The 144,179-nt window shown below is 38.8% G+C and overlaps 7 pseudogenes; 6 read left to right on the top strand and 1 right to left on the bottom strand.

Moving 5' to 3' along the window:
* The first annotated feature begins 45,684 nt into the window (after positions 1-45,684).
* Positions 45,685-46,971, top strand: LOC141569573 (protein FAM47E pseudogene; annotated as a pseudogene).
* Positions 46,972-67,372: 20,401 nt separating this feature from the next.
* Positions 67,373-67,934, top strand: LOC109440455 (ferritin heavy chain; annotated as a pseudogene).
* A 7,109-nt stretch (positions 67,935-75,043) lies between these two features.
* On the top strand, positions 75,044-75,592 carry LOC141569649 (ferritin heavy chain pseudogene; annotated as a pseudogene).
* Positions 75,593-84,317: 8,725 nt separating this feature from the next.
* LOC109442958 (ferritin heavy chain) lies at positions 84,318-84,868 on the top strand (annotated as a pseudogene).
* Positions 84,869-88,622: 3,754 nt separating this feature from the next.
* Positions 88,623-90,977, bottom strand: LOC109438364 (ralBP1-associated Eps domain-containing protein 1; annotated as a pseudogene).
* A 3,062-nt stretch (positions 90,978-94,039) lies between these two features.
* LOC141569572 (ferritin heavy chain pseudogene) lies at positions 94,040-94,822 on the top strand (annotated as a pseudogene).
* Positions 94,823-136,497: 41,675 nt separating this feature from the next.
* Positions 136,498-137,518, top strand: LOC109460285 (ferritin heavy chain; annotated as a pseudogene).
* Positions 137,519-144,179: the final 6,661 nt, after the last annotated feature.

Below are 144,179 nucleotides of genomic sequence, written 5' to 3'. Positions count from 1 at the left end.
CTTGTCAAATTATGGAATTAAAATTATACGTACAGAATTACAATATTTGTGAACAAATTATGGATGTATAATTGAAATAAATCAGTTTGGAAACAAACACAACTATTCTTAGAGCAGACAACCTAACTGGTGGGACCAGAGTAGGCATGAGTAGTATTGCCCAAGAATATTTAATGTGCTGTGGCATCCGTATGATTTACAGTTGAAATGGAGATCATCTATTAATTCACAATTCCTTCAAGAGGAGGTCAGTTTAAGAGAGTTTCTGCCATCTTGAAATTTCATCTGTGTTTTACCACAATCACAAGAGATAAAGTAATCGTGTCTCAGCCTTTGGGCTAAGATTGAGGGTATTACAAGTAGTATAGTGACACTGTGTATCTCAACAGTACCTTTAGATGAGTCTAGAGAATATGTAGTATTTTCCACTTTTATTAAAAGTCTAACATATCAGAGATTTGACTTCATATATATGTATATATATAGAGACTTTTATATATGAATATATCAATATATTTATATATATAGCCTTTATATACGCATATATATAAACATGTGTATATATACAGCCCCTTTATTTAGCTTTCAGATCTATCCAAACTGGCTTGCTGTGTAAATTTCCTATAGTTACTGTGAAAAATTGCCACAAATTTACTGACTTAAAACAACATAAAAAGTCTAAAATCATGGTGTTGCAGGGTTGTGTTCTTTCTGGAGACTTCAGTGGAGAATTTATTTCCTTGCCTTTTCTAACTTTTGGAGGTCACCAGTATTGTTTGTCGAATAGTCCCGTTGATCCCCTTCCTTAAATCACTCTAATCCCATGCTTCTCTCAAACCTTTTGCTGCCATTGTCGCAATTCCTCTTCTGTTGCCAAATCTCCCTCTTCCTTCCTAAGAACCCTTGTGATGACATTTAAGGCCCACTTAAATAATGCAGGCTAATCTTCCCATCTCAAAATCGTTAATCATATGTGCAAAGACCCTTTTACCATGTTAGATAATATATTCACTGGTTCCTGGGATTAGGATATGGATATCTTTGGGGGTCATTATTCAGCCAACCACACTTAGCTTAATTAGAGACTGAAGAACTAATTTTCAAAAAGGAAACTGAAAAAAACTAATAAAGTCAGTGTTTTAAACAGGGATGCCTTAAATGTGAGAAATTAAGCAGTAATTTAACTTTTAAAAGCCATTTAAGAACTTTGGTAATGGAGATTTTCAGATTGAATTCGGGAATTTGTAGCATACATGGCTCATTTCTTTTAAAAACAAAATCTGTTTAAAGCTTAAGGAAAAATCCTCCCTCCCACCTACCTTCCTTCTTTCCCTTCTTCGCTCTTATCTTCTTCCCAGTCTCTTCCCTTCCTTCTCTCAGTTATATTCCTCTATAAATTATTAAAAGATTCTATATAAATTCTTGAGCTTTTACAAGTTATTTCTTATTCAATTTTGAACTCAATAATAAATAAAACCCCAGCTTGAATATGCATCTTTCTGTTATCAATCCTAAATGAAAGGGCAGTACTTACTTGAAAAAAGATGCTAGATTTAAATATAAAATATATAACCAAAATAAATATAAACAGAATACTTTATTTTTCTTGCATTCAGTGAGGAAATCGCCAGATTGCTCTTTCCCAACTTCGGCCATAAAATTAGATTAGTTTTACCTCATGCTGTTTATTTTCTGTGGGGAAGAACGCTCTGAAGCACTTTGGCTACTCTGAAGTTCCACAGGTCTCTTAGTGTTAATGTTATCAGTTTTTCTATATTAGAGGCTTATAAGCTATCTCTCGACTTTTTCTATTGAGGAACTAGCACTAGGGGTTTCTCTTGACCTAAGAGATTTTGCTTGTGGCCTATCATTTCTGTTCTTTCCTCTTAAAATAATTAGAACAACATACTTTTATAGTATTTTTACTCCTTTTCATTCATTTAGTTGTTCTATGCTCGTCTAATGTCAATGTCTCAAATCTTCCATTCTCTCTATTTCTACAGACTGACTCCTCAGCTAACCAGCTGTTCATGACTTTGTAGTGGATTTGCTCTCTAGCTACTTACAAACATCATTAAGTTTTCAGTGCAAAAGTTTTCTCAATTGTGAACAGTAATTGAATGATGAGATGATGAGCGATTTTTTTCTTTTGACATTTTGGGTTATTTTTCATAAATTTTGTATTGTATAAATTCTAGAAAATACTGTATATAATACATAACATAATATATATTAACTAAAGTAATTTACTTATAATATATTACATATAATATATAATTCTAGAAAATACTATATAGAACATTAAAAATAAAATAATATTTTGCTAAAATTATCCATTATGACAGAGATATTGGCTCTTTCAGAAAAGTTTTTGATAATTTCTGCACAAAAATACTGTCTTGAATATAGAAGTCTCTGTCTATTCCTGTATCTTTTAGTTTCTCTCTCCACTTTTTTCCCTCTCTGTATATATTTCTAAAAGGAGCTAAAAAAATAAAACCAAGTATGTTAAATATTTACTTAGCAAAATTGAGGAAAGAGTTTAAATTTAGAAAGTTACAATAATATAAGGAAACCCAACAGATAAACTATGAATGATCAGCTAAGACATTCTAAGTTTAAAAAAAATTAAAACCCAACTATGACAATAAAAAACCCATGCATAGTAAGTCCAAAATCCATTGCAAGAAATATTTTTAAAGGGAGAATCAATAATCAGTGGAGAATCTTTCAGGATTTGGGATTCTTGGATGGATTACATGTAGGCTTTTCCCACGTTAGGGCAGAGCCCCAAGAGAGAAAATCAAAGCCCAGCCCACTAGCCTCCCTGGGGATAAAGGGCACTCAGCATGAAGGTAGTCCCAGCTGCACCAACCCTTAGTGACAAGTCCCCAGTGCTCCTACCCTCCATCTATGATGTGCTATAGATGCCTTCTGATATGTAAAAGCTACATATACTATATCTCTTATTGTATATCAACCACACATTCTATATTGCCCTTGTAATATACAGAAGGTTATACTGAGAAAAGGGAGAGGAAATAGTATCTTCCAAAATACTAGAAACCCCCAAATATCATTCTGTCTATAAATAAAGATATTACTCTTCATTATAAGTAATTCCCTTTGGTCCCTTTGGATCAACTGCATAAATACCTTTCTGAGGTATTCTTGGTCCTATCAATATTCTTGTAATATGCAAGAAGTAGCAACTGCGGAAAGAAAGTGACATTTTTCTCCTATTTACAAGAGAAATATGGAGTAAAAACATATCTTTTTTTCCTAATAGCCTTGATTAAAAGCAGAATGTGGCACACACAATGTATGTGTTCACCATACAATTTTTTTTCCCTGGACATAGAAAGAAAACATTACCAAACTCCCTTTCAGATAGATTGGGACCATTTTACCGAGTTCTAACCAATGGGATATAGACAGAAGTGGCATGCCATTTCTATGTCTGGCTATAAAAAGCCTCAATGCAAGCAACTCTCTGGCTCTTTCTTTCCCTGTATCAGAGGTTATGCAAGCTACATGTTCACATGTCAACATCACAATATAGTGGGGACCTGGATCACTGAGTCACTAAATGGAAGTGAACCACTGCCAACTCACCTCAGACTTGGAGGGATGAAACCTAGGTACTAAGGTCCAATGTCTTTATAATGACTTAGAATCAAGGTTACAGTCTTTGTATTTACTTCTCACCTTATGTCTTCTGTAATGCCACTTATTCTTCCTTCAAATATCCTTAATTTATAATATGAATTTCCAAGTAATTATCTTTGTATTTACCTCTTATTTTTATTTTACAATCTTTTGAATCATTCTATTTTGTTCCATTCCATATCTAAATAGCTTATAGGAAAGTTATCTTTGGTAAGTTCTACTTTATTAGCTTGATTATTTTTATTATAACATCCCACTAGCAAAAACCCCATAAAAAATTTTACAGTCACAAGCTTACTTTACAGTTATATTTGAAATCCCGTAGAGCTATAAAGTTTTGCTATTAGAACAATGGAGTAGTTCTGCTAGAGCCAACCCTGCTACACGAAACAACAGAAAATTCTGGAAAAATACCAAAAAAAACACAAAGTAGTGACTGAGAGGCAAAGAAGAATAAACAAAAATAGGTAGATCCTGGAGGGGATTTGAAACTTGGAAAAAGGACCAGGGCACAGTACCAGTTTCCACCTTTTAGCCTGAGGACAGAACAAAGATATCTCTTCATGGAGTGGCTAAAACTCTGATAGAAAATCTGCAGTATTTCTGGCCTGAAGAACCAAAGAACAGAGTCTAAGGCAACTACAGCCACTTGGAAGCAAGGGGTGGTTCTAGAAAGGAGACAGAGAAGGAGTGCACCAATTTTTCTCCATAAGCTTTACTCAATTCTGTGGCTGATCCCTGAACTACACATGTACTGGCGTGGGCTGAAATTAATACAGCTAACTGTAGCAGAACTGAAGTTTAAGATGTTGAGACCTCAGGAGATTCAGATCATGCAGCTTGAAACCAACCAAATGACGTACCTGATTTAAAAACAAATATACAAACAAAATATAAAAATCAACTCCTCAGAATAGCCACAGCAATCTTAAGAAAAAAGAACAAAATTGGAGTTATCACACTAGCTGATATGAAACTGTACTACAAAGTTACAGTAATCAAAACAGCATGGTACTGGCATAAAAACAGACACATAGATCAATGGAACAGTATAGAGAGCCCAGAAATAAACCCATGCCTATATGGTCAATTACTCTATGACAAAGGAGGCAAGAACATACAATGGTGTAAATTCAGTCTATTTGATGAATGGTGTTGGGAAACCTGGACAGATAGATACAAAAAAAGATGAACCTAGACCACCTTCTCATACCATATACAAGAATAAACTCAAAATACATTAAAGATTTAAATGTAAGACCCAAAACTATAAAACTCCTAGATAAAAACATAGGCAGTAAACTCTCTGACATTGCTCTTATATTTTTTCTGATCTATCTCCTCAGGCAAGGGAAACAAAAGAAAAAAATAAACAAATAGGACTACATCAAACTAAAAAGTTTTCACACAGCAAAGGAAACCATCAAGAAAACAAAGAGAAAGCCTACTGAATGGGAGAAGATATTCGGCAATGAAACATATGATAAGGAGTTAATATCCAAAATATATGAAGAACTCATATAACTCAACACCAGAAAAACAAACAATCCAATTAAAAAATGGGCAGAGGACCTGAAAAGATATTTCTCCAAAGAGGGCATACCAGCAGACCATGAAAAGATGCTCAACGTCACTAATCATCAGAGAAATACAAATTAAAACCACAATGAGATATCATGTCACACTTGTCAGGACGGCTATCATCAATAAATCAATAAACAATAAGTGTGGCTGAGGATGTGGAGGAAAGGGAACCCTCATGCACTGTTGGTGGGATTGTAAATTGGTGCAGCCACTATAGAAAAGAGTATGGAGGTTCCTCAAAAAATTAAAAATAGAACTACCTTATGACCCAGCAATTCCACTGCTGGTTATTTACCTGAAGAAATCTAAAACACAAATTCAAAAAGATATATGCACCCCTATGTTCATTGCAGCATTATTTACAATAGTTGAGCTATAGAAGCAACCAACCTAAGTGCTCATCAATAGATGAATGGATAAAAAGAGGTGCTACAATATACAATGGAATAGTACTTAGTCATAAAAAAGAACGAAATCTTACCATTTGCAACAACATAGATAGACCTAGAGGTTATTATGCTAAGTGAAACAAGTCAGACTGAGAAAGACAAATCCATATGATCTCACTTATACATAGAATCCAAAGAACAAAATAAACCAGCAAACAAAACACAAACAGACTCATAGATACAGAGAACACACTGATGGTTGCCAGAGGGGAGGGGGTTGGAGAGCTAGGTGAAAAAGGTGAAGGAATTAAGAAATACAAATTGGCAGTTACAAAATAGTCACGGGGCTGTAAGATACAGCATAGAGCATATAGTCAATCATGTTGCAACAACTATGTACAGTGCCAGGTGGGTGCTGGACTAATCAGGGGAATTGCTGCATAAATTATGTAAATGTCTAACCACTATGCTGTACACCTGAAACTAATATAAAATAATAGTGAATGTCAATTGTAACTAAAAAAAAAAGAAACAAATAATTTTTGAAAAATGGGAATGGGAACACAACTGAAAAAAAATCAGCTCTTCAGGAGACTATAACAGAATCTAGAGTCTCCGTGACATAACATGCACAACATCCAGAGTAAAATCCAAAATTATACAATAAAACAGGAAAATGTGGCCCAATTTTTAGAAAAGCCAATCAACAGAGAATGATGCTAAGATAACCCAGTTGTCTTAATTATTAAGCAAGTATATTAAAGGAGCTATTTTAATTATGTTCGGGGAAGTAAATAAAAAAATATTCTCACAATGAATGAGAAGAGTCTGAGAGTGTGGGGAGAAAAATATAAGTAAGGAGTGACTAATTCACTTCCCTTCCTTAAAGGAGTTTAAAGTCTTAGTAGAGTATTTTGTGAATACTTAGTAAATATACAATAAAATAAATACATATTTATTTAATATTAAAATATTTATTAAAAATGGAATGAAATAAAGGAGTACAAAGTCTTAGTAAAGTATTTTGTGAAGCTATATTGACTCACCTTTATTATGAGAAATGTGACATAAAATATAAATGTTTTTGTTACAAATGATTTATATATTCTAACTGAACCGAGAGCATTGGAAAATAATCCTTTTTATGACAATAATAAATTCTTTGATAGACCATAATTATTTGTCACATCACTTCTATTTCAATGACAGATCATTTCAATGGGCTTACACATGACAATTAGAGTAACTCCATGCCAGTGATAAAAATCTATTGTCCTTAAAACTATTTATCATTCTCACTACCTTTCTTCTTTTAATCCTATCCTCCTGCAACTTGCCCTCAAAACCCATTTCCCCTTAAGGCCAGTGGTTTAAATTATCTTCCATTAAGATATCATTTTGTTTGTAGGGGAAACAAAGCTAATTATAAAGTGGTATAAGTGAGTGGCAAAGGGCAAGACAAGGGGGCAGATACTAAGGATGCATAAATGTCACAGGAATCGTAGAGGAAAGGAAAAAAGTTTCGAGCCATACTCTCAATGGATTAAATCTCTTTCTTAAATTATTACTCATTTTCTGGAAACAACCTGTGAAACTATATGAAATGTGTTAAACACTATCATAACATTACCTTTTACACATTCTGAAAAATCACATTTCTTTTAAAGGATGAGAAAAAATATAGTGATGCTTAGAACATATACATTGCATTACTGTTTTCCAACATTTTATATTGCATTATAGTTGCTTTTCACAGCATATTTAGGATGCAATTGGCAATTTAATTCTATCTGATGTCAGGCATCTTTTCTTTAATGTGATGATCTCAATGAACACTCTCCTTTGTTCTTTTCTTTTGTTTTCAATTCCATTCAAAACATATCATGGGCATATTTTCCTTCCTTTGTTCACAAATATTTAATAGCCCTCCGACACCTAAAAAGAAGAATAGACAAAACACATAATGATGTTGTAGTGCAGGTAATGTCAGTGTAATTTTAAAAGATGACATTAATTAATAACATGATCCCTCTCTATCTCTGCCCACTTTCTCCCTCAGCTGATAGTTTTGAAGAACGCAGGGGATCTTCCTATGGCTTCATAGATTTTTTTTTCCCTCACAATTCTCAGAACAGAGAATAATTGTGCCCAAGGATAAAGGAACAATGACATTTCTGCTTATTTTTCTGCTGTGTTCCTTCCCTGCCTTCCTACTTCCCTTCCAGAGTTCCTTACTGTGTAAAATGTTTGTTGCAAGGTGATATATTGAGATCACAGACTGCAAATATACTTGGAGTTTTATGTACCTTGTCAGAGAACAGGGGCGAGACGCCAAGTCTTTCAACAACTTTCTGATGAAATACATTAACTCAGTTACGCTTTTAAAATTAAAGCCTGTGGAGAAAATGCCTGTGGAAAGTGGCTGTGCCATGGGTCTCCAAGACTACCCCCACATTTGGAGATTCACTAGAAGGCCTCATGGGACTCAGCATATAGTTATACACATGGCTAAGGTTTATTCACGCTATGTAGCATGGATAGACAGCCAGCTCAAGAGGGGTAAAAGACACAAGTAGAATCTGGAAGAATCTTGTGCGGGCTTCCTTTTGCTTTCTTCCTCCCATGTCAGTTAGAGCACACTCTTCCCCTAGCAACAAAAATGCAGCAACATGTGTGTGATGTTTCTGCCTAGGGAAGCCCATTACAGACTCAGCAGCTGGGGTTTTTATTGGAGGGTGGTCATGTAGGTACCCTCTGCCAATCATGCATCAAAATTCCACGGTCCCAGATGGAAAGCAAGAGTTTAGCATAAAGCAATTGTTTGCAAAAACAGTTTAGATACAGTGAGCCACCCTTAACAGTTCTGGGAATGGTGGGAACCCTCTAGAAATCCAAGCTCCCAGATGCCAGCCAAGGTCCAACCTTCCGAACAGACCATTCTTAGGATAGCAGTCGCAGGTATGGTATTTTAACTCCTTTTTGCACAGTGACTAACCAAGCTAGCTTTTCAAATAGAAAATTCATGAACACCAACAATTTACCTAAAAATAAATGCCCTTTATATTATAGGCTACCTACCTCAGCAAAGTTATTGCAATAGTAATTTATTTTCTGGCCATAAATATAGATTTTCCAATGTAATTGATTAGCTTTTCTTTATGAAGGGAATGTAAACTGAAAAGTCACAATAAAAAACAATTGATCTCACATTCTTCTGTCAATGGTTTCATTAACAATCTGGTCAAGATATTCAATAAATGGGATGTTGAAATTAATCTGAGTTAAAATATAATTCTTCTCTGATCCTACTGAAAACTAAAAGCCTATTATGACACTTTGGCTACTATACATCTGAAGATTGATGTTTAATAGGTGAGTTGGAGCTAATGTACATTCTTTGCTGCTCATCTCTACATTTAATGAAGAAGCCTTTGACATACCTATCCGTTTAACTCAGTTTTTACAGTTATTTTACCTTTAACATTAAGAATTCAACTGCTTATCTTTAAGCACAATTGTTTTTTCATTCTTTCAACGAACAAATCCTGCTACTCACTACTTACATACTCGAAATGGAAATATCATTGTATTAGACTCATTCTTCTAGTGAGTAGATGATAAATGACTCTTTGGGGAAAGGGATACCCAGTCTTATCTCAAAACCATCCTATTTCACTTTGTGGGGCTTGGTCAGAGACTGAATGTAGAGTGGTATTCATAAGCACTGACTCTGGTGCCAGGGGGACTGGGATGTAAGCGTGCTCTCTGACATTTACTGTGTGACTCTGGTTAAGTCCCTTAACCTATCCTCACTCTCCAAATGTGTAAAATAGGGAGGAAATGACAGCCCCTCCTTCTGAGCACGGAAAGGATTAGATAAGTACATAAAACTTAGTATATTAAGATGTTGTTTTTTTAAAGATTTTATTGGGGACGGGAAACAGGACTTTTATTGGGGAACAGTGTGTACTTCCAGGACTTTTTTCCAAGTCAAGTTGTTGTCCTTTCAATCTTAGTTGTGGAGGGTGCCGTTCAGCTTCAAGTTGTCCTTTCAGTCTTAGTTGTGGAGGGCGCAGCTCAGCTCCAAGTCCAGTTGCCATTGCTAGTTGCAGGGGGCACAGCCCACCATCCTTCGCAGGAGTCGAACCGGCAACCTTGTGGTTGAGAGGACGCACTCCAACCAACTGAGCCACTCAGGAGCTCAGCAGCAGCTCAGCTCAAGGTGCCATGTCCAATCTTAGTTGCAGGGGGCACAGCCCACCATCCCTTGTGGGAGGGAGTCGAGGAATTGAACTGGCAACCTTGTGGTTGAGAGCCCACTCGCCCATGTGGGAATCGAACTGATAGCCTTCGGAGTTAGGAGCACGGAGCTCTAACCGCCTGAGCCACTGGGCCGGCCCCAAGATATTGTTTTGATGATGATTATGATGATGATGATGGTGGTGACTATGAATATGCCAGAATTGGCTCGAAATGCAAACATTGACTTGTATAGCTAGTATTACCAATGTTAAATTAAAAAAACAAAAACAAAAAACTATAGTCGACGATTACAACCTAGTAAACTTTTTTTTTTTTAAATTAAAGTGTATTGAGGTGACAATGGTTAGTAAAGTTACACAGGTTTCAAGTGTACAATTCTGTAATATATCATCAACCTAGTAAACTTGATAGACCTTCTCAAAAACATACTTCCTTGTCAAAGTACATTTTTAAGGGGTTATTTTGGATTAAAGCAATTTGAATACATATATGCACACATTTAACACCAGGAACAAAACACATTATAGAAAATGGTTGAGAGCCCACTGGCCCATGTGGGAATCGAACCGGCAGCCTTCAGAGTTAGGAGTTAGGCTCTATCTGCCTAAGTCATCCAAGAAGAGAACTATGGTGTAGGGACCCTCCACATGGCAGACATGTTATGTGAGCAAGAAATAAGTCCTTGTTACATTATAGAAAATTTACTTTAGGTGTTATATATCTATGAATTTGGAATAATACAAACAACTCAGGGGGAAAAAATCTCACTTATCTCTCCTTTGTCCTAAGGTGAGAATGAGACTGATCTTTTTATGCAGTTCTTTCTTAGACAATTAAAATATTTGAGAATCATATCATTCTGCTTGTGGTTATGGTTTTGAAAAAGTACACTAATTACATAAACATTAGAAACTGAAAAAATTGAATTTATATAATTTGCAGTTAAAGTGGAGATAATTCATTTTAGGTTGACTTGTGTTTTTATACTGTTATATATTAAATAGTTTTAATTATTTCTTTTGAAGCAACAGTTTATAGAGTTTATGGTTTTTAGAATATGGCTTCAAGCCCTGTTAAATTTAAGTATAGACATTTGACTTGCTTTAGCCAAAGGAATGTGAGTAGAAGTGGCTCATTTCTGGGATACAGCTTTAAAGAGCCAGTACATGATTTGCCGCATCTCCTTTTTCATGTGTCATGGTGACAGCACAGCAACTCTCCAGATACTGGCTGCTCTATCTGCCTAAGTCATCCAAGAAGAGAGCTATGGTGTAGGGACCCTCCACATGGCAGACATGTTATGTGAGCAAGAAATAAGTCCTTGTTATATGTTGCTACAACTCTGGGCTTTGTTACTGCACAACACTTTGCCTATCCTAACTGACACAGTCTCCACATTGTGTCGGAATGATTTAAAATTTGTTTTTGCTAGTTTCTACTTTTTGCATTTCTGAATGCTAAAAGGCCACATTTCCAGGTCATTAAAGTAACTCTTTGTTATTCTTTCATTTTCCTGGCATTTTGTTAGTGAACCCATGGCCAGTGAGAGAAGACAGGAGGTACTGTACATGCAGATGTGATGTTGCATTTGGAGGAATCTCAATATTTATTTCATCTCCAATAAATAGTCTCTCTCTTCTCCTGTAGCTATGCTTACCAGGCATGTGGTACATACTAGATGGGGGATGGGAAGTGTGAGAAGTGTGTTAAAGAGCAAACCATAGGCCCTAAAATGGCGTCACTTGTGCTAAAGCCCATGATACATAAACTGGATTTAATACCTGAACTAACTGCCATTTCAATCTCTCCCAGCAACATAATTTTAACCAACCAGTTTGGAATTCTCTGGCCAAACACCAGTAAAAGAATCTGTCACATGGGCCCTCTCTATCACCCATAAAAAGAGGAGGCAATCTGCATAATAAAATTCTTCCCCTTCTCTTCCCCCAAAGAAAAGATGCTCCAAAACAATCTTTTCTTTTGTTAATAGCTCCCTTGACCCCCACCCCTTTTTCCTATAAGAGCCTTCCATTTTGTACAACCCCTCTGAGTGTCCTTCTAGTTGCTAGATGGGAGGCTGCCTGATTCATGAAATCGCTTAATAAAGCCAATTAGATCTTCAAATTTACTTGGTTGAATTTTGTTTTAAACAAGTGAAAGATTCAGGGCAAGGAAAAGAACCACAACAGCAGTAATAATTTTCATTTGTTGTGTGCCTAGCCTATGCAGGACACAACTGTAAGTGCTTGACATTTATAAACTCATTTAATCCTTAAAATTACCCAGTGTGGTAAGAATTATTTGTGTTTCACATATGAGGCACTGAGATGCTTAGTGACTTGCCCAAACTTATTGAGTTTGGAAATGGTAGAGCTGGGGTGCAAGCAGCTGTCAAAGAACACATTTCAAGAGTTGCTACTTGGGTATGTTCACATTTGAATGTAAAAACATCAAGAAAAGCCATTTATTTTGGTCTTAGAGCTTCCAGATCAACCAATAAACAAAACAAAAGCATATAGTCTCAGTGAAAATGGAGTCACTCATTATTTAGCAAGGAAAGACAAAGAGGACACAGTCTCAACTCCTTTAAACATGGTTGGTTCACTCTTCTATTTTTAGAGGCTGGGCTTATAGATGAGTTCAACCATATCCTTGACCTTTTCCACTCCCTCTACTTCCTGCATTCACTCACAATAAATTGGTTTACTTTCTGATGGGCCAGGCAGCTTGCCAGGCTCACATCCAAGTTCAGCCAAAGGAGAAACTCACTCTGTAGAGAGACAGGACTCACCGTTGCTGTTTAGACTTCTACTTTTATTGAGCACCATTCATTTAACAGCCAAATTGGTAACATTGCCCTGTACATCCTGGGTCATGAGTAAAACATGGCAGATCTGAAGGACTTCAGTTGAATGATTTCGAAATATATTCAACTCAGGATGGAAATTTGTGTGGAATGCTAACGTTAACACTCTTTCCTTGGGGGCTTTCACCAGAAGGAGAGAAAGGAAGAAATTGATCAGAATCTCTTGGGGAATATTTTGCAAAATTTAAATATTCCTGCCACAGGGCACTAAGTATAACCATAGATTGTTGTGGACTGAAAATGTCCCCAGAGATTCTGGGTAATGAAAACTCCTGTTATAGAGGAAATGTTCAAATTTGGTGTTAGGGAACTTTATCTTATTGATAAATTTCTAGAGGAAATCATTCTGTGCCCACCTCTCCTTGGAAAATCACTCACACACTGTTATGCATAAAAGGTAAGTGAAGATCTCTATGATGTTTTTACATTATATCCTTACCTCCTTCAGTTAATGTGTCTCAGTTCACTGTGTACTGTGGTGGCCTAGCAGAAGGGTACCCCACAAGAAAGCAAACCTGTTTCCTTTCTCCTCATTGCCTGGAGAGCCTTCTTTAGAAAGGGGAACCACTTTGGAATTCCTTTGCAATCACTTTTATAATCCCTTTAGCCTGCATCAGGATCACCTGGAGGGCATATTAAAACAGGGACAGCTGGGCCCTATCCTTATGATTTCGGATTCAATAGGTCTAGGTCGGGAGCCTAAATTTACATTTCTAACACGTTCTCAGGTGATGCTGATGCTGATGGTCCAGGGATCACATCTCAACAACTGTAGCCTTGGACCAATCCTAGCTCCAGGCAGGAGTTACTGCAGCAGTTTCAGAATCATCACCTAGACGCACCTTATCACATTTCACTTCTGGTGGGTCTCACTTTTGTGGAATCCTTCTACCTCCATATTGCAGGTGCACCATTTGGATAATTGTGCTGGAGTTTTCTGGGCACTATGCATATCCTCCTACCCATTTATTCTGCCTTAGAAATAAGAGACTTGGAGATTTATTTATTTATGTTAAATTTATCAGAGTGACATTGGTTAATTAAAATTATATGGGTTTTAAATGTATAATTCTATAACACATCATCTGTACATTGCATTGTGTGTTCACTACCCAAAGTCAAATCATGTTTGCTATATGATTTTGCTATTATTAAACATTCTGCTAGTAGAAAGGAATGAAGGTATTGAGTACCAGCCAGAAGCTGGGAGACTCTCACATATCAGTTCTCAACAGATGAGTTTATTCTTTAAGTCCAGCCCAAGATTCTGCCCACCCATTTCACCACCTTTACAAGCATAATTTTGGGAGCTGCAAGGCAGGAAGGCCCTCAGACTCACCAGTAAAGGAACCTAAAGTGCCTGATGATAAACATTTTAAAAAGCAATTCGAGTATACATTTTCAAAATAGGAAGAGTGTGGTAGGCAGAATTCTAAAGGTAACTTTCCTCCTCAGAAATAAATCCATGCCTCTATGTCAACTAATCTATGAAACAGCAGGCAAGAATATACAATGGGGTAAAGGTAGTCTCTTCAATAAGTGGTTTTGGGAAAATTGGACAGAAACATGGAAACAAAATGAAACCAGACCACCTTCTTACACCATACACAAAAAATAAACTCAAAATACATTAAAGACTTAAATGTAAGACGTGAAACCATAAAATTCCTAGAGGAAAACATAGGCAGTAAACTCACTGACATCATTCTTAGCAATAGTTTTTTGGATATGTCTCCTCAGTCAAGGGAAACAAAAGAAAAAAAATAAACAAATAGGACTACGTCTAACTTAAAAGATTTTGCACAACAAAGGAAACCATCAACAAAATGAAAAGACAAACTACTGAATGAAAGATATTTGCTAATGATACATCTAATAAGGGGTTAATATCCAAAACATATAAAGAAATCATATAACTTAACGCTAAAAACCAAACAAACAAAAAAAACAAAAAACAAAAAACTCAATCGGATTAAAAAATGGGCAGAGGACCTGAACAGACATTTCTCCAGGGGACATACACATGGCCAATAGACATATGAAAAGACGCTCAATGTCACTAATCATCAGAGACATGACAATTAAAACCACAATGAGATATCATGTCACATCTGTCAGGATGGTTATCATCATAAACTAACAAACAACAAGTGTTGGCATGGGTATGGAGAAAAGGGAACCCTCATGCACTGTTGGTGGGATTGCAAATTGGTGCAGTCACTATGGGAAACAGTATGGAGTCTGTTCAAAAAACTGAAAATAGAATTACCTTATGACTCAGCAATTCCATTTCTGGGTATTTATCCAAAGAAATCCAAGACACTAATTTGAAAATATATATGCACCTCTATGTTTATTGCAGCATTATTTACACTAGCCAAGAAATGGAAGCCACCTGAGTGTCTATCAATAAGCAAATGGATAAAGAAAAGGTGGTACATATACACAATAGAATATTACTTGGCCATAAAAAAGAATGAAATCTTGCCATTTCTGACAACATGGATGGGCCTAGAGGGTATTATGCTAAGTGAAATAAGTCAGAGAAAGACAAATACCATATGATTTCACTTATATGTGGAATCTGAAAAAACAAAATAAAGAAACAAACAAAACAGAAACAAAGTCATAGATACAGAGAACGAATTGATGGTCACCAGATGGGAGGGGGGTTGGGGTGGTGGTGAAAGGGGTGAGGGTATTAAGAAATACAAACTGCCAGTTGTAAAAATAGTTATGGGGACATAAACTACAGCATAGGAAATCTAGTCAAATAATATTGTAATAACTGTGGCGTCAGATGGGTACTAGACTTACCAGGGTGATCACTTTGTAAGTTATACCAGGTCAGACAATTAAGTTTGCAAACTCATCCTAGAAAAAGTGCTGCATATCACTGCTGAATATCACTATGGTCACCTTTGAAGTACTCCATTTGGGAAGCTATGTACCGATGCCAGTGCCTGGTCCACCCTTCAAAGCAATTTTGGAGCTCTTTTTCTAGAATGGCCATCAGAGCTGTCGTCGTATTACCCTTGATGTCCTGAATGTCATCACAATGTCTTCTTTTCAATATTTCTTTTATCTTTGGGTAAAGAAAGAAGTCATTGGAGGCCAGATCAGGTGAGTAGGGAGGGTGTTCCAATACAGTTATTTGTTTACTGGCTAAAAACTCCCTCACAGACAGCGCTGTGTGAGCTGGTGCATTGTCGTGATGTAAGAGCCATGAATTGTTGGCAAAAAGTATGGGTCATCTAACTTTTTAACGCAGCCTTTTCAGCACTTCCAAACAGTAAATTTGGTTAACTGTTTGTTCAGTTGGTACAAATTCATAATGAATAATCCCTCTGATATAAAAAACGGTTACCAACATAGTTGCAACAAGTTTGCGAACTTAATTGTCAGACTTCATATAAATGTCTAATCACTATGTTGCACACCTGAAAGTAATATAATATTGTATGTCTACTGTAATTGATAAATTAAAAAATAAATTAAAATACAGGCGACTTCTCCAAGATTCTCTTTTCCTGGTTATTCAATCAGACTTTAATCTGGGTACTGTTGTGAAGGGATTTTGCAGAGGTTATTAATCAGTTTATTACAGTAATTACAGTTTATTACAATTATGTTTATTAAGAACTGATTAACAGTTATTAGACAATCTTAAAATAGGGAGACTATCCTGGATTATCTATGTGGGCCCAGTATAATCAAATGAATTCAGAAAAGCAAAAGAGGCAGGCAGAAGTCAGTCAGAGAGATGCAAAAGAAAGGATGTGTGGAAGAGAGATGCTATACATGGGGAGATCAGAGAGATTCAAAGTGTGAGAGGTACTCAACCCACTGTTGCTGGCTTTGAAGATAAATGGGACCCAAGCCAGGGAATTTGGGCAGCCTCCAGAAACTACGAACGACTCCCACACAACAGCCAGCAAGGAAATGGGGACCTTGGTCCTGAAACAGCCTGGATCTGAATTCTGCTCAAAAACTTGAACATGCCTATGTAGAAGAGGAATGTCTCCCAGAGCCTCCAGGTAAGTGCCCAGACCACTCAATACCTTGATTTCAGCTTGTGGGAACCAGAGTAGAGAAACCTGCTGATTCAACCCATGCTTTTGGCCTACAGAACCGTAATAAATTTGTGTTCTTTTAAGTTGCTAAGTTTGTGGCAATCTGCTATGTCAGCAATAGAAAATTAATACAGGGAATAACAGAAATTAAAGTGAAATATACATTTCAAAAGATATTCACGTATATATTTTGAAAAAAGGGAAAGTCACAGATAACAAAGTAAGTAGAAGGGAACTAACAGTCTTCATTAAGAGAGGATGATTTTGAATACATGTAAAGGGTTCAAAGTGTTTGTTCAAGAGTATAAAGCATTAAGGATCCTTTTTGTTTGCTGAGGTTTTAACTGAACTTGTGACTACTTGGCTGCTACCTTCTTTACCCAATTTATAAGCTAGATTTCTGTTTGGGATGCTCTTCTGCATCCTGGAAGGTCTGCTCTGGTCAACCTTCTAGTCCCTAAATCTTCTTGCAGGAGCAGTGACTCCACCGTGTTCTTTGTTGGAGATTGAAACTCTGCTCCTGAATATCAGAGATTGATGGACCATAGTCCCTAGACTGACCTTCCAGATGCCAACTGCTCTTCTGTACCACCATTTCTGAGCCTCAGATGCTTCATATTGGTGGGTGTTCTGATTTTCTCCCAGTACTGTTATCCTGAATCACAGCTGGAGAAGGCTCTACCCCTGAGGGAGCAGCCTCTAAATTACAACGTGCTTACTGAGCATCTCTTCTTTGCACAGTGACCATAAATCTAATCATTCAACACTTTCCACGATGAAGGGAGTGCAGTTAATATTCATGCCATGACATCAGGCATAACTGGGACTGTCCTGACAAAACAGTATGGATGACCAACCTAGCTATAAGTGCCATTCCAGGGGCTTGGATTAGAGCAGTGAAAAGCACAGACAAGGCAAAAATCAGTGCCCTCTTGGAGCTTACATTCTAGTAGGGAAGACATACAATAAAATAATCAAGAAAAATAAGCTAGAATGTTAAATAGTGATAAACGGCTATGGGAAACAAAGCAGGGAAGAGAGAATCTAAGTGTGTGTGTGTGTGTGTGTGGGAGCAGGGGGTTGTTAATTAAGATGTGGTGATCAGGGTAAGCCTCAGCGAGAAGGTTACTTCTAAGCAGAGACTTGTAGAAGATGAGGGAGGGTACTATAAGGAAATCGGGGAAGAGAATTCCAAGCAGAAGAGACAGCAAATGCAAAAAAATTGGAGGAGGGTGTGTGCTTGGTGTGTTCTAGGACCAGTAAGGAGATCAGTGTGGTCCAAGTAGAGTAAGGGAGGTGGAGAGTAATAGGAGAAGTTGGAGATGTAACATGAGGGCATGGGTCAGATCAAGGAAGGCTTTTCAGGCCATTGTGAAGAGATTGCCTTTTCTCTGAGGGACATGAGAACCCAAGGGAAGGTGTGAAACAGTGAAGTCACATGATCTGATTTCAGTTCCAACAGGATTCCTTTGGCTGCTGTGTTGAGAGTAGACTGTGGGGTCCAGGGTAGAGGCAGTGAGACAAGTGCCTTGCTCACTTAGACAATAAAGGAAAAAACCTCACAGACCTTCGTACATGTGACCCCACCCTCTGTCCCACAAGATCAGGCCCCACAAGCCTGCGCCCACAGAGGGCCCCACCTGCCAGCCCACCAGGCCCTGAATAGACAGCTACAGCCCTTTGACAGTAGCCAAGGGTCATGATGAAACATGAACCAAAGCTACAAATATATGTTTGCAATATAAATGAAGAGCAACAATGGTTTACGACTCACAACTGATCTTCATAGGTGTAGCTGCTTTCAAAATTAAAATTTCCATACAACAGCTGTGTAAAATATGTAAGTGCCTCGGTATATACGCTAAGCCAAGCACAAAACATTATGCCTGAATATTTCTTTTGTTTCAGCAAAAAGGAGAAACATGACCTCTCATCCAGCCTTTTGCACAATGGCAGAAGTTGCTTGAAGCAGCCCACAGCCACGTGAAAATACAAAAAACACGTATGTTGATTGTAACTTAACTTTACTGAAGACCAGAAGGAAATTTTTTTCCTAAAGTGTAAAGATCTAAGACATAAGCCAAATTCACATCTGTGAGAATCCTGTTGCCATCCCCTCCTGCACTGCGATAGAAATACAGCCCTTGATGCTACTGTATCATGCAGATATAGAAAAATGGTTCTCACTTCTCAGCCAAGAAAAAACACACAACTAAACAAATTTGGGCAGAAAGAAGTTCATAAAGAATCACTTGAAATGTTTGGCTTGTGTCCAATACTCACAGTACTCAACCTTTTTTTGCTGTATTCATTTTCCTCATTGTTCTCAATAATGACTATGTTAAAACACTCTGGTTTCCTGAACTGAGAACTACGCCTATGAGAAGTTTTATTTCAAACGCAGCTTCTGTCTTCTATCATGCAGTCATTCAACTATAAAACTCATCGTGTTATTTTTCTATAGTAAGAATTTGGAACCATTGGGCAGGGGATATAGGAAATCTGTACGTTTCTCTTAATTTTTCTGTGAACCTAAAACTGCTCTAAAAAATAGTCTTAAAAAATCTTCACACAATCAAAAAATGATAAAGAATCTGCAACCACTGGCGATAACTGAACCCTACATTTAGTTGGGGCTTTTGAATTGATGATTCACATTTTCTCCACACTTTCACACTCTGGACCCAGAGTACCATGTTAATATTAAATTTCTACAAGGCACAATGAAGGGTTTGCTTAAGATCCTAGAAGAAATTGTTTTCATTTTGGTTTAGAAGAGCGGAGTGTGTGTGTGTGTGTGTGTGTGTGTGTGTGTGTGTGTGTGTTACCTTAGCAAATGATTCACAGATTTTGATATAAAGAGTGTTTCATTCACTTAACAAATATTTATTGAATACATTCTAGTGGAGGGGCAGTTAATAAATTCTAAATATAACTTGATTATCTATTGATAGAGCCTATCAAGTATCTTTTGATTGATCAATTGTTACCAATCATTTTACTTTAGAGTGTGAAAAATGCTGCAGCAAGGAGAAAATTAAGGTGCAATAAGAAGTTTCAGGAATGTGGATAGATATGGGCTTGCATATTTAAAAGAAAAGGACAAGATATGAAGGCTCTTATGGAGAAGGTAAATTTTGCAAAAAGACTTTCAGAAAAGGAGGAAATAAGCAATGTGGATTTCTGAAGGAAGAGGGCTTCAGACAGAAGAAATCACCAGTGCAGAGACCCCGGAATGTCAGAATTGTCTGAGTAACAGCAAGAAGACCAGCATGGCAGAAGCTCAGGGCAAGTGTGTGGGGAGTGGGGACAAGGGTAGTGGTACCGATGTCAAAGCAGGAGTGGATCCAGGTATTGTGGGGCCTGTATCTCATACAATTTCGGGCTCCTCTTTAAGAGAAAGAATTCAATTGTAGAAATACAAAATGAGATGCAAATTCAAAGATTTATGCAGAATGACAAAAGAAATTGTAATATATTACAAACCATACAAATCTGACAAATACCACAATGACCTTCCTCCCCTCTGAAACCTCAAGGTGATTCTTAGCTCAGAATGTGACATAGAACACATTTTCCCTTTCTGTCTCTGAACCTCTCATACATGTGGCGTCTCTGACTCCCTCATGTATGTGGGGTTCCCATACATATGCACATAATTAAATGTGGCCATTTTCTCTTATTAATTTATCTCTTGTCTATATGATTATTAGGCCAGCCCACAAGAATGTTGAAGGCAGAGAAAAGTTTTTTCCTCCCTCACAGTATAACGTGAAGAGTTCTGGTCAGTTCAGACTAAGGAACTTTGTGGTGTTCACTGAAATCACATTAAATCTTTAATAGGGTCTCTCATGGAGGTAGTGTCTAGATGTTTGTCACATAACCCATAAAGATTAATTGTAGGGGTGGAAATTTTAAGCATGAATATTGCCAATGCAAAGATTTTGTCTCCAAATGTAGGGACCGCCTATGTGAGGAAATGTTATGAAATTAGCCCACAGTGCTAGTGACTGCTCCCATAGTTCCTGCTACAATGCTCAGAAAAAAATTCAGAGACACTGGGCAAGATCACTCTTGCTTTTACTTTGGCTTTCAGTTCAGCAGTTTCTAAGCCATAGGCACAATGGAAAATGTCTAAGCTAATAGAACCATGGGGTCAAGAATTTTCGTGTACAGAGACTCTGTAGATCTTCAGGTTCAGTGTCTCCTCTGGTCTAGAGATACATGTTCATCTAGCTGTGTGAATGTTCACATTGATGGGGAACACATTGCTGTCCAAGTCAGCTAATTCCATATTTGAGGTATTCTAATTCCTTTTTATATTGTCTCTGCATCTGCCTCCCTAAAGCTGCCACCATTGTTTTCAATTCTACCAAATGGAGCAAAAGAGAATAACCGTGACTCATTTCAAAATTTTCAAAACCTCATTACAAAAATGATAAGACTGCCCACACATCAGTGTCACTTTAGTGACTCACACTACCTGCTGCAGTTGTCTTATTTGTTCATGTCTGTATTAGAATGAGGACCTTAGAAACGCATACATTTTCCAAATGATGTTTGATCGTATCTCAAATGGGAGTTCTATGTCCATTGATCTGGACAGACATTCTCATTAATTTAAAATAAAATTCCATGAATTTTTCCAATGGCTCAGTTAACACTGTTAATTCATATTGAGCAACATTCCCCCTGGGTGTTTTTCACATTAACTGCTGTCAAGCTGTGCCTCCTCCATATAGTACTAGTGATCGATTTTTTGGACTTTAATGCAAGGCTCTTGTTTTCCCTTAATAGGCTTCACCTTGTTGGATTCACCTCATCATTCTGTCCCATAGGGTTCCATAACACTTCTGATTGCATTATCTAAGGTCTCATCCAACTATCCTCTGCAGAAAAGAGTTAACATACCAGGACTGAAACTGGTATCCTTAGAAAGGCTTGCCTTGGCCCCTGGATGGTGTATTGAAGAGTGGATATTGGGAGGGATCTTAACGCTCCCTAATTGATAAGGGTGTTTAGTGTTGCCTAGATTGTTGCTTGTTATATAAACAATGTGTTTTTTCTGAGCACTTATTTCCCTTCTGGAGGTCTGGACTTCTGTTACATGACAGGCTGAGGGTGCCCAAGTGACCTGCCTCCAGTAAAAACCTTAAACTGCATCTCAGAGGGCTACCCTAGTCTGAAGTACTGCATACATGTTGCAGCATTTTAATTGCTGGCAGAAGAGGATGCTCTGTGTGACACCTAGTGGGAGGCAGAGAGCATAAGGAAGTCTGCACATGGATTCCTCCAGATTCTACCTGTGACTTTTCCCGTTAGGATCTGGCTCTGTATCCTTACTCCATTGCTGTGATAAATCTTAGCCCTGAGTACAACTGTATATGAGTCCATGAGTCCTTTTCCTTGAGTCCTTCTAGTAAATCTCTGAATGTGGGTGTGGTATTGAGGATTCCTGACACACCTCCTCACTTTGAACTACCTGCAGATCTAAACTGCCTGATTCCTACTATCAAGTAGGGGTGGGAGCTCAAGGATGATTATGAAAGTCCACCTTTTATTAGCTTAAGTCTGTTTCTTCACTCATTTGGGGTAAGTAATAATAACATTGAATGTTGAAGATGGTGTCTACCATTCAATAAAGCAGTGCTTCCTAAACATGTTCTCAGAGCTTTCATCCCACACTACTCACCTTGAATAAAAGGACTCCAATGTCAAGTATTTCTCAGACTAGCTGAACAGAAGTCCTATAGCTAAGGATATACAGAAGAAGCCACTTTGAGACTGGTAGGAGGGGCAGAGATGTGAAATTGGCTGGTTCCATACCTGCTTGTGATCATTAAAAATTGTGAGGGATATCTCAGCTGCAGAGGTCACCCCTGGAGGAGCGAGGGGTCCCAGCTCCACACCAGGCTCTCCAGCCCAGGGTTTCAGTGCTAGGAAAAGAAGTCCCTATAACTTCTGACTGTAATAATCAGTGGAGATTGTGGATGGGTGAGACAGAGTGTGGCTAAAGTCCCAGTTGTTCATCATAAAAAGCCCATGCATAAACTTACTTGATGATGGACACAATAATTCTGAACTCCAGTTCTGAGGCATCACTCAAAAGGCTCCAGGGACACATGGGGAGGAACTGAGTTGTCTGGCTTCAAAGCAAGGGCTGGAGGGGCAGTTTTCTCCCAACAGAGTATAGGCAGAATCCATTGTTTCATTGTTAAGGCCTACGCCCTCCTGACATACAGACACAGGTATCACCATATGTGTGTCTCCATCAATGTGGCTAATGCTTTTGGGCACCCTACCTTGGTAATTGCCTGAGACCTGTCCCACCAAACGTTCAGGCATACCCAAGCTGCTGCACAGGCTTTTCCACATCAACAGCCTGTATTGACTTTTCTAAAATCTCTTAAAGGTTCACAAAACCCAAACGAGCAGCATCTGGCTTCAGCATATCCCTCACCTCTTGCCAAACAACCCCAAACCCAGCACTAGCAGCAGATGGCCTTTGTCCATGGCTTGGTCCCTTGAGGCACTTACAAGCCCAGCACGGATGGCAGCCATTTGCAGATTACTTCTGGCTCATGCCAGGTGGCTCTAGGCAGGGCACAGGCTGCAGCTGAACTTGGACTGTGGAGGGGTCTCACTCAGGATGCCCCAGGGCTGGCATGCCTTGTGGCCAGCTTTGGACTGAGGAGCAGCATCACCTGGTCACCTCCAAGGACAAGAAACCCAAAGGGCAGACTGAGCAGGCACCAGAGCCCAGCTAACATGAATCCTGCTCTATAGGGTCAGCCCCTGCACAACAGCTCCTCCACTGTACCAGTCCTCCAAACCAATCAGCCCAAGGGTCAATCCCTCCCAATGACATGCAAAGAGCAACCAAGGCTCAACTACCATAGGAGGGCACGCACAATGCAAACCATGGACATACCTGCTGCACCCAGCTCAGGTGACCAGGGAGACTACCCCATGGGGCCCCACAGGACACCTATTACATAAGGCCACGCTACTAAGACTGAGAGACATAGAAGCTCTACCTAATACATGGAAACAAACACAGGGAGGCAGCCAAAATGGCGAGACAAACAAACATTTCCCAAATGAAAGAACAAAACAAAGCACCAGAAAAAGAACTAAACAAAATGGAGACAAGCAACCTATCAGACAGAGAGTTCAAAACACTGTTTATAAGGATACTCAGTGATCTCAATGAGAACTTCAACAAGGACATAGGAAACATAAAGATGGAGATAGAAAACATAAAAAAAGAGAGAAACAGTCAGGAATAAAGAATATAGTAACTGAAATGAAGAATACATTAGATGAAATCCACAGTAGATTACATGAAGCAGAGGATCAAATCAGTGATTCAGAAGATAAAGTAGCAGAAAACACCCATCAGAACAGCAAAAAGAATTTAAAAAATGAGGAGAATTTAAGGGGCCTCTGCAACAACATCAAACGTATCAACATTCACATCATCGGGGTATTAGAAGGAGAAGAGAGAGAGAGCAAGGAATTAAAAACATATTGGAAGAAATAATGACAGAACATTTCCCTAACCTGGTGAAGAAAATAGTCATACAAGCCCAGAAAGCACACAGAGTCCCAAAGAAGATGAACCCAAAGAGGCCCACAACAAGACACATCATAATTAAAATGCCAAAGGTAAAGACAAAGAGACAATCTTAAAAGTAGCAAGAGGAAAGTAGTTAGTTACCTACAAGGGAGGTCCCATAAGACTGTCAACTGATTTCTCAACAGAAACTGCAGGCCAGAAGGGACTGGCAGGAAATATTCAGTGATGAAAAGCAAGGCCCTACAACCAAGATTACTCTATCCGGCAAGGCTAGCATTTAGAATCAAAGGGCAGATAAAGAACTTCCCAGATAAGAAAAAGCCAAAGGATTGAATCACCACCAAACCATTATTACAAAAAATGTTAGAGGGACTTCTTTAAGAGAAAAATATAAAAAACACATATAGTGAAATGGCAATAACTACATATCTATCAACAATTACTTTCAATGTAAATGGATTAAATGCTCCAATCAAAAGATTGGCTGAATGGATACAAAAACGAGACCCTTACATGTGCTGCCAACAAGAGATTCACTTCAGATTGAAGGACATACACAGAGTGGAAATAAAGGGATGGAAAATAATATTTCATGAAAATGGAAACAACAAAAAAAATAGCTGGGGCGTCAATATATATACCAGACAAAATGGACTTTAAAACAAAGGCTATAATGGGACAAAAAAGGACCTAGTAATCTCACTTCTGAGTGTTTATCTGAAGAAACCCAAAACACTACTTTGAGGGGACATGTGCATCCATATGCTCATAGCAGTATTGTTTACAATGGCCAAGATGTGGAGGCTACCTGGGCATCCACTGATGGAAGAATGAATAAGGAGGAGGTGGTACATATATACAATGGAATATTGCTTGGCCGTGGAAGGGAAGCGCTTCTTGCCATCTGTGGTGCAATGGATGGACATGGAGAGTATTTTGCTGAGTGGAGTATGACAGACAGAGAAAGACAAATGCAATGTGATTTTGCTTCTATGTGGAATCTAAAAAACAAAGTAAGTTAATGAAACAGAAACAAACTCATAGATATAGAGAACATTTTGATGGTTGCCAGATGGGAGGGGGTTTGGGGGTGGGTGAAAAAGGGAAGGGATTAAGAAGTACATACTGGTTGATACAAAGTAGTCATAGGGATATAAATTAAAGTAAATGATAGGGAATATAGTCAATAGTATGGTAATAAGTATGTATAGTGCCAGGTGGATAGTAGACTGGTCAGGAAGATCACTTCTTAAATAACATAAGTGTCTAACCACTATGCTGTATACCTGACATTAATATAAAATAATACTGAATGTCAAAAAATAAAAATTAAAAAATAAAAGAAAGTCTCTGGGGATGGGTCCCAGCCATCAGCATTTTTTCAAGTCTCCTTGGTGATTCTAGTGAGCTGAGGAGTGTGAAGATCAGAGCCCTACCCTAGGACTTAGTTTTACTTGAAATATTAAGGGGGTATAATTTTTATATGAAAAAAGAAACAGGGATATATTATAGAGCAGGATGCAAAATTCAGGGAGCAGTCAACTGCTACTGGAAGTAGTTGGTTTCAAAGTGTAAGTAGCATTGCTCTAGTCTAGTAGTTCTTAAAGTGTGGTCTCTGACCTACAACATTGGCATTCCCTGGAAACTTACTAAAAATACAGATTATCGGGTTTGACCTCAGACCTTCTGAATGAGAGACTTTTGGGTGAAACTCACAAATTATGTTTTAACAATCCCTCCAGGTGATACAGAGGCACACTGAAATTGGAGAACAATTTTTAGTCTATTAAGTTTAAAAACCTCCTATCAATTTTATATTTACTCTTATTTTTAGTGAATATGATTATACCTTTACTGTCTTTCCCTTCCCTTTTTTAACAACTGTAGATGCACATTTTGTTTTGTTTATTTTTCATTTTTTTTAATTGGGGTAGGAGAACAGGACTTTATTGGGGAACAGTGTGTAATTCCAGGCCTTTTTTCCAAGTCAAGTTGTTGTCCTTTCAGTCTTAGTTGTGGAGGGCGCAGCTCAGCTCCAGGTCCAGTTGCCGTTTCTAGTTGCGGGGGCACAGCCCACCGTCCCTTGTGGGACTCGAACCAGCAACCTTGTGGTTGAGAGGACACGCTCCAACCAACTGAGCCATCCGGGAGCTCAGTGGCAGCTCAGCTCAAGGTGCCATGTTCAATCTTAGTTGCAGGGGGCAGAGCCCACCATCCCTTGCAGGACTCGAAGAATTAAACTGGCAACCTTGTGGTTGAGAGCCCACTGGCCCATGTGGGAATCGAACTGGCAGCCTTCGGAGTGAGGAGCACGGAGCTCTAACCGCCTAAGCCACTGGCCCGGCCCCTGTTTTATTTTTTGATTACTTTCCTTTTATTCTCACTAGAGACATTTTTAAAAAAACTTTTATTTATTTTATTTATTTATTTTTCCAGGACCCATCAGCTCCAAGTCAAGTAGTTGTTTTAATCTAGTTGTGGAGGGCGCAGCTCACAGTGGCCCATGTGGAAATCCAACCAGCAACCTTGTTGTTAAGAGCACACGCTCTAACCAACTGAGCTAACCAGCCGCCCCTAGAGGTTTTTAATATTCATCTTAGTTGAAGTATTTTACTACATGGCAGCTTTGACTATACTTAAAATGTTTACAGAGTCTCAGAAAGAAGATAAAACATCTGGGTTGCCAAAATAAGGCATGACTCTTTTGAACCAGGGAGATATATATATATATATATGGCTCTGAGTATGTTAAATGCTTAAATCTTTATGACACCTTATGTAGTCATCTCACTTTTCAAATAGCGTTAAATATTTTTTAGGGGTTGGAAAATATGATCTTATTTAACAGTCAAATTATGGTAATTAATTATTGCACAATATGGTGATTTTTGTGAATGTTGTTTCACTGTGTTTTTTTTTTAAATATTGTGTAATGGTGCTGTTAAGAAGGTTTGAATAATTATTTAAGATTCTTCATAAAGGTGTGTGGAGTATGCTTACTTTCTGAGCAATTTTCTATGACAATCACATATCCCTTTGGTAACATGGTTTATATTCTTTGTAGTAAAACTTACCAACAAAACAAGTGAGAGTTCATCGGGGTCAGCAGACACAAAACCCTGGCTACTGTGATAGTAGCAATACTGAAGACACTCTGAATATTTTTAGTAATAAATAAATTACTAAAGATAAAGGGAAAGGCGGGTTATGTCACAAAAATGGCAGCATGAACAGTGTTTCTTGAAATTTCCCCTGGAAGTTACAACAAATTGAACAGCTATAATTCAACAAATGATAACCTAAGCAACACACAAGCATGTATGAGAGCTCTGTGCATTGAATTATTTGAAGATAAGCAAATTGGGCGAGTGGTGGATGGGGGAAAGGGGAAGTGCAGAGACGTGGGCTGCAGGCCTTGGGGCCCCAGGCCACAGACTGGAGCTCACTGAAACCTCACGAAAGGGAAGAATTCAGGCTACAAGTGTACTTCCTATGGTCCACAGTCCTGCCTGGGGGATCAGAATATAATACGGCTGAACCCATCATTCATGGCAGAGACCTCGGAGCAAAGGCCAAATACAGAAGGGTGAGAACTGTGGATTGAGCCCTCATCACCAGGCAGAAAACAGAAAACAAAGACACAGAGCCTGGCCAACTCATCCCCCCACCCTCACAGAGCTCACCAACCCCCACCCTCCCAGTTTGGGAAGTGGGCTCCAGAAGAAATGGTAGCAGTGTCATATTAAAGAACAGAATATCTATAGCCCTGAGACCTGGAGAGACAGCCCTGTCGCTCTAGACACACAGCGCAACTAATTCCTGCAATAGGGGAGGAATTGTATGGGTGACAAAATTGTGGGATGAAAGTCGCCATCGCTCAGATTCATAAACACACCAGCCTCCTTTCAAAGCCCACCCTGCCTCCACCTTTCTGGGCTGATCCCTGTGGGGGCAAGCATTGCCACTGAGACACACAGGCTCTACATCAGGTTGCAGGGGCAGCACTGTGTTTTCAGGAGCTCAGGACTCTATTGCTCCCTGACACCCAGACGATTTGCTCACAGAGGAGAAGCCCACCTTCCAGGAAACCCCCCATCATGTGAGAAGCCAGAGCAGCACAAGAGAAAATAAAATACTACAGTGTGAAAGAAAATAAAAGGCTACAGCAAGAGGGAAAATAAAACATTCCAGTAACACCCACTGGAAAGCAAAAGAAAGATCCCTTCATATCAACCTGCAGCAGAACCCACTGCTGTAGATGCCCAGGAAGATAAATAATAATTAATTAATTGCCATGAATAACCAAGGTAACAAGGCAGCTCAGAAAGAAAATGAAAAATCGCCAGAAAATGAACATAAAGACACAGAAATATGTGAGTCAAATGACAAAGAATTCAAGATTGCAGTTCTGAAAAAACTCAATAAGATGGAAGAAAACACAGACAGGCAGTTTAACGAACTTAGAAACACAATCAAAGAAAACATGAATATTTTACCAAAGAGATTAAAATTTTAAAAAAGAACCAAATAGAATTTCTGGAGATTAAGAAAGAATTTAGTAAAATAAATGAAGAATAAAATAGCCAGCTTAGGAAACAGGACTGACCAAATGGAGGAAAGAATTAGTGATATCGAAGATATAAATCTGGAAATCACATAGATGGAAGAAGAGAGAGACTTGAGAGTTAAAAGAAGTGAAAGAACTCTACAAGAGCTTTCTGAATCCATGAGAAAGAGCAACATAAGAACAATGAGTATACCAAAAGGAGAAGAAAGAGAGAAGGAAAAAGAGTCTATTAAAACAAATAGTCGACAAGCACTTCCAAAACCTGTGGAAAGAACTGGATCCTCAAATCCAAGAAGCAAATAGAATGCCTAATTATCTCAACCCCAACAGGCCTTCTCCAAGGCACATTGTATTGAAGTTATCAAAAATTAACAACAAAGAAAGAATCCTCAAGGCAGCCAGGGAAAAGAAGACGGTAACCTACAAAGGAAAGCCCATTAGATTATCATCAGATTTTTCAGCAGAAACTCTACAAGCCAGGAGGGAGTGGAACCAAATATTCAAACTATTGAAAGAGAGAAATTATGAGCCAAGAATAATATATCCAGCAAAGATATCCTTTAGATATGAAGGAGGAATAAAGACCCTTCCAGATATGCAGAAGCTGAGGGAATTTTCTAACACACAACCTGGACTACAGGAAATATTGAAGGAGGCTATTCGACCTGAAATAGAAAAGCAAAAGAATACAAAACCGTGAATAGTATTATGAACAGACAGAAGCAGGAAATGGCAACCCCTACACCAAATAGGACACTATACACTTAAACATAACGTACAGGGTAAAGAAGGAAAAAAACAAAAAACACTTAAAAAAAAGGAAAAACACAACTTGCTACTGCGGTGCAGAAATCAACTCACAGCATAAATAGGGATAATTTGTGACAACGAAAACATAAAAAGGGAGAGAGTAAAGGTCAGAACTGGAACAAGGGAATGGAGAAAGTACGCATACTGAAGAAAATGGAATACTCTATATATGACACTTTCTTTTACATAAACTTACGGGTAACCACTCAAAAAAAAAAAAAAAAAAGCCAGAACTGAAATATATAACATAAAAAAAGAAGAAATAGAGGGAAAAGTCATAGAATACCACCACACTGAAATAATAGACAGCAACAAAAAGGCAAAGAAACAATGGTGACAGCAACCTACCAGAAAACAAAAGATAGAATAATAGGAAATCCTCACATATCAATAATCACCGTAAATGTAAATGGACTGAACTCACCAATAAAAAGGCAGAGTAGCAGACTGGATCAAAAAACTAAACCCAACCATATGCTGCCTCCAAGAGACACATTTCAGCTACAAGGACAAATACAGACTCAAAGTGAAAGGATGGAAACTGACATTCCAAGCAAATGGTATTCAGAGTAAAGCAGGTGTAGTCATACTGAAACAGACTTCAGGATAAAAAAGGTTAACAAGAGACAAAGATGGATATTTCATAATGATAAAAGGGTCTATACAACAAGAAGACATAACAGTCATCAATATTTATGCACCCAATCAGGGAGCACTGAAATATACTAAGCAACTACTAACAGAAATAAAGGGAGAAATTGACCAAAACACAATTATACTAGAGGACCTAAATACATCATAAACAGACAGCTATGGATAGATCATCCAAACAGAAAATAAATAACGAAATACCAGCCCTAAATGACACATTAGATGAAATGGACATAATCGACATTTATAGAGCCCTTCATCCTAAACCATCAGGCTATACATTTTTTTCTAGTGTACATGTAATATTCTCAAGGATAGATCATATATTGGGACATAAAACTAGCCTCAGCAAATTTAAGAAGATTGAAATAATCGCAACATATTATCTGAAATTGGATATTGGCTTTGAAATTGGATATCAACTGCAAAAAGAAAGCAGGAAAAACCACAAATATGTGGAGATGAAACAACATGCTTTTAAAGAATGACTGGGTCAAAGTAAAAATAAGAGGAGAGATCAAAAGATACATAGAAACAAATGACAATGAAAATACATCCTAACAAAATTTTGCGGATGCAACAAAAACAGTTTTAAAAGGGAAATTTATATCATTACAGGCCTATCTCAGGGAAAAAATTCCCAGATAAATAACCTTATGTTAAACCTTAAAGAACTAGAAAAAGAAGAACAAATGAAACCCAAAGTCAGCAGAAGGAAGGAAATAACAAATATCAGAGCAGAACTAAATGAAATAGAGAACAAAAAAACAATAGAAAAAAATCAATGCAACAAAGAGCTAGTTCTTTGAAAAGATTAGTAAAATTGACAAATCCTTTGCTAAACTGACTAAGAAAAAAAGAGAAACACAAATAAACAAAATCAGAAATGAAAGAGGAGAAGTTACCACGGATGCCACAGAAATACAAAGGATCATCTAAGAATATTATGAAGGCTTACATGCCACCATATTCAATAACCTAGAATAATTGGACATCTTCTTAGAAACATATAGCCTTCCTAGGCTGAATCACGAAGAACTTGAAATCTAAATAGACCTATGAACAGTAAGGTAATTGAATCAGTCATTTGAAAGCTTCCCAAAAGTCCGGGACCAGATGGCTTCACTAGTGAATTCTACTAAATATTCAAAGAGGATAATACCTGTCCGACTCAAACTCTTCCAAAAAATTGAAGAAGAGACAGTACTCCCTAACTCATTTTGTGAGGCCAACATTACTCCGATACCAAAACCTGGTAAGGATAACACAAAGAAAGAAAATTACAGACCAATATCTCTGATGAATACAGATGCAAAAATCCCAAACAAAATTCTAGCAAATCAAATGCAACAAAGAGCTGGTTCTTTGAAAAGATTAATAAAATTGACAAATCCTTTGCTAAACTGACTAAGAAAAAAAGAGAAACACAAATAAACAAAATCAGAAATGAAAGAGGAGAAGTTACCACGGATGCCACAGAAATACAAAGGATCATCCAAGAATACTATGAAGGACTATATGCCACCAAATTCAATAACCTAGAAGAAATGGACAAGTTCTTAGAAACATATAGCCTTCCTAGGCTGAATCACGAAGAACTTGAAATCTAAATAGACCTATGAACAGTAAGGAAATTGAATCAGTCATGTGAAACCTTCCCAAAAGCAAAAGTCCGGGACCAGATGGCTTCACTAGTGAATTTTACCAAATATTCAAATAGGATCTAATACCTGTCCTACTCAAACTCTTCCAAAAAATTGAAGAAGAGACAGTACTCCCTAACTCATTTTGTGAGGCCAACATTACTCCGATACCAAAACCTGGTAAGGATAACACAAAGAAAGAAAATTACAGACCAATATCTCTGATGAATACAGATGCAAAAATCCCAAACAAAATTCTAGCAAATCAAATGCAACAATGCATTAAAAAGATTATACATCACGACCAAGTGGGGTTCAACCCAGGGGCACAAGGACACTTCAACATATGCAAATCCATCAATGTGATACACCACACATAAACAAAATAAAGGACAAAAATCATATGATTATATCAACAGATGCAGAAAAAGCATTTGACAAGATACAACATCCATTTATGATTAAAACACTTAATAAAATGGGTATAGAAGGAAAATACCTCAACACAATATAGGCTATATATGACAAACCCTTAGCTACTATCATAATTCATGGTGAAAAACTGAAGCCCTTTGCTCTATGTTCAGGAGCATGACAGGGCTGTCACCCATCACCTCTGCTTTTCAACATAGTATTGGAAGTCCTAGCCAGAACAATCAGACAAGAGAAAGAAATAAAAGGCATCCAAATTGGGAATGAAGAAGTAAAACTGTCACTTTTTGCAGATGATATGATGCTTTATGTAGAAAACCCTAAAGACTCCACCAAAAAGCTATTCGAAACAATAAACAAATAACATAAAGTTGCCGGCTACAAAATCAGTATACAAAGGTCCATTGCATTCCTATAAACGAACGATAAATCTCAGAAAAAGAAATAAAAAACACACACACACAATTTTCTTGCATTTGTAACAAAAAGAATAAAATACTTAGGAATAAACTTAACCAAGGATGTGAAAGACTTACATACTGAAAACTATAAGACATTTTTAAAAGAAACTGAAGAAGACACAAAGAAATGGAAAGACGTTCTGTGTTCATGGATTAGAAGAATCAACATAGTTAAAATGGCCATATTATCCAAAGCAATATACAGATTTATTGCAATCCCCATCAAAATCCCAATGGCATTGTTTAAGGAAATAGAACAAAAAAATCATCAGATTTGTTTGGAACCACAAAAGACCCCGAATAGCCAAAGTAATCCTAAGAAAAAAGAACAATGCTGGAGGTATCACACTTCCTGAGTTCAGCTTGTACTACAGGGCTACAATAATCAAAACAGCATGGTATTGGCAGAAAAACAGACCAATGGAATAGAATTGAGAACCCAGAAAAAACCCCATATAAATATATGCAGATAATTTGAGACAAAGAAGCCAAAAACATACAACAGAGAAAAGACAGCCACTTCAATAAATGGTGCTGAGAGAATTGGAAAGCAAAATGCAGAAGAATGAAACTAGACTGCGGTCTGACACCAGGTATCAAAATTAACTCAAAATGGATCAAAGAGCTAAACATAAGACCTGAAACAATAAACTGCACAGAAGAAAACATAGGCACTAAAATTATGGACCTTGGGTTCAAAGAGCATTTTATGAATTTGACCCCAAAGGCAAGGGAAGTAAGAGCTAAAATAAATGAATGGGACTATATCAAATTAAAACGCTTCTGCGCAGCAAAAGAAACCATCAACAAAATAAAGAGGCAACCAACCAAATGGAAGAAGATTTTTGAAAACAACGTCTCTAATAAGGGGCTAATATGCAAAATATGTAAGGAATTCATACAACTCAACAACAACAAAAAAACCAAACAATCCAATTAAAAAATGGGCAGAGGACCTGAACAGACATTTCTCAAAAGAAGACACACAAATAGCCAATGGACATATTAAAAAATGTTCAACATCACTAATCATTAGAGAAATACAAATAAAAACCATAATAAGATATCACCTCACCCCAGTCAGAATGGCTATCATCAACAAGACAAATAGTAACAATCATTGGAGAGGCTGTGGAGAAAAAGGAACCCTCATACACTGTTGGTGAGAATGCAGATTGGTGCAGCTGCTATGGAAGGCAGTGTGGAGGTTCCTCAAAAAATTACGAATAGAATTACCATATGACCCAGCAATCCCTCTCCTGGGTTATCTACCCCCAAAATCCGAAAACATTTATCCGTAAAGATATATGTGCTCCAATGGTCATTGCAGCTTTATTTATGGTGGCCAAGACATGGAAACAACCAAGGTGTCCTTCAATAGATGATAGGATAACGAAGATGTGGTTTACATACACAATGGAATACTATCCTGCCATAAGAAATGATGAAATAGTACTATTTGTGACAACATGGATGGATCTTGAGATTATTATGCTGAGCAAAATAAGTCAGACGGAAAAAGTCAAGAACCATATGATTTCACTGATATGTAAAACTGAAAACAGCAAAAGAACATGACAAATAAATGAAGAAACAAAAACTCGTAGAAACAGATAATAGTTTAGTGGCTACCAGAAGGTAAGGGGAGTGGGGGGTGGTAGGTGAGGGTAAGGGGATCAAATATATGGTGATGGAAGGAGAACTGACTCTGGGTGGCGAACACACAATGTGATATATAGATGATGTAGTACAGAATTGTACACCTGAAATCTATGTAAATTTACTAACAATTGTCACCCCAATAAACTTTAATTGAAAAACAAAGAAAATCTAAATAGACTGGTTAACTGTAAGGAAATTGATCAGTCAACCAAAACCTCCACAAAAGCAAAAGTCCGGGACCAGATGGCTTCACTAGGGAATTCTACCAAACATTCAAAGAGGATCTAACACCTGTCCTCCTCAAAATCTTCCAAAACGTTGAAGAAGAGGCAATACTTTCTAACTCATTTCATGAGGCCAACATTACCCTGATACCAAAACCTGGTAAGGATAACACAAAAAAAGAAAATTACAGACCAATTTCTCTGATGAATATGATGCAAAAATCCCAAACAAAATTCTCACAAATCGAATACAAGAATGCATTAAAAAGATTATACATCCTGATCAAGTAGGGTTCATCCCAGGGGCACAAGGATGGTTCAACATATGCAAATCAATCAATGTGAAACACCACATAAACAAAATAAAGAACAAAAATCATATGATTATATTCATAGATGCAGAAAAAGCATTTGAAGAGATACAATATCCATTTATGATTAAAACATTTTTAAAAATGGGTATACAAAGAAAATACCTTAACATAATAAAGGCCACATATGACATACCCTCAGCCAATATAACTAACGGTGAAAAACTGAAGCCTTTTGCTCTATGTTCTCGAACAAGACAGGGCTCTCCCCTATCACCACTGTTATTCAACATAGTATTGGAAGTATTAGCCAAAGCAATTAGGCAACAGAAAGAAAAAAGAGACATCTAAATTGGGAATGAAGAAGTTAAACTGTCACTGTTTGCAGATGACACAATTCTTTATATAGAAAATCCTAAAGACTCCACCAAAAAGCTATTAGAAACAATAAACAAATAACGTAAAGTTGCTGGCTACAAAATCAATGCACAAAAATCCATAGCTTGCCTACATACTAACCATGAAATTTCAGAAAAAGAAGTGAAAAAGAAATCCTTTTGTAATTGCAACAAAAAGAATAAAATACCTAGGAATAAACTTAACAAAGGATATGAAGGAACTATACACTGAAAACTATAAGACATTTTGAAAAGAAATTGAAGAAGACACAAAGAAATGGAAAGATATTCTGTGTTCATGAACTGGAAGACTCAACATACCTTTCCCCCCCCGAAAATAAGACCTAGCTGGACAATCAGCTCTAATGTGTCTTTTGGAGCAAAAATTAATATAAGATCTGGTCTTACTTTACTATAAGACCGGGTCTTATATAATATAATATAACAATATAATATAATATAATACCGGGTCTTATATTAATTTTTGCTCCAAAAGATGCATTAGAGGTGATTGTCCAGCTAGGCCTCATTTTCGGGGAAACAGGGTAGTTTAAATGGCCTTATTACCTATAGCAATATACAGATTTAATGCGATCCTCATCAAATTCCCAATGGTATTTTTTAGAAGAATTAGAACAAAACAATTATCAGATTTGTATGGAATCACAAAAGACCCCGAATGGCCAAAGCAATCCTAAGAAAAAAGAACAATGCTGGAGGTATCACACTCCCTGACTTCAGCTTGTACTACATGGCAACAATTATCAAAACAGTATGGTGTTGGCAGAAAAACAGACACACAGACTTATGGAATAGAAATGAAAACCCAGAAATAAACCCACATAAATAGGGGCGATAATTTTTGACAAAGGAGCCAAAAACATACAATGGAGAAAAGACAGCCTCTTCAATAAATGGTGCTGGCAAAATTGGAAAGCTACGTGCAAAAGAATGAAACTGGACTGCTATCTGTCACCATGTACCAAAATTAACTCAAAATGGATCAGTGACCTAAACATAAGACATGAAACAGTAAACTGCATAGAAGAAAGCATAGGTACTAAACTTATGGACCTTGTGTTTACAGAGGATTATATGAATTTGACCTTGAAGGTAAGGAAAATAGAAACAAAAATAAATGAATGGGAATATATAAAACTACAAAGGTTCTGCACAGCCAAAGAAAGCATCAACAAAGAGTCAACCAACTGAATGAGAGAAAATATTTGCAAACAACACCTCTGAAAAGGGGCTAATATCCAAAATATATAAGGAACTCATACAACTCAACAACAACAAAAAACAAACAATCCAATTATAAAATGGGCAGAGGACATGGATAGACATTTCTCCAAAGAGGACATACAGGTGGCCAATAGACATATAAAAAGATGCTCAACATCACTAATCATCAGAAAAACGCAAATAAAAATCATAATGAGATATCACCTCACACCAGTCAGAATGGCTATCATCAACAAGACAAACAATTACAAGTGTTGGAGAGGCTGTGGAGAAAAAGGAACCCTCATACACTGTTGGTAGGAATGCAGACTGGTGCAGCCGTTATGGAAGGCAGTGTGGAGGTTCCTCAAAAAATTAAGAACAGAATTACCATATGACTCAGCTATCCCTCTCATGGGTACACAGCCCCAAAATCTGAAAACATTTATCCGTAAAGATATATATGTGCTCCCATGTTCACTGCAGCTTTATTTACGGTAGCCAAGACATGGAAACAAATAAAGCGTCCTTAGATAGATGACTGGATAAAGATGTGGTATATATACACCATGGAATACTACTCTCCCATAACAAAAGATGAAACACTGTCATTTGCGACAAAATGGATGGATCTGGAGATTATTATGCTTAGCGAAGAAAGTCACACAGAACAAGTCGAGAACCGTATGATTTCACTGATATGTGGGATTTAAAACCGAAAGCTACAAAGGAACAAGACCAACTAATAAAGAAACAAAAACTCATAAACACAGACAATAGTTTAATGGTTACCAGAGGGTAAAGGGGGAGGGGGGTGGTAGATGAGTGCAAAGGGGTCAAAAATATGGTGATGGAAGGAGAACTGACTCTGGGTGGTGAATACAGAATGTGATCTATAGATGATGTATTTAAGAATTGTACACTTGAAACCTATGTAATTTTACTACTAACCATTGTCACCCCAACAAATTTAATAAAGAAAAAATAGAAATCACTTAAAGGTTAAAAAAAGAAAAAAAGTATAACTTTTCTTTGAAAACTCTAAATCTGTGTGCACAAATAAAGTTTTATTGGAACACAGTCATACCCATCTGTTTATGTATTGTCTATGGCTACTTTTGCACTACAATGAGACAATTTAGTAATTGTGACAAAGATCATGTGGCCTGCAAGGCAAAAATATTTACTATCTGAACCTTTATAGAAAATTTTACTGACTCCTTTAATCTATTTTATATATATATATATATATATATATATATATATATATATATATATATATATATATATATATGAAATTAAATAGCAAATATATAGAGAGGGTACCAAAAGTGTATATACATTTTAAGAAAGGACAAAACTATTAAAATTGTAATACTCAATATATACTGATAACAAAGATGAATACAAGTCCCGTTTGACTTCTGCAATTACAAGAGGTGCTCAAAGTGGTTACCATCAGCGTCCAGACACTTCTGATTACGGCGAACTACTGCATGAGTAATGCTGACCATCTCTTAAAATGTGTATACTGCATTTTCTTGGTACCCCTGGTATAGATTAAATTAATGATGCCATTTCTTAAATTGAAAGAAAGATAATACATGTTCATATAAGAATAAGATAAAGAAAGCTATTTTAAAGTAAAAAATAACTATTTGCTTAGAGCTCTTTGAACCCTTTTTAAATCTCACTAATTTTAATATTCCAGGGGTCAAAAATTCCTGAGGCACACTGTCATGTCTTATAGTCACTGCCGATTATAATATCTCCCCATGTAATGATTGGATATGCAGAGATTCCACATGACTCCAAACTGTGGAAGTTAAATGTGAGGTAATAACAGCCTGAACGTCACAAAGACAGACTAACTTTCTTCCCCATTGAATCGGCTAATTAATTGGACGTCCACAAAGGTGGGTTAGCCTTCATAATATTTTTTCAGTGTTTTATATTGAATGCCTTTATACAGGGCCTGCACTTGCTATGTTATCACTGTCTTCGTCATTTCCTTTTTTTTCCTCATCATTTCTTAGAAACCCTTGACCCACTGCAAACATTTAAATGACCTCCCTGACCCAGGTGGACATTTGAGTTTGTAACCTTTGAACTAAAAGCAGAAGGTGCCCTGAAATGACTACAGTCTACAAATTACTAAAACATTTTCATGAAAATTATTAACTCTTATAAATGAGGCTATTATCATTTTGTTTGTGAGCCACCAGAAATCCCTATATGTTGCTAGTATTCATGTTAGCATTAATGTTAGCACTAAGTTAGGGAACAAGGATATCTGATTTGTTGCAGAGGATGGGCATGGGTCTGCAATGAACGTAGTTTTCACTGGCTTCTTCCCACCCTCTGCACTTTAATCACAGTTCTTTATCATCTAATGGTCTTACATTAATTCACCCAAGCAGTTCTCATGCCAAATATACTCTAGTTTGTATTTTCTTAATTTAGGTTTCCCAGGTATCAGATTTCTAGCATATGACTCTCTGATATAAAATTACTTTTTGACAGAATAAAAATATACTTTTAAATCTTTTATACAAACATTTTTATGCATAGCAATCAAACATCAATATGCCTTCTTTAAGTAAATTAAGAATGAGATTATTCCAAATGTAAAGTATCATTTATTTCATGGAATTTAAACTTGAAGTTTACCATTAAAAGGTAATAGAATACAGTTCATTTAAAAGTAGTACGTTACTGGGGTAGTCCGGATGGCTCAGTTGGTTGGGGCACAAGCTCTGGGCAACGGGGTTGCCGGTTCAGTTCCCGCATGTGATGGTGGGCTGCATGCCCTGAAAGTAAAGATTGGGGACGGTGACTGGACTTGAAGCTGAGCTGCACCTTCCACAATTAGACTGAGGGACGGCCGCTAGGATCTAATGGGCCCTGGAGAAACACACTGCCCCCCAATATTTCCCAATAAAATTTTTTAAAAACTTAAGAAAAAATAAAAAGTAGTATGATACTACTGATGAATGGATAAAGAAGATATGATATATACATTCCATTATATATATATTCCATTTTATATGTATATGTGTGTATGTATGAATATTATGCAATAAAAAGAATGAAATCTTGCCATTTTTGGCAACATGGATGGACTCAGAGGGTATTATGCTAAATGGAGTAAGTCAGACAGAGAAAGACAGAAACCTTGTCATCTCACTTATATGTGGAACATAAAGTACAAAATAAATGAACAAACACAATAGAAACAGACTCATAGATACAGAGAACAAACTGATGGTTGCCAGATGGGAGGGGGTGGAGGATGGGTGAAAAAGGTGAAGGGAAATGTGGTCAACAACATTCTGATACATTTGTACTGTGGCAGGTGATTACTAGAATTAGTGGGGTGATCACACTGTAAGGTATATAATTGTTGAATCACTATATTGTACACCTGAAACTAATATAACCAACATAATATTATACACCATCTATACTTAAATAAAAATAGTTTTAAAAAGAATAAACAACCGAATGGACTTAAATAAAGATGTATGTTCAAACCATGACTGAGAAATGATATCTAATCTGTAACTTGTGTATTAGAGACTTTTCTGTGATAATAAAGGAAAGCTACACAAGATCAGAATTGAGAAAAAAACAAACACCTAATATAGGATGGTGAGGCATTGGTATTCTTTTTGTGGATTTTAAAAGGGATGTATATCACGAGCATTAGGAGAAAATGCAAAATAGAATAGTATGAAATTTAAAGAAGAATCTAAGTTTTAGTAAGGTATTTCCCAAAATTTTTAATGATGAAGACCAGTGGTAAGAATGTGATAAGGCATTTGATGGTTAAGCATTCTTTGGAGGCTTTTGAGAGGTTGGTTTCACAAATTTGTGGAGACAGAGCAAGTAAAAATAAATTATATTTCCTCTTCAGCTGAAGACAGAGAAAAAGGGACCAGAGTTACCCTCTGAAACAACCAAAACATAAAAATAAAAAAATGGCAAAAATATAAGACAATAGTGTGTAAGACACTAGACATCAGGCAGCAGATATTAATCCCTGAGAGTTAGGAAATAAATGAGCTGAGCCCTGTAATTGCTACAAATATGTACTGAATTTCTGGGCCATGGATCAGGGAAGGGGAATCCAGGAGGAGACCAACAGTCACTCTAAATCTATGAGATGAAGCTAAGAGAGACTTTTAGAGAACAAGGTGGGTACAGTTCTCAGTACCGGAGAGGATGACTTTATGCAGAGAGATAACTCCAGAAACATTCAGAGCCCCACCCCCACCCCAGTTGTTCTGCTGATTATCCATCAGCTCGTGCTTGTGAGGAAGGTACCTGAGGCCAGGAAAGGACCATCTAAAAAGATTATAAGTAACAGTGCCTGGCCCTCATCCCAGGCTTGGAATAGTGAGTGTTCCTGCCAGCCACGCTGGAAAACCTCAAGATTCACAGGCACTGCATAGTGTACATGGAAGGGTCTTGCCTCAGCAGTGGGGAATAATTTGCCATAGATTGAGCACTACTCTGTTTCTGCCTATTAAATCTTAAAAAGGACCCCAAAGGATTAGACCATTTATAAGAAACTTAAGAGCATCCGGGAACAAATTCAAAAATATTTATAAAAATACAAAGCAATCTGCCACCCACCTCCATACCTCCATAATATTCACAATTTCTGGCATCCAATAATAAATTATCAATATGAAAGAAGTAGTAACATGCTTCCTAGAATAAAGAAATGAATCAATCAATCAAAACCAACCCAGAATTAACAGATGTTACAATTAGCAGGAAAGAACACTGAAAAGTCATTATTTCTATATTTCAAATGTTCAAAAAATTAAGTAGAAACATGGAAAAATCAAACTAAAACTTCTAGAGATGAAAATTTCGAAGTGTGATACGACAAAACATGTTGTAAGGCATTCATGACAGATGAGATATTGCAGAAGGAAAGATGACTGTATTTAAAGATTTAGCAAGAGAAATGATCTGAAATGTAACACAGAGAAGAAAACAATTAGATGAGCATAGTACCAATGAGCTGCACAAAACTTCAAGCAGTCTGATATATGGATAATTGCAATCTACGAAGAAGAAGAGGGAGAAAGCGGGATGGAAAACACATTTGAAAGAATTAGGGCAATTCCATCCCTGACCTCAAATGTGATGGAAACTACAAACACACAAATTCAAGATGTTCAAAAAACCCCAAGCCCAAGAAACATAAAAAAAGACACCATGGCACATTATAATCAATTTGCTCAAAAATAATGATAAAGAGAACAGCCAGAGTTAAAAAAGACACATTACGTATAAACAAACAAATATCAGGGTGACATTAGACTTCTCATCCAAACCAAAACAAGTGAGAAAACAATGGAGTCATATATTTTAAAGCATTGAAAGAAAAAAACCTACCATCCCAGAGTTCCATGTGCAGAGAAAACATCTTTTAAAAATCTTTTATAAAACCAAGGCAAAATAAAAAAAAATTTAGACACGTAAGAGAGGAACAAATTCATCACTGGGTGAACATATAGTGCAGTATGTTTTCCTTCTCTCTGAAGGAAAATGATACCAGATGGAAATACTGATCTACACAAGAGAGAAGAATAATGAAACATATAATTACATGGATAAATACATAAGATTTTTATATGTTAAAATCAATTTAAGGAAAGTAATTTAGAATGTACCGCCTTTCCCCGAAAATAAGACCTAGCCGGACAATCAGCTCTAATGTGTCTTTTGGAGCTAAAATTAATATAAGACCTGGTCTTATTTTACTATAATATAAGACTCGGTCTTGTATAGTACAATATAATATAAGACCTGGTCTATAATATATATAAGACTATAATATAAGACCAGGTATAATATAATATAATATGATATAATATAATACCATGTCTTATATTAATTTTTGCTCCAAAAGATGCATTAGAGCTGATGACCTGTCTAGGTCTTATTTTCAGGGACACATAGAAGTATAAAGGTTATAAAATATATACAAACTAATGAGTGCCAACATGCTATAGGCTGAATGTTTGTGTTCCCCCAAAATTAATACGTTGAAACCTAATTTCCAGAATGATGGTATTTAGAGGTAAGGACTTTGGGAGGTGATTAACTCATAAGGGTGAAGCACCCATCAATGGGATTAGTGCCCTTATAAATGAGGCCCTAGAGAGATCCTTTACCCCTTCTGCTATGTCAGGACACAGCAAAAAGATGGCTGTCTATGAACCAGATACCAAATCTGCCTGCAATTTAAACTTGGTTTTCCCAGCAGCCAGAACTGTGAGAAATACATTTCTCTTCTGTATAAGCCACCTGGTCTATGGTGTACTGGTATAGCAGCCTGAAAGGACTAAAACAAAAATTGGTACCAAGAAGTGGGGTGTTGCTGTAACAAATACCTAAAAAATATGGAAGTGGCTTTGGAATTGGGCAATGAGTAGAGTCTGGAAGAGCTTTGAGGTGCATGCTGGGAAAAGTCTACATTACCATGAACAGATCATTAAGGGCAACACAACAATAGATCAAAGTTGGGAGGAGAAAGCAATCAAATGGAAAGTGGAAAAAATATTGGGAAAAGTCCATGAAACAGACCAAAAAACCCTGTTTCTTTCTTTTTTTCAAACTTTTATATATTTTAAGTGTGGTTTTCCAGGACCCATCAGCTCCAAGTGAAGTAGTTTCTATCTAGTTGTGAAGGGAGCAGCTCACAGTGGCCCATGTGGGGATTGAATCGGCAACCTTGTTGTTAAGAGCACTGTGCTCTAACCAACTGAGCTAATCGCCCCCCTCCCTGAAAAACCTGTTTCTTTAAAGAGAGATCAATAAAATGCATTCTTCTCTAGCCAGTCTTATTAGAGGGTAAAAACACAAAGAAGCAGATACAAACTACAAAAATCAACAATAGAAGAGATGACATCACTGCAGATTCCAAAGATATTTAAAGGATAACAGGGAAATAGTATGGACACTTTAGGGCAATCATTTTGACAACACAGATAAAACATATTACTTAGAATACACAAACTAACGAAGCTCATTCAAGAAAAAATAGATAATCTGTATATCCCTATGTCTATTAAAGAAACTGAATTTGCAGTTAAAAAAAAATACCTTGCCACAAAGAAAATTTCAGGCCTAGGTGGCTTCACTGGTGACTTCTACAAAATGTTTAAAGCAGAAACAATATCAATCCTACACAAATAGTTTCAGAAAATGAAGAGGACGGGATACTTCCCAAATCATTCTATGAAGCCAGTATTATCCTGACAATAAAGCTAAACAAAGGCATTAAAGGAAAAGAGACACCAGATATCCCGCCGAAACATAGATGCAAATATATTTTGGAATATTTTAGCAAACCGAATTTAACAGTAAATACAAAGGATAATATATCATGACAAGTGGGCTTTATCTCAAGAATTTGAAGTATTTTTACCACTTGGAAATCAATCAATATAATTTATTGTTTTAACAAGCTAAAAAGTAAAAGCCACGTGAACATCTCAGTGGGTGCAGAAAAAGCATTTGATACAATCCAAGTACCTAATACAAAGCATTTGTCACAAAGCCTCAGAACACTAGGACTAAAAGGGAACTTACACCAAAAAAAGGTACATATGAAAAACCCAAAGCTAGCATCATACTTAATGGCTTTCCCCCTAAGACCAGGAACGAGACAAAAATTTCCACTCTTATCACTTCTATTCAACATAAGTAGTTTCCATCCAGTGCAATAAGGAGAGGAAAAAAAATATTGCAATTGGAAAGGAAGAAATGAAACTCTCTTTATTAACAGATGACATGACAATGGACATAGAAAATTTGACAGACTCTATAAAAAAGGTACTAGAATTAACAAGTGAGTTTACAAAGGTTGCATGATACAAGATCAATATATAAAAATCAATTAAATTTCTGTATATTAACAATGAACATGGAAATTAAAAAGTGATAAGTAAAATTTTTAGTTGCAACAAAAAAATAACAATCCATAAAAGAACAATTGATAAATTGGACTTCATCCAATGTAAAAACTCTGCTCTTTGAAAGATACTGTTAAGACACTTTAAAAGAAAAGCCATAGATGGAGAGAAAATTTTACAAATCAGATAGTTGATAAAGGACTGACACCCAGTAAAATACACAAAGAACTCTGAAAACTCAATGAGATATCAAGCAACACAATTTACAAATGTGCAAAAAATTGAGTAGACTCTTCACCAAAGGAGAGATGCAAATGGACAATATGCACATAAACAGATGCTCAACACCAATAGTCACAGGGAAACGCAAATTAAAACCACAGTGAGATACCACGACACACCTGTGAGAACAGCCAAAACTAAATGACTAACCAACCACAACGAGTGTTGGGAATATGTGCAGGAAGTGAGTACAATTCTCATACACTGCTAGAAGGAGTATTGAAAAGTACAATCACTTTGGAAAACTTTCGTGTCATTTTTGTTTGTTTGTTTTTTAAACATTAAACACCTGTCATAAGCTCCCCACCATTCAACTCGTAGCTAAAATTTACGCAAGGGAAATGTAAATCCGTGCCCATACAAAGATGTGTACATGTGAAATATTTGTGGCCGCTTTAGCTGTAAAAGCCTCAACCTGGTAACTTTGTTCATCCAAAGGCGAGTGGCGTGGATAAATTCCGCTGTGACCCTGCAGTGGACAGCACTCGAGCACAAAAAGGCATGCGGCCCATCCTGGGAGACTGCGGGCTGCGCAGGGCGCGCGCCTTGACCCGCCTCCAGAAAGAAGCTGGCCGCACGTGGTAGCGGTCTCCTAGCGACGGGAGAAGCTGGGACAACAAACGGCTGAAGCCGCTTGTCGCCCTGGCACCAGCGGTACCATGGAGGACAAGAAGTGGCTGTTAAGGCCTCAGCCGCGGCAACCAATGCCCCTGGGCATGAACTATAAGCCCTGGTATCAGGACAAGTTACCTTCCAAGTATTTCGCAGAGCACAAGAACAAGCTTCTGAAGTTCCCCAGCTCCCTGGACGGCCGGCGGTGGGTATTTGTGAAAGAGGGGCTGGACGACTTCAGGACGGGATGTCCACCTTGCAAGAATCTCATCACTCGCGGCCCTACGGAAGGTTTTCTCCCCATTATTGCTCATAGAATTCCCAAACCTGCCCCCCAAAAGAATCGGGTAAAGCTGCCCAACAAGGCAGACCTGTTTTCCACACTCTCACCAGCCCAGCAAGCACGGAAGGCATTCATAGAGGACATCGAAGCCAGCCTGACCAAGCATCCCTTGGCTCACTACCCGAATCTGGAGGACGTTCTGCCTGCCGACCTCCTATTAAAAGTGCTGAAAGTGCTTGATCCTCACAGGAAGCTGGAGGACACATGGGCCTATTGTCAGGGCACCAAGAAAAGAAGGAAGTCCCCCGCAAAACTCTGTGAAAGACGTCCTACCAAAGTCTACCTGGACCCTCCCAAGGAAACTCCTCTGTTACGTTCAGACAATTGGCTTCTTGGGGAAAAGGAAAACAAGAAGTCCAGCACAGAGGATATTCCCCAAAGTCCTCCTCTTCGCAAAACAATACCAAGAGAACTTACTAAATTCTGCAGATGGACTGATACTTTTGGAGACTTGGGCATTGATGAAGAGTTCATCATGAATCATGTGACATTTGACATTCGCGATGATTACAAAGTCACCTATGATACCGGCAAAATAAAGAACATAAGCCAGGTTCCTTTGGGAATAAAGTACAGCAAACAGCTGGATCAAATGAAAGAGAGAAAATTCTCCATAGAGGAAGAAAACTTGGAGACTGAAGACCAGAAACCACCGGATCTTCATACACCCAGCCGGGTGAAGATGAGGTATGGAGCATGGTACCTGAAGCCCAAGTTGTGGACAAAGCTAATAAATGACGAACCTTTGATTGACCCCAAAATCTTACTTGAAGCTCAAGGTGCGAACCTGAAACCAGACATTATTGATGATCTTTATGGAACAATTGCCTTTAAAGATTTCATTGTAAGCAAGGGCTACAGGATGCCGGATGTGCTTGAGAAGGTGTTTATCAGGAAAGGATGGACTTATGATGCCGTTAAGACTCCACTACACCGAGTAAAGATAGTCAACTTAAACGTGGAAGATGAAGATGCACAGGGAGGCGATTAGACAGTTTTCTATTTACTACTTACCTGGCTATCTCTCTCATTCTAACATCAATCAGAATTCGTGATGAGTGTCCCACTGTGTATGGACAACCTTGATTCCACAACATCTGTAATTTAACACCTAATGCTTCTAAACATTTCTAAATAAACTTTTGCTTGGGTTCACCAATCAACTTGTTGCAATCAACTATGGCGTCCCCTTTCTTCACTGAGGTTTCTTAGTGTCTGAAGTACTGTTTTGGCCGCTTTGAGCACTCTAATATTTTTTCTTTTTTTTAAATTAAATTTTATTGGGGTGACAGTGGTTAGTAAAGTTACGTAGGTAGCAGGTATACAATTGTGTAATACATCATCTGTATATCACATTGCGTGTTCACCACCCAGAGTCAGTTCTCCTTCCATCACCATACATTTGATGATTTAAATATGCACAGAGACTATTCCTTCAAGTCCTGGCATCAGCTTTCAATCTCATTACCTCCATTGGTCGTGTCCGCATCTCACCAGACACTGATCCCCACAGTCAGACTCTAGACTTAGTTATTGGCGATGAAGACACCAACTTCAAATCTCAATTTCATTATGGTGGCTTCTGCCCCCTGCTTCTCACCTTGTTGACCACCCTTTTTCATATTCGCAAACCTCTAATTCTTCAATTCCAACATGATTTCCAATCCCATGACCATTACTTACCACCCTTTCAGCACGAATCATACCTTATGTTTTCAGTTCCTTTCTTTCCCAGCTTAGATTGTATTGTCCCCTACTATCAGTTCTTTGAGTATAGTTTTAACTCCTCCTTTCTTTCTCACTCTTGTATTCTTCTCATAGAACCCCAACCCTGGTTAAATCTTAATCTCTGTCATTCTTGTGCCAGTGCCCCCAAAATTAAATATGGCTAGAGAAAAGTACGCATCACGCTGACCGCTTACATATATGGCATAAATCTTAGATGAGCCTCAGCACTAGCTGAAAGTCCTACTCCATGTCCATCATCAATATATTCTCCCACGGGGCTGGCCCGGTGGCTCAGGCAGTTAGAGCTCCGTGCTCCTAGCTCCGAAGGCTGCCGGTTCAATTCCCACATGGGCCAGTGGGCTCTCAACCACAAGGTTGCCAGTTCAATTCCTCGAGTCCCGCAAGGGATGGTGGGCTCTGCCCCCTGCAACTAAGATTGAACATGGCACCTTGAGCTGAGCTGCCTCCCGCATGGCTCAGTTGTTGGTTGAAGCACGGGCTCTCAACCACAAGGTCCTCTACTCCCGCAAGGGATGGTGGGCAGCGCCCCCTGCAACTAAAATTGAACATGACACCTTGAGCTGAGCTGCCACTGAGCTCCCAGATGGCTCAGTTGGTTGGAGCGTGTCCTCTCAACCACAAGGTTGCCGGTTCAACTCCCGCAAGGGATGGTGGGCTGTGCCCCCTGCAACTAGCAATGGCAACTGGACCTGGAGCTGAGCTGCATCCTCCACAACTAAGACTGAAAGAACAACAACTTGAAGCTGAACGGCACCCTCCACAACTAAGATTGAAAGGACAACAACTTGACTTGGAGAAAAGTCCTGGAAGTGCACACTGTTCCCCAATAAAAGTCCTGTTCCCCTTCCCCAATAAAATCTATATATAGATATAGATATAGATATAGATATAGATATAGATATAGATATAGATATAGATATAGATATAGATATATATATATATATATATATATATATATATATATATATATATGATATGCTACAAACGTATATGCTACAAACGTATAAAGGAGCCAAGAAAACTTTTTGATGGTGTTTATGCAGTCTGATTGCCTTCAACAAAACCTCACTCTTAGCTTTTGCTTAAGATTAAAACGTGTATTTGCAAAACAAGAGTCAGTAGTAAGGCCTCCTATTGTTTATTGGTGATGACTATTTTCACTGAAATGAATCGTCCTTGGAGAAGTTATGTAAGTTTCTCCGCTGCAGCAATTACCTACATTTGTATTAATTTTCATACAGACATGAATAGAAGTAAGCACAATTTGGATTTTGTAACACCAGTGAGACTTCAAAAAAAAAAAAAGGACCTCAAATCCATAGTTTTTAGAAGGAGAAGGAATTCAGGAGAACCTTAAAAGTAATTGTGTTAGTGTAGCTTCTTAAAGATTTCAAAAGGCCCAATCACAATCTTTGTAGTGTTTTGTTGTTGTTGTTGTTTTGAGGTTTACAATATAGAGAAACCCAGAAGTATTGTATCCATTTTATATCTGAGAAAACTCCAGGTCACTGAGTTATCGAAGGTCAAATACGAGGTTTGAGTCAAAGTCTTCTAGTCATGTGTATGATTTCCACACTGACATTCAGCAACATCATGGACAATGAAATGGTCACCTTGGAACCTTGGATGCCCAACTAGGACCCAAGCTAGGGTAAGAACATATGCACCAGGGCCTCTAATAAAGGAAACACAAGGATATACTTTCATTTTCTGGAACCAGTCTTACCCTGCTCTTTCATGTTGCCTGGTACAGCAACCACAGCTTTGTCAGTTGTGAGGCTAAATTCAGCTCTGGAAGGATATAAAAGCCACAAACCAAATGGAATTGGATTGAGTGTCCAGTGATACCCACACCATGCTCTACTAATCTCTTATCATCTAACAGAGGATAAAGATATTGTCGTCTTTTCAATCTATCATTGGAGCAACTAAGCAATCTTTAGTGTGCGTAATAAAAACTATGCCTTTAAGAAAGAAAAATATTTAGAGCTTTGTTTATTCAACAAATATTTGCATCATGGGGCAGAAATTGAGAGCACATGGAAGAATTGTAAGATAATGAAATAGCCATTCCTGTTGTTTAGTACTTTACAAAATGGAAAACCTGTGATTTCTTAATTACCCTCTTTTCACGGATTCTTTTTTGCTGAAGTACACAGCACTTAACGTTTTGAAATTATATCATCCTAAAAAAGTATATTATAACTCATCTTATCTATTTTTTGGAAAATACTTTTTCTATTTGCAGCAATCCTTGTAAAAACAAGCACTATGAAATTATTAAACAATGCTAACCATGTCTATGAGATCATATGGTATTTGTCTTTCTCTGACTGAGTTATTTCAATTAGCATAATGTTCTCTATGTCCATTTATATCATTGCAAATGGTAAGATTTCACGTGAACTATAATTTAATATGTATATATTGTCATGGGATATGGAGTACAGCATAGGGAATAGACTCAATGGAATTGTTATATATACGATGTCAGAGGGACAATAGATTGGGGGAGGGGGTTTATCACTTTGTGAGGGGTGAAATGTCTAACTATTATATTGCTCTGTATACTTGAAACTAATAAAAAATGCATGCTAAAAATTGCTAACCATGTTAATTATGTTTATATTAAAATTGTTTTAAATAAAGATTTGCTTAAGTTTGGAAAATATGTTACAGTAGGCTGTAGCAAATTTTCTGTTATAATTTTCTTTGGTGATGTGTATGCCCACATAAGCCTCTACTTTAAGCCAGCCACACCCCTAAAGTTGACGGTATCGTATACAAATATTGTAATAATCAATTGTATTACAGTGTCACATAAAGGGTAACAAAACCTTTAGAGAATTTGGCTCTAGAAACATGTATTTTACTAAAGACAAAGGAAATTATTTTTCATTTCTAACAGTCTACATGAAAGAGTATTAAGAGCATGACCTTTGGAACTAGGCAGAAATAAGTTTATATTCCAGCACTGCCCTGTTCTTATCTTGTCACTATAGACAAGACGCTTCGCAGAATACGTTATCTCATCTCAAACGTAGACTAACAGTACCCATTTCACCTAAGTTTTGAAGATTAAATGAGGTGTGGATGCTTATAAAATCTCAGTTGTCAATTAAATTTCCCTCTTCATCACTTGATAATGAGTTAAACATGAAATACCTCTTTACTTTAAATTTTCAGTGCAAAGAGGAAACTTAAGTAAACATCAGACAAAGTTTGATTAATTTCTCTAATTCTAATGTTTAGATCCAATGTATATGACCAAGGAACTATTGAACTGAATTTGAATATTGTACCAATATATTTTCCCCCATCCATTCAGTCATATCTTAAATAAAATTAGACTAGACCACATAGGAAATACTGAGATATGAAACTGCTCCCAAGCCCCATGGAGAAGCGCACTGCTTTTCTATGTAACATAAGTTTTGAGCTCAATGAGAACTGTGAGAAGTGTGTTATTGACAATCAGAAGAGAAATGATATCAGAAATGTGTCCCTTGCTAATATTCAAAAAACACATTTATTTAGGCATTGGCCTGGGGTTTAAAAAACTTAATCACAATCTTGTGGCAGTACAATTTAACAACTGACCACTTTCTTTGTCATTTTCAAACTCTTCCTGATGGGGTGAGTAAGGAGGAAAAGAAGAACACGTCATGAATATCATAAATTACACAATAGTTACCAATTACTGAGTGTCATTAAAATATAGAACTAAAAGTTACCCCTGTTTGGGGTAATCCTGATCTAAATCTATGTGGAAACATGTTCATTCTATAGCATTAGAGAAGCGAGTTCAAATTCACTTCTTTCAACCCTAAAACTGATTCTTAGCCAGAGAAAATAAAGGATTGGATCATTTAATGCAATGAAAATACTTGCATTTCTATTAGCTTTCAGGAGCCAGTCCCCAAATACAGATGGCAGTTGAAGACTTTCTTATGATGACACAATACCTGACCGAAGGTAGCAGTGATAGGTTTCATTTCTCAATGAACACTTAGAGAAGGAGGCCTAATTCTCGCATAATTAACAAACTTGATACAAGAAGGTCAGAGTGAATATCAGTGCAGGCATCTGGTGGGATGGGGTAAGGATGGGAAGGTAGCAGGGCAACTGCCCAAGCACCATAGGAAAAAATTTAGAATTATATTGATCCCTAAATTTATAATTTAGATTTGGTCCTTTGTGAGCACTAGCTTGCAAATTACTTAAATATTTGTTTGAAAAGAAACATTCTGAGTCCTTAATCTCTAATCTTTTGTCATGTTAGCAGCTACATGTGGTTCTAATTATACGAATTATAGCTTATCTACCGGACTTTCTTTCTTGTGTCCATGCAGTAGTAACTAACATCTAAAAATTACTCGGATAAGACATGGAAACAATCTAAGTGTCCACTGACAGATGAATGGATAATGAAAATGTGATACACACACACACACACACACACACACACACACACACACACGGTCAAAAAAATGTATACACATTTAAAGAAAGGAAAAAAATTGTATTAAAACTACGCTGATGGTAAACTCTTTGAGCACCTCTTGTAACTGCGGAAGTCAAACGTGACTTGTATTCATCTTTTGTTATTGGTCTATGAGGTCTGACAATTAAGTTCGCAAATTCATCCTAGAAAAAGTGCTACATAGCATATCACTGTAGTTACCTTTGAAGTACTCCCCATTGGGAAACTATGCACAGATGCCAGTGCCTAGACCACCCTTCAAAGCAATTATGGAACTTTTTCTGGAATGGCCATCAGAACTGTCATCGTTTTACACTTGATGTCCTGCATGTCATCAAAACGTCTTCCTTTCAATATTTCCTTTATCTTTGGGTAAAGAAAGAAGTCATTTGGGCACTTCCAAATAGTTTGTCCAGTTGGTACAAATTCATAATGAGTGACCTCTCTGGTATCAAAAGAGGTTAGCAGCATCACTGCAACAAGTTCACAAACTTAATTGGCATACCTCATATATTGAGTTTTACAATTTTAATACAGTATTTTCTTCTCTTAAAATGTGTATACATTTTTTGGCACCCTCTGTATACATTATTCACCCATAAAAAAGAAGAAACTTCTATTTGTGACAACATGAATGAAACTTGGAGGCATTAAATTAAGTGAAATAAGTCAAAAGACAGACGCAAGACAAATACTGTATGATATCACCTATATATGGAATGCAGAACCATACTCACAGAAACAGAGAGAAGACTGGTGGTTGTCAGGGTGTAGAGGGTGGGAGAAATGGGGAGATGTCGGTCAAGGGATACAAAATTCCTGTTATAAGAAGAGTAACTTCTGAGGATCTGATATACAGCATGATGACTATACTTAACAATACTGTATTATATAGTTGAAAGTTGCTAAGAGAATAGATCTTAAAAGTTTTCATCACACAAAAAATGTAATTATGTGAAGTGATGAATATATTAACTAACTTTATTGTGGTAATCGTTTTGCAATAAATATGTGTATCAAATCATCATATTGTACATCTTAAATGTACACAATATTATATGTCTATTATACCTCAATAAAGCTGGAAATTTTTTAAAAATAGAAATGACTCAAATCTACTATATATTGCATATTTGCAATCTTTCATTTTCTTTTTATAAAAGCCAATTCAGCATTATGAACTATCAAAATTTTTACAATGCAGTATAAAATATCCATACCAGTGTTTAGTGAATCTGTATTCAGTGGACTGTAATAACTCTATAAGCTCTACTACCTATTATACCATTATTATTGAGTCTCCAGGAGAAAAAAAATCTGTAATGAAAACACACACAAAATATAAGGTTCCTTTTCTGGTTGTTGTTAGAGACAGAAGGCAGATATTCTTAAAAGTCAATAGCAATTCAGGACAATAATATAAAAAATGTTTAAAGGCTATATAAATGTAGCCTTTTATGAGCTATTTTTTGAAGTTTAGTTCCTCTGTCTCTGACTAATCTTTGGGATTTATTGATTCCAAAAGCTATTCATATGTTAGAAATGCACTACCTGCTAACACTTCTATCAGAAAAAAATATAAATGAGATTTCAGTGACTAGCTGGAAAAGAAAAAGAAATGGTAACATTAAAGGGAAGAGAGAAAGTATTATATTAGCATCCCAAACTTATAACAATAGAATCTAAAGTTTAAAGATTAACTTGAGTTGTTACGTAATGAATAGACTACTTTTTCAAGTCCAGCCTTTAAAAAAATAATTGCTACTACATACTGATTGAAATCAATGAACTAAGTGTACTATTAGTGTCATTTAAAAAGCATCACCTAATTTAATACATATAATATTTGGTATTATTAGTCCCATTTTTGTGATGAGTAAATCACTATACACAAGCTTACACAGTTTGGAATAGGTAGAGTCATGCTTTCAACATAGGACTACTTGACACAGAACCCCCCAAGTCTTCCATCAGGTCCTAAGAAAGGAATAAAGAATACATATTGCATTCATTGGTACCTATGTTTCTTAAATGAAGCAGCAGTACACTAAGAATATAGATTATAAATTATCTCAACTCCCAAGGCTGTTATTATGTCATAAAGCTATTATTCATAGGATTTTTTGCTAACTACCAGAATATTCACTATTGTAATTAAATTAATATAAGGAGGACATCAATTTACAGACATACAACGTCATGCAATGCAGGTGTGTGGTAACATCTTAAATTTGGGTATTGACTACTACCTTTTCAGTATAATAGTTTATAAAATGACAGCGTGCTGTTTAAAAGATTTTAGTTATGGGCTGTTCTCAAGAGACAAGTGTCTTGGGAATATATCTCATTTAATTGCTCTTTAGCATAATGTATCCCCCTATGTCTCCTTTTCCCAGTTAATGATCAACATCGGCAATATGTCTTTTTAATATGAATATGAAATTTGTGTTCTGCAAGATGATGATGGCAGAAGATAGCAACAAGCTTTTCATTTATTTATTTTTGCTTGCCTTTTTAAAACTACAGCCATCTTACCAACAGTTTAAAAAATTATTTAACACAAGAACCTAATTTATTTATCCTGGATACAAAAAGGAAAAATTAATAAAGTTCATATAATTTCATTACCTAATGAAATGTAACTCAATAATGCACTATAATACAGCAAAGATTTACATATAAAGGGGCTTACAAATACTTAACCATATGAGTTAAATCAAATAAATAACAGTTACAACCCCAAAATTGACTAGATTGGAAATATTTCTAATGTTTCTGAGACTGTTTTGTCCATCCTATGGGAGGAAAAAAGTCATTGCTATAAACAAATTCCTTCTCCCCCCCTGTAATTTGGCCACCAAACAGGGAATACCCAATACAGCTGACTTTATTACAAAGATACATGTAGTTAACATATATGTTGACTGACTGGTTCTATTTTTTACAAAGCTATTTCTATGGTCCACTGTTGATCTAATTATAATAAATTTTATACAATAAATAATCTTATACAGTGCTTTTTTTTTTTTTCAGAACCCGTCAACAGCTATTCTCTAATGCAAACAGATCTTGATTGACTACTGCTTTCCTAATAGTGATAAGGAGGAAAGCTGAAATAAACTCAGTCAAGCTTTTTAGTACTCCTTCAATCCCCCACATTTATATCATTACAATCATTTGGAAAAAAGAAAGCCAAACTTACAAACTGTCACGAAAGCAAAGATGTAAAAATTAGTTTTGAAATCTGGACGAGGAAATGGAACGGGGCATGAAGGAATAAATGATAAATTTCATTGTAAAAAAAAAAATACTTCCAATGCTGTATATGCCGAAGTGGCATTGTTTCATTTCTTAAACTGCCCTGTGTCTTAATATGTTCCATGATTGATAAATATTTTTAGTAAAATAAATCTAAAAGATTCTCTGTATAAAACAACTTCTTAGAGTTTCCTAGTGCACATGAGTTTATTAAATGCCATTTAAAACAATGGATTCAAGAGATAAGTTTAATATTTGTGAAACACAGGGTTTCCTCAACTCATTTCACCTCAGAACAGTTTTTCTTTTTCAAGTAATACCTATTAAACTTTCACAGATCAAGTGGAACATCCTTGGGGAAAAAAATTCAAATAAGAGAATTTTATCTGTATTGCCAATTTAGTTTAAGCAAGTAATATAAATTAATATTTTGAAATTATATATCACTTATATATTATAAATAAAACATCACAATCCTGTTTCAGGAATTTAAATATTCAGTATATGAACTAAATAATGCACTAGATTGGGTAAAAGGGAAATAAAATCTAGGAAATATTACAGAATGTTGAGCAAAAGGTAAAGTGATTCAATATATGAAAGATAGTTAAGAAATGTGATTAAGTCCAACACAAAATAAACAGAAGTCCTAAAATCAGAGAACATGAGAAATAGAGAAGAAATTATCAAAGAAACATCAGTAAAATAATATCCAAGAGCTTAAGAAATATCCAAGTTTTCAGACTGAAATAGGTCCGTGGAGTAAAGTACAGAGTTCAGGGGATGAAAAAAAGATCCATCGCAAAAGATCTATCCAAATACATGCTGATGAAATTTTAGAATCTCAAGAATAAGCCTTTTTAAAAAGATCTCAGAGCAGAAAAACAAGCTGCCTACTAAGGAATAAGAATCAGAAGTGCATCCAATCCTTTACTGGAAATGCTGGATACTAGATGTCAAGAGAATGCCTGATGAACACTATTTTGTACCACTAATTTTTACCCAGTCAGAGGATCAATTCTGTGAACTAAGACAAATATGCAAATGCAAAGCAAGTTTTCCTATCATGCATTCATATTTTTAAAAATTCTGTAAGAGGTGTTTTAACAAAATGATTTTTTAAAATAAAGAAATGATATGAGAATTTTAAACAGTGGTGGCACATGATCTATAAGAAGAAAAGAAAGCTCCAAAGAAATAAAAATACATTGACCTTGAAAATTAAGACATTGTCCTTTTAAGCAGTAAGTAATTAATGCCACAGATTTATATTTCTTACTGTGTATCTCCAACTGCAATCCTTGATTTTTCCGTGAATAGTATCACTTAAATTATTATCTCTTTTGCAGTGCTTACAACAGTGCCTACGAAAAATCTCTCTTATAAAGATTTGAAATATAAACAAATTCATTTTGGATTATTCTTCAACCGTTAACATGTTTCATGACAGAATAAAGTGTTCTGAGCATGTTTATTAACTTGTCAAGGAAGTGTTTATCATTTCCTTTGTTAGATGTAGCTGAACGATGTTTTCTACCATTATTAGCAAGTATGCCTTAGTTCCTCCTTGTGAAGGAGGCATGATAAAGTCTTCTTTTGCCTCTGGTGTTCCCTATGTAAACTGGACACAATACATATTCCTCCTAAATTTTTTATGAAATCAAACAAATGGATTATGTGTAAATCGAGGTAACTATATAACATAATTTTGCAGGTTATCTGGCAAAGAATTAACATCCAGTATGATATTGCTATTTTATGCAGAATAATTATAATCAGAAAATAGAAGTAAGCTATATTCAAAGCACCAAGGGGAAACAAAAATCATAGGGATCTACTTTTATCTCATGAGTAATTTCATTTATTGGTTATAAGAATGTGCTTTAAAGTCTCAAGGTATTTAGTAGAATTCATGATGTTAAAACAGTAAGACATAATATTGATATGGGTATACTTTTAACTTCCTTATTTGGAGAAATTCTATGGAACTTGTACTAAATTCAAGAGCCAATGTTTCAACCATTCACTTTAACCATCCTGTAACTAGTCAGTTAATATGAGTATTCCCCTATCTAAAATATTCTAAAGTTCAGTTGGGCAACTTCAAAAATTTTCACACGACTATTCATTAAAACTTTTTTTCTTTTGTACCTTATATTCACTTCATTTTGTCACTTTTCAAGAGTATATTGTATATGTATACACCAATAATAAACTATCAGAAGGAGAAATCAAGAAAAAAATCCCATTTACAATTGCTTCAAAAACAATAAAATACTTAGGAATAAACTTAACCAAAGAAGTAAAAGGCCTGTACTCAGAAAATTATAAGACACAGAAGAGAGAAATCAAAGAAGATACAAATAAATGAAAATGCATATCATGTTCATGGATAGAAAAAATATAGTTAAATTGTCAATACTATGTAAGACAATAGAGAGATTCAACGCAATTCCTATCAAACTACCACTAAATTTTTCTCAGAAATAGAACATATAATCCTAAAATTTATATGGAACCATAATAGACCCCAAATAGCCACATCAATCTTGAGAAATAAGAACAAAGTGGGAGGTGTCATGCTACCCGACATCAAATCATACTACAAGGCTATAGTAATCAAAACAGCATGGTACTGGCATAAAAACTGACACATAGATCAATGGAACAGAATAGAAAGCCCAGAAATAAATCCATTCCTATATGGTCATGTAATCTATGACAAAGGAAGCAAGAAGTTACATTGGGGTAAAGACAGTCTAATTAATAAATGGTGCTGGGAAAACTGGACTGACACATGTAAAAAATGAAACTGGACCTTCTCCTTATGCCATATATGAAAATACATTCAAAATGGATTAAAGACTTAAATGTAAAACCTGAAACCATAAAACTCCTAGAAGAAAATATAGGGAATAAATTTGCAGACATTACACTGAGTAATATTTTTACTGATATATCCGCTCAGGCAAGGGAAGTAAAAGAAAAAATAAACATATGGGATTACATCAAACTGAAAATTTTTTCACAGTAAAGGACACCATCAATAAAACAAAAAGGCAGCCTACTGAATGGGAGAAAATGTTTGTCAATGATATTATATTGATGTAAAAGTAATGGCGGTTTTTGCAATTATTTTTAACCTGTTAAACCACAATTACTTTTGCACCAATATAATACATCTGATAAGGGGTTAATATCCAAAATTTATAAAAAACTCATTCAACTCAACACCAAAAAAACACACAAACAACCCAATTAAACAATGGACAGAGGACATGAAGAGACATTTCTCTAAAGAGGATGTACAGATGGCCAACAGACATATGAAAAAGTGCTCAACCTCACTAATCATTAGAGAAATACAAATAAAAACCACAATGAGATATCACCTCACTCCGGTCAGAATGGCTATCATCAATAAATCAACAAACAAGTGCTGCTGAGGATGTGGAGAAAAGGGAACCCTGGTGCACTGTTAGTGGGATTGCAGATTGGTGCAGCCACTATGGAAAACAGTATGGAGGTATCTCAAAAAACTGGAAATGGAACTACCTTATGACCCAGCAATTCCACTCTTAGGTATCTATCCAGAGAAATCCAAGATGCTAATTTGAAAAAACATATGCACCCCTATGTTTATTGCAACACTATTCACAATAGGTAAGACTTGGGAACAATCGAAATGCCCATTGGTAGATGACTGGATTAAGAAACCGTGTACATTTATACAATGGAGTATTACTCAGCTATAAAGAAGAATGAAATCCTACCATTTGTAGCAATATGGATGGACATAAAGAACATTATGCTAAGTGAAATAAGTCAGTTGGAGAAAGACAAATACCGTATGATCTCACTTATACGTGGAATCTAAAGAACTGAATAAATGAGCAAAGTAATCAGAAATAGTCTCAGAGATACAGAGAAAAAACTGATGGTTGCCAGATGGGAGAGGGATGGAGATGAGGGAGAAGGGGAGGGGATTAGAAAGCACAAATTGGTAACTACAATATTTCCACAGGATATGAAAGACAGTTTGGGGAATACAATCAACAATGTTGCAAAGATTTTGTGGGGTGTCAGATGGGCACATGTCTTATTAGGGAGACCACTTCATGGCGGTGTAGATGGCTGAACACTGCACTGTACACCTGAAGCTGAATAATATTATATGTAAACTATAATTTAGCGCATATATATATATATATATATATATATATATATATATATATAGTCATGGGATATGGAGTACAGCATAGGGAATAGAGTCAATGGAATTATAATAGATATATATGATGTCAAAGGGACAATAGATTGGGGGAGGGAGGTTATCACTTTGTGAGGGCTGAAATATCTATTACATTGTTTTGCACACCTGTAACTAATAAAAAACAAAACCAAACAAAACAAAAGAGTATATTGTATAAAGGACTCATACCTAGGATATACACATATAAAGAACTCTTAAAACTCAACAAGAAACCAACCTAATTTATATATATAATTTATGTATATATTTATACAAAATAAGAAAAATCTATGTATTTTCACCAAAGAAGATATATAAAGGGTAAATAAAAGATACTCAAAATCTTCTGTCATTAGGGGACTACAAATAAAACCACAATGAAATATTACTACATACCTATTAGAATAGCTAAAATCTAAAAACTGATGAAACCAAAAGCTGGCAAAGATTTAGTGCAACAGGAACTCACATTCATCGCTTGTGGGAATATGATACAGCTACTTGGGAATCACAGTTTGGCAGTTCCCTATAGAACTAAACATAGTCTTAACATACCTGCTTTATGCATAATTGTCCCATACTGGAAATAATCAAATTGTCCTCCACAGGTAAATGGATAAACAAACTTGGTATTTGAGATGATAGATATTTTTCAGTGATAAAAAGGAAGAAATTATTATTTTTTCCACAACATGAATGAATCTTAAATGCATGTTGCAAAGTCAAAGTCAAAGATGCCAGATCCAAAAGTCTACATAGTTTATGATACTGTTTGTTCGACATTCTGGAAAAGACAAATTATAGGGATGGAAAACAAATCAGTATTTGTCAGGTGTTGGGAAGGAATAATACAGAGGGGACTCACAGGTAATATTTTAGGGTGATGAAACTATTCTGTATGGTACTAGATGGAAGATACATGACTCTACACAATTGCCAAAACCCATTGAATAGTACATCATAGGGTGAGCTTTAACGTGTGCATTAAACAACAATAACAAAAAAATCAGAGTATCCCAGAATGGAATGCAGACTGTGACAAATGAATCTAACTGTATTACCAATGTATGATACAACTGTAATGACAGGGGTGGGGGAAAGGAGCTGATATAAGTGACTTTGGAAAATGATGCTTTGATTGGGAAATTTAAGACTAAACAACAACTGTAAACACAATTTTAGTTAGCAAACTTGTTTTTCACTGGGGTATGGTTAAAAATATGAAACTACAATGTATACTAGGATTGAACAAGTAAGTAAATAAATGGTAAAACTGTGAGTCAGTTTTTACTGTCAGTAAAAGAAGTTATACATAAGAGGAGAAGGCTAGAATGAACTGTGATACTGGATTCGAGTCTTAGACATTAGTATGAACTCATGTTTAGAATAATATGTAAAAAGACAGATACCTATAGAAATGGTTATAGATATGTGTATATATATATTGGTTAGTATACATGCATAGTTTCATAGCTCTGTCTGCTGAGAGACTAGAAACAATGACACCCAAATAGAGACAAGCACATCCAGCATCCAGACCTTGATTTCTAAATATCCTTCTCCAAAATAGCAAAGTAAAACCCAGACATCCTTGGAGAAATAACTAATTCTAGCACTGGGACAATGAAAATACAAGATGAGACTGGAGCATTATGTAGCGCCAGAAAACATGGAAGTGCTCAGAAAACAAAAGGATGGATGCAAATCAAAAGGGACGCAGGAGCCAAACTGGAGTACCTGATGGCCTAAGCTAAAACAACTTGAGCAACAAAATTAATTAAACGTTAAAGTTATAGTACAATATAAAATAAATACCCATGAGTCCATACTGATATAAATAATGAATACACAATAAATGGGGAAGAAGTTACAAGTGTTTCATACAAAGAATTTCAAATAATATATGTAGATACTCCTTCCTCCAGGAGGTGGGGCTAAATGCCCTCCTCCGAGTGTGGGTTGGATTCCCAAAGACGGATTATGGGAAAAGGAACAACAATAACTTTAGAATGAAGAAATCCGACAGACTTTACCTTAACAAAGTGAGCAACACTGACATCACCAGTTATAAGTCATGTTGGTATCATGTACACCCTGATAAAATGTGATGACAAAGACATTTCACCTCTATGATATTCTTCCCCCAAACCCAGAATTCAGATATAATCATGAGAGTAAAACCAACAAACCCAAATTTGGGGACATTCTACAAGATACCTGACCAATACTGCTTAAAACTGTCATGGGAAACAGGGCTGGAAACCTGTGAAAGACCATAGAAGACTAAAGAGATATGACAACTAAACTTAATGTGATATACTGGATTGGATCCTGGAACAGAAAACAGACATTGTGAAAAAAAAAAAAAATCTACAAATCTGAATAAAGCCTGGAGCTTAGTTAAAAGTCATATATCAACATTATTTTTTTTAGTTTTAACATATGTACTATGTAAGATACTAACAATAGTGGAAGATGGGGGAAGAGTACATGGAAACTCTTTGTACTATCTTTACAACTCTTCTTTTATAGATCTAAAACTATTCCAAAATAAAAGGTTTAGCTTCTTAAAAGTGTTTATTGCATTATGATGGATCCACATAGAATAGCTATTAAGCACACTAGAGAGAAACTACCTCCTTTAAAATGCAAATTTGTAGAATTCTCCCCACATACACTTTAGAATTTTCTAGAAATGGAGCCAATAATCTGCATTTCACATGGTCTTTAGATGATTCTTATGCACACCAAAATCTGAGAATTACTTTTCAAGAGCCCTGTGCCTTTTATAGGCCCCAAAAGACTTTCAAAGTCTTAAAAAAACAAACAAACCCACAGTAGTAACGGTATTCTCCAAGGTAACCAAATTTGGAGAAAATAAAAATTCAGCATATGCAAAATGGTAATGACGTATCAGATATAGAAGGCTGTAAACAAAATAATTCACTTAGATAATATGTATATAACTGGTGGACCCACAGGATAATGGAGTCAAGACGGAAGAGTTAAAAAGATACAAAGTTTTGCAAGTATCCAAGTAGCAGCAAAGAGACTAGAAATGGAAGCAAGTTGCTTATGCAAACAACACTTCCCAGGATAAAGAAAACTGGCATCACCATAGAATGCAGAGAAATTACAACTAGCCTGTTCAATTAGCAGGCAACAACTGCCTCAGTATGAATAGTGCAGTACTGACAACCAAAAGCAACACCCACCAAGCTAATAAACAAATGCTTCAGCAAGTTCAAAGACTGACTGGAGCAGCATATAATGGACAAATGAACGAGGGAATAAGAATAAATTATGAAAATCAACGTGATGAAACTCATTGGTTAAATGAAGCCTCATGGCCCCAATTCTGACATCCTGTGTGCCTCTGCCTACCCTCAGTTGCCTACCACATTTACTGTCTACTTAAACACTGGCTCAGGACAGCATTTTCATGCCCCACCAGACTCAGGTGGTCTGCATCCTTGCTGCCTCCCCCACCCACACACAGCATCGGCCAGCCCTTCTCAGATAGCCAATCACATTCACTCTGATTGAACCCACTTCATCATTCTTCTGCCTGTTTCAGCCCTCACTAAAGTTTACTTTCTGTGATGATTAATTTTATGTGCAAACTTCGCTAGGCTATGGTTCCAGGTTGTTTGGTCCAGAAGTTGCTGTGAAGGTGTTTTTTTAGATGGGATTAACATTTAGATCAGCAGGCTTTGAGTGAAGGAGATTATCCCTCCATCAAGTGCATGGGCACCATCCAATCAGTTGAAGGCCTTGGGAGCAAAGACTGAAACCCTCCCAAAAAGAAAGAATTATGCCACCAGGTTGCAATATAGAAATTCTGTTTGAGTTTCCTGCCTTTGGATTCAAGACTGCAACATGAACTTTTGCCTGAATTATGAAGTATAAGCTATTAATTTTATGCTAATATCTCTTTAGAATATATAATATATATTCATACCACATAAGATCCAAATTTTAGTTAATGGTAACATTAGCTATCAAAGCCTTACATGAACATACAAATGTATGCATTCATTGCACACATATACACACAATGATTTTCTAGGATGTTATTAAACCTATCACAAAATATGAATTGAACTGTTATTGTTACTCCACAACACATCTTCAATTTCATATCCCTCAAGGAATGCTAGCTTTTGTCTTTGCATTCAATCCCTCTTGGTGTGTGTGTATACTGTAGAAATTTATATCACTGCCAATGGCATCAAAAAATTAGCACATTTCTGGCAGGAGAAAATCAAGGGATAACATTACAATGGAGAATCAAGTCATATAGCTGATGGCATTTGGCAGATTATTGACAAGACTTTCCTTATTGGTTGTTTGTCATGTAAGAAATCAGAATTTAAGAGCACTGTCCACATAAGCAAAGCAAAATGCTAATGTTCTACCTAAAGAATATATCCCAACCCATTTATTCACATTGAAATAAAGTAGGTTTAAAATCATTTTGGCACAAAACTATTAAATATGAACTATTTCCTAGGAATTTGAAATTCCCTAAGTATGTTTAACTGACCTTAAATATTCTGAGATGTTTTTTGGAAAATGGCAAAAGACTTCAAGGAAATAAGTAAAAAGGACATTATTTATTTTTCATATATGAACAAGAAGTGAAAAATGAAAAACTCAGAGGAAAGGTAATAAATATGAATAACACACAGGAAACACTATACAAAACTTGTACTTTTATAAGTTGCATTTTTCACTGAGTTTTAACATTGGCTAGTGGAGGTAATTATATTTTTATGAACAAGGAAATCAGCAAATAAGCCATTGAGAGTGTGAAAGAAAAGTTTAGATAACTAAAAATGAGAGAAAATTAATTACTCATGTTAAATCATGAAGAATAATGATTACATAAATTATAAGCTTATCCTATTAACACTCTGGGTAAGGTATGGAATCATAGAAAAACTTTATAAGGATTATGCTTTTTGCCTAACTTCTTTGGAAAAGGTAATGGCAAAATATATAACTAAGAGAAAGCTAATCACTACACTGAGTCGTAATTTATTGTCTTACATCAGTTGTGCAACTATTAGTTCTGTAACATTTTTCAATGATGAAGGAAACAAAGTCAAAACAGAGTTTTCACAGATAATGGCACTAGAATTTTTATTTGTTTACTCTGCATTTATTATGAATAATACTGTGATGGATAATTTTATATGTCAGCTTGACTAGGCCAGGGAGTTCCCAGATATTTAGTCAGATATTATTCTGTGTGTGCCTGCAAGGGTATTTTTCCACAAGATTAATATTTGAAACAGTAAACTGAGTAAAGCAGATTGTCCTCCCTACTGTGGTTGCGCCTCATATAATCAGTTATAGGCCAGATTAGAACAAAAATGCTGACCCTCTTCTGAGTAAGAAGGAACTCCTTCCTAACTGCCTTGGAGCTGGGACATTGGTTTATTTCCTGCCTTCAACTTGAACTTCCTCAGTCTTGAGCCTGCTGGCCTTTGGACTCCACCTATGCCATCGGCTCTCCTGGCTCTCAAGTTTGCTCACTGCAGATTTTGGGACTTGTCAGTTTCCATAATCACATGAGCCAATTCCTTATTTTACAGATAGACTGACAGACAGATAAACAGAACCTATTGGTTTTGTTTCTCTGGAGAACACTGACTAATACTAACACAGTACAAAAACTGACCACAAACCTTTCAAATAAACCTTTATCGTGTAGTCCTATATTTATATTTTTAAAAACCATGATCTGCTCTTAAGTTTTCTCATTCTGTGCTTGTATTTAGTTTTATAGTCCTCATTAAAGAAAAACTGGATGGAATGATTTTGTTTATACGTATGTATATTTCCTTTATGGAATTTTGAAGTCCTGCTCCATGCTTGTTTATTGATTTCCCTTACTTAGAAAAGCTAGTTTTTAAACCTTAGTTTCTCTTAGTTATATATTTTCCCATTACCTTCTTCTTTAGGAAGTAATAATGAGGGATGAATTATCTGAGAAACATTTATCACCTCTTAGTATACATATAAGCATTCAATAGTATTATTTTAAATATTTGTAGAATAAAATTACAGGGGAAAATTATTAAATAATCTTGTGATACACTGAGAAAATGTTCTATAAAATCAAGATTTCTTCTATTTAAATACATTCATACAGTGAAATCTACAATGGAATCTCCCAAGGAAATTTTGGAAGCCTACAATTATATTAAGACTAAACACTGCTGTTAAGCAAACACCTAATACAATTTTTATCTCACTGAGAAACTGATCATATAGTTCTTTACCATCTCTAACATACGATTCTATCATTATAATCAACTTATGAAATAGACACTATTATTCTATTGTTTTCCATAATCAACAATTAAATGCCTCTAAAAGTTAATGGATATATTTAAATTGTGACATTTGATAGCTCATCCTTTGTTTTCTTCATAAACACTGATCACAAAATAGCAGAAGCTTCCAAAAAGGAATAGAGCCCCCCCAAAGAAATATAAAGGTACATTAATCAAAGCCATGGAAATAAAACTTTAAGTGAAAATAGGTATTTTATCCACAACTTTAAAACCACCTGAGAGAACTTCTAATATTCTGTGACTCAATTTTGTACTTTGAGAACAGAGACCACATTTGAGTCTTCTGTGTATCTGCGGAATCACTGTATCTGACACACATTTGTAGAATATAAATGGTTGTTGAATTAATACACAAATAAATTAATTATAAATACCAAGGTTGGTCTTATGTTTCCCACTATAACATGCTTGAATCCTAACAATATATTTTCTTTTCGTAATTTCCATACACAATGCAGTATCTTGCATGTATTTACTTGAGATAATAAAGAGGGACGATGGGAGTTTTGTGCTTGTTTTTGTTTTCGTCTGGGAAAGATGGAAAGGTGGAAAGATCACTGAGAATTTGGAGGCAGTGCTCTGGCCTCTGAGAAGTATGAAATTGATCATGAGTAGAAGGAGAAAACTGGAGATCACTGGAGTTAACAAGGATTGGGAACTGAGGGAGGAGGCTGTCAGAACTGTCATTAGTGTGGAGGTTGGTCACTCAAATAAAGCTTTGTGATATTAAACATAACCAATGATACTACAAACGTGCTAATTTAATGAAACAATCACATTAGGAAAATATTCAAATAAGTTGCTCAAAAAATCATGCAGATGATTAAGTCAAACGAGGTGCACTTATACACATAAATAACATTTGAAAATATTATATATGCCAGGTACTCAGCACTGAGTCGCCCTCCTCCCCCAGGCTGGGATGGAACCTGGAACACGGTAATGGTACGCTGCCCACTCTGGCCTCCCTCCTCCCCCCTGGCCCCATCACTTCTGGGGGTAAAGGTCACGTCCAACGGTCACACCTCTGCTCGCTGCCTGGCCCTGGAGCCCGAGCTCCTCCAGCCGCCATCCTAGTCCATCGGGGAGCCCCCGAGGTACCCGCCATCGCCACTGCTGACTCAGCCTCTGGCCACCCTCGTCTACCACCATGGGGAATCTCGGAGGCCATAAAAGCCACCGCCGTGGCCCCGCCGCCGCCGCTCCACAGCCCCCTCCCCATGACTTCTTGGCCTTCAATTTCGGAGGGCCGGTGCCACCAGACATGTTGCCTGTGCTGCCAGGCATGGTGTCTGTAATGCCACCCGTGGCACCTGTGCTGTCACCCGTGGTGCCTGTGCTGCCACCCATGGCGCCTGCACCCACCGGGCTGCCCTCGCAAGTGCAGCAGAGCTACCATCCCAACTGAGAGGCCGCCATCAACAACCAGATCAACCCGCGCTCTACGCCTCCTCCATGTACCTGTGCCTGTCCTTCTACTTGGACCGCCAGGACCTGGCCTTGACGCACTTCGCCCCCTCCTTCCTGCGGCAGTCCAGGGAGGCCAGGGAGCACGTGGAGAAGCTGATGCGGCCGCGGGAGAACGGCCTGAAGGCCTTGAAAAGCACCTTGCACCTGGACAGAACCCTGAACCAGAGCCTGCTCGACCTGCACCAGCTGGCCACCGAGAAGAAGGACGCCCACCTGTGTGACTACCTGGAGTGTCATTACCTGCACGAGCACGTGAAGTCCATCAAAGGGTTGTGGGGCCATATCAACAACCTGTGCCAGATCGGAGCCCGGAATCTGGCCTGGCAGACTGCCTCTTTGACAAGCTCACCCTGGGTGACAGCGACAAAAAGAACTGAGCCTGGACTGCCTGCTCCATAGCCAAGGAATGACTTCCCCTGGTCACCATGCCGACCAGGCACATTGCAGTATTGCCCTTGCAAAACGTTCACTTAAGTTGTTTTCTTCCAGTTTTACCATTTTTTCCAATAAAGTTGTCAGTTCCTAAATATATATAAAAGTCTTGCATTGATTTGTGTGTATACGCGCGTGCAAAACCCTCACCTTTTAAGTTTTAAAACAGGTATCCAGGAGTCTGTACATCGACCAATGCCACATCGACATGCAGCTCCAGATCTGAGTGGATGGAGGGAGAAGGTACTCCGTGGGACCCTGGAAAACACAAAAGAAATCTTCCCCTTATAAACACTGTGGTATGTGGGTGTGGGATAAGGTGTGGCCCTGGTGAATGTAGGTGCATGTGAATTAACAGAAACATGGCCTGGACATCAGGATTGCACTTGCCTCTGGGGAAGAAGTGAAGGGAATGAGATTGGGCAGGGATTAAAATAAAGGGAGTCTTCAGCTTTACTTGAAATGTTTATGTCCATGAAATTATGAATATACTAATGTTAAGTCTGGGTAGCAAGATGGGGGTTTTGCAACTCTGAACGGCAGATGTAATGCAGGGACTCAGCTCCTGCTCTCCACACAAGAACGCAGGAAATGGTGAGGCCAAAAAGGAACAACAATGGAGGCATAGATAGGGGTGTCATACCACTATATTCTCGATGGCGGCTGGTCGAGACACAAAAGCAAGCATCCGCCAGTACCCCAACAAGGAGTCTTCCTGCACCCCAGTGTCACTGGCGACTGGGCAAGACACAGAAAGTAGGATCAACATGATCCGCAATCCATAATCTGCTTGCTAACTGCACTTGCTAGCCACAATCCACGCTTGCCAGTGTAACCACGGCAGTCATAATAGTGGCTGATGGTTAACTGGTTACAGCTGATGGCCATCTACTACCCAACCCAGCACCTTTCCATGTGAGGGTGAGAGCCTGGAAACTGCTCTCTGGGACTCCGTCCATACAGTAAAGTATCTCTTTGACAAACTAACACTGGGCAACACTGATAATAGTAAATGAGCCTCAGGCTGGCTTTCCCAGACAGGGAGACGACTTACCATGGTCATCAATGCCTGGCATACATGTTGCAGGTACAATACTTCCACTTATGTATGTTTTCTGTCATCTGTATCATGTGTGTATGTGTGTGGGGGTGTAGGCAGAGTTCAGTTTGAATCTCCAAACTAGATTCTGAATGTTTGCTTAGGAAAACAGCCTTTGTTGAAAACCAGTTCACTGACTGCATTATTGAAAATGATATGGCTACTTTCTAGACCTTTCCTGAGCCTGGTTTTATTTCTGCCTTTGGGTTTCATGTATCCATCTATGGTTTAGCTTTTGTTATTTGCTACTGAGAGAACATAAGCTAAATGTTTTCTTAGTATTACCACACCTTTACCAAGCTTCACTGCAACTTTTTACATTAGAGTAAATACCTCCTTTAGGATAGTAAATGACGCTTTTCTCTTTACCTTTAGCACAGATTTTACTGAAAAGAAAGAAGATGAAAGGGTGAAAGGGATAAAATAAAAACAATTCCCTAGATGGAAACACAGACTAGTGAAGGCTGCTACTGTAGGCATGCCTTCTCACTTGATATTGTTTCCTCTTATATGCAGGTTTTTCATTCCTTATATCAGCCCTTCCAAGACTGTGTTCAGTATCAGCCCATGCCACAAAATATTAACAGGTATTCAGTGAAAAACTGATCTCTTTCTCTCTCTCTCTCTCTCTCTCTCTCTCTCTTTCTCTCTCTCTCTCTCGCTATATATATATATATATATATATATATATATATATATATATATAGTATAATATATAAAAATATAAACATAATATAAAATACGTATGTAATATACATACATATCATATATATAAAATATATATAATGGGTGCGAAAAAATTGTATACAAGTGGACACTTTGGTCAACGTTGCTCAAGCAGTAGTTCATCATAATCAGAAGAGTCTGGACACTGATGGTAATCACTTTGAGAACCTTTTGTAATTGCAGAAGTCAAACGTGACTTGTATTCATCTTTTGTTATTGGTATACATTGAGTATTACAATTTTAATACAGTTTTCCTTTCTTAAAATGTGTATTGATTTTTTGGCAAAATGATGCCCTCTATATATACAGAGCATGCCAAAAATACGTATATTTCATATTTTATATATATATGTATATTATTATAGATGTATTATATATATACTATATATAATATATAGTATATAATATGTACCAATATAGTATATAATATAATATATATTATATAGTATACATATATACTATATATGTTATATAGTATATATATTATATATATATATTGCATGTGCCAAAGAAATGTATACACATTTTACATATGGTATTAATCAATATATAATTAATTTCATATATGATATTAATTGGATAGGCAGGATTGTTCATTTCATTTTCCACTTTTGTTTCAACTAGGAATTCTACGTTCTTAATGTAAAATGTTAGAAAATAACAAGGTGAATAGTGTAATCTTCTCAACAAGAATATTATTTGTGTCTGACTGTGCTTATTAACCACAACTTTCATTTTGCCTATGCTTTGGCTACTTAATGCAAATCAACAGGCATTTATTCTTTCCTTTTTGACCTATGGAAATTTATTTTTAAAATTTCTTTTCAATTACACTTGATGATCAATATTATATTAGTTTCAGGTGTACAACATAGTGGTTAGACATTGATATAACTGATGAAGTGATCTCTCTCTCATGTCTAGTCACTCCCCCCCATGAGGCCATACAGAGTTATTACAACATTTTCCTATGTTGTACTTTACATCCCTGTGACTCTTTTGTAACTGCCAATTTATAGTTCTTAATCCCTTCACCTTTTCCACCCAGGCTTGCAAACCCATCTTATCTGGCAACTATCAGATTTCCCTCTGTATCTTTGAGTGTGTTCCTGTTCTGTTTGTTTGTTTGTTTGTTTAGCTTGTTTTATAATTTTACATGTATATGTAATCTTTTGGTATTTGTCTTTCTCTGTCTGACGTACTGCACTTGGCATAATAACCTCTAGGTCCATCCATGTTGTTGCAAATGGTAGTTTTTCATTCCTTTTTATGGCCGAGTACTATTCCATTTTATATATGTAGGACCGCATCTTTATCCATTCATGTACTGATGGACACTTAGGTTGCTTCCATATCTCCGCTATTGTAAATAATCCTGCCATGAACATATGGATGAGCACGTGTCCTTGAGCTAGCACTTTCAGATTCTTTGGATAAATATACAAAAATGGGATTACTAGGTCCTTCTATGTATCTTGTTATAGTCTTTGTTTCAAAGTCATTTTGCCTGGTGTAAGGATTGCCACCCTAGCTTTTTGTTTGCATTTATATTAAATATCTTTTTCCATTATATTAGATATCTTTTCCATCCCTTTAGTTCTGTGTGTGTCTATAGGCAGTATATATAAAACACTTGATTTTCTTATCTACTCAGCCCCCACTATCTTTTTATTGGCGCATTTAATACATTTACATTGAAAGTAATTCTTGGTAGATATGTAGTTGTGGCCACTTTGTTATTCTTATGTTTTATTTTTTCCCCTTTTTTTTGTCTTAAAGAAATCCCTCTAAGAATCTGTGTAATACTGGTTTGGTGGTGATGAACTCCTTTAGATTTTTCTTGTCTGGGAAGCTCTTTATCTGTCCTTCCATTCTAAATGATGGCTTTGCTGGGTAGAGTAATCTTGGTTGTAGATCCTTGCTTTTCATCACTTTGAATATTTCCCACCAATTGCTTCTGGACTGCAGAGTTTCTGTTGAGAAATCAATTGATTGTCTTATGGGAGCTCCCTGGTGGGTAACTAACTGCTTTTCTCTTGCTGCTTTTAAGACTCCCTCTTTGTCTTTAATGTTTGGCATTTTAATTATGATGTGTCTTTGTGTGGGCCTCTTTGGGTTCGTCTTCTTTGGGACTCTCTGTGCTTTATGTGTTTGTATGTCTATTTCCTTCACGAGGTTAAGGATGTGTTCTGTCATTATTTCTTCAAATACGTTTTCAATAGCATGCTCTCTCTCTTCTCACTCAGGTACCACTATAATGTGAATGTTGTTATGCTCCATGTTGTCCCAGAGGCCCCTTAGGCTCTCCTAATTTTATTTCTTTGGCTTCTTTTTTCTTTTTGCTGTTCTGATTGGGTGTGTTCCACTATCTTACATTCTAAATTGCTGATTCGATCCCCTGCTTCATCTAACCTACTACGGATTCCCTACAATGTTTTCTTCATTTCTATTACTGTATTTTTTTATTTCTGACTGGTTACTTTTTATGGTTTCTATCTGGATTTTTATGTTTCCTATCTCTTTGTTAAAATTCTCCCTGAGATCATTGAGTATCCTTATAACCAGTGTCTGGTAGATTACTTGCCTCTACTTTGTTCAGTTCTTTTTCTGAAGGTTTGTTTAGTTCTTTTATTAGGGACATGTTTCTTTGTCTCCCCATTTTGGCTACCTCCCTGTGTTTGTTTCTATGTATTACACAGGATTGCTATATCTCCCGTTGTTAGCAGAGTGGCCTCATGTTGTAAGTGTGCTACGGAGCTCTGTGGCGCAGTCTTCCTGGTCACCTGAGCCTCGCACTCCAGCTGTGTCCCTTGAGTGGGTGATGTGTACCCTTGGTTTTTAATGTAGTTGAGCCTTGTAGTTGAGCCTTGGTTATTATTAGCATGTCAATAGTAGGGACTAACCCTCAGGCTCACTGGTTGTGGGGACTGGCCATGACTACAGTGGAGGAGTTGTGGTGAAGGGTCTCACCCTAACAGAGCAGGATATGCCTCAGCGGGGCTCTGATGCATTCCCAATCTGCCCTTGGGTTTGTCGTCCTTGGAGATGGTTGGGTGATGCTTGTTTGGAAGCTCACGACGGGGCATGCCAGCACCATGGCCACCTGGGAGAGGACCCACTGTACCTCAAGTACAGCTCCAGTCCGTGGCCCACCCGTAGCCAGAAGGCAGAAGCCACAAAGCAATCTACAGATGGCTGCTGCCTGAGCCATGCATGGAGGTACCTTGAGAGGCCAAGCCATGAACCAAGGCTGGATGCTGCTTGTGCCATGCTTAGAGCTTCTCAGCCAGAGGTACGGGACATGCTCAAACTAGATGTTCTTTGTCTGGGTTCTGCGAACCTTTGAGAGACCATAGCAAAGTCTACAGCATGAGCCACAGCAGGTAATTTGTATAAAAAAGCCACTGGAAGAAGCTAGTGTGTGCCCAACAGTTGGGTGGGGAGTTGTCTCAAATCGCCTGGACATAGAAAACCAATGGCATTAGCTGGCTTGATGGAGACACAGATATGGCGGCTGCCTGCATCTGCACAAAGGGAAGGTGTGGCAGGAGGACTCAAGAGAGAAACAATGGCTTCCAACAGCAACTCCGTCCAGGAGAAAGTGTCCCCTCCAGTCCTTGTCCTGAAGCCAGACAACTCAGTTCACCCCTGTATGATGGGGTTGCCTCTATAGCTGCAGCCCCAGTGTAGGAGCTCACAGAGAGTAAGTCCATTGGCAAGTCAGTGCGCGGTCCCTTGTAAAGGAACTCCTGGGACAGTAGCTGCTCTCTGTCTCAGTCAGTCAATCTCCGCTGCTTTTCACAACCAAAACCATGGGGACATCTCTCCCTGGCACTGGAACCCTCGGATGGGGAGCAGCTGGGAATCCTCGCTCATCAGGGGGTTAATTCAAAAGCTGACATATCCCTTCTGATTTTCAATGGTCACATGTGGGTATGGGACCGGCCCGTTCCACATCTTTGCCCCTCCTATCAGTCTCGAGGTGGTTCCTTCTGTATGTTCTTTGTTGTAGTGCTTCAGTTCAATAAGATTTCAGGAGATTCTCATTGATGATTGTTTTGCAGATTATTTGTAATTTTCATATGGTGGTGAGAGGAGGTAAGCACAGAGTTTACCTACTCCACCATCTTGACCGGATCTCAGTGTGCACCTTTTAAAACAGAAATTGTTCCTATCCATGAGCACGGAATGTGCTTCCCTTCATTTGTATCCTCTTCACTTTCTTTCTTCAATGTGTTAGAGTTTTCCGAACACAAGTCTCTTACCTCCTTGGTTAAATTTATTGCTGGGTATTCTTTCGTAAAATTGTAAGAGGGATGTTGTCTTAATTTCTCTTCCTGATAGTTTGTTATTGGTGTATGAAAATGCAACAGATTTCTGAATATTAGTTTTGAATCCTGCTACCAGGTAAGCGGCTAAAAGCTTTTCTCTTGGTGCATTTAAGATTGCCTTTGTCATTGACCTTTAGCATGTACCCCCAAATAACAAAACCACTGAATAATTGACATGTTCTGCCCTCCCATTTCGGGCAGAAACCTACTAGTGAAAAGGACATCACAACTCTCGATCAGATCCATGTTAATTTCCTGGCTGACGAAATGAGTCCTTTATCCATAAATATAAATGAAAGAAAGGTTTGCCAGATACGTGAGGGAAGTTTAAGAGAAGTTTATGATTACCAAACAGAACTCTTTCTGTGTCAGGGGAACCCCAAATGCAATACAGGAAACAGAAGAGACCTTTACCAAAAATTCACATTCGTTTTCTCAGAAACTGAAGGGGAGAAAACGGATATACAAAATAAAAGTGTCTTGTACAGCAGGGAAAGATTAGAGGCCAGATAAGGTCCTTGCGAAAAAGAAATATAATTGGAAAATTAAAAACTCAGACGCCAGGCACTCAGGGCAGATTGTCCCTGCCCCACACAGACTCTGATGGAACCAGGCGCAGGTCAATGACAGGCAGACCCCTCCGACCCCAGCCCCCCCCACCCTCACCACTTCCAGGGTAAAGGTTACGTCTAACGATCAGGTTTCAGAGGCAACCGCCAAATGCCAGCCACCAGGCAACTGGGGACAATGCGTGAGCAGGAGAAGAGCCTGCCGACCTCCTCGCTCATTGCGGGAGCGTCCCAGGCCCTGCAGCCACCACCTTCGCCCCTGATGCTGCGCCCTCAGCCCCCGCTTCCGAGCTGCCTTGGCCGTGGCACCTGCTGCACTGGCGCCACCATGACCCTGCCGCCCTCGTACGTGCGCCAGAACTACTACCCCAAATGCGAGGCCGCCATCAACAACCAGATCGTCCTGGAGCTCTACGCCTCCTACATGTACCTGTCCATGGCCTCCTATTTCAGCAGCCATGAGGTGGCCTTGAAGCACTTTGCCCGCTTCTTCCTGCAGCAGTCCAGCCAGGAGAGGGAGCACGCGGAGAGGCTGATGGAGCTGCAGAACCAGCGCGGGGGCCGCCTCCGCCTGCGCAACATCAGCAGGCCTGACCGCAACCGCTGGGAGAACGGCCTGAAGGCCATGGAGTGCGCCTTGCACCTGGAGATGAGCGTGAACCAGAGCCTGCTCGACCTGCACCAGCTGGCCACCGAGATGAAGGACGCCCACCTGTGCGCCTTCCTGAGCAGTCACTGCCTGCAGGGGCAGGTGGAGTTCATCAAAGAGCTGAGGGACCACATCACCAACCTGCGCAAGATGGGAGCACGGGAATCCGGCCTGGCAGAGTACCTCTTTGACAAGCTCACCCTGGGTGACAGTGACAAAAAGAACTGAGTCTGTACTGCCTGCTCCATAGCCACTGGGTGACTTCCCCTGGTTACCATGCCGACCAGGCACATTGCAGTATTGCCCTTGCAAAACGTTCATTTAAGTTTTCTTGCTTCCAGTTTTACCATTTTTTCCAATAAAGTTGTCAGTTCCTAAATACGTATCTAAATATATAAAAGTCTTTCCTTCATTACTCTTTGTGTGTGTGTGTGTGTGTGTGTGTGTGTGTGTGGTTGCACAAAACCCTCACCTTTTAAGTTTTAAAACAGGTCTCCAGTAGCCTCTACACTGATCCATGTCGCATCCACATGCAGCTCCCGATCTCCGTGAATGGAGGGAGAAGGTATTCCGTGGGACCCTGGAAAACAAAAGAATTCTTCCCCTTATAAACACTGTGGTATTTGGGGGTGCGGTGAATTGGGGCCCTGGTGAACGTGGGTGCAGATGAATTAGTAAAAGTATTGAAACATGGCCCGAAAATCAGGATTCCAGTTGCCTCTGGGGAAGAACTGAAGGGAATGGGATTGGGCAGGGATTAAAATAAAAGGGGTCTCAGCTTTACCCGAAATGTTTATGTCCATGAAATTATGCAGATGGTAATGTGAACTCTGGGTAGCAAGATGGGAGTTGTGGAAGTCTCAATGGTAGAGTATCTCTTTGACATTCTAACACTAGCAAACACAGATAATGGAAATGAGCCTTAGGCTGCTTTCCCATAAACGGGGCTGACTTACCATGGTCACCAATGCCTGGCTTACACGTCTGCAGGTACAGAACATCCACTTATGTATTTTTTCCTTCATTTGCATCATGTGTGTTTGTGGAGGGGCGGTATGTGCAGAGTTCAGTTTGAATCTGTAGAGTAGATTCTGAATGTTTGCCTAGGAAGACAGCCCTTGTTGAAAACCAGTTCATGACTGCATTATTGAAAATGATATGGCTGTTTTCAGGACCTTTCTTTAGGCTGGTTTTATTTCTGCCTTTGGATTTCATGTATCCAACATTGATTAGGTTTTGTTATTTGCTACCAAGAGAACCTAAGCTCATATGTGTCTTATTATCACCACACCTTTACCAGGCTCCACTGTAACTATTTACGGTAAATAGCTCCTTTAGGATAGTAAATGACACTTTTCTCTTTATCTTTAGCACAGATTTTACTGAAAAGAAAAAAGATGAAAGGGTGAAAGGGATAAAATAAAAGCAGATGCTTGGACGGAAATACAGACTGGTGCAGGCTGCTACTGTAGGCATGCCTTCTCACTTGATATTGTTTCCTCTTATATGCAGGTTTTTCATTCCTTAGACCAGCCTTTCCAAGACTGTGTTCAGTATTGGCCAATCTACAAAATATTAGCAGGTATTCAGTGAAAAAGGGATCTCTCTCTCTCTCTCTATTTCTCTGTCTGTATTAATCAGAATAGCAGTATTTTTGTTTCGTTTTTCAGTTTTTGTTTATGCTAGGAATTCTATATCTTTAACATAAAAAAACACACACTGTGAATTTATAACATGGGGAATAATAGTCAGTGTTTCCCAAACGTTCTAATCATGGGATTCTTTTTTTCTTCTTCTTTTACCACATCTCATAGAACAGTATAGCCAAGAAAAAAGCAACGTTAAGAGATCTCATCTATGTTGTTTCAGAAGCACATACCTGGTAACTAAACCTCACTCACTTTCACTAAGAAGTCATTTTTAGAAATGAAAAACTGCTGTGAAGTTTCCAGCACAGTAAGTTTTAGGACAATACATATAAGGCAGAGTCCTCACCATGAGAGTGGGCATATATCACACTGTCCCTTCTGTTTCCTAACCGATAGCTGCTGACACTGTATTTTCCCCTCAGATTCTAATTTCTATTATCAAATGAATGGCTTTCTGGGAATTATAAACATTGATACTTTTTCCAACACTTAACGTACAGAGAAAGGCTAAGTGTCATGCGGGAGACCCTCAGGGCATCCAGAGGGGTCTCCGCTCCCGCTCCCCACACAAGAACGCAGGACATGGCGAGGCCAAAAAGGAACACCCGCGGAGCCACAGGCAGGGGAGTCATACCAGTATACTCTCGCTGGCGGCACTATACTCTCACTGGAGGCTGGATCCACACTGTCCGCAAACCGCCATCCACGCTTGCCAGCCCAGCCGCCACCCTCCCGCCAGCCCCCACTCCCTCTCTCTTCTCCTTCTCCTCTCTCCGCTAGTACAGCCACAGCAGTCACATCAGTGGTCAATGGCTCACTGGCCACAGCCGACGGCCAACCAGCCACAGCCGATGGCCATGCAACCACAGTTGGCCATCCACCACCTGAGCCAACGCCCCTCCAAGCGAGGCCGAGAGCCCGGAAACTACCCTCCGGGGCCCTGCCCCCACACTAAGTAAATTATATTCTTCACCTCCCTCTACCTGTGTATTCATCTCACCAGCAGAAGAATTTTTCATTTTGATTTTCCACACTAGATTCATAAATTTTGGTCAGTAACACACCCTTGGATCAAAAGCAGTCTGTGCCTGCATTGTTTTGGAAATAAGAGGGTCAAATTTTCTCAACTCAGATATTTAACTATTAGGTTGGTGCAAAAGTAATGGAGGTTTTTGCAATTATTTTTAATGTTTTAAACCACAATTACGTTTGCACCAAACTAACAAGAGAAAAAAAAGCAATATATGCTACCAAGGGTTTTATTACTAAAGTCCAGGATTGTTCAATAAATAAATAATGAGTAATGTGCTTAATGTGCAGCATCTTACACTTTCACCTTTTTCCTCCAATGGGATCATCAACATGATTACCTACACCGTTATTTGATTTTGGATGAACACCTGATTGCAACGCATCCTCTCTGGGTTCCACTGAGGACTTCTCAGGTTTCTCTGCTGCCTTAAAGTGCTTGGTGCAAATCTATAAATGGAAACGGCACCAGTCTCAGACTACAGCCCATGTGAGGCAATATCTAATGATAAATTCTTGGAGATTTTGAAATTTAAATGTGTTCCCACAACGACTCTCAGGTGTCAACTCTCCTGACACCACCAATGAATTGGATAAGGTGCAGATAGCAAGAGAATACAAAACTATTATTGTCTCAACATGGAAAATGTGCTATCATTTTCATAAATGATTATATCATGCTAGAAAATTACAAGATGATTAAAGTAAGCTTCTCAACAAGAACATTATTTGTGTCTGACCCATCTTATTAACCACAACTTTCATTTGTCTACACTTTGTCTCCCTAATTCAATTCAAAAAGCATTTATTCCTTTCTTTTGACCAACAGAAATTTCTTACATTTTTCTCTAATTATACTTAATGTATTAAAAACATATATCGCTATCAAGTGGGATCATCCCACGGGCTCAAGGATGGTTCAACATATGCACATCCGTCAATGTGATACACCGCATACACAAAATATGAACAAAAATCATATGATTACATCCATAGATGCAAAAAAAGCATTTGAGAAGATACAACATCAATTTATGGTTTAAACACTTAATAAAATGGGTATAGAAGGAAAATATACCTTAACATAATGAAGTCCAAATATGACAAACCCTCAGTCAATATCATAATAATGCTGAAAACCTGAAGCCATTTGCCCTACCTTCAGGAACAGCACAGGGCTATCCCCTATCACCACTGCTTTTCAAAATAGTATTGGAAGTCCTAGCCAGAACAATTTGGCAAGAGAAGGAAATAACAGGCGTCTGAATTGGGAATGAAGAAATTAAACTGTCACTTTTTGCCGATGATATGATGTTATATATAGGAAATCTTAAAGACTTCACCAAAAAGTAATTAGAAACAATAAATGAATACAGTAAAGTTGCCAGCTACAAAATCAACGTACAAAAATCCACACCTTCCTATATACTAACAATGAAATCTCAGAAAAAGGGGAAAAAAAAACAATTTTGTAATTGCAACAAAAAGAATAAAATATCTAGGAATAAACTTAACCAAGGATGTGAAGGGCCAATACACTGAAAAGTATAAGACATTTATAAAAGAAATTGAAGAAGACACAAAGAAATAGAAAGACATTCTGTGTTGATGGATCGGAAGAATCAACATAGTTAAAATGGCCATATTACCCAAAGCAATATACAGATTTAAAGCAATCCCTATCAAAATCCCAATGGCATTTTTTAAAAAAGAACTAGAACAAAAAAATCATCAGATTTGTATGGAACCACAAAAGACCTCGAATAGCCAAAGAAATCCTAAGAAAAAAGAATAAAGCTGGAGTTATCACACTCCCTGACTTCAGCTTGTATTACAGAGCAACAAAATCAAGACGTTCAATATTATATTAGTTTCAGGTGTACAACACAGTGGTTAGACATTGATATAACTGATGAAGTGATTTCTCTGTCACGTCTATTTAACCCCCCCCCCGTGATGCCATACAGAGTTACTACAACATTTTCCTATGCTCTACTTTACATGCCCATGAGTCTTTTGTAACTGCCAATTTATAGTTCTTAATCCCTTCACCTTTTCCATCCAGTCTTGCCAACCCTCTCCTATATGGCAACTATCAGATTTCCCTCTTGTATCTAGGAGTGTGTTCCTATTTTGTTTGCTTGTTTGTTTATTTTTCTTTTAGGTTCCACATATAAGTATAATCATGTGGTATTTGTCTTTCTCTGTCTGACTTATTGCACCAGGCATAATAACCTCTAGGTCCATTCATGTTGTCGCAGGTGGAAGCTTTTCATTCCTTTTTATGGCTGAGTACCATTGTATTGTATATATGTACCACATCTTCTTTATCCATTCATCTACTGATGGACACTTAGGTTGCTTCCATATCTCGGCTGTTGTAAATAATGCTTCATGAACATATGGATGAGCACGTGCCTTCGCAGTAACATTTTCGCTTTCTTTGGATAAATATCCAAAAGTGGGATTACTAGGTCCTCCTAGGTCTCTTGTTATAGCCCTTGTTTTAGTCATTTTGACTGGTATATGGATTGTCACCCCAGCTTTTTTGTTTGTTTGTTTGTTTTTTTGCATTTTCATGAAATATCTTTTTCCATCCCTTTACATTCAGTGTGTGTGTTTTTTGATCTGAAGTGAGTCTCTTATTGGCAGTACATGTAAAACACTTTTTTCTTTCATCCATTCAGCCTGGGTGCCTTTTTATTGGATCATTTAATTCATTTACATTGAAAGTAATTCTTGGTAGGTATGTAGTTGTTGCCATTTTATTATTCTTATTTTTAATTTCTTTCCTTTTTTCGTCTTAAAGAAATCCCTCTAAGATTCCATGTAATACTGGTTTGCTGGTGATGAAGTCCTTTAGCTTTTTCTTGTCTGGGAAGCCCATATCTGTCCTTCCATTCTAAATGATAGCTTTGCTGGGTAGAGTAATCTTGTTTGTAGACCCTTGCTTTCTATCACCTTGAATATTTCCTTTCAATCCCTTTGGTCCTGAAAGGTTTCTGTTGAGACGTCAATTGACTGTCTTATGGGCGCTCCTTTGTGGATAACTGCTTTTCTCTTGCTGCTTTTTAGATTCCCTCTTTGTTTTTAATCTTCGGCATTTTAATTGTGATGTGTCTTCATGTGGGCCTCTTTGGATTAATCTTTTTGGGACTCTCTGTGCTTTTTGGGTTTCTATGTCTTTTTCCTTCACGAGATCAGGGAAGTGTTCTGTCATTATTTCTTCAAATACGTTTTCAATAGCATGCTCTCTCTCTTCTCACTCCGGTACCCCTATAATGCTAATGTTGTTATGCTCCATGTTGTCCCAGAGGCCCCTTAGGCTCTCCTAATTTTATTTCTTTGGCTTCTTTTTTTTTTTTTTGCTGTTCTGATTGGGTGTGTTCCACTATCTTACATTCTAAATCGCTGATTCGATCCTCTGCTTCATTTAACCAACTCTGATTGCCCACAATGTCTTCTTTATTTCTATTACTGTATTTTTTATTTCCGACGGGTTACTTTTTATGGTTTCTGTCTGGATTTTTATGTTTCCTGTCTCTTTGTTACAGTTCTCCCTGAGATCATTGAGCACCCTTATAACCAGTGTTTAGAACTCTGTGTCTGGTAGATTATTTGACTCTACTTTGTTCAGTTCTTTTTCTAAAGCTTTGTTTTGTTCTTTTATTTGGGACATGTTTGTTTGTCTCCCCATTTTGGCTACCTCCCTGTGTTTGTTTCTTTGTATTACGTAAGGGCTGCTATATCTCCCAATGTTAGTAGAGTGGCCTCATGTTGTAAGTGTGCTACGGAGCTCTGTGGCGCAGTCTTCCTGGTCACCTGATTCTCGCACTCCAGCTGTGTCCCTTGTGTGGGTGATGTGTACCCTTGGTTATTATTGTAGTTGAGCCTTGTACTTCAGCCTTTGTTATTATTGGCATGTCAATAGTAGGGACTAACCCTCAGGCTCACTGGTTGTGGGGACTGGCCGTGACTACACTGGAGGAGTTGTGGTGAAGGGTCTGACCCTAACAGAGCAGGATGTGCCACAGCAGGGCTCTGGTGCTTGCCCAATCTGCCCCTTGGGTTTGTCTTCCTATGAGGTTGTTGGGTGATGCTCCACCTAGTTTGGAAGCTCACCACTGGGCATGCCAGCCCCATGGCCACCCGGGAGAGGACTCACTTTAGGGTCCGCAGCCAGCTGTAATCTGTGGCCCACATATAGCCAGCCTACAGGAGCCATAGAGCAATCTGCAGATGGCTGCTGCCTGAGTTGAGCACAGAAGTACCTTGAGAGGCCAAGCCATGAACCAAGGCTGGCTGCCACTAGTGCCATGCTTAGAGCTGCTCAGCCAGAGGTATGGGACATGCACAAGCTAGATGCTGGTTGTCTGGGTTTCGCGAACCTTTGAGAGACCATAGGAAAGTCTACAGCGTGAGCCACAGCAGGCAATTTGTACAAAAAAGGCACTGGAACCAGCTAGCATATGCCTAAATTTTGGGTGGGGTGTGGTCACAGAATCACCTTGGCATAGAAAACCAATGGTGTTAGGTGGCTTGATGGAGACACGGATATGGTGGCTTCTTGCAACTGCACACTAGGAAGTTGGGGGGAGGGGCTCAAGAGAGAATCAATGGCTTCCACCAGCTCCTCTGTCTGAGACAAAGTATCCCCTCTAGCCCTTGTCCTGAAGCCAGACAACTCAGTTCACCGTTGTATGATGCGGTCGCCTCTATAGCTGCAGCCCCTTGCAGGAGCTAACAGCCAGTGAGTCCATTGGTAAGTCAATGTGCAGTCCCTTGAAGAGGAGCTCCTGGGAAAGCAGCTGACCTCTGTCTCAGTCAGTCAATCTCCACTAGTTTTCACAACCAGAAGTCATGGGGACATCTATCCCTGGCCTTGGAACCCAAGGATGGGGAGCGACTGGGAATCCTTGCTCATCAGGGGGTTAACTCAACAGGTGACATATCCCTTCTGATTTTTAATAGTCACACGTGGGTGTGGGACCAGCCCATTCCACATCTGCCCCTCCTACCAGACTCGAGGTGGCTCTTTCTGTATGTCGTTTGTTGTAGCACTTCGGTTCAACAAGATTTCAGAAGACTCTCATTGATTTTTGTTTTGTAGTTTATTTGTAATTTTCATATGGTGGTGAGGGGAGGTAAGCACAGAGTTTACCTACTCCACCATCTTGACCGGATCTCAGTGTGCACATTTTAAAACAGAAATTCTTCCTATCCATGAGCACGGAATGTGCTTCCCTTTGTGTGTATCCTCTTCACTTTCTTCAATGTCTTAGAGTTTTCCGAGCACAGATCTCTTATCCTCTTGGTTAAATTTATTCTTGGGTATTCTTTCATGAAATTGTAAGTGGGATGTTGTCTTAATTTCTCTTCCTGATAGTTTGTTATTGGTGTATGAAAATGCAACAGATGTCTGAATATTAGTTTTGAATCCTGCTACCTGGTAAGTGGATAAAAGCTTTTCTCTTGGTGTGTTTAAGATTTCCTTTGTCATTGACCTTTGGCATGTACCCCCAAATGAGTAAGCAACTGAATAATTGACATGTTCTGCCCTCCCATTTCGGGCAGAAGCCTACTAGTGAAAAGGACATCACAACTCTCGATCAGATCCATGCTAATTACCTGGCTGACCAAATGAGTCCTTTATCCATAAATATAAATGAAAGAAAGGTTTGCCAGATATGTGAGGAAAGTTTAAGAGAAGTTCATGATTACCAAACAGAACTCTTTCTGTGTCAGGGGAACCCCAAATGTAATACAGGAAACAGAAGAGACCTTTACCAAAAATTCACATTCGTTTTCTCAGAAACTGAAGGGGAGAAAACGGATATACAAAATAAAAGTGTCTTGTACAGAAGGGAAAGATTAGAGGCCAGATAAGGTCCTTGCGAAAAAGAAATATAATTGCAAAATTAAAAACTCAGACGCCAGGCACTCAGGGCAGATTATCCCTGCCCCACACAGACTCTGATGGAACCAGGCGCAGGTCAATGACAGGCAGACCCCTCCGACCCCAGCCCCCCCCACCCTCACCACTTCCAGGGTGAAGGTTACGTCTAACGATCAGGTTTCAGAGGCAACCGCCAAATGCCAGCCACCAGGCAACTGGGGACAATGCGTGAGCAGGAGAAGAGCCTGCCGACCTCCTCGCTCATTGCGGGAGCGTCCCAGGCCCTGCAGCCACCACCTTCGCTCCTGCTGCTGCACCCCTCAGCCCCAGCTTCTGAGCCGATTTGGCCTTGGAACCTGCTGCACTGGCACCACCAGCCATGACGACCCTGCTGCCCTCGTCCCTGTGCCAGAACTGCTACCCCAAATGCGAGGCCACCATCAACAACCAGATGGTCCTGGAGCTCTACGCCTCCTACATGTACCTGTCTGTGGCCTCCTATTTCAGCAGCCACGAGGTGGCCTTGAAGCACTTCGCCCGCTTCTTCCTGCAGCAGTCCAGCCAGGAGAGGGAGCACGCGGAGAGGCTGATGGAGCTGCAGAACCAGCGCGGGGGCCACCTCCGCCTGCCCAACACCAGCAGGCGTGACCGCAACCGCTGGGAGAACGGCCTGAAGGCCATGGAGTGCGCCTTGCACCTGGAGAGAGCGTGAACCAGAGCCTGCTCGACCTGCACCAGCTGGCCACCAAGATGAAGGACGCCCACCTGTGCGCCTTCCTGAGCAGTCACTGCCTGCAGGGGCAGGTGGAGTTCATCAAAGAGCTGGGGGACCACATCACCAACCTGCGCAAGATGGGAGCCCCGGAATCCGGCCTGGCAGACTACCTCTTTGACAAGCTCACCCTGGGCGACAGTGACAAAAAGAACTGAGTCTGGACTGCCTGCCCCATAGCCACTGGATGACTTCCCCTGGTCACCATGCCGACCAGGCACATTGCAGTATTGCCCTTGCTAAACATTCACTTAAGTTTTTTTCCTTCCAATTTACCATTTTTTCCAACAAAGTTGTCAGTTCCTAAATATATAAAAGTCTTTCCTTCATTAGTGTGTGTGTGTGTGTGTGTGTGTGTGTGTATGTGTGTGTGTGCGCGTGTGTGGTTGCGCAAAACCCTCACCTTTTAAGTTTTAAAACAGGTCTCCAGTAGCCTCTACACTGATCCATGTCCCATCCACATGCAGCTCCCAATCTCCGTGGATGGAGAGGGAAGGTACTCCGTGGGACCCTGGAAAACACAAAATAATCTTCCCCTTATTTACACTGTGGTAAATGGAGGTGGGGTGAGGTGGGGCCCTGTTGAAGGTGGGTGCAGGTGAATTAGTGAAAGTATTGAAACATGGCCCGAAAATCAGGATTCCAGTTGCCTCTGGGGAAGAAATGAAGTGAATGGGATTGGGCGGGGATTAAAATAAAGGTTGTCTTCAGCTTTACCAGAAATGTTTATGTCCATGAAATTATGCAGATGGTAATGTGAACTCTGGGTAGCAAGATGGATATTTTGGAAGTCTGAATGGTAGAGTGTCTCTTTGACAAGCTAACACTGGGCAACACTGATAATGGGAATGAGCCTTAGGCTGCTTTCCCATAGACAGGGGGCTGACTTACCATAGTCACCAATGCCTGGCTTACACGTTACAGGTACAGAACGTCCACTTATGTATGTTTTCCTTCATCTGTATCGGGTGTGTATGTGTAATTTCAGATTGTACAACATAATGGTTAGATATTGATATAACTATTGACATGATGTCTGCTATGTCTAGTTACCCTGTGATACCATACAGCTTTATTACATTTTTCTATTCTGTACCATACATTCTCATGACTGTTGGTAGCTGCCAATTTGTACTTCTCAATATCTTCATCGTCTTCCCCCAGCGCTGCCAACCCCTTTCTATCTGGCAGCCATCAGATTTCCTTCTGTGTGTATGAGTGTGTTCCTACTTTATTTTTTTTTTTTTTTTTGTTTCCACATATAAGTGGAATCATGTGGCATTTGTCTTTCTGTGTCTGTCTTATTGCACTTGTCATAATAACCTCTCTATCCATCCATGTTTTCACAAATGGTGGCATTTCATTTCTTTTTATGGCTGAGTACTATTCCAGTATATATATGTTGCACCTCTTCTTTATCCATGGACATTTAGATTGCTTCCATAGTCCATATCATGGCTATTGTTAATAGTGCTGCTATTAACAATAGGGATACATACATATCTTTTCTCATATGTGTTTTGGTATTGCTGGGTCATATGGAAGTTGTTTTTTAAATTTTTTAGGAATCTGCATGCTGTTTTGCATAGTGTCTTCACCAGTTTGCAATCCCACCAACAGTTTTCGAGGATTTCCTTTTTGCCACATCCTCGGCAACACCTGTTGTTTGTTCATTTATTGATTATAGCCATTCTAATGGGTGTGAGTTCAGAGGTCACTGTGGTTTTTAACTTGCATTTCCCTGACCATTAGTGACCTTGACTGTCTTTTCATATGTCTATTGTCCAACTATAGATCCTCTTTGGAGAAATTTCTATTCAGGCCTGCCCATTTTCTAATTGGATTTTTGTTTGTTCTTAGTTCTATGAGTTCTTTATATATTTTCAATACTAATGCTCTATCATCAGATGTATCATTAGCAAATATCTTTTCCTATTCAGTAGGTTGTCGGTTCATTTTGTTGATGGTTTCTTTGCTGTGCAAAAATATTTTAGTTTGATGTAGTCCCAAATGTTTGTTTCTTTTGTTGCCCTTTCTTGAGAGGACAGCTCTAAAAAAATATTACTAAGAGCAATGTCAAAGAGATTACTGCCTGTGTTTTGTTCGAGGAGTTTTATGGTTTGCAATGTTATGTTTAAGACTTCAATCCATTTTGAGTTTATTCTTGTATATGGTGTTAGAAGGTGGTCTAGGTTCATTTTTTTTTAATGTATCTGTCCAATTTTTCCAGCATCATTTATTGATGAGACTGTCTTTACCCCTATTGGATACTCTTGCCCATTTTGTCATAGATTAATTGACCATAGAGGCATGGACTTATTTCTGGGTTTTCTCTTCTGTTCCATTGATCTATGTGTCTGCTTTTACGCTGGTGCCATCCTGTTTTGATTACTAGTGTCTTGTAGCATAGTATGACATCTAGTAGTGAGAGGTATGAGGTCTGACAATTAAGTTCACAAACTTGTTGTAATGATGTTGCTAACCTTTTTTGATGTCAGAGGGATTATTCATGATTAATTTGTACCAACTGAACAAACAGTTAACCAAGTTTACTATTTGGAAGTGCTGAAAAGGCTGCATGAAAAAGTTAGACGACCTGAACTTTTCACCAACAATTCATGGGTCTTGCATCACGACAATGCACCAGCTCATACGGCACTGTCTGTGAGGGAGTTTTTAGCCAGTAAGCAAATAACTGTATTGGAACACCCTCCCTAGTCACCTGATCTAGCCCCCAATGACTTCTTTCTTTACCCCAAGATAAAGGAAATATTGAAAGGACGACATTTTGATGGCATTCAGGACATCAAGTGTAAAATGATGACAGTTCTGATGGGCATTCCAGAAAAAGAATTCCAAATTTGCTTCGAAGGGTGGACTAGGCACTGGCATCGGTGCATAGCTTCTCAAGGGGAGTACTTCAAAGGTGACCCTAGTGATATTCAGCAACGAGGTACATATCACTTTTTCTAGGATTAGTTCGTGGACTAAATTATCTGACCTCATATATCTCCAACCTTGTTCTTTTTTCTCAAGATTTCCTGTTGTATGGATGTTCTGTGGTTCCACATAAATTTTAGGATGATGTGTTCTAGGTCTGTGAAAAATGCCATTGGTACTTTGATACAGATTGCATTGAATCTACATGCTTTGGGTAGTATGGACATTTTAACATAAATTTTTCGTATTCATAAGCATGGAATGTACTCTTTCTTATTTGTATCCTCTTCACTTTTGTCTTCAATTTCTTTTAATTTTCCAAGCACATGTCTTTACCTCCCTTGTTAAATATATTGCTGGGTATTTTTTTATGCAGTTGTAAATGGGATATTTTCTTCATTTGTCTTTCCTATATTTTGTTATTGGTGCATAAAACTGCAACAGAATCCTGAATATTATAATAGTTTTGGATCCTGCTACCTTGTGGGTTGGTGTGGCCTGTTTGGATTCATCTTCTCTGGGACTCTCTGTGCTTTTATATCTATTTCCTTTACCAGGTTAGGGAAGTTTTCCATTATTATTTCTTTAAATCGATTTTTAATCCTTTGCTCTATCTTCTCCTTCCACTACCACTATTATGTGAATGTTGTTATGCTTAATGTTGTCCCAGAGGTCTCTTCAACAATCCTTATTTTTTGAAATTCTTTTCTTCTGTTCCGATTTGGGTGTTTTAAGCTACCTTGTCTTCCAAATTGCTGATTCCATCCTCTGTTTCATCTGGTGTTACTAGAGGGTAAGGGTGAAGGGGGGTGGTAGATGAGGGTAAAGGGGATCCAATATATGGTGATGGAAAGAGAACTGACTCTGGGTGACGAACACACAGTGTGATATATAGATGATGTAATACAGAATTGTACACCTGAAATCTACGTAACTTTACTCACAATTGTCACCCCAATAAAGTTTAATTTTTTAAAAAAGAGCATCCTTTAATTGTTGCTGCAATTCACTGTTCAATCTGGCCCAAACTATGTTGGTTTCCTTGCTGCATGTAACTGATGCCTGATTAGCTTTCTTATCTTTCACAGCAGACCTAGGCATATATAAGGCTGTGATGCAAGAACAGCAGCTAAGACACCTTTCTTTTGTGCACATTCATCAACATCTGGCCTTAAGTCATCTTCTGATCTTAAGTTCTTCTTTGAACAGGTTTAGCTGGTGGAGTAAGAGTTGGTGTACCTTTGCTCACATTAGCGGGAGCACTAGCAGCTTTCTTTTCTTCCCTTTTACTAGTGTCTATTTCGGCAACTCGAAGAGAACTTGCAGGATCAGAAGCTATTTCAACCATCAAGACCTCTGGATGTTTCTCAGCTTCATTACCTTACTCTTTATTTACATTTGATGCAGCAAATACTTCAAATTGGCTGAAATCTGCAAAGTTTGGTTGTTCTGGTATCTGTTGAGGTGAGGTACTGGTATGAGTTATTAGGCTATCGGCATCCACTGGGCAATGCACGACAGGACCAGGAGCCTGTGAGGTCTGTGGTCTTGGAGTCACTGCAGGAGGATGGGCTACAGCTCCAGCCTGTTGTTGATTCATGGTGACCATACAGATCCGATTCGTAAGTGTGGATGATGATCTAGAATGAGAGGGTTGTAGCCTTGGAAGGGGAGGGGGTGGTGCAGTGCTATCAGGAGACATTCCTGAGTCCAACCTTTAATGAGTTCCGTTGTTCCTGATCTGTTCTGGGTCTGAAATGAAAGAGTCTGAACTACTGTAACCATTGGCTACAGTATTTCCAGAAGCAAATTTCACAATGAATTTATCTTACTTTCTTCTGAAAGGCCAGATGTTTTCACAGGTAATGGGCTAGTGGGATTAGTATGATCACTGCCAGTTCTTTTACGTTCCATTTCCTGAATGTGGATTTTGCTTGGAGTCATCCGAATGGGAACTGGATGAAGAATAGCAGTATCAGGGTCAACTGGTGTAATGTTGGGATCGAAGTGGGTCAGAGTTTGTGAGCTTGAAATGCGTTCACTAAATGTCTCCCACTGCCCACTGCTCTGATTCATCTCCAGCCAAGTCTGGCTCAGTGACGATATTGACGGTGACTTGCTTGGAGGTGCTTCTGCAGGAGAGCCTGACTCACCTACCTCAGCTGTCTGATCCGCAATGTCTGTTGAATCTTCCAAATCAATTAGTGTGCGCATTAAACTTTCAGGGAGTTTTTCTGTCAGTCATAGCTATTCTTTCTAGCAACTACCAGGTGAAAAGCAGCACAAAACTCATCCCATGTCAATGCTACATCTTTACCAAAGCCTGAGAGTTCCCAAACATGAGTAAGTTCAAGTATGGGAAGCTCTGATTTTGTAAAAACAAAAAACAAAACAAAACAAAAAACCCCCAAACACTCTAGCTGCAGATCCTGGAATAAATCCATTTAGATCAGGCTGAATGGTTTTACATTCATGTATGCAATACTATCTTTGTCTGTTATTTTCTAGGGATCATAACAACTGGATTGCCTACAAATTTCACTGGCAGTTGTAGCTGATGCTACAGTTTATGCTGTTGTCTGATCCTGAACAGAAGCAGGATGTGTAGTTAAAAGAGTACTGGTTGGTGGAGTATCTGCAAAACTGACCCAGTTCTCTTGAAGAGGAGGTTGGGAATGCCCTGACCACACTTCATCACCAGCAGAAGAACCTGATTGTGCTTCACCAAAGGGAGATCAAAATGGCCCTGGTCCTGCACAAGGCCTCCTACTATTTCCTGCACTGGGGTGACGGTTGTGCTTCTTCCTCCTGTGTGGAGAAATTGGTGGGGACTGCTGTGGTGAAACTACTGGAGATGCAGGTTCCTATTGATCTGCAGAGGTATGAGACTAGACAGCGTCATGACTTACAGATCCCCTTTCCACTTGCCCGCTGCCAGGTGGTGGGGGAATTATACCAGAATAAGACCCTATTTTCAGAATCTGAAGACTATGTGGCTGCATGACAAGATTCTTGTTCATTCTTTGAAGTGCCAAATCTTGGCAGATGAAAGTCCTTGACTGTATTCATACTTCCCATTCAAAATGGAACCACAGTGGGTAACAGCTACCAGTTTCAAAACAATACAGAAATGACTTCTTCCAAAATAACCAAGTCTTGTTGCACCACAAAGCTCCATAACCTGCCGTACTACATCGCTGGGGAGCTGCGCGGCTCAGAACAGCTCCAGCACTGGTCCACTTTGGCCGCCACCCTCTTGGTGCTCTCCATGTCGTAGTAGAAGAGATCCAAGTAGTATGTCGGCTCTGTGTCGCTCAGTGTTAAGCTTTAAATGTTCACCTCTGGCTCACAGCGGTTCTGCCCGGCAAACAACACTCGGGGCCAGGCCCCAGGACAGTTCGGGCTGCATATTGCCCAGCTTTCTTCTCACCGTCCCCTCCCCTGAAGCCGCTGGGAGCCCCAGCTCTGGCCTTACACATGCACGGGTATGTCAGAGCGACAGGGCAGGAAGGTCACGAAGAGGGGGTCTGGCTGGGCTCTGCGCCGCTGCTTGAGAGGCCCGCGCAGCCTCAGGATCAACGAACGCAGTGTGGGTCAGGGCTTGGGCTCTGCTCCGTTGCTGCTGGGGGGGGGGGGTGTGGGGGTGTGGGGGTGTGGGGGTGGGGTGTGTGGGGGTGTGGGGGTGTGGGGGGTGGGGGGGTGGGGGGGAGAGGCGAGGGGCACGGCCCGCGAGAGGAAGGGGTAGACTCTGCCACCGCCCCCACCGTGGCTCAGCTCGAGCCTCCCTGAACAAACGTTTATTCTCAATAAATGAGTTTATGCTGTGGAATCAAAGTTAAATAAGGCATGGACATGGCCCAGTTAAACCAAATATATTAGCACTTTACCAATTTTCTAAAAATAAAATATAAGTCCAATAAGATTTTAATAACCAATTAAATCAAAAGTACATACAGATAGGCAGTGTTTTCATTTATCACTCTCTACTTTATAAAGAGGTATGCTACACAGTCATTTGAGAAATTTGCCCAAATGGGAATGAAGCCATTTTTAATAAGGTATGAGGAAGAATGTAGGCTAGCTATTCTTCAGGTCAGAACAGTGGACTCTAACCAAATCTAAAGCATAATTATAATGACAATCATCCGGGTAAATTATGCTATCAAAATAATGTATTAAAGAACTTCCTCTTTCAGATAATGAGGGATGTTACCTGAGAGAGAGAGAGAGAATTTGAGGAAGAACAATAATACAATGTGATTAACAGATTAAATTTTAGCAAATAAGGTTACTCATCTGTTTACATATTTTATGCTGTTGTTGCCTGGAAACAGAGGAGGCACTTGAAGGTATGTTTCACCAGTGTGGATCACACAAGAGTCTTGTAAGGGGCTAGTTTAAAAACATCTTTTCTTTTAAAAACTGGAAAAAAAATTATTTCTGCTGTAATTTAAATCTGTAAGAAATTTATAGGTAAAGGTAATCTAAAAAAAAAACCTAGGGTAGTCTTAAAAGCAACTCTTTAATTAAGAAAGCTTTTAGAGTATCACTGCTTGCATCCACTAATAAAAACAGCTGGCACTTACTGAGAACTCACTATGTATTAGGCATGAGGTTAAGATATTTACATGATACCTCACTTCCTCCTCACAACACCAGAGGTAGTGCTATTTTTACCCCCATTTCACAGATGATCACAGTGAACTGAGAGAGAGACATGAATTCCCTAACAACTTAGTAAGTGGCTGAACTTAAATTTAAACACGTGCAGTAGAACTTGAGGACTTGTGCACTTAACCACTAGTCTACATGGTAATGAATAAATGTGAAGTTTACAAGCTCTATGAGTGATGATAACGTGACAAAGTCTGCTGCAAGAGGTCAGTAGGAAAGAGATCCTACAAGCCTGGTTAACAGAAATCTCAGTTCATTAATCAATTAAGTACCAATAATACAAACTGATATGGCCCATGGCCTGAAAATTCAAAGAGATTTCTGGAATTATTCTAAGAAGGGCAGTAAGTTTAAACATAGAATCTTCTGCTTTGTGTTAATGCAATGCACAGGTGTAAAAAGGTGAACCCTGGCTCTGATTGGGCAGAAGTCAGCTGCTGGGATCTTTTGAAGAAATTCATTGGAGATATGAAATATAAAGAGAAAGATGAAATGTAAATAGAAATGGATTATTTTAAATGGCTAGCTAATAGAATAAGCATATTCAACCAATGAATATAATGCTTAGTAACAAATAATTACAACAAATGAATTAGTATTGATTTTCTAATTCAACATTCTCCAATCAGTACAGACTATGATTACCCCATGGCTACCAATCTGAATCTCATTTTTGAGAAAAGTTTTTCAATCCCATTCACTGCTCTAGAGGCCGCTAATAAAGCACTAGAAAATGGCACATCTTTTTGCTATATTCCTCCAAAGTTTGCTTTCCTGGTTCTAAACATCATAGAAAGAGTGGGAATGGCAGGTCCCAAGAGTCCTTGTTAGCCAATGAAGTAGGAGAGGATAAATTTATGATGGAACACAAGTTAAGTGCTTTCTCTTAGAATGCCCCTAAACCTTTTGCTTCCTGCCAGAGAAAACAGAAGTCTGTACTTGAAGGAAACTGGCAAGCCAGGTGAAGGGGGCCAGGAAATCTAGGATATAGGTGATGAAATCCTTTCAACTGTCCATATTGGGGTCCAGACAGAGCAAGAGGAATGTGTTTCCAGCACTTGCTGAAAGATTCAGAGCGGAGAGACAATAACAGGAGTGAGGAAGAAGTTCAAAAAGAGTGAAAGATGGAGATGGAGGCAGTGCTCTGACCTCTGAGAAGTGTAAAATTGATCATGAATAGAAGGAGAAAAGTGGAGATCACTGGAGTTAACAAGGATTGGGAACTGAGGGAGGAAGCTATCAGAACTGTCATTAGTGTGGAGGTTGGTCACTCAAATAAAGCTTTGTGATATTAAACATAACCAATGATACTACAAACGTGCTAATTTAATGAAACAATCACATTAGGAAAATATTCAAATAAGTTGCTCAAAAAATCATGCAGATGATTAAGTCAAACGAGGTGCACTTATACACATAAATAACATTTGAAAATATTATATATGCCAGGTACTCAGCACTGAGTCGCCCTCCTCCCCCAGGCTGGGATGGAACCTGGAACACGGTAATGGTACGCTGCCCACTCTGGCCTCCCTCCTCCCCCCTGGCCCCATCACTTCTGGGGGTAAAGGTCACGTCCAACGGTCACACCTCTGCTCGCTGCCTGGCCCTGGAGCGCGATCTCCTCCAGCCGCCATCCTAGTCCATCGGGGAGCCCCCGAGGTACCCGCCATCGCCACTGCTGACTCAGCCTCTGGCCACCCTCGTCTACCACCATGGGGAATCTCGGAGGCCATAAAAGCCACCGCCGTGGCCCCCGCCGCCGCCCGCTCCACAGCCCCCCTCCCCATGACTTCTTGGCCTTCAATTTCGGAGGGCAGGTGCCACCAGACATGTTGCCTGTGCTGCCAGGCATGGTGTCTGTAATGCCACCCGTGGCACCTGTGCTGTCACCCGTGGTGCCTGTGCTGCCACCCATGGCGCCTGCACCCACCGGGCTGCCCTCGCAAGTGCAGCAGAGCTACCATCCCAACTGAGAGGCCGCCATCAACAACCAGATCAACCCGCGCTCTACGCCTCCTCCATGTACCTGTGCCTGTCCTTCTACTTGGACCGCCAGGACCTGGCCTTGACGCACTTCGCCCCCTCCTTCCTGCGGCAGTCCGGGGAGGCCAGGGAGCACGTGGAGAAGCTGATGCGGCTGCAGAATCTGCGCGGGGGGCGGGGGGCGGGCGGGGGGCGGGGCGCATCCGCCTGCGTGGTATCAGGAAGCCAGACTGCAACCGCTGGGAGAACGGCCTGAAGGCCTTGAAAAGCACCTTGCACCTGGAAGAACCCTGAACCAGAGCCTGCTCGACCTGCACCAGCTGGCCACCGAGAAGAAGGACGCCCACCTGTGCGACTACCTGGAGCGTCATTACCTGCACGAGCACGTGAAGTACATCAAAGGGTTGTGGGGCCACATCACCAACCTGCGCAAGATGGGAGCCCCGGGATCCGGCCTGGCAGACTGCCTCTTTGACAAGCTCACCCTGGGTGACAGCAACAAAAAGAACTGAGCCTGGACTGCCTGCCCCGTAGCCAGGGAATGACTTCCCCTGGTCACCATGCCGACCAGGCACATTGCAGTATTGCCCTTGCAAAACGTTCACTTAAGTTGTTTTCTTCCAGTTTTACCATTTTTTCCAATAAAGTTGTCAGTTCCTAAATATATAAAGGTCTTTCCTTCATTCGTGTGTGTGGGGGGTAGGGGGTGCGCAAAACCCTCACCTTTTAAGTTTTAAAACAGGTCTCCAGTAGCCTCTACACTGATCCATGTCCCATCCACGTGCAGCTCCCGATCTCCGTGGATGGAGGGAGAAGGTACTCCGTGGGACCCTGGAAAACAAAAGAATTCTTCCCCTTATAAACACTGTGGTATTTGGGGGTGGGGTGAGTTGGGGCCCTGGTGAAGGTGGGTGCAGGTAAATTAGTGAAAGTATTGAAACATAGCCTGAAAATCAGGATTCCAGTTGCCTCTGGGGAAGAATGGGATTGGGCGGGGATTAAAATAAAGGGGGTCTTCAGATTTATCTGAAATGTTTATGTCCATGAAATTATGCAGATACTAATGTTAAGTCTGGGTAACAATATGGAGTTTTGGAAGTGTGAATGGTAGAGTATCTCTTTGGCACACTGGGCAACACTGATAATGGGAAATGAACCTCAGGCTGGATTTCCCGTAAACAGTGACTGACTTACCATAATCACCAATGCCTGGCATACACGTAGCAGGCATAATACATTCACTTATGTCTGTTTTCTTTCATCTGTATCGTGTGTGTGTGGGAGAGGGGGGTTGTAGGCAGAGTTCAGTTTGAATCTTCAGACTAGATTCTGAATGTTTGCTTAGGAAGACAGCCTTTGTTGAAAACCAGTTCAATGACTACATTATTGAAAATGATATGGCTGCTTTCTAGACCTTTCCTGAGCCTGGTTTTATTTCTGCCTTTCCGTTTCATGTATCCAACTTTGATTTAGTTTTTGTTATTTGCTACGGAGAGAACCTAAGTTAATATATGTTCTTAGTATCACCACACCTTTACCAGGCTCCACTGCAACTATTTACAGTGGAGTAAATGGCTTTGCAGGATAATAAATGACGCTTTTCTCTTTATCTTTAGTACAGATTTTACTTAAAAGAAAAAAGACCAAAGGATGAAAGGGATAAGATAAAAGCAAGTCCCTGGATGGAAACACAGACTAGTGAAGTCTGCTACTGCAGGCATCTCTTCTCAGCTGAAAATGTTTTTCTCTTAATTTGCAGGTTTTTCATTCCTTAAACCAACCTTTCTACCGTGTGTCCCCGAAAATAAGACCTAGCCAGGCAATCAGCTCTAATGCGTCTTATGGAGAAAAAATTAATATAAGACCCAGTCTTATTTTGCTATAAGACTGGGTATAATATAATATAATACCCAGTCTTATTTCACTATAAGACTGGGTCAATATAATATAATATAATATAATATAATATAATATAATATAATATAATATAATACCGGGTCTTATATTAATTATTGCTCCAAAAGACGCATTAGAGCTGATTGTCTAGCTAGGTCTTATTTTTGGGGAAACAGGGTAAGACTGAGTTCAGTATCAGCCAATGCCACAAAATATTAGCAGGAAGTCAGTGAAAAATGGATCTCTCTCTCTCTCTCTCTCTCTCTCTCTCTCTCTCTCTCTCTCTCTTTCTCTCTGTCTCTCTCCATACACACGCACGCACACACACACACACACACACACACACACACACCACATACACACGCGAGGTCGGACAATTATGTTCTCGAACTCATCCTAAAAAAAGTGCTACATACCTCCTTGTTGAATATCACTACAGCCACCTTCGAAGTACTCCCCTTGGGAAGCAATGCACCAATGCCAGCACCTAGTCCACCATTCTATGCAATTTTGGAACTCTTTTTGGAATGGCCATCAGAGCTATTGTCCTATTACCCTTGATGTCCTCAATGTCATAACAATGTCTTCCTTTCAGTATTTCCTTTATCTTGGGGTAAACAAAGAAGTCATTGGGGGCCAGGTCAGGTGAGTAGGGAGGGTGTTCCAATACAGTTATTTGTTTACTGGCTAAAAACTCCCTCACAGACAGTGCGTGTGAGCTGGTGCAGTGTTGTGATGCAAGAGCCATGAATAGTTGGTGAAAAGTTCGCGTCATCTAACTTTTTCACACACTTTTCAGCACTTCCAAATAGTAAACACCAACTGTGTGTCCAGTTGGTACAAATTCATAATGAATAATCCCTCTGATACCGAAAAATGTTAGCAGCATCATTGAAACAAGTTCGTGAACTTAATTGTCAGACCTCGTTTATATACATATATGTGGTATTAATCTGATTAGCAGGATTTTTTATTTAATTTTTCAGTTTTTGTTTACACTAGGAATTCTATGTCTTTATTGTAAAAATATACATTGTAAATTAATAACATGGGGAGAAATATTCAGCATTTCCCAAACATATAATAAGAGGGTCCCCCCCCCCCACTCCCAAGTCTCACAGAACCATATTGCCAAGAATAAAACTTTGGAAGCAATGTTAAGAGATCTCATGTGTGCTGTTACAGAAGCACATACCTGGTAGCTAAACCTCATTCATGTTCACTAAAGTCATTATGAGAAATGGGAAGCTTTGCTGTAAAGGTTCCAGCACAGCAAACTTCAGGACAATACATGTAATGTAGGGCCCTCACCATGAGAGTGGGTAGAGATCACACAAGTCCCTTTGTTTCATAACGAATAGCTGCTAACACTATAATTTTCCAATTTCCATTTTTTAAATTAATGGCTTTCTTGGAATGATAACACTGATGTTTTTTCCGGTACTTAAAGTTTAGAGAAAGACTGCTCAGTAACTTATATTCTTCACCTCCCTCTACCTATGTATTCATCTCACCAGCAGAAGAATTCTTCATTTTGATTTTCCAGACTAGATTCTTGAATTTTGATCAGTAACACACCTTTGGATGAAAGGCAGGGTATGCCTGCATATTTTTGTAAATAAGAGGCTGAACTTTCTCTCAGTTCAGACATTTAACCATGAGAAAAAAATAAGGCATATATGGTACAAAGTGTTTTATTAATAAAAAGTCCAGGATTGTTCAATAAATAAATAATGAGTAATGTGCTTAATGTGCAGCATCTTACACTTGCACCTTTTTCCTCCAATGGGATCATCAACATGATTACCTACACCGTTATTTGATTTTGGATGAACACCTGATTGCAATGCATTCCTCTCTGGGTTCCTCACAGGACTTATCAAGTCCTCTTCTGCTGCCCAAAGCACAAGATGCAAATCTATAAATTGAAATGACACCAGTCTCAAATAGCAGCCCCTGTGAGACAATATCTAACCATGAATTCTTGAAGATGTTAAAATTTAAAATTTAAATGTGTTCCCACAACGACTCTCAGGTATCAACTCCTGTGACACCAATGAATTGGATAAGGTGCCTATTTTATTCCTGGGTAGATAGCAACAGAATATAAAACTATTATTGTCTCAACATGGAAAATGTGCTATCATTTTCATAAATGGTTATATCACACTAGAAAATAACAAGGTGATTAAAGAAAGCTTCTCAACAAGAATAGCATTTGAGTCTGACCCCTCTTACTAACCACAACTTTCATTTGTCTAAGCTTTGTCTGCTTAATTTGATTCAAGAAGTATTTATTTTTTTCTTATGAACAACAGAAATTTATATTTTATATATTTTTTCAATTACACTTGACGTTCAATATTATATCAGTTTCAGGTGTACAATATAGTGGTCAGACATTTCTATAACTGATGAATAGAAATGTCACATCTAGTTGCCCCCATGAGGCCATACAGAGTTATTACAACATTTTCCTATGCTGTACTTTACATCCTGTGACTCTTTTATAACTGCCAATTTGTACTTCTTAATCCCTTCATCTTTTCCACCCAGTCTTGCCAACCCCCTCTTATCTGGCAACCATCAGATTTTCCTCTGTATCTATGAGGGTGTTCCTGTTTTGTATGTTTGTTTGTTTGTTTTGTTTTTTAGGTTCCACATATAAGTGTAATCATGTGGCACTTGTCTTTCTCAGTCTGACTTCTTGTACTTGGCACAATAACCTCTAGGTCCATCCATGTTGTCACAAATGGTAGCATTTCATTCTTTTTTATGGCCAAGTACTATTCTATTTTATATATGTAGCACATCTTCTTTATCCATTCATCTACCAATGGACATTTAGGTTGCTTACATATCCTGGCTATTGTAAATAGTGCTGCCATGAATGTAGGGATGCATATATGTGTTTTAGAATTAATGTTTTAGATTTTTCAGAAAAATACACAGAAGTGGGATTGCTGGGTCATATGGTAGTTGTATTTTTAATTTTTTGAGGAACCTCCATACTGTTTTCCATAATGGCTGCATCAATCTGCAATCTCACCAACAGTGCACAAGGATTCCCTTTTCACCACATCCTCGCCAATACCTGTTGTTGATTTATTGATGATAGCTATCCTGATGGGTGTGAGATAAGAGCTCACCGTGATTTTAATTTGCATTTCCCTGATGATTAGTGATGTTGAGTGTCTTTCCATATGTCTATTGGCCATCTATAGGTCCTCTTTGGAGAAATGTCTATTCAGGCCTTCTGCCCATTTTTTGATTGGATTTTTGTTTGTTCAGTGTTTAGTTGTATGAGTTCTTTATATATTTTCGATACTAACTCCCTAACAGATGTATCGTTGGCAAATATTTTCTCCCATTCAGTAGGTTGTTGGTTTATTTTGTTGTGGTTTCCTTTGCTGTGCAAAGCATTTTAGTTTGATGTAGCCCCAAATGTTTGTTTTTTTTTTGTTGCCTTTTCCCAACGAAGCATCTTCAAAAAAATATTACTAAGAGATATCAAAGAGATTACTGCCTGTGTTTTCTTCAATGAGTTTTATGATTTGGGATCTTACATTTAAGTCTTTAATCCATTTTGAGTTTATTCTTGTATATGTGTAAGAAGGTGGTTTAGGTTCATGTTTTTTTCATGTATCTGTCCAGTTTTCCCAACACCATTTATTGATGAGACTGTCTTTAACCCCATTGTATATTCTTGCCCACTTTTTCATAGATTAACTAACTGTATATGCGTGGGTTTATTTCTGGGTTCTCAATTTTGTTTTATTGCCCTATATGTCTGTTTTTATGCTTATACCATTTTTTCCATAATGTTATTGGTTCCTAAATAAGGTTCTTTCACTGATTCATGTGTGCAAAACCGTCACCTGTTAAGTTTTAAATCACATATCTAGGAGTCTGTACACAGACCCATGCCCCACACACATGCAGCTCAGAATCTCTGTGGATGGAGGGAGAAGGTTCTCTGTGGGACTGTGGTATATACAAATTATTTTTATTAGTTTCAGGTGTACAAATCAAATGTAATAGATAGACATGTACACCCTTCACAAATACCATATGATCTCACTTATATGTGGAATCTGAAGAACAGAATAAATGAGCAAACAAACCAGAAATAGTCTCAGAGATACAGAGAAAAAACTGATGGTTGCTAGTTAGGAGAGGGGATCAGGGAGAAGATGAGGGAATTAGAAAGCACAAATTGGTAACCAGAAGATTGCCACGGGGATATGAAAGACAGTCTAGTATACACAAAATTAATTGTTACCTTATAAACAGTGGTTTTCAGTGGGTAGTCTGTGGCCCTGGTGAATGTACGTGCATGAGCATAGTAAAAGTGGTAAGCATGGCCTAAAAATCACAATTGAGTTTGCCTCTGGAGAAACAATGATAGGAATGGAATTGGGCAGGGATAAAATAAAGGGTTTTTACATTTTACCTGAAATTTTTTAATTTACTAAAATATGTAACTGTTAATGTTGTTAACATTAATTTGGTAGCAAAATGGAGACCCCAGAAACCAACTTGACATAATATACCTTTGAGAAGCTCACCCTGGGCAGCAGTGATCATGGTAGTTGGGCCTTAGGGTGACTTTCCCATAGACACGAGTGTAACTTCCCATAGTCACCATGTCGCTCATGCATATTGCTCTTATAAAACATCCAAATATAGTTATTTTGCTTCAATTGCACCCTTTTTTTGTATTAAGGTAACATGGTACCCCAAACCCAAATTACATCAGAAAAGGACTGAAAAATGTAAGGTCAAAACTAAAGGTCAAATTTCTGACACTCAATATTAAGTAGAATAACTTTCCCTGAATACAAAGTCAGTGACTTGCTGCTTTGAAGAATGTAGTGGGTGGGAGATAGTTGAAGCTGGGAGAGCAGTTAAGAGACCTTTCGGCTGGTCCAGATTAGAGACAATGGTGGTTTGTACTGTGGTGGTGACTGAGGAAATGAAAAGACGTGACAAATTCCAGATGGATTAGACAAGCTTACAAGATCTGCTTATGAACCAGAGGTGAAGAATGAGAAATGAGGAAAATAATCTGAGTTCTGGTGTTTGGACTTGAACAGCTGGGTAGATGGTACTGCTATTTATTAATTTGGGGACATTTGGCTACAGGCCTATCTGGGGTAGTAGTGTAGGAATGGTATATCATGTAAAATCTGAGATGCTTATTAGATGTCTAAGTCGAACTATCATACAGATAATAGCTGGAAAAAAATGTAGTTGAAGCTCAATTGGGATGTTAGGTTTGGGAATATACGAGGTGTGAGTGAAATATACAATGAATGTTTAAATTTAAAAAATTTATTACAGTAAAAGACACATTGCCATTAATCCCCCTCAAAATACTCCCCCTAACTTTGAACACACTTATCCCGTGGTTCTTGGCACTTTCTGAAGCAGTTCTGGAAGTCCTCTTTCATGAGTGTCTTTACTTCATCTTCCATCATGACAGTGCACCACATCACACATCGCTTCTGGTACAACAATTTCTGTCAAATAAAAACATTATAGTGTGTCCTCATCCACCTTATTCACTGGATCTGGCACCATGTGACTTCTGGCTCTTCCCCAAAGTAAAAATGACCATGAAAGGTAAATATTTTGAATTGATTCAGGACATCGAGGCAGCCATGTCAGCACAACTAACGACACTCACGAAAGAGGACTTCCAGAACTGCTTCAGAAAGTGGCAAGAACGATGGAATAAGTGTGTGTGAGGTGAGGGGGAATATTTTGAGGGAGTTTAAATGGCAACGTGTCTTTTACTGTAACAATTTTTTTTTTAATTTAAATATTCACCATGTCTTTTGATCACACCTCTACATAGGGAGACATTGTGACTGAGTAAGTTCACCAGAAAGAGATTGTAGAAGGTGTGTGGCACAGCCATGCCCAAGCCCAGGGCAGCTAACGTTAGAGAATGGGTTGAGGTATTGGAATACCCAGAGGATTGCTGTCCCCACCTGGACCATGACCTCATTCCAGACAGTAGCCATTTATGCTCTCAGTCTATCCCCAAATCAGCTTGATCCTGACCTCATTGTGGCCTCTGGTTACTTCTTTCAGGATGTGGAGAAGATTTAACCTTTTTTCCCATCTTCATGGCCACGTATAGAAAGAAATTACTTCCATGTAGAGAGCAGATTCCCAAAGGAAATGATAGACATGCATTTGAATGTTTTTCTTTTTTCATGTTCCCCTTTCGAAACTTCCTCTTTCTCAGTCCATTCACTATTTAACCACATGAAATTTTCACCAGTGCCATTTGTTTGAGAAAAAAAAATACACAAAACATTGTGTTTCTTCTGTAATGTATGGGTTACAAAGATAAAGTTAAAAATTATAGACTTTGTGTCTTATATTCAAAGACACATGGGTAGTTTTTAAAAGCCAGCAGATGGCTGTGAAGCTTTCAGTAAAATATAAACAATTTTAAGTAAGCAGTAATTGTATTCCATATTTACCCATACTGTGCTTCAACACTTTCTTAAAAATGGTTCTGAGTTCAGTTTCCGGGAAATGCTATTGATCCTTTACTCTTCTTAGTCAAAATTTGTCTTTTCATTGTATTGCCTTCTCTGTCTGCTCTGAGGACATCTCCTCTTTATGATTTGTCTCAGACCTTACAGGTGTAGGTGTAGGTGTGTGTGTGTGTGTGTGTGTGTGTGTGTCTGTGTGTGTATGCATGTGTGTGCACATGCATGCTAATATTCCGTTACTTGTGGCTAACTTAACATATGCAAGAGAACTACAAGAAGGTGGTTTTTAATCTCACTCAGAGTTAAATCTTGTTTTTCTTCTTTTTTGAATACCCAGTATAGTAAGTGCACTCTAGATGTGAGGTACCATTTCAGGTTCTTTCCAGACATTGTCTGTGTTGTTGTCACATCAACCTTCTAAAATACGGATCCTCCCTACTTTACATATAAGAAAATGGATTCAGAGTAGTGTCATTTTCTGAGACAGCATGGCTGGTAAGTGATAGGGCTAGAATTATCTGGCTTCAGAAGGGAATAAGCTTTGCATATTTTCTGCTCTGCTGTCACCTCAATTCCTTGCACTATGTAATCCGTGTTACATAGGTGATTTCGTTTAGGCAACAATCCCGTGGGATGAGTCTCTTATCCTTGTTTTATTTTTTAAAATGGCAATTAGGGGCCGGCCCAGTGGCTCAGGTGGTTGGAGCTCCGTGTTCCTAACACTAAAGACTACTGGTTCGATTCCCACATGGGCCAGTGGGCTCTCAACCACAAGGTTGCCAGTTCGACTCCTGGACTCCTGCAAGGGATGGTGGCTGCACCCCCTGCAACTAACAAGGGCAACTGGACCTGGAGCTGAAGGGCACCATCCACAACTAAGATTGAAAGGACAACAACTTGACTTGGAAAAGGTCCTGGAAGTACACACTGCTCCCCAATAGAGTCCTGTTTCCCTTCCCCAATAAAAACTTTAAAAAAATGGCAATTAGTTTTGTGGGTGGTGTTTGCATGTCCCTTTCAGGTGTTCAGACTACTCAGAGTCCATGTTCTCTCTTGCACCCAGCCCTGAATGACCTATTTCACTCTTGGTGTTCATCAAACACACAGGTCCCTAATCCTCATCTGTATCTCAAATCAGTTGCTCTCTACTTTTAGGTCACAGTCAGACTTCTTGAAAGAGTCACCTGTACTTTTTTGTTTCCCTGGAGGAATGAATTTATTTGTGTTAAGTTTTACAAGCAGTAATACATCCACAAGATTCAGAAAGCAAAACATATAAAAATATTTATGGTGAATCATTCACTCTGTCACTGTCCTTAGGTTCCCAATTGTCTCTACCCAATGGGTATTTCTATGTAGGGATAGGCCTTTGGACTTCTAATTTAATATATATGGAAGCATACAATATGTATTCTTCGTGTCTGGTTTCTCTCACTGAGCGTGATGTTTTTGAGGTTCATCCATGTTGCAACATATATTTGTACTTCTTTTTTTTTAATTGCTGAATAATATTGTACTGTATGGATAGATCACTTTTGTTATCTATTCACTAGCTGACGCACATTTGAATTGTTTCTATTTTTATTTTTACTTTTTTATTAGTTTCAGGTACACAAAAAATTCAATAGACATTTCACCACTCACAAAGAAATAAACACCCTCCCCCAATCCACTGCCCCTCTGACATCGTATATATCTATTACAATTCCATTGACTCTATTACCTATGCTGTACTCCATATCCCATGACTATATATATTACAGTTGACATACAGTATTATTCAGCTTCAGCTTCAGGTGTACAGTGCAGTGGTCAAGCATCTACACTGTCCATGAAGTGGCCTCCCTAATAAGACGTGTGCCCATCTGACACCCTACAAAATCTTTACAACATTATTGATTATATTCCCCAAACTGTCTTTCATATCCCCGTGGCAATATTGTAGTTACCAATTTATGCTGTCTAATCCCTTCCCTTTCTCCCTTATCCCCACCCCCCTCCCATCTAGAAACCATCAGTTTTTCCTCTATATATCATAGACTACTTCTGTTCACTTTGCTCATTTATTCAGTTCTTTAGATTCCACATATAAGTGAGATCATATAGTATTTGACTTTCTTCAACTGACTTATTTCACTTAGCATAATGTTCTCTAGGTCCATCTATACCATTGCAAATGGTACGATTTCATTCTCCTTTATAGCCAAGTAATACTCCATTGTATAAATATACACAGTTTCTTAATCCAGTCATCTAGTGATGGGCATTTGAGTTATTTCCAAGTCTTAGTGGTTGTAAATGGTGCTGCAATAAACATAGGGGTGCATATGTTTTTTTGAATTAGCATCTAGGATTTCTCTGGATATATACCTAAGACTGGAATCACTGGGTCATAAGGTAGTTCCATTTCCAGTTTTTTGAGATACCTCCATACTGATTTCCACAGTGGCTGCACCAATCTGCAATCCCACCAACAGTGCACAAGGGTTCCCTTTTCTCCACATCCTCACCAGCACTTGTTTGATTTATTGATGATAGTCATTCTGACATAAGTGAGGTGGTATCTCATTGTGGTTTTTATTTGCATTTCTCTAATGAATAGTGAGGTTGAGCATTTTTTCATATGTCTGTTGGCCATCTGTATGTCCTCTTTTGAGAAATGTCTCTTCATGTCCTGTGTCTATTTTTTAATTGGGTTACTTGTTTTTTGGGCGTTGAGCTGAATGAGTGTTTTATAAATTTTGGATATTAACCCCTTATCAGATATATTGTTGAAAAATATCTTCTCCCATTCAGTAGGCTGCCTTTTTGTTTTATTGGTGATTTCCTTTTCTGTGAAAAAACTTTTAAGTTTGATGTAATCCCATATGTTTGTTTTTTCTTTTACTTCCCTTGACTGAGGGGATATATCAGTAAAACTATTACTCAGGGTAATGTCTGCAAATTTACTCCCATATTTTCTTCTAGGACTTTTATGGTTTCGGGTCTTACATTTAAGTCTTTAATCCATTTTGAATTTGTTCTCGTATATGGCATAAGGAGGTGGTCCAGTTTCATTTTTTTGCATGTGTCAGTCCACTTTTCCCAACACCACATACTGGACTGTCTTTCATGTAAATTCTTGCTTGCATTGTCATAGATTAAATGACCATATATGAATGGATTTATTTCTGGGCTCTCTATTCTGTTCCATTGATCTGTGTGTCTGTTTTTATGCTAGTACCATACTGTTTTGATTACTATAGCTTTGCAGTATGATTTGATGTCGGGTGGCATGATACCTCCCACTTTGTTCTTATTTCTCAAGATTGCCGGGGCTATTCGGGGTCTTTTATGATTCCATATAAATTTTAGGATTATATGTTGTATTTCTGAGAAAAACGTCATTAGTAGTTTGATAGGAATTGCGTTGACTCTATATATTGCCTTAGGTAGTATTGACATTTTAACTATATTAATTCTTTCTATCCATGAACATGTGTGTTTTCATTTATTTGTATCTTTGATTTCTCTCTTCCGTGTCTTATAATTTTCTGAGTACAGGTCTTTTACTTTTTTGGTTAAATTTATTCCTAGGTATTTTATTGTTTTTGAAGCAATTGTAAATGGGATTGATTTCTTGATTTCTCCTTCTGATAGTTTACTATTGGTGTATACAAATGCAACTGATTTCTGAATATTAATTTTGTATCCTCCTACTTTACTAAATTCATTTATTTGTTCTAATAGTTTTTTGGTGACGTCTTTGGAGTTCCCTATTCGTAGTATCATGTCATCTGCGTATGATGACAATTTTACTTCCTTCTTTCCAATTTGGATGTCTTTTATTTCTTTCCCTTGTCTGACTGCTGTGGCTAGAACTTCTAGAACTATATTGAATAAAAGTGGTGAAAGTGGGCAGCCTTGTCTAGTTCCTGACCTTAAAGGGAAATATTTTAGCCTTTCCTCATTGAGTAAGATGTTAGCTGTGGTTTTATGATATATGGCCTTTATTATGTTGAGATATGATCCTTCTATTCCTACCCTGCCAAGAGTTTTTATCATAAATGGCTGCTGGATTTTGTGAAATGCTCTTTCTGCATCTATTATATGATCATATGATTTTCATTTTGTGAATGTGGTGTATCACATTAATAGATTTGCAGATATTGAACCAACCTTGCATGCCAGGAATGAATCCCACTTGATCGTGGAGTAGATCTTTTTAATGTGTTGCTGAATCCTGTTTGCTAGAATTTTGTTGAGGATTTTTGCGTCTATGTTCATTAGGGATATTGGCCTGTAGTTCTCTTGTTTTGTAATGTCTTTGTCTGGTTTTGGGATCAGAGTAATAGTGGCCTCATAACATGTGCTTGGGAGCTATCTCTCTTTCTAGATTTTTTAGAATAGTTTGAGGAGAATAGGTGTTAATTCTTTTTTGAATGTTTTGTAAAATTCACCTCTGGTGCAGCCCTCTGGTCCAGGACTTTTACTTGTTGGGAGCTTGTTGATTACTGATTCGATTTCTTTGGTAGTAATTGATCTGTTTAGAGTTTCTGTTTCTTCTCGATTCAGTCTTGGAAGACTGCATGCTTCTATAAATTTATCCATTTCTTCCAGATTGTCTAATTTGTTGCCATATAGTTACTCGTAGTTATTTTCTTAAAATTTTCTGTATTTCTGTTGTATCTGTTGTCACTTCTCCTCTTTCATTTCTGATTTTATTAATTTGGGTCCTCTCTCTTTTTCTTGGTGAGTCTGGTTAAGGGTTTGTCAATTTTGTTTATCTTTTCAAAAAACCAGCTCTTGGTTTCATTGATCTTTTGTGTTTTTTTTATTTCATTTATTTCTGCTCTGATCTTTATTATTTCCTTCCTTGTACTACATTTGGGCTTATTTTGCTGTTCTTTATCCAGTTTCCTTAGGTGTAAAAATAGCCTGTTGATTTCAGACTTTTCTTGTTTCTTTAGATAGGCCTGCATTGCTATGAATTTCCCTCTTAGGACTGCTTTCGCTGCCTCCCATAGATTTAGGATAGTTGTGTTTTCATTTTTGTTTGTTTCGAGGTATCTTTTGATTTCTTCCTTGATCTCATTATTGAGCCACTTGCTATCTTGGGATGTTGAAGTCCCCTACTATGATAGTGCTACTGTTGATCTCTGACTTTATGTCAGTCATAAACTGTTTTATGTATTTAGGAGCTCCTATGTTGGGTGTATAGATGTTTACTAGAGTTATGTCCCCTTGTGGGATCGATCCCTTTATAATTATGTAGTGCCCTTCTTTGTCTTTTATTTTGGTCTTCATTTTAAAGTCTATTTTGTCTGAAATAAATATTGCTACCCCAACTTATTTTCTTGTTTCCATTTGCATGAAATATCTTATTCCATCTCTTTACTGTTAGCCTGTGTGTGTCTTTTGATCTGAGGTGGGTCTCTTGTAAACAGAATATGCATAGGTCTTGTTTTCTTATCCACTCAGCCACTCTATGTCTTTTGATTGGAGTGTTTAGCCCTTTCACATTTAAAGTGATTATTGATAGGTACATATTTATTGTCATTTTGCTATTTGTATTTCTTGTCTTCCTTTGTTGTTTTCCCCTTTTTTTGTTTAGAATACTCCTTTTAACATTACCTGCAATGCTGGTTTGGTGGTAATGAATTCCTTTAGCTTATTCTTTTCTGAGAAGCTCTTTATCTGTCCTTCAATTTTAAGAAATAGCTTTGCTGGGTAGAGCAATCTGTTGTAGGCCTTTGTTTTTCATCACTTTGAATATTTCCTGCCACTCCCTTCTTGCCTGCAGAGTTTCTGTAGAAAAGTCAGCTGATAGTCTTACAGGAGTTCCTTTGTATGTAACCCACTGTCTTTCTCTTGCTGCTTTTAGGATTCTGTCTTTGTCTTTAACCTTTGCCATTTGAACTATAATGTGTCTTGGTGTGGGCCTGTTTGGGTTCATCTTGTTTGGAATTCTCTGCACTCCCTGGGCTTGTATGTTGATTTCCTTCACCAGGGTGGGGAAGTTTTCTGTCATTATTTCTTCAAATATGTTCTCGATCCCTTGCTCCTTCTCTTTTCCTTCTGGTATTCCTATGATGCGAATGCTGTTGTGCTTGATGTTGTCCCACAGGTCTCTTAAACGATTTTCATTGTTTTTTATTCTTTTTTTCTGTTATTCCAATTGGGTGATTTCTGCTATCTTGTCATCTAAATCACTGATCCGATCCTCTGCTTCATCTAATCTACTGGCGATTCCTTTGAGTGTGTTCTTCATTTCAGTTATTGTATTCTTTAGTTCTAACTGGTTGCTGTTTTTTATGATTATCCTTCTTTATGTTCTCACTAAGTTCCTTAAACATTCTTATCATCAATGTTCTAAACTCTGTCTCTGATAGTTTGGAAGCCTCTGTTTCACTTAGTTCCATTTCTAGAGGTTTGTTCTGATCTTTTATTTGGGACATGTTTCTTTGTTTCCTCATTCTGGCTGTCACTCTGTGATTGCTTCGAAGTATTAGTTAGATCACCTATGTCTCTCAGTCATTGCTCGGTGGTCTTATGTAGTATGTGTCCTTTATATTTGGATTGCACAGTCTCCCGATTCTCCTGTATTGTTTGTTCCAGAGGTGTTGCTTTTGTAGTTGATTGTTAATTGCTTTTGGCTTGTCAGAGGGTAGGATTGACCCTCAGGCTGATTAGATGGGAGAATTAGCTCTGCTCACAGTGTATGAGCTGCTGTGTGGACGTCGATCCCCTCAGAGGAGGTTTGGTCCCTGTGGGCTCTTGTGCCTGTGGAAAATTTCCTTTGAGAGTGCCTCTTGTAGGTTCAACCAGGTAGTTCTCTGGTTTGGTCTGACACTGGCCTCTGGCTGTATTGGTTCTGGTGACTCTTGGGCGGGGCTCTGACTCAGGGCCATTTCAGTCCTGTTACTGGCCCGTGGCTACCTGGTAGGTGCCTCAAAGCTGCCCATGCTGGACCTTGAGTCATGTGGGGATAGTCTCTGTGAACTGAGGCTGGCTGCCACCAATATTGGTCCTGAGGCAGTTTAGCACAAGGCCGAGCCCCCTAGGCCTATTGCCACCTGACGGTTGCCCATAAGACCCAACTATTGAAAGAGGCTCTTTAGGAGCGTGTGTCTGGCTGTTTGCCCCGGTTGAGGGTGCCCTGGGTGATGTGGCACTAGATGGGCAGGGTGGGGTTCATGTGAGTTACAAGACGTAATTGGTGGTTTTTAACACATTAACGCAGATTTGGATTTTACGCCAATACCTGGTCTGTGATCACCTTGTGCAGTGTCCCTAGGGGACTAAAGACAGCCTCCACCTCAAGGTCACAAATATCTGAGAGCTGCTCCCAAGTGGCTATGGTGCAGGTTTGGGGTCACTGAACACCATGAAGATGACCCGAGGGCTCTGTGGACCGTCTGCTGTTGTAAAAAACCTTTTCCACAGTTTGTGGGGGTGGGTCCAGTCACTCACGCCCCCAGAGTGCTGGCAATGCAGGTGTAGGTGGGTGAGGTAGTGTTACAAGTGGGTAAAGGTTGTGGTCAGTGGTTTCTACAAATTCAGTGTAGTCTCAGCTCCTGGACCAGTGCTAGGCTCATGGCAACTTTGCGAAACAAAAACAAAGCAAGGCAAACCAACACCACCAAAAACTATGTACAACCCCACAAAAGCATGATAAACAACGACCAGACAGGAGAAACAAAAATATACAAAAGAGACAAAAAGAGCAGAACAAGACAGAAAAACAGTAACCAAAGCAATAACAAGGGAAACAAACCTGGGAAAAGACAAAAACAAAAAGAAAAAAGATGAAAGAAAAGAAGAAAAAGGAACAAAAAGATGAAAGAGAAAGAAAAGAAAAAAGATTAAAAAAAGGAAAAAACGGTAATAATAAAAAAGGGGGGGGGGAGAAAAAAGAGAAGGACTAAAAGAAAAGAACCCCCCCAGCCCACTTCCCCAAAAAGGCTCTCTGCCACACTTTAACCTGCAGGCCACTTGTTCAGCAATAGAGTCTCCAGGAGACTGCATCAGCTACGTTGAGGGAAAGGGCCCAGCACGTTCAGCATGCTAGCCTCCCTCTCAGGCTTGCAGTGACCTACCTGCAATTGGCTGCCTGTGGACTCTGGGGCTGTGCTCACCACCAAAAATCCCCACAGGTGGCTCCAGGCTGTCCGCTGCTGCAAAACCCCGCTGTGGCCTTTTGAGGTCGGGGCCGGGCACCAGGGGCCCAGGGTGCCCCCTGGCACCTTGGAACTGGGGTAGGCACGCCCCCAGGGCACCATTGGGTGTGGTCAGTGGCCCCCACCAAGTCCGAGCAGCTAGTGCTCCTACACTGGCAACCAGCCTGCACAAATGCGCCATGAATGCCTTTGCCAGATCACGCCACTGAGCGGCTCCCAGCACAACACTCTCAGGAAAACTCTTGCCCATCCCAATCAGCAGCCCACAGATCAGGCAGAGCAGCCCCACAGCCAGGCACCACCCTGGCAATATTGCGCATGCAGTGTATAGAGTGGGGACCCAAGGCAGCATGCGTGTGCGCCTGCGTCTCAATCAGCAGCGGGTCAGAGCCAGAGCGCGCCCAACATTCAGGCCTCTCCCTGGCAACAGATCACAAGCTGTGTGCAGAGCCAGGACCCAAGGCAGCATGAGCACGCACACTACACGCCTGCGCAGATTCCACCAGACCAATGCGTCCCGAACTTGACCCTCTGTGGGAGTGCCCAACCCTGAAAAAATGGCACCCTCTTGTACACCACTCAAGTGTAAACTCCACACAGGGGAAACAAAGGTCTCAAAACCTCCAGCTCCTGCACCACAGTGCGGAATTCAGTCCTTCCCTACAGGCTCCTGGTCCCCCTCCCGTAGAATCACTCCCTCTACAGGGACCAGGTGAGTGCTCACCAGCGAGCCAGTCTGTGTGCCAGTTCCACAGGAGGGCGACTGGGTCTCTAGTCACCCTCTGCCCCACTGAGATGAACAAAGAGGATCCTCACTGATCTCCACTGCCAGCTATCATGGAACTCCCCTTCCTGGCTGGGACTCTAGGCTGGGGAGCCCGGTGTGGGGCTATAGGGTCCCGCCCCACCAGAGGAAGCCGCTGCCACTGAGGTGCCCGTGGAGGTGTTAGCCCTCTCTCCGTGGTCCTGGAGTCAGCCTGCCTCATGTCTCCGCCCCGCCTACCAATCTCAACGTGGTGGCCTCTTCTTTAAATCCTTAGTTTAGAGGTTCTGTTCAGCTAGTATTCAGATGAATTCCGAGGTTGAATGTCGTATCAATTATTTGTAATTTTGATGTGATCTTGTGAGGCAGTTGGCACAGCGCCCGTCTATTCTGCCATCTTAGCTCCTCTGAAGATATTTTATCAGCCATTATTTTTAATAGAGTAGAATTTATCATTTTTTTCTCTATGGTTTGTGCTTTGTGGGCCTTGTTTTATAATTTCTTTTTCTCCTACTCCACATTCATAAAGATAGCAGCCTATATTCTCTTCTAAATTTTAAGTTTTTCCTTTCACAGTTTAGTCTTTAATCCACACAGAATCTTTGTTTATGTATAGAGTGATAGAGAAAGACAATTCCTTTATTTGCATATGGATAACCAATTATCCCAGCATCATTTACTGTCCTAAAAAGTCATTCTATACCAACACCAATACCACACTGAACTAATTACTATAATCTTATCATAAATCTTATTACCAGAAAAGAAAAAAAAGAAACTGCAGGCTCTCAGACACTAGCCAAGGGCTAAGTTCGCAAGCAGGCCTTTCTAAAGATACCAGTCTCAGTCCTACTATGTTACTCTTTTCTGCAGAGGATAGTTGACTAAGACCTCAGATGATGCAATCAGAGGTATTAAAAAGCTTGAAGGGATAGAATGACGAGGTGAAGCCAACAAGGTAAAGGCTATTAAGGGAAAACAAGAGCCCTGAATTAAAGTCAGAAAGATGGATCACTAGTACTGGATGGAGGAGACCCAGCTTGACAGCAGTTAATGTGAAAAACACCTGGGTAAGTGGGGGGAAGGGTTGTTACTCAATATGTATTAACAGTATTAACTCAGTCATTGGAAAAGTTAATGGAATCTTACTCTAAATTAATGGGAGTGTCATGTCCAGATCAATGGCTGTAGAACTCCCATTTGAGAAATGATCAAACATTTGGAAAATGTATGTGCTTCTAAGGTCCTCATTCTAATACAGATATGAACAAATAAGACAACTGCAGTGGGTAGTGTGAGTCACTAAAGTGACACTGATGTGTGGGCAGTCTTATCATTTTATAATGAGGTTTTGAAAATTTTGAAATCAGTCACGGTTATTCTCTTTTGCTCCATTTGGCAGAATTGAAAACAATGGTGGCAGCTTTAGGGAGGCAGATGCAGAGACAATATAAAAAGGAATTAGAATACCTCAAATATGGAATTAGCTGACTTGGACAGCAATGTGTTCCCCATCAATGTGAGCATTCACACAGCTAGATGAACATGTATCTCTAGACCAGAGGAGACACTGAACCTGAAGATCTACAGAGTCTCTGTACACGAAAATTCTTGACCCCATGGTTCTATTAACTTAGACATTTTCCATTGTGCCTATGGCTTAGAAACTGCTGAACTGAAAGCCAAAGTAAAAGCAAGAGTGATCTTGCCCAGTGTCTCTGAATTTTTTTCTGAGCATTGTAGCAGGAACCATGGGAGCAGTCACTAGCACTGTGGGCTAATTTCATAACATTTCCTCACATAGGCGGTCCCTACATTTGGAGACAAAATCTTTGCATTGGCAATATTCATGCTTAAAATTTCCACCCCAACAATTAATCTTTAAGGGTTATGTGACAAATGTCTAGACACTACCTCCATGAGAGACCCTAATAAAGATTTAATGTGATTTCAGTGAACACCACAAAGTTCCTTAGTCTCAACTGACCAGAACTTTTGACATTATATCATTAAAAATTCATTTTCTAGACGTCATCAAAATGGTGGCATGAGGTGAGCCTCTGTAAATCTCCCCTCGAATTTATAACAAATCGAACAACTATAAATCCCTGCACAGCAGACAGGCAAGACGAAGAGGCCCACTACTGAATTCATCTACAGGTGGGAGATTCGCGCGAGCAGGGGAGGAGGGAAGGGAGAAGTGCGGAGCTGGAGCCCATTGGGCACAGGACGGAGACCTAGCTCAGTGCTCCGAGCTCGCTGAATCCCAGAACTACTGCAGCTGTGGGAGAGGGAAGAACTCGGACTGCTAGGGCTCCGTTTATGGCCAAACAGGGATGAGGGGATAGCATATAACATGGCTGAACCCAACGCTCACGGCAGAGACCTCGGAGAAATGACTGAGGGAAGAAGGCTGAAAATGGTGGTTTAAGCCCTCACTGCCACAGAGAACGGAAGCCTTAGGCACTGAGACTAGCCGCCCCCTCCTTACCCTCACAGAGCTCACCCTGCCCCAACCTGCCCGGTGCTAGAAGCGGAACAATAGCAGTGTCAGATCAAAAGAACAGAATATTTGCTGTTCTGAGAACTGTGGTTCACAGACACAGATTCGCAGTCCAAATAGTTCTGGCAAAGGGGAGGGACCTGTGGAAGCAGGACGGGCTGTGGTGGTGGTCGCTGCCATTGCTCTGGGCCACCTCTCACAACTCACCCCGCCCCTGGCCCCACCTATCTGGGCGGATCCCTGCAGGAGTAAACAGAGCTTCCGAAACACACAGGCTCTGAATCTGGTGCAGGAAGAGCTTTGGAACTTCAAAAGCTCTCCGCATACCCACACGGACACTGTGCCCTGTGAACCGGGCGAACTGTCAACAGAGGAGAAGCCCGTCTCCCAGGGAATCCCCCCATTGTGTGAGAAGCTGGAATAGTGCAAAGAAAACATAACACTACAGTGTCAGAGGGAAAAAAAGGCTGCAGTCAGAGAGAAAATAAAACATTCTACCAACAAGTATGGAAAACAAAAGAAAGACCTCTTCCTATCAACCTGTTGCAGAAGCCACTACTGTAGATGTCTAGGAAGAGAAACAATAAATCAGTAATTGCCATGAATAACCAAGGCAACAAGACAGCTCAGAAAGAAAGTGAAAAGTCTCCAGAAAAGGAACTTAAAGATATGGAAATATGTGACTTAAATGACAGAGAATTCAAGACTGCAGTTCTTAAAAAACGCATCAAGATACAACAAAACACAGAAAGGCAGTTCAATGAACTTAGAAACACAATCAAAGAATGACATGAACATTTTATGAAAGAGATTGGATATCAACTGCAAAAAGAAAGCAGGAAAAAACACGAATACATGGAGATTAAACAACATACTTTTAAAGAACGACCGGGTCAAAGAAGAAATTAGAGGAGAGATCATAAGATACATAGAAAGAAATGACAATGAAAATACATACTACCAAAATTTTGGGGATGCAGCGAAAGCAGTGTTAAGAGGGAAATTTATATCATTACAGGCCTATCTCAAGAAACAAGAAAAATCCCAAATAAATAACCTCAAGTTACACCTTAAAGAACTAGAAAAAGAAGAACAAATGAAACCCAACATCTGCAGAAGAAAGGAAATAACAAAAATCAGAGCAGAACTAAATGAAGTAGAGAACAAAAAGACAATACAAAAAATTAATGTGACAGAGCTGGTTCTTTGTAAAGATTAACAAAATTGACAAACCCTTGGCTAGACTCACTAAAATAAAATGGGAGAAGACACTAATTAACAAAATCAGAAACAAAAAAAGGGGAAGCTATCACGGACGCCACAGAAATACAAAGGATCATCCAAGAATACTATGAAGGGCTATATGCCACCGAATTCAATAACCTAGAAGAAATGGACAAGTTCTTAGAAACACATAGCCTTCCTAGGCTGAACCATGAAGAACTGGAAAATCTAAACAGACTGATCACCAGTAACGAAATTGAATCAGTCATCCAAAACCTTCCCAAAAGCAAAAGTCCGGGACCAGATGGCTTCACTAGTGAATTCTACCAAACCTTCAAAGAGGATCTAATACCAATCCTGCACAAACTCTTCCAAAAAATTGAAGGAGAGACAGTACTCAGTACTCTCTAACTCATTTTATGAGGCCAACATTACCGTGATACCTAAACCTGGTAAGGACAACACAAAAAAAGAAAACTACACATCAATATCTCTGATGAATACAGATGCAAAGATCCTAAACATAATTCTAGCAAATCGAATACAACAATGCATTAAAAAGATTATTCATCACGACCAAGTGGGGTTCATCCCCGGGGCACAAGGATGGTTCAACATCCGCAAATCCATCAATGTGATACATCACGTAAACAAAATAAAGGACAGAAATCATATGATTATATCAATTGATGCAGAAAAAGCATTTGACAAGATACAACATCCATTTATGATTAAAACACTTAATCAAATAGGTATAGAAGGAAAATACCTTAACATAATAAAGGCCATCTATGACAAGCCCTCAGCTAATCTCATAATTAATGGTGAAAAACTGAAGCCCTTTGCTCTATGTTCAGGAACACATCAGGGCTGTCCCCTATCACCTCTGCTTTTCAACATAGTGTTGGAAGTCCTTGCCAGAGCAATCAGGCAAGAGAAAGAAATAAAAGGCATCCAAATTGGGAATGAAGAAGTTAAATTGTCATTCTTTGCAGATGACATGATGCTACATATAGAAAACCCTAAAGACTCCACCAAAAAGCTATTAGAAACAATCAACGAATACAGTAAAGTTGCTGGCTACAAAATCAACATTCAAAAGTTCATCGCATTCCTATATACTAACAATGAAATCTCAGAAAAAGAAATACATAAAACAATTCCTTTTGCAATTGCAGCAAAAAGAATAAAATACCTAGCAATAAACTTAACCAAGGATGTAAAGGACCTATATGCTGAAAACTATAAGACATTTTTGAAAGAAATTGAAGAAGACAAAAAGAAATGGAAAGACATTCCGTGCTCATGGATTGGAAGAATCAACATAGTTAAAATGGCCATATTACCCAAAGCAATATACAGATTTAATGCAATCCGCATCAAAATCCCAATGGCATTTTTAAAAGAAATAGAATAAAAGATCATCAGATTTGTTTGGAACCACAAAAGACCCCGAATAGCCAAAGCAATCTTAAGGAAAAAGAACAATACTGGAGGTATCACACTCCCTGACTTTAGCTTGTACTACAGGGCTACAATAATCAAAACAGCATGGTATTGGCAGAAAAACAGACACACAGACCAATGGAATGGAATTGAGTACCCAGAAATAAAACCACATAAATATGGACAGATATTTTTTGACAAAAAAGCATAAAACATACAATGGAGGAAAGACAGCCTCTTCAATAAATGGTGCTGGCAGAATTGGAAAGTCACATGCAAAAGAATGACACTGGACTGCTATGTCACCATGTACCAAAATTAATTCAAAATGGAACAAAGACTTAAGCATAAGTCCTGAAACAATAAACTGCATAGAAGAAAACATAGGTACTAAACTTATGGACCTTGGGTTCAAAGAGCATTTCATGAATTTGACTCCAAAGGCAAGGGAAGTAAAAGCTAAAATAAATGAATGGGACTGTATGAAACTTAAAAGCTTCTGCACAGCAAAAGAAACCATCGAAAAAATAAAGATGCAACCAACTGAATGGGAGAAGGTTTTTGCAAACAGTGCCTCCGATAAGGGGCTAATATCCGAAATATACAAGGAACTCATGCAATTAAACAACAAAAAAACAAACAACCCAATTGAAAACCGGGCAGAGGACCTGAAGAGACATTTCTCCAAAGAGGACATACAAATGGCAAATAGACATAAGAAAAAATGCTCAACATCACTAATCATCAGAGAAATGCAATAAAAACCACAATGAGATAGCACCTCACCCCAGTCAGAATGGCTATCATCAACAAGACAAATAGTAACAAGTGTTGGAGAGGCTGTGGAGAAAAAGGAACCCTCATACACTGTTGGTGGGAATGCAGACTGGTGCAGCCGTTATGGAAGGCAGTGTGGAGGTTCCTCAAAAAATTACAAATAGAATTACCATATGACCCAGCAATCCCTCTCCTGGGTATTTACCAAAAAAATCTGAAAACATTTATCCGTAAAGACACGTGTGCTCCAATGTTCATTGCAGCTTTATTTACGGTGGCCAAGACATGGAAACAACCAAAATGTCCTTCGATAGATGAATGGATAAAGAAGTTGTGGTATATATACATAATGGAATACTATTTGGCGGTAAGAAAAGATGAAATAGGACCATTTGTGACCACATGGATGGATCTTGAGAGTATAATGCTAAGTGAAATAAGTCAGACAGGAAAAGCAGAGAACCATATGATTTCACCGATATGTGGTATATAAACCAAAAACAACAAAAGAACAAGGCAAACAAATGAGAAACAAAAACTCGTAGACACAGACAATAGTTTGGTGGTTACCATATGACTTCACTCATATATGGGATATAAAACTGAGAACAACAAAGGAACAAGACAAACAAAGAGAGAAACAAAAACTCATAGACACAGACAACAGTTTAGTGGTTACCAGAGGGTAAGGGGGAAGGGAGGTGGTAGAAGAGGGTAAGGGGGATCAAATATATGGTGATGGAAGGAGAACTGACTCTGGGTGGTGAACACACAATGGGATTTATAGATGACGTAATACAGAATTGTACACCTGAAATCTATGTAATTTTACTAACGGTTGTCACCCCAATAAACTTAAAAAAAATTCATTTTCCTGCATCTTGAAAATATGTTGACTTACCAAATCCCCACTGAAAAGAAATATCTCTGGAGGAAGTAATGCTTTAGTTAATAGCATATAAGTCAGGATTCTCTAAAGTTTTTGTTGCATGGAAAAAAATATTAAGTTGTAGGAGTAAAAGAAATTAGTCATATCTCCATTATACACACACACACATACACACACACAGACACACACACACACACACACACACACATATGCATTTACATATGAGGTTTGACAATTAAGTCTGTGAATTTGTTGGAATGATTTTGCTAAGCTTTTTTTTGATATCAGAGGGATTATTCATTACGAATTTGTACCAACTGGACAAACAGTTAACCTAGTTTACTATTTGGAAGTGCTGAAAAGGCTGCGTGAACAAGTTAGATGACCTGAACTTTTCACCAACAATTCATTGCTTTTGCATCACGACAATGCACCAACTCATACAGCGCAGTCTGTGAGGGAGTTTTTAGCCAGTAAACAAATCACTGTATTGGAACACCCTCCCTACTCACCTGATCTGGCCCCCAATGACTTCTTTCTTTACCCAAAGATAAAGGAAATATTGAAAGGAAGACATTATAATGACATTGAGGACATCAAGGGTAACATGATGACAGCTCTGAAGGCCATTCCAGGAAAAGAGTTCCAAAATTGCTTTGAAGGGTGACTTCAAAGGTGACCATAGTGATATTCAGCAGTGAGTTATGTAGTACTTTTTCTAGGATTCGTGAACTTAATTGTTGCACCTCATATATCCTTGACTCCCTTGACTCATTCTCATTGAAACTTACTTCCTTGAAACAACTAAAACAATAGTCACAATCAGCTCTCTGCCTACTTTGGCAGCTGTGCCCTGCTAGTGCATTTGGCTGGAGTAAAACCTACAATCATGCAGATGCATGTCTCTTTTTAAATCATGCTGGATACCTCATGTGGGCTGTTAATGCATCTGAGCTGTCAGACTATGCTTTCCTAATCTAGTCACTATCCCTGAAGTGTATCTCAAACTTCAGTCTGCTATAAATTACCTTAGCATCTTGATACACTTTCTGATCTTGCCAGGGAGTATGAGACCCTGTGTTTCTAACAGACTTCCTGGTAAAGTACGACACTAGTGACCTTTGAGTAGCAAGGTCCTAGATGACCATTTTATACCTTATTATCTCTCTTCAAAATTCTAACACTTCCTCTCCCACCCCCACTCCCAGCTAGTGACCTACTTCCTACTGGACTGAGACAGTTGTAACAATAAGAGGATTTCACAGACTCCACCACCTCATCTACCCACCTGGCAGCTTCTGCACCCATATATTTTGCCTTCCCACCTGTTAATAGACATCTCAAACATAACTTGCCTAAAAGCAAACTTCCTTATTTTACCTCACTGTCATATAAACACTTCACATGAGAACTACCCTCTTAACAGATTTTAAATGTATAACACAATATTGCTATCTATTGATACAACATCATATAGCAGACCTCTAGAAATTATTCATCTTGCATAACTGACATTTTATAGCCGTTGATTAGCAACTCCCCACTTGCCCCTCCTCCTAGCCTCTGGGAAGTGCCATTCTATTCTTTGAGTCTATGAGTTTGACTATTTGAGATACCTTATACAAGTGAAATAATACAGTAGCTGTCCTGTGCCTGGCTTATTTCACTTAGCATAATGTTCTCAACGTTTATCTATGTTCCCCATAATGCTGGATTTCCTTCTTTCTAAGGCTGCATAGTATTTCGTTGTATGTATATAATACACTTAAAATATATTTACCCATAGATGGACATTTATGTTGTTTCTACATCTTAACTATTGTGAACAGTGCTGCGATGAACATAGGAGTGCTAATAGCTCCTCCAGATCCTGATTTCAATTATTTTGGATAAGTACCCAGAATTAGGATTGCTAGATCATATGGTAGTTCTATTTTTAATGTTTTGAGAAAACTTCATATTATTTTCCATAGTGGCTGCACCATTTTCCATTCCCACTAACAGTATGCAAGGCTTCCAATATGCCCACACTTGTCTTTTTATTATTATTATTATTATTATTATTATTGCCACCTAATGGATATGAGGTGATATCTCTTTGTGGTTTTGATTTGCATTTCCCTGAAGATTAGTCACAGTGGGCATCTTTTCATATGCCTGTTGGCTATTTGTATATATTCTTCAGAGAAATGTTTACCCAAGTCCTTTGACCATTTCAAAATCTGTTTGTTAGATTTTTTTGTGGGTTTTTTTTTTTTGCTATGAATTACAGGAGTTCTGTACATATTGTAGAAATTAATCCCTTATCTGATATATAGTGTGCAAATATTTTCTCCCATTCTGCAGGTTGCCTATTCATTCTTTTGATTGTTTCCTTTGCAGTGCAGAAGCTTTTTAGTTTGATGTAGTCCCACTTGTTATTTTTGCTTTTGTTGCCTATGCTTTTGTTGTTACATCCATGAATTCATTGCCAAGAGCAATGTCATGAAGCTTTTCCCCTACCTTTTTTTCTAGGAGTTTTACAGTTTGGGAAATAGAAAATTTGAACAGATCCATAACTGGTATGGAGATCGAAATAGTAACCAAAAATATCCAAAAAAAAAAGAAAAGCCCAGGACTAGTGGGCTTTGCTGGCGAATGCTACCAAACATTTAAAGGCTATAACACCAATTCTAAGACCTCAATTGCTTCCAATGAATTAGAGATGACAGAATACTTCCAAACTGATTTCATGAGGCCAACACTACCCTGATACCAAATACAGAAAAAAGACACCAGAAAAAAAGAAACTAGAGACCAATAACCCTGATGAATTTGGATGTAAAAATCATGAACAAAATACTAGCAAACTAATTCAATGGCACATGAAAAGGATCATGCACCATGACCAAGTGGGATTTCCCCCTGAAATACAAGGATGGTTCAACATACACAAATCATTTCAATTCAAGAAGTGATTAAGTTTAAATGAGGATATTATAGGGGGATCTAATCCAATCTGACTGGTGTCCTTATAAGAAGAGGAAATTTGGACACACAGAGACACCAGGGATAGGCGTGCACAGAGGAAGCACCATGTGAGGACACAGCAAGAAGGCAGCCATCTAAAGAAAGAAACCTCACAAAAAACCCATCCCTGCCAACACCAGCCTTGCACTTCCAACCTCCAGAACTGTGAGAAGATAATTTTCTATTGTTTGAGCCACCCAGCCTGTGATATTTTCTTATGGTAGCCCTAACAAATTAACATACTTCCAAATAGTTTTGCTTGTCCACAATACCTTTTTATCTTCCTCATGATTATGGACAACATCTGGAGATGTTCTGTATAGAAAAATGCAGGAGATGGGTCCATCTTCTGCTGATTTATGATCAATGCTGTCCAGTGTGATTTAGGCTTAGCAGTCAGTTTGAATTCAAAGATCTTGCAGAAGTTAGAAAGGTTGCAGGGGAGATTTGCTTCAGAAAGAGGAGTAGCTTCCAGAATAGTTAGAAAAAACAGAGATCATTAATGCATTCCTGGACCTCTGTATCTCTCCAGCTGTCAGGGTTTTGTTTTTCTCCATTATTACAAATTCAATATGTCCCATTCAGCAATTATAACTTTACATTTTTAAACCATCCTCTAATCTTTCCCAGCCCTCTTGACTGGATGGTTGTGTGCAAAGGGAACAAAAGCATTTTCATCAAAAATAAGTTTTATATAATTTAACCAGAAAGATACATTGTGTTCAGGCACTGGTCAGGATGAAATTCTGATTTTTTTTTTTCCCAAAATGAACGTAAGTAACCTTCTACCTCTTTTGTCCTGATCATTTATCTGTGAGTAGCCTAGAGAAGAGTAATCCTTTTCTGAGGACAGTTATATTGCATTTAATAATCAGATTGCTTTTCCAAGGTGTGTGTACCAAGAAAAAGGTGAGGGACATAGACTTAAGCTGTCCATTCATTGTTGCAAACTGTAACTAATCAGGAATGCCAAACACAAAAAATCAATAGCCAACATCCATGAGACATCCTCGAGTTGGGGTCATGTGTTCATTTTGTCAAAGCTACCAGAGGGGTCACAGAACCTGGAATATGTCCTCTCTCAACTTGCATCTTTCAGCAGGAATCACAAGTTAGGAATGCAACAGTCTCTGCATCAGGAATCTAGAGCTGGTCAGCATCTCAATATCAGATGGTCACATCAGAGAACATGTCCTCTTCTGAAGGCATTTCTATGTGACCCAGACAGTCCAGCAGCATCTGTGAGGTTTTTCTAGTTTAGGGCCCCACAGAGGAGTGTCCTAAATCTGAAATAAAGTCCCAGATTCGGACTTCTACTCATTGAGTGGAGCAACTTTGTCAGATTTTAGTTCCACACAGGTAGTGCTGAGGCTGAAATAGTTCATGGTAGACAGTATTTGCTTTCAGCTTAGAGCCAGGTCCAGGTAATTAGGATTTGTGAATTCAAGATTCTAAAACGGCTTAGAAGTCTCAGGGATAGACTGTCAGCCTTGCTGCATTTCCTAAGCCCATTTTGCATTGTCAGTCTTAGAGTTGAAACTGACCCACTAAAAATATGCACATCAGGCTAGAAAATCATTAGCTTCTAAGTGTCAGACATCTGATTTCATAAAAGCTCATTAATAATTAAAACTGCTTTTTAAACCCCCTAAAGTGTATTTCCAACTGGAGATTGTTTCACTTTCATTTGTCTCCCTTCTCCCAGAGAGAGACCCTGATAGGCAAAAATCATCACTTATGAAGATTTATTATTTTCACTATTCAAAGACTTCAAATTCTGTCAGTTTACCAATGGCAAAAAGCAAGAAAGTTGTGTTCCACTAATGTCTTCCCCCCCCCCCCCCCCAGTTTTCCCTGATTGGGCATGATCCCAGTAGCATTTATATAATCAATGTTATGATACACCCAGATGCAATAGCCACAAGTTACAAATTCGTTTTTTAAAATTCCCTTTCTCATCACAAATTCACTCAAACCCCTAACAAGAAATTCAGATTTACAGGTTTAACGTGACAGATCCGTGAGATACAGACTGGAATGAGGTGGGGGGTGGGGGAGGCAGTACTGTTGAAATAGCTGCGAAGGCCAAGAAATGCCTAGAGTGTTCCCCTCCCTCCTTTTTTACCTGTCTGGTTTATCTATTGAAAGCTTTGTCCCAGTCCTGGGAATTTAACCATTTTCCTCCCACTTGGAGGAAAGACTAATGCTGACTTTTCACATTTTGGGCTTGCCTCCAGGCTTACCTCTGGAAATTTGGGGGCCCTTTCTCCTGCAGTCTGGAGGAAGTACAAACACCAAAGGCTATTTACACAGTTTTTCTCAGTTGGCTTGCATAGCCAAAAACAGGGGATTCAGCAAGCCAACTCTCTTGGACATATTGCTTTCAAATTCCACAGTTAACTTTTACCTCCCATCACAGAGAGCAGCTCAACTACTATTTCATACTGTGGATGAGTCCATGGCCACCCAGGCACCAGAGGGTCCCCTTATTTAACCCCTTCATCCTCCATTTCCCAAACTATGCTTTCGCTGGATTTCAGTGAATCAGAGTCAGCAGACCTTACTGCTGCCACCACCATGTTGGGGGTCTCCAGGACCATGCCCGGGATTGATGACTCACAAGGAGGACTCTCAGGACACAGCACATGGTCGTATTTAAGACTATGATTTACTACAGGAAAAGGTTACAAAGCAAAATCCACAAGAGAAAAAGACACATGGGACAAAACTAAGAGGAAACCAGAAATCAGGTGGAAGCCTACAAAAGTCTTCTCCCAGTGGATTCACACAGATCATACATAAGTCCTTCAGCAACAAGTTGAGACAATACATGTGAAATGTGTCCCAGAGAAGCTCTTTATAGACTCAGTGCTCAAAGTCTGTAACGGGGGCTGGGCATGTAGGCACTGTCTACTTAGCAAGTCCCAAGACTCCATATACACAGAAAGAAAACATGTGTTCAGCACAAACCATATTGTTTGTACATGCCAGGCACAATGAGACAGTTTTATCAGTTAGGGAAAGGTGGGAACACTCCCAAACTCAAAGTTCTGAGATACGAGGCCTAAGGTCCAACCTTGCAAAGAAGCCTTTCTAAAGATAGTGGTCTCAGTCCTGCTATGTTAACCCATTTATGCACAGTACGTGTAATTTACCCAAAAGGGACATTTATCATCTACCCACCAGTAGAATGAGCCTGATACAGTCATATCTGTATGTGAAGTATATAAGTAGCGAGTAACAAACAGGCTTTTGTAGGTTAAAAGACTGAGAAAACAGTTGTGATTAAATACAAACATCCTATTTCTTAATGGTAAATAAAGATTAACTATAAAAAGAATTGAGTTAAACAGACATGTATTTCAAAGGCTTCTTTGAGCTAAAACTACAGATGGTCAGCAAAGAACGTGCAGCAGATTCAATTCCCCTAATAAAAATCATACCTCCAAATATGCCAAAAGACTAGAAGTAGGCAAAGTGTCAGAGTAGGAATTTATTTTTCAATAACATTGGAAAGAAATTACATTTTTGATTTTTAAAAATCCTCACTGAGATACAATTCAAATAACATAATATGTACCTATTTAAAGTGAAAAAAATCAGTGGTTTTAGTACATCGACAGAATTACCAAACCATCACCAAAATCTAATTGTAGAATATTTTCATCAGTCCAAAAGGTAACGTTGTACTCATTAGCAGTCACTCCCCATTCTCTCTGACCACAGCAGTAGGCAAAGACTAATTTACATTCTATCTCTATAGATTTCCCTATTGTGGAAATTTCATACAATTGGAATCTACAAAATGTGGTTTCTTTAGATTGGCTTTTCAAGATTCATTTATGTTTCAGGATGTATCAGAAATTCATTCCTTTTTATTGCCAACTCACTTTCTATTGTATGGATAATCCACATTTTGTTCATGTATTTATCAGTCGATGTGCACTTGGTTTCTTTCAAAAATTTTTATTATGAACAATGCTCCTATAAATATTCATGTGTGGTTTTTGTGTGGCCATATGTTTTAATTTCTCTTGGGTAGACAGTACCTAGTAGTAGAATTGCTGGGTAATATGTTAACTGTATGTTTAACATTTTAAGAAACTGCCAAAATGTGTTTCAAAGTGGCTACACTATTTTATATTCCCACCAGCAATGTACTGGGTTCCAATTATTCAACATTTACACTCACACATTTTATTGTTTGTCTTTTTTAAAATTATAGTCATCTTAGTGTGTATAAAGATGTATTTAGCTCATTGTAGTTTTGATTTTCATTTCCGTAATGACTGATGATGCTGAGCATCTTTTTATGTAGTTACTGGTCATTTTTATATCTTCTTTGTGCAGATGTCTATTTAAATCCTTTGCCCATTTAAAACATTGAGATATTTACCTTTTTATTATTGAATTCTAAGAGGGTTTTTTATATTTCTTACATATTTTGGTTATATCCTTGACAGATACACGTTTTAAAAATAATTTCTCCCATTGGGTGGATCATCTTTGACTTTCTTAATGGTATTGCTTGCAGCACAAAAGTTTCTAGTTTTGATGAACTTATATTGTGCTTTGTTGCTTGTGCTTTTGGTGTTGTATCTAAGAATTCATTCCCTAAGCCAAGGTCATGATGATATATTCCTTCACTTTCTTCTAAGAGTTTAATAGTTTTAGTTCTTATTTTTAGGTCTATCATCCATCTTGAGTTAATTTTGTATAATATGTGAGGTAGGGATCTAACTTCATTCTTTCATAGGTGGATATCCAGTAACTTCAGCACTGTTTGTTGAAAAGACTCTTCTTTCACCATTGAATTGTTGGTATTATTGTTGAAAATCCATTGACCACAAAAGTAAAGGTTTCTTTCTGGATTCTCAATTCTATTAATTTGATCTATATGAGAATCTTTATGCCAAAATCACACTGTCTTGACTACTAAATCTTTTTAGTAAGTACTGAAATTGAGAAGTGTGAATCTGCCAAATTTCTTCTTCTTTTTCAAGATAGTCTTGTATATTCTGGGTGCCTTGCATTTCCTTCTGAGTTTTAGGATCAGGATGCATCCTGATTTCTGCAAAAAGGTAGCTGGGATATTGATAGGGATTACACTGAATCTGTAGATTAATTTGGGGAGTATTGCCAACTTAATATTAATTCTTTATAGCCATGGACATGGGATATCTCCACATTTATTAAGGTATTCTTTAATGACTTTTGACAGTGTTTTGTAGTTTTTGGTGTACAAATTTTGCACTTTGTTAAATTTATTTCTAAGTATTTTATTACTTTTGATGCTATTATAATTAAAATTTTAACATATCTTTTTCAGATTACTCATTGATAGGGTAAAGAAATACAATCAATTTTGATGAATACTGCAGCCTTGCTGAAATCAAGCTTTAATAGGATATTAGATTTAATAGGATTTTAGTAGATTCCATGGGATTTTCTATATATATATATGATTATGCCGTCCACAAATAGAGGTTTACTTCTCCTTTCTAAACTGGACATATTTTATTTCCTTTTTTTGCCTAATTGCCTTGACTAGACCCTCTTGTAAAATGTTGAATTGAAGTGGTAAAAGTAGGGATCCTTCTCTTGTTTTTGATCTGAGGCAAAAAGCATCCAGTCTTCCCCCATTAAGTATGTTATCTGGGGGGTTTTCACAGATGAGTCTTTTATCAAGTTGAGGGAATTCCTCTGTATTTTTAGTTTGTTGAGTGTTTTGTTTTGTTTTATCACAAAGGTTGTTGCATTTTGCTCTTCCCATATATTGAGGAAAATAATGAGTATTTTGTACTTCATTCTACTAATATGATATATTACGTTGATTGGTTTTCTGATATCATTCCAATCTTGCATTCCTGGGATTAATTCAAAATGATCATGAAATATAATTCCTTTTCTATTTTCTGGATTGAGTTTGCTAGGATTTTGTTGAAGAGTTTTCATCTATATTCATAAGCAATAATGATTTATAGTTTCTTATGATGTCTTTGTCTGAATTTGGCACTGTACCATTTAGAGTTTCCACTTTAGCAAACTGCTCTGTTGTTAAGTAATTATGAATTTCCATCTTTCTCTATATCACTCTACTTCCTGGATCTCTAGGTACTGAAACTTAAGGAAAGAGAGGGATAAAGTACTTCCTGGATCTCTAGGTACTGAAACTTAAGGAAAGAGAGAGAAAGTAAAACTGATCATGAAGGAAAGGGAGAATGAAAATGAAATGCAGAGCATATACGACATATGTCTAAGTCATTTTTACTTGTTAGCTTAAATTTTGTTTCTTCATTAACAGGTCTTATAATAGTGATTTGAGTTCTCTAGAGTCCTTTGGATTCCTTTTCATTAAAAAAATAACAGGTTGACTATTTCTCTCTCTCTCTCTCTCTCTCTCTCTCTCTCTCTCTCTCTCTCTCTTTCTCACCATCATCACCACCATTCCTTCCTCAAATTCAGACTTTGCAGAATTTGGCCTGAAGAGAAAACAACATAGCATCTGTACAGAATAGTAGGATACATCTTTTTTCCAATTTGTAGTATAAATATGTAAACCCTCTCTAGTAAAAGGGCAAGAGAGTAGGACCTAGTAAAATCATAATGTTCCTCTCATTGTGCACATTTTTGACACAGATCAAATTAAAATAAAAGAAACATTAAGACCATCTAGAAAGGAGAAATTATGTTGTTCAAGGGTAAGCTTAGCCTAAAGGATGGATTTCTATCTTTTTCCCTAGGGTCAAGGTGTTGGTAAGGTAACAGGCAAGAAGAACATTGAATTTTATTTTGACTGTCATTGTCTAACCACCTGGTTCTAGCCATGCAGGGAAAGACCTTTCAAAGGCCTAAGTCTTGGCTAGTTGGTTCAATTCATTTTGGCCTATAGTCTACCAAGAAAATTCATTCTGTACCATGTCTTTGATCTGGGGTCCTTTAGCATAATGGAATGGGAAAAGAATCCCACATAGACCTCTATTCCAAATGACCGGCCCAGCCATAGTACTTAAAGATGACCTACTGGCCTCTCCCTGAGGTCACTTTCCAGGAAAGGGGACTTACTACACCCCTGCTTTATTCAGAGTCCTCAACTTCTTAGCTTTGTCATAAAGTAGATCATAATCACTTTCTGATTTTCTACAGACCCCAATAGCTTGATATTTTTCCATTTCTCTCTTTGTAGTCCCTTAGAATTGATACAAGCTACTTTGCCAATGCTCACCTCAGCCTGTCTCTTCCAAACCAGTTCCAAGGTGCTCCCTGTGCCATGTCTGCCTCTACAAGTACTCTGTCCAATACTAGCCAAATGACACAATCGAGCCTTTTAAAAGTTACCGGTCCAAAAATTTATAACAAACTCATACAACTCAACATGAAAAAAACAAAAAATCCAATTAAAAAATTGGAAGAGGACCTGAATAGACATTTCTCCAAATAGGACATACAGATGGCCTATAGACTTGTGAAAAGATGCTCAATATCACTAATCATCAGAAAAATGCAAATAAAAACCACAATGAGATATCACCTCACACCAGTTAGAATGGCTATCATTAATAAATCAACAAACAATGAGTGTGGTGAGGATGTGGAGAAAAAGGAACCCTTGTGCATTGTGGTGGGGTTGCAAATTGGTGCAGCCACTATGGAAGAAAGTATGGAGACTCCTCAAAAACTTAAAAATACAACTACCATATGACCCAGCAATTCCACCTCTGTGTATTTACCTGAAAATCCCAAAATACTAATTCAAAAAGATATATATGCATCCCTATGTGCATGGCAGCATTATTTACAATAGCCAACACAGGGAAGCAAACTAAGTGTCCACTGGTAGATGAATGGATAAAGAAGAGGTGCTGTATACGAGGTCTGACAATTAAGTTTGCAAACTCATCCTAGAAAAAGTGCTACTTACCTCATTGCTGAATATCACTGCAATCACCTTCGAAGTATTCCCCTTGGGAAGCTATGCACTGATGCCAGTGCCTAGTCCACACTTCAGAGCAATTTTGGAACTCTTTTTCTGGAATGGCCATCAGAGCTGTCATCGTATTACCCTTGACATCCTGAATGTCATCAAAATGTCTTCCTTTCAATATTTCCTTTATCTTGGGGTAAAGAAAAAAGTCATTGGGGGCCAGATCAGGTGAGCAGGGAGGGTGTTCCAATACAGTTATTCGTTTACTAGCTAAAAACTCCCTCACAGACAGTGCCGTGTGAGCTGGTGCATTGTCATGATGCAAGAGCCATAAATTGTTGGTGAAAAGTTCAGGTCATCTAACTTTTTCACACAGCCTCTTCAGCACTTCCCAATAGTAAACTTGGTTAACTGTTTGTCCAGTTGGTACAAATTCATAATGAATAATCCCTCTGATATCAAAAAAGGTTAGCAACATCATTGCAACAAGTTTGCGAACTTAATTGTCAGACCTCAGTATATACAATGGAATATTACTCTGCCATAAAAAAGAATGAAATCTTACCACTTGTAACAACATGGATGGACCTAGAGAACATTATGCTAAGTGAAATAAGTCACACAGAGAAAGACGAATGTCATATGATTACACTTATATGTGGAACCTAAATTAAATGAAGAAACAAAACAGAAACAGACTCAAAGATACAGAGAACAAACTGATGTTGCTAGAAGGGAGGGGGTGGGGGGATGGGTGAGGAAGGTGAAGGGATTAAGAAGTACAAATTAGTAGTTGCAAAACAGTCACAGGGATGTGAAATACAGTATGGGGAATATAGTCAATAATAGCATAAAAACTATGTATTGTGTCAGAAAGGTACTAGACTTATTGGGGGATCACTTCATAAATTATATAAATGCCTAACCAGTATTTTGTACACCTAAAATTACTATAAAATAACATTAAATGCCAACTATAAAAAATATATAGTCACGGAATGTACAGTAAAGGGAATATAGTCAATGGTATTATAATAGCTATATACAGCATCAGATGGATAGTAGACTTGTTGGGGTTATCACTTTGTGAGGTGTGTAAATGCCTAATCACTATGTTGTTTGGTGCACCTGAAACTAATGATTAAAAAAAAGGAGAGAAGGAGACTAGACCTTGAACTCTATTGGCCATGTGAAGATACAGTGAGAAGGCAGCTATCTACAATCCAGGAAGCAAGTTCTCACCAAAACCAGACCATGCTGGCACCCTGATTTCAGACTTCCAGCCTCCAGAACTGAGAAATAAATGTCTATGGTTTAAACAAACAAAAAAAGTGACTTGTCCAAACTACAATGTGCCATAAACGTAAAATATGTATTGGATTTCAAAGACTTAGTTGAAAAAATGGAGCATGTAAAATATCATGTTAATTTTTTATATTAATTATATGTTGAAATTTTAATATTTTGATATATTGGGTTAAACAAAATATATTATGAAAATTAATTTCATCTGTTTCTCTTTATCTTTTGTAATGTGGCTACCAGAAAATTAAACATTACATATGTGGCTTTTGCGCTTATGGCTAATATTATATTTCTAGTGGACAGTGCTATTCTAGACCCTCTTAGGTCTAATAACTAGACTCTCTCTTCAGAAAATGTATCTTTAAGTGACAAAGTTATTTAGCATTAGGTAGACTGGGATTTACTTCTAGTTCTGCCACTAGCTATATGGCTTTAGGCAATTTAGTTATTTTGTTGGATCTTAGTTTCCTTATTTGTAAAATGGGACCACTAATACCACTTTTACTTGTATATATGGTCCCATTTTACAGATTTGCTATCCTGAAATTCAAAAGAGATAAAGTTTATTTATAGCTCAGTGCCCGCCAAATGATAGGTAGGTCCTCATTAGCTCGTCTCATCGTAAGTCTGTACAGAGTTATCAAATGGAGTTTTCAAATCTAAGTGTCTTTAGGGCTTGACTTGTTCATAAATCTTGTGTAGCTCCTTGTCTCTAATCTGGTGTTCTTTGCACAAGGCTGTTCTCTAAAATGCTCTACAGTGCCTCCATGAAAACAATTTCCTATAAAGAGTACTATATATTCAGGAGTCTCATGCAAATGAAAATAATTTGCATGATAGAGGGTTTCCTTTAGGTTAATTTGTGTTTAGTCCATATGCCATCTCAGAATTTTACAAAATGCTGCAGGCAGCACTGATTTAATTGTCTACAGGTTTTATTTTATGCTACAGATTGTTCCCCTATCCAGAGAAATATTAATTCATTTTCTCTACACAGGCAGGGCAAAATATAGACATGCAAACATTATAATCTCTTTCCCAAGAGGAAAAAGAATCATCAAATTCCCCTATTAAGTCCCACCTACAATGAGGATAAGGCCAAAAGAACTACACAAAAGTCATCAAACTAGAAAATATGCATTAGTCACTGTTTCCTTTTTCTAAAACTGAAGTTAATATTTTTATATACATCACTAAATTTCAAGGGGTCAACATGCATTCTTTTAAAAAGTACACATATATTCTGAAAGTATTCTTTATCCGTATTTTGATGTGGAATATGTTAAGCTTTTCCATCTGTATCACACGACATTTTTATCTAGAAACTAAAGAACAATTAAACCAGACTACCAATAGTTTTCAGCACAGTTATGATTTTTAAAAAATTTTTATTGGGGAATATTGGGAACAGTGTGTTTTTCTTTTTTTTTTTCTCTTTTAAAAAAAAAAAATTTTTTTTATTAAATTTATTGGGGTGACAATTGTTAGTAAAATTACATAGATTTCAGGTGTACAATTCTGTATTACATCATCTATAAATCCCACTGTATGTTCATCACCCAGAGTCAGTTCTCCTTCCATCACCATATATTCGATCCCCCTTACCCTCATCTCCCACCCCCCACCCCCCACCCCCCTTAACCTCTGGGAACAGTGTGTTTTTCCAGGGCCGATCAGCTCCAAGTAGTCGTCCTTCAATCCAGTTGTGGAGGGCACAGTTCAGCTCCAAGTCCAGTTGCTGTTTTCAATCTTTAGTTGCAGGAGATGCAGCCCACCATCCCATGCGGGCATTGAACTGGCAACCCTGTTGTTCAGAGCTCACGCTCTAACCAACTGAGCTATCTGGCCACCCAGCAGTTACGATTTTTGTTATAAATACTTATCATTGGTTTACTGTCTTTCTAGGGCATCTATGGATGCCATTTATATCACTGTACATGAATGTATATTTATTTGAATACTTCTTTGTAAATACTCTTAGGTTATATATGTGTGTGCATGTGTATGTATATGTGTTGTGTTTCCCTGGCTAAAACCCTAGTTTCTTCTCTTCTGTCCCTATGATTTAGTTCATTTAAAAAATTAAGGTATAATTTACATTCAATGAAATTCACATTTTTTAAATGGTCAGTTCTGAGAGTTTTGACAAAAGCACACATTTGTGTAACTACCACAACATCAAGATATAGAACAGATCCATCCCTCCCAAAAATCCGTCATCTTGTGTCCTTTGGTAGTGAACCTCTCCTCTATAGTTTTTCCTTTTCCAGAATGCCATATAAATGAAATCACACAGTATGTAGCCTTTTGAGTCTGCCTTGTTTCACTTAACACAATAGAGATTCATCCATGCTGTTGCATGGGTTAGTAATTCATTCCTTTCTATTATGGAGTAGAATTCCCGTATATGGATATAACACAATTTGTTCACCCATCCATCAGTTGAACGATATTTGCTTTTTACAGATTTTGGCAATTACAGAAAAGCAGGTATAAACAGCCACATAGAGGTTTTAGTGTGAATATGTGTTTTCATTTCACTTGAATAAATACCATGTTTCCCCAAAAATAAGACCTAGCCGGACAATCAGCTCTAATGCATCTTTTGGAGCAAAAATTAACATAAGACCCAGTCTTATTTTACTATAATATAAGACTGGGTCTTATGTAACATAATATAATATAAGACTGCGTCTAATGCAAAAGATGCATTAGAGCTGATTGTCCGGCTATTTTCGGGGAAACATGGTACCTAGGACTAGGATTGGTGAGTCATATGGTAAATGTGTGTTGAACTCTATAAGGAACTGCCAAACCATATTCCAATGTAGCTGTCCCATTTTTCACTCCCATTAGCAATATATAAAAGTTCCAGCTTCTCTGCATCCTCATTGTGTTTCAATTATAGACATGCTAATAATTGTGTAGTGATATCTCATTGTAGTTTTAATTTGAAATTCCCTAGTGACTACTAATTTTGAGCTTCTTTTCGTATGCTTATTTGTCATATATATATAAATGTGTGTTCAAGTCTTCCAGTTGGTTTTCTTTTTTTCTTATTGAGAATTCTTTACATATTCTGTGCATTGTGTGTATTGTTTTTGGATATCCCTGGTCATTCACAGAATGTGAAACAATTCACGAGACTCAGAAAAGTAAGAAAGCAGGAAAAGTTTTATTGAAAGTCAGGCAGCGAGGGTGCCCACGGCAGTGTCTAGAGAAGATGGCTGCCCCAAACTTCAGGTTAGCTTTTCTTATATAGGAAAGTGTAAGTAATTTTCTTACAGCAGAGGATGTGACATACAAACTCAGGACACATGACATATAGACTGAGGTCATTTCATTGACATGCACAGATTATATAACTGGTTTCTTTCTTCACAGGACCTTACCTAGAATGCATACAGAAAAATCCATGGGGGGTGAGGGGCAAGCCATAATGTTTATTTTGTTATAATTTTATTGTAATGAGGCTGGAGGTCAGTCTAAGGGCAGGTTCCAGCAGTCTGCACAGGCACCAAAAACTGGACAAACTCTGGGGTCTTATATCTTTTTTCTAGGGGTGTTTCAAGAGAAAAATTTATCTCTAGGGGCTGGGCCTGGGCTGTCCCTGGGGAATTCATGCAGGCAGTGCAAAGTACTGATCAAATCACTGTCTGCTAGCCACCTCGGGCTCACTTTTTGTTAACTCTTTTTCTGCCTTATTATTCTGGATACAAGTTCTTTATCAGATATGTGATTTGTAAATAATTTCTCCAAAACTGTGCATTGTCTTCTCATCTTCAGAATGGTGCTTTTCTAAGAACAAAAGTTCTTAATTTTAATAAAGTCCAATTTATCATTTTCTTTTTTTATGTATCATACTTTGTTTGCTTCAGTGTCTAATAAATTTTTGTTTTACCCAAGGTCTCAAAGATTACCTTCTATGCTTTCTCAAGAAATCTTACAGTTTCATGTTTTACATTTAGGTATATGACCCACACTGAGTTAATTTCTATGTGTTGAGTAAAATGAATTAAGTTTTTATTTTTATTTTTTGCATACCGATGTTGAGTTGTTTCATCACCATTTGCTGAAAATAATGTCTTTATTTAATGGCTTTTTCACCTTTGTCAAAAATTAATTGACCATACAGATGTGGGTTCATTTCTGTCCCATTCATTTCTATGTAATTTTTTGTTGGTATTATACTGTTCTGATGATGGTAGTTGTATAGTAAGGCTTGAAATCAGACAGTGTTTGTCTTCAAATTTTGTTCTTTTTAAAACGTGTTTCAGCTATTCTACTTTTTTTGCCATTCCATATTAATTTAACAGTCTGCTTGTTTATTTCTACAAAAAGTCCTTTTCTCCTCCTGATTATAACAAATAGTACCCAATGGTTGCCTGCAGAGAGAACTCTGCAGTTTTTGAACTGTGTAAATGTATTACCTATTTAGAAAGTAGGTATGTTCATTTTGAAAGAGTTAAAAAAATATAATTGAATCATGTTGGTAAACTAAAGACAAAAATTATCTGCATACACACACACACACACACACACACACGAAAAAGTGCCATTAGGAGACAAAAATTGTGAGGAATTCTTGGAAGACAGGAAAAGCAAAGGCTACCAGACTGGTTAATTTAGAGAACCTAAAAAATCTGCAATAGAAAACCTGATCGCATTCAAAGAAATTTAAAACAGAGTAAATGGAATTGCAAGACTGTGGAGGTCCTTGGTCAACTGTGAGATTAAAGAGGTATTCTGTGAACAGGTCTGTTTCACCCTACCCTGCTCTGACCATACCCCACCCATACTTACATAGGGCAATAAGCACCTGTGGCATTTGACCCCTTTAATCTCCTCATACTACACTCTAAACACAGTGAATGAGCTTGAGACAACTGCAGACCTGAACAAAAGGGAAACAATAGGACACATGTACCTAGAAGGGAAAACACTAGTCTTCCAATGTCAGAAAAATACTATTTGTTTTGGAACAGGGAGTGTCCCTATCCTACCTGTAAACTCCATGCCATATACACCCCAAAGGAGAAAGCCACAGAATAATTGACATATTTTGCCCTCCCATTTCCAGCAGAAGCTGACTAGTAAAATGAACCTCACAACTCTCGATCAGATCCATGCTAATTATCTGGCTGATCAAATAAGTCCTTTATCTCTAAATGTAAATGAACAAAGGTTTGCCAGATATATGAGGGAAGTACAAGAGACGCTCATGATTACCAAACAGAACTCTTTCTGGGTCAGGGGAACCCCAAATGCAATACAGGAAACAGAAGAGAACTTTACCAAAAATTCACATTCATTTTCTCAGAAACTGAAGGGGAGAAAACGGATATACAAAATAAAAGATGTCTTGTACAGAAGGAAAAGATTAGAGGCCAGATAAAGTCCTTGCAAAAAAGAAATATAATTGCAAAATTAAAAACTCAGATACCAGGCACTCAGGGCAGATTGTCCCTGCCCCACCCAGGCTCTGATGGAACCAGGCGCAGGTCGATGACAGGCAGACCCCCCCCCAGCCCCGCCCACCGGCACCAACGGATTCCCCCTCCCCCCCTCCCTCTCACCACTTCCGGGGTAAAGGTTACGTCTAAGGGTCGGGTTTCAGAGCCAACCGCCAACGGCCAACGGCCAGCCGCCTTTGCCCTAACACCAGAGCACGCCCTTGTCTGGCAGGCCTGGTTGCCTAATCCAGGGCCACTCCAAGTCCCCACTGCTGCTGCTTTCACACTGCCTTAGCCTTGGTGTTTGCTGTGCCAGTGCTGTCAGCCATGACGACCCCACTGCCCCAGTCTGTGTGCCAGAACTACCACCTTGACTGCAAGGCTGCTATTAACAACCACATCAACCTAGAGCTTGTCATGCGGGAGACCCTGCTCGCTGTGCCATTTGTGGTGCGGGGCGGCTTGTGGGGTCTCTGGTCCTGCTCCCCACATAAGAATGCAGGATGTGGCTAGGCCAAAAAGGAACACCCACGGAGCCACAGGTAGGGGAGTCATACCACTATGGTCTCACTGGAGGCTGGGTTCACAGGACGTGTGACCTGCCATCCGCCTTTCTGCCAACCAACCGACGGAGGACTTTCCTCCACTCTCCTCGACGCTCTTCCACTCCCTCGGCTCTTCTCTTCCACTCTCTTCGGCTCTGCTCAGCTCCTCGGCAATCCTTTGTGGCCACAGCAGTTATACCAGTGGCCAATCGGCTAACCGGCCACAGCCTACGGCCAATCAGCCACAGCCGACGGCCATCCACCACCCGAGCCAGCACCCTTCCACGTGAGGCGGAGAGCCTGTAAACTACTTTCTGGGGCTCTGTCCCCACAAGCTCTACGCCTCCTACGTGTACCTGTCCATGGCCTTCTACTTCGAGCACGACTATGTGGCCTTGAAGCACTTTGCCCAGTTCTTCCTACAACAGTCGACAGAGGAGACGGAGAATGCGGAAAGGCTGATGCAGCTACAGAACCAGCGCGGGGGCCGCCTCCGCCTGCGCAACATCAGCAGGCCTGACCGCAACCGCTGGGAGAACGGCCTGAAGGCCATGGAGTGCGCCTTGCACCTGGAGAAGCAAATGAACCAGAGCCTGCTCGACCTGCACCAGCTGGCCACCGAGATGAAGGACGCCCATCTGTGCGCCTTCCTGAGCAGTCACTTCCTGCAGGGGCAGGTGGAGTTCATCAAAGAGCTGGGGGACCACATCACCAACCTGCGCAAGATGGGAGCCCCGGAATCCGGCCTGGCAGACTACCTCTTTGACAAGCTCACCCTGCGTGACAGTGACAAAAAGAACTGAGCCTGGACTGCCTGCCCCATAGCCACTGGGTGACTTCCCCTGGTCACCATGCCGACCAGGCACATTGCAGTGTTGCCAACGTAAAACATTCACTTAAGGTTTTTCCTTCCAATTTTACCATTTTTTCCCAATAAAGTTATTTGGTTCCAAAATAAAGGTCTCTGGTTGGTTGGTATGTGCAAAACCCTCACCTTTTAAGTTTTAAAACAATTATTCAGTAGTCTCTACACAGACCCATGCCCCATGAACATGCAGCTCGAGATCTGCAAGGATGGAGGGAGAAGGTACTCCGTGGGACCCCGGAAATCACAAAATTAATCTTCCCCTTATAAACAATGGGATGAGGTGGGTGGTTTGGGGCCCTGGAGAATGTGGGGGCATGTGAATATTAACAGTATAGAAATATGGTCTGAAAATCATGATTCAGATTGATCTGGGGAAAGAGTGAAGGGAGTGGGATTGGGAAAGGTTTAAAATAAACTTCAACTTTGCCTGAAAACTTAGTTTATTGTAATATGCAAATATTAACATTTCTTGATTCAAGATAGCAAGAAGGGAACATGGGAAGCCATCTTGACAGAGTACCTTTTTAAAAACCTCATTGTGGGCAACAGTAATAATGGGAAATGAGCCTTAGGTTGGCTTTCCCTTGGACATGGGAGTGACTTCCTAAGTTACCATGCTAAACATGCTTATTAACCTTACAAAACATCCAAATACAGTTTTTTTCCCATTCAGTTGTATCCTTTTTTATACGAAGGTAATGTGGTACCAGAAAACACAAATTACCTCATTAGAAGGGCTGAAAAATACAAAATCAAGGCTGAAGGTCAAATTTCTGATATTAAATGTTAAGTAGAATAATCACCCTCCCCCCGAACCCCCGTGCCCCGAATGTTAAGTCAGTGACTCACTGCTTTGAACAATATAGGGGTGGGGAGAGTTGAAACTGATAAACCAGTTAGGAGATATTGTAGCTGGTCCAGATGACAGACAGTGGTGGCTTGAACTGTGGTGGTAACTGAGGATATGAAGAGACATAGACAAATTCCAGATAAATTGGACAGTTGACAAAATTTGCTTATGGACTAAAGATGAGGATTGGAAATGGGGAAAATAATCTCGGTTCTAGAGTTTGGATTGGAACACCTGGTTTGATAGTAGTGCTGTTTATTAGTCTGGGGACGTATGCAGGGGGACACAAAAAGGGGGAAGGCATATCCTATAAAATCTGAGATGGCTATTAGTGGTCCAAGTGGAAATGTCATGCAGGTAGCCAGAAAAATCAATCTGGAGCTCATGTGGGATGTCAGGTTTGGAAATGTATCTATGGGAGACATGAGCTTTAGATAGCATTTGGGTCCTGGGACTAAACAAGCTCACCAGAAAGAAAGTGTAGAGAGTATGGTCCAGCCAACCCCAAGCCCAGGACAGCTAACCTTAGATGATAGGTCGAGGTGTTGGAACAGCCAGGGAGATGCTGGCCCCACCAGGACTGATGTCATTCTAGAATATGTCCAGCTGTGTGTGCTCAGAGTTTATCTCCAAATCAGCTTATTTCTAACCTCAATGTGTCCTCTGGTTTCTCCTTGCATGATGTGCAGAGGAGTTAACATATTACCTTTTCTTCATGGCTATGGGTTGAAAGAAATAATTTCCCAATAAAAAGATTTCCCAGAGAAATGATAGATCTTCTTCTCTGTTTTTTTTCTGCCCCCCCCCCAAATCTCTTCCCCTCTCAGTCCACTCTCTATTTAACCAGATGAAATCTGTACCCATGTAAACCCTAAAATTGTCCATGTCTAGGAAAAAATACTCAAAACACTTTGTTTCTTCGGTGGCATGTGTAGTTTACAAAGATCAAAGTTAAAAATGTATAGACTGTATCCTATATACGTGTAGTTTACAAAGATCAAAGTTAAAAATGTATAGACTGTATCCTATATTCAAAGACACATTGGGTAGCTTGAGACTCTTTAAAGCTAGCAGATTACTTTGAAGTATTTAGTAAAATATTAACAAGTTTAGCTAAGCCATCATTTCCTTCTACCTTTCCCCTGACTGCATTTTAACACATTCTTAAAAATGAGGATTACGGACTTCTAAGGGAGATACAAGATGGCAGAGTAGATAAACACTGTGCCCGCTTCCTTCTGTGAACAAATTAAAATTACAACTAAATTATAGAACAATCAACCTGGAGAACTATCTGAGTTGGATGAACAAAAGTTTTATAACAAGATGTAAAGAAGCTACATTGAGACTGGTAGGAGGGGCAAAAACAGAACTGGCTAACCCCAATCCTTTGTGTGGCAGTTGAGAACCAGGAGGGATAGCTTGGCTGTGGAAGATCCCCTCCAAGGAGTGAGGGACCCCCGCCTCACATTGGCCTCGCCAGCCTAGAGTACTGGTGCCAGCAAGAGGAGTGCCACCCAGTCCCCAATATGTGGCTGTGAAAAACAGTGGGGATTCTGACCATCTGGGTGGGACGGAAGGTGGTGGGAAACCCAGGTGTCCTCTTACAGGTCCCGCACACAGACTCTCTTACTCCCAGGCACTCACCTTAGGCTCCAGTGGAGGGACAGTGACTTGAGGGGTGTCGGAGACATATGGGGGGCAGTCTGAGTTGTGTGGCTTCAGGATGAGGGCTGGAAGACAGTCAGCATTTTCCCTGTGAGGGGTCCTTGTCCCGTGCAGCTACCAGGCTAGCACCATCTTTTTTGTGTTCAGCCCTCCCCCTACACTTACAGCCAAATCTGAATCTGATTGGTCCGGTGAGCGCCACAGCTTCACCCTGCTGACTCATGAGGAACCCACCCCACACAACTCAGGAGGCACTTTCTCCAAGAGCAGCCATCCCTGCCCAAATTGCACACTCTTTCTTGGAAAACTATCAGAGTCCGGCAGAGCCCACATAGGTGGCAACTGGCCTTGGTGTTCTCTGAGACTTTTGCTGAGTAGTTGAGGCTCAGCACTGGACCAAACCAGAATTTACATTAATCTGGTGACCACAACTCTTCCCATTCTAGTGATTCCCTGAGACTCTGCCTCACCCAACTTGCATACCACATGAGGCTTTATCAGTGGCTGAAACTTACGGGAGCTGGCAGGTGGCAGCAGGCCTTTTGGAGAGCTACCCCAGGCCCAGTACTGGTGGCCAATGTCCTTGGTTCTCAGTGTGGCCTCTCCCACGCACCTCCAGGGTTAGCACAGGTAGAGAACAACAACTGCAGATCACTTCGTAGCTCTTACCAGGTAGTCCCCGGCTGGTCACAGGCAGTAGGTGACCTGGGTCTGCACCTGAGCCCCTCCTAAAAGGCCCCAGAACCAACATACTTGGAGGTTGTCTTCAGACCACAGTAGAGGACTGTCCAATTAGCCTGACAAGCGGCACACCCAAAGGGTGGTCTCAACAGGCACCAAAGCTTGCTGGGGCAAATCTTGTTACTCAGTAGGGTAAGCCCACTGCACAGCAGCCTATAAGTTGTGGATGTGGCAAAACCACATAGCCAACCAGCCTGAGGGTCAATCCCACCCATTAACATGACAATAGCAACCAAGGCTCAACTATAACAGGAAGGCACACATAACCTACACAAGAGACACTCCTGGAGTAACCAGCTCAGGTGACCAGGGAGATTGTGTCACTGGGCCCCACAGGGCACCTGCTACATAAGGCCACCTGGCCAAGACTGTGGGATGTAGCAGATCTACCTAATACAGAGAAACAAACAGAGAGTCAGCCAAAATAAGGAAACAAAGAAATACATCCCAAATAAAAGAACAGAAGAAAATTTCAGAAAAAGAACTAAATGAAATGGAGGCAAACAATCTACCAGATACAGAGTTCAAAATAATGGTTATAAGGATGCTCAAGGAACTTAGTAAGAACTTCAATAAAGAGATAGCAAGCATAAAAAGAGACATAGAAACCACAAAAATAATCAGTCAAAAGTGAAGAATCCAATAACTGAAATGAAGAATGCACTAGAAGGAATCACCAGCAGACTAGATGAAACAGAGGACTGAATCAATGATTTGGAAGACAAGGTAGCAGAAAACACCCAAAGTAACAGCAAAAAGAAAAAAATAATCCAAAAAAGTGAGGATAGTTAGGAGACCTCTGGGACGACATCACATGTAACAACATTTGCATCATAGGGGTACCAGAAGGAAAAGAGAGAAAGCAAGGGATAGAGAAACTATTTGAAGAAATAATGACTGAAAACTTTCCTAACCTGGTGAAGGAAATAGATATACAAACCCAGGAAGTGCAGAGAGTCCCAAACCAGTCCCAAACAGGCCCACACCAAGACACCTATAATTAAAATGGCAAAGGTTAAAGACAAAGAGAATCCTAAAAGCAGCAAGAGAAAGGCAATTAGTAACTTACAAGGGTGCTCCTATAAGATTGTCAGTTGATTTCTCAACAGAAACTTTATAGGCCAGAAGGGATTGGCAGGAAATATTCAAAGTAATGAGAAGCAAGGATCTAAAACCAAGATTACTTCTACCCAGTAAAGGTGTTATTTAGAATCAAAGGACAGATAAGGAGCTTCCCAGACAAGAAAAAGCTAAAGGAGTTCAACATCGCCAAACCAGTATTACAAGGAATGTTAGAAGGACTTATTTATGATGAACAAAAAGATCAAAATTATGAATAATAAAATGACGATAGCTACATATCTATCAACAATTGCTTTCAATGTAAATGGCTTAAATGCTCCACTCAAAAGACATAGGATGGCTGAATGGATAAGAAAACAAGACCCTTACATATGCTGCCTATCAGAGACTCACTTCAGACTGAGACACACTGACGAAGCGTAAAGGGGTAGAAAAAGGTATTTCATGAAAATGGAAATAAAAAGAAAACAAGAAAATCTGGAGTAGCAGTATTCATACCAGCCCAATAGACTTTAAAACAAAGGCTGTAACAAGAGACAAAGAAGGACTCAGTAATCCCACTTCAGGGTATTTATCTGAATAAACCCAAATGCTACTTCCAGGGGATGTGTGCATCCATATGTTCATTGCAGCATTGTTTACAATGGCCAAGATGTGGAGGCAGCCTGGGTTTCTGTTGGTTGATGAATGGATAAAGAGGAGATAGTACATATATACAATGGAATAGTGCTTGGCAGGGAAGGGAATGGGTTCTGCAAATCTGCAGTGGCATGGGTAGACCTGAAGGGAATTGTGCTGAATGGAGTGTCAGACAGAGAAAGACAGACGAAATGAGATTTCACTTATATATGGAATCTAAAGAACAAAATAAACAAAGAAAACAGAAACAAACTCATAGATACAGAGAACATTTTGATGGTTGCCTGATGGGATGGGGGTTGGGGAGGAGTGAAAAAGGGGAAGGGAGAAAGAAGTACAAACTGGTTGTTACACAGTAGTCATAGGGATGTAGGGTATTTCATAAGGAATGTAGTCAATAATATTGTAATAACTATGTATGGTGTCAGATGGGTACTAGATTTATTGGGGTGATAGATGGGAAGGGGTTGGGGACATGGTGTAAAATATGAAGGGAGTAAGAAGTACAAACTGATAGTTAAAAATCAGTCATGGGGATGGAAAGTAAAGCACAGGGAATATAATCAACAATATGGTAATAAATAGTATAGTGCCAGATGAGTATTAGACTAGTTAGGGGATCATTTCTTAAATTATACAAATGTCTAACCACTATGCTGTACATCTGAAATTAATATAAAATAATATTGAATGTCAACTGGAATTTTAAAAGGTAGGGGAAAAGGTGAAGGAGAATAAGAGGTCCAAATTTCCAGATATAAAAAAAATAAGTCATGGGGAAGTAATGTACAGCATAGGGAACATAGGCAATAATATTCTGATCACGTGGTATGGTGTCAGATGGTTGCTGGACTTATCATGGTGACCACTTATTTAGGTATATAAATATTGAATAACTATGGTGTATACCTGAAACTAATATAATGTATATTAGCTATATTTTAATAAAAATCTTTTAAAAATAAAATAAATTGAGGAAAAAATGAAGCTTATGGTCTTCTGAGTTCCATTTCCAGAAAATTTGATCGTCCCTATACTCTTTGTTATCAAATTTGGTCTTCTCAATATATTTCTTTACATGCCTGCTTTGAGGACTCCTCTAAGTTTGTCTCAGATGTCACATACACAGAGGATGCCAAAGAAATGTATACACATTTTAAGAAAGGAAAAAACTATTAAAATTGTAATACTCAATGTATACCAGTAACAAAAGATGAATACAAGTCACGTTTGACTCCTGCAATTACAAGAGGAGCTCAAAGTGGTGACCATCAGCGTCCAGACTCTTCTGATTACGGCGAACTACTGCTTGAGCAACGTTGACCAAAGCGTCCACTTGTATACATTTTCTGGCACATTTGCTCTCTCTCTCTCTCTCTCTCTCTCTCTCTCTCTCTCTCTCTCTATATATATATATATATATATATATATATATATATATATATACACACACACACACACACACACACACACACACACACACGCTTCAATACATATCTCTCTCGTAGATATGAAGAAGCGCAGGCCAATTTGTGACTTGAAAACTGTCAGGTCACTGAGGATCCTTCTTACATTCCTGTTTTGGAGAGGCAGTTTCCTGTAGTGGTTAACCTCA

The sequence above is a fragment of the Rhinolophus sinicus genome, chromosome X (genome assembly GCF_036562045.2).
Source record: "Rhinolophus sinicus isolate RSC01 chromosome X, ASM3656204v1, whole genome shotgun sequence".
Lineage (NCBI taxonomy): Eukaryota > Metazoa > Chordata > Mammalia > Chiroptera > Rhinolophidae > Rhinolophus > Rhinolophus sinicus.
This window is presented reverse-complemented; position numbering and strand designations above follow the sequence as displayed.